This window comes from Lampetra fluviatilis, chromosome 54 (genome assembly GCF_964198595.1).
Source record: "Lampetra fluviatilis chromosome 54, kcLamFluv1.1, whole genome shotgun sequence".
NCBI classification, from domain to species: Eukaryota; Metazoa; Chordata; class Hyperoartia; order Petromyzontiformes; family Petromyzontidae; genus Lampetra; species Lampetra fluviatilis.
Genome location: NC_136328.1, coordinates 9,680,613 through 9,811,028, shown reverse-complemented (window position 1 = coordinate 9,811,028; position 130,416 = coordinate 9,680,613). Strand labels below are relative to the sequence as shown.

Here is a 130,416-nt window from a genome sequence, read left to right as displayed (position 1 = left end):
AGTGTTGCAGAGGTCCGCGGTTCAATCCCACGGCTGCCCTGGTTAATAACACTGCGGTGTTGGAGATCGGCAGCCAACCTGGTTCGTCTTGCGATATTGTATTACCACAACACAAAGATCCCCTTATAGCCTTATAATTTTGGGACAAGTGCTGTTAGCGAGGACCTATGAAGGCCTGCGCAGCTCATTAGGCGGGTGGCCAACACCACGCCCGGTCGCCTTTGTCTCCCTCGTGGCGATGTTTACACATCGCACCAGGTTCTCATTTGAGGCTGAGTCGACCTAGGGGAGGCCCAGAACCGGTTGAAATAATCGTCACTTTGTGTTGTCCATGAGCGGGAAAACTCGGGTCACCGTGTTTGTATGCCTCACACACACGATTATCCACAGCCTGCAGTACAACAGGGGGAGAATATAGACATTTCACGTAAAAAGGGCACCTGGGTTGGCAATCGAACCCAGGTCCTTTCGCGTTGTGAGGTACAAGTGGAACCACAGTGCTACGCGGCCACCCAAATTACATCTGACACTTAAAACAAAGAGAAGCGTGGAGTCTCATTGTCATTGTTGATCAGACTCGACGAAGCGCGGCTTATTCTGTCACTGGCGCTCTGGTCACAGCACTAATTCGGTCGCTGTTACTTTTGTCCCATTTGCATTGAATTATAATGTGTAACAATTATTCTTTTTTTTGTTCCTGGGTAGTAAGTGTTATTTCCTAATTGCTTATGCCTCAAAAGTACAGAAAATGGCTATTAATTCCCACAAACTTTGCTTTTGTGACCAGGACAGTGATATTTTTAAATGTAACTATTTTCCAGAACATTCCAGATAGATTCAGTGCTGAGTAAACTTGGAGTAACTTCTAGAACACTATAGAACGTTGCAGTAATATACATTGTAGTGTAAATATTAATATTAAGTCCATCAGTTTAGTTCCAGCTGCCTAAGTGGATACATATCTGCATTTTTCTGAGAGGGCATCAAGAGGCTGCAAGCATCCGGCAGACGCATTTTGCGATGTCTGCAGCCAATTTATCAAGACAAGAGCGAAAAAGCACTCTGTGGAAGCATCTGCTAAGATGTGTGAGGCCTACAAGGCATATTTCGGCATGCCTGTTAGGGATCAAGACAAACCTTGCACACCTCATTTCATCTGCGAGCAATGCAAAAAAACTCTGGAAGGTAAGATGGCCAATTGTTGCTCGGAATTTTATGTTATTAAATTTGTAAAAATGTAACAATGTAATCATTGATGGTTAAAGGTACGGATCAATGAGGGGAACTTCCCCAGTGGGACTGTGGATAATTCCAAGCATGAGAGTTCGCATATTAGAGTGTTATGTTTTTGAATAAAAATTGCTTAAAGAGTCTGAGTGGTTTTTTCCTGAGTTCATGTATAATAATATTATTTATAAGAACTGTATCCTGCGTTGAGAGTTGAATTCGGAGACCTGACATAAACACACTAAGACATAATCAGTAAATGTTAAAGTGAGAATAATTGTATTATCCCGACTGATAACACTGGTCAACAACAAAAAACACATTTTTTTCTGGCCTGGACTTTTGCAGCTGTTTTAGACTAATTTCAGGGTGCTGATTCCAAATCTGATCTCAGATTTGCTTTATCACATCTCATTTTTATGCTATCGGCATACCCCATTTTCATTGATTTTACCCGAAATTAACTCTGTCACTTATGATTGCAAGTTGTTGCGAGTCAGTGACTGCTTTAGTGTTAAAATATGGTGCTGTATTTTTAGGATAGTGTGTTTATAATATAATTTTATGTAGATATCCACATTTATTGAATATTTTTCTTCTGCAGTTTTTATTGAAAATGCAATATTTGATATCTCAAAAACCTGATGTGATAGACAAAAACTGATGCCAGATTTGGAATTAGCACCCCGAAATTACCTTAAAGCCAGAAAAAGTGTGTCGACCAGTGTGATACAAACCTAGACAACGAAGCCAAGCCTAATTATCATAACTGCCCACATTTGCACAATCACATACATTAGCATACATTAAAACGAGTATATCCATAATTAGCATAATTTAAGTACATAATTACATACATTTGCATAATCTCCGAAAAATTACGCATTTTTCCAATCTTCATATAATTTCTATTTTTTAAATTAATTTTTCAAGACCCGACATATACAACAGTCTCCAAGGTGGTTTTACCACGTTTCCCTGCTATCTTTGCCTTTGGGACAGCAGGGACACCAAGGCGCACCTACCACAGGCGGGACTGGCCACAGCGGACCGAGTTTTCTGTGGGGAGGAACAAGTCAAGTGGGAACCACTGGGGGACCTCCGGAAGGTGCTGATGCCCCCACTACACATCAAATTGGGCCTTATGAAACAATTTGTCAGATCTGTAGATAAGGAGTCAGCAGCATTCAAGTACCTTCAAGACTTCTTCCCTAAGCTGTCTGAGGCAAAGGTCAAAGCCGGTGTCTTCGTCGGACCACAGATACTAAAAAGATCGTGGAGTGCAATGAATTCCCCAAGAAGCTCACAAGTAAGGAGAAAGCAGCTTGGAACAGCTTTGTCGCAGTGATTCGTGGCTTCCTGGGCATCCACAAGGTCGAAAACTACGTGGAGCTGGTTGAAACTGGTGAAGAACTACGGCACAATGGGCTGTAGGATGCCCCTCAAAGTCCATATCCTTGATGCTCATCTTGATATATTCAAGGAGAACATGGGAGTCTACTCGGAGGAGCAAGGCGAGCGCATCCACCAGGATATACTGGACTTTGAACGCTGCTACCAAGGACAGTATAACAAGAACATGATGGGAGACTACATTTGGGGGTGGATTTACAGTATGATCGTAAATCTCGAGAAACTATTCACTTATAAATCTTGTGTAGTCATTTTTGAATTACTTTAGTAGAAATACATATACATTTTGATTCATATGGTTTTTTGCTGACTTGTGAACGAAAAAAAAAATTCGCCCGTTTTCTCATTGAAAATAGGTAAATTTCAAAATATCACTGTCCTGGTCACCAAAGCAAAGTTTGTGGGATTCCAAGAACACAGGATGAGATGTTACTATCCTTTGTGCAAGCACTTCCAAGAGTTCATGAACTCTTGTAATAATATCCATTTTCTATACTTTTTAGGCGTAAGCAATTACGAAATAACACTTTCTACCCGGGAAAAAAAATTGTGTTACATAGTGTTATCGGCGGTGATTTAGTCGGCGCTATAATTGCTCTGTGATTGTTGTGGGGGTCGAACACGAGCACCCCGACTCAGACACGAGGTGCTGAAGGGGATTAGATCTGGAGGTCAAGGCCAGGTTGTCCAGTGCCCGGGGCCACAAGACGATCACTTGTGTGGCAGTGCAGGTGGCAGAAGATTAATGCTGGCGAGTCTCTACAATAGCACACGCCGCACGTTATTCATATTATTATTGTCGGCCAGCATAATAACATGTTTATTTTATCAGGTAAAGTCCACTGACCTATATAGCTCTTTTCAGAAGCGACCTGGCTATCACAAATTATAGTTCAACGAAGTGGCTAGTCATCATGTGGAAATTGGTAGCAGATATATAATTAATCTAAACGCACGATGTTGATTCAATGTGGAGGGAAAAACCGGAGGACCCGGAGAAAAATCCAAGCGACCGCGGGGTGAACATGCCGACTCCAAATATACAGCAGGCGTCAGGGTCAGGATCGAACCCACGACCTCCTGTATATCAGGCGAGGTAGTTAACATCTCACCACTACAGCAATTGGAGCTGGAGGTCAAGGCCAGGTCATCCAGTGCCCGGGGCCACAAGATGGCCACTCGTGTGGCAGTGGAGGGTGCAATCCAAAGGATTGCACTCTCATGCCTTTGGATTGTACCACTCTTCGATTTTCCATGAACATGCTAATCTCTCACATTAACATAGCCACTTCCGTGCCCTCGTCGAGGAGGCTGCTCTCCGATCTTACATTTACATGCTATTTCTCACATTAACATAACTAGCCCCGCCCACTTCTTTATGACCCTTGGGCTACACCGATTTCAAACCATTTAAAACATTCTGCCTCAGCAGCAGATCAGGCTTTCCCACCTGATGATGGACGCTTGAGTTGCGCCCGAAACGTCGTGATTTATTTTATACCTACGTGACTTTACTGAAAGAACCAAAGAGTATGGATTCCTGCAGTCACGAAAGCTTCAAATCAAGATTTATTGTACTAACATTGGCTATGCATCCTCAAGCTGACACTCAATTTGGGGTTACACATAGCAACATCGTCCCTGCTGCCAAACTACTGCAGACTGTCTGTGACACATAACCCCTTACTTGGTGATGATAGTCTTGCGCAGAGCTGTATTTTTTTGTCACAGTTCAGCTCTGGCTTGGACTGTAGCACTCAGTTGCTTTTACAAATGCATGAGTGGCTCAGCCATGGCTTGGCTCAGGCTCAGCTCTATTAAAATTCTGAGCATGGCTGTGGGACCGTGCTCAGAGCCGGCTCAAGTTAAGCATGGCTTTGAGCCGGCTCACTTGTGCCAGAGCCAAACCTAAGCCTAGCCCTCAACTTCGAATAGCCTAAGAATGTGTGACTACCAAAAGTACTGCGTTCACATTCACGGAGAGAGCAGAGCGAGACTCAGTATGCCCGGTGGTGATGGCACACGTGACCTATAACCCAGTACTGTGGAGGCAGCGAGGGTTAGTGGATCACTTCGATGTCGGCAAACTCCATTCCCCTCTTCCTCAAGGTCTCCATGCCCTGGCTTGCCAGGAGAAGGCAGTCGGCGTGTGTATTCATCATCATCCGTTTTAACTGTACGGGGATGGAGTGTTGCCCGCCTCGTACCTTTGCGTTTTCTCTTGGTGCTCCAGTTTGGACCCACATGTGTAAAGGAGAGCCGACACAAGATTGCAGGGGTTTCGTCTTTTAATCCTTTTCTCCCATCCACACCTGTCCCCCGCCGTCCCAATCTCGTTCCCGCCAAAGGCCCCCTCTTCCCGCCCGTTCTCCCCTTATATCTCCTCGATCACCCCTCCCACTAACCCTCCTATTGGTGGGAATCCTTCCCCTGACACCCCTACACATGTATGAACACTTAATCATTGGCTGGAAACTTGGAGGACCACGGATATTAGGCAATTGTTTGCCCCGACTCAAGACCCGGAATTTGCCTTCCCACTTGTCTGTGGTTACTCGTGCTTCTGCGTGTGAGTCTATAAGACTGTGAGTCTCTGTGTTTGTGTGTGTCTGGGGGACTGCGAGTCTGTGGGTCTCTGGCTTCACTACTTTCACACGCACGCAGCTGCACACACAAATACTCACTCTCAGCGCAAGGCTGACTGATTACATCTCACGGATGATTGCTCCACTGAACAAAATAGTTACGCGGTTGAGTTTCCAAGTGCGAGTTAAATTAAATAAATGTAAAAAATCTATCATATAAGTCGAGGACTGCATGTTTACGTGGTAATACAGCACCGAGTTATTGTTAGGGTTCCGCATTCGACTTGAAATTATTTCATCGATAGACAATTTTCAAGGATGTTGGTGATTTTTGGGGGTAAAAAAAATGACGAGACGCTCCCGCTTTAATGTATGTCTGCGATACAGGGCGCGGTGACGTGATGCCTGCCCTCTTGTGGACACGGACTTCCACTGCGTTGATAAAAATGTAACCAGACTAAGCAGTCACTCCTTTTTTATCGTCGGCCCGTTGAACGTTGTTTTTCTACAAAGTCGGTGATGAACCACGACCCATCTCTGCACTTAACGTCGCGCGGTATCCGATCTATAACGTCGCTACGAACGGGCAGCTACTGTACTTTCCACTGCGGAGAGCGAGGCGGCTGTGCGGCACAGTGAGTGGCTCGGCAACGCCCCCGGATGACAGAGCGACGCACAGCGGGCCCAAAGCGAAACCCCTCCGCAGTTTCAAAAGTGTTTAGGTCGTGTTGCGTTCTCTTGTTTAAATCCCTTGATATATTTATTAACATTTATCTCTCATCACCGTGATTCAAGAACGCCCATACAGTGTTAGTGCAGCTCATGCAAAATAAGAAAACTAATAGGATAACGTTGGAAACTAAATTAGGCGGGTTAAGTCGTTTTGATGAAGGGGAATGCGCAATAGATTATTTGGCATCGCTCGAAGCCTCACGCCAACGACAGTGAGATTAAGAGCACCGCACCGACCGAGCGGGCACTACATGTGGGGGGAGAGCTCAGCAACAGCAAGGAGAGCAGCGGCCGGACGATCCACCACTTTCACTCTCTCACTCCACCGTTCACTCATGCATTGCATTCCACCAAGCTTCTGCATCATCTTCTTTGGGTCTTTCAGTAAAGCCACGGAGATATCTGCAGTCACGAAAGCTTTAAGTCAAGATTCCGTATCATCGTTAGCGAGTACAGAAAACTATTTTTTTCATGAAATGTATTAAAACTCACTCTTCTATCAAATTGTCTGTTTAATATCTTTTTAAATGGTACTGTATTTGTAATGGTTTTCAGCTGGTGAATAAAATATCTCCCTGGAACCTGGTTTCGCTTGAAGTCGTTTAACTTCAAGTCGCCACAACATTAACCGAGCAAGTCTACTCTTACCACCATTACCATTCGTCCTGTTCGTGTGACTTGCTCTGTGGCCCCTTGGAAATCCTTCCTTATTCTCGAGCATCGCTCTTTGCAAGCAAACAGTTTCTTGTTTTCTCTTGCCCTTGATCCTTACTCTGGAATTTGTTTTTTGAGGTCCATTGTTTGAAACAAAAGCAACCTAGACTTTTGCGTAAGTTGTACATAGTTCCCGACTTATGAATACCCGCACTCGCGATAAAAAACTGTAGCAGTCTTGTATGGAGACAGAGTAGTCGTAGGAGGCAACACGTTTTATTTATAACTATCACAGTAACACAACTAGATCACTAACACGAAGGGGTAACGGCCCCTTCCACCCACGACCTAGGGAGGTACAGCCTCTGGGCTAATGTATCCTAGCCACCGGGCTAATGGCTCCTATGGCCCTCCGGCTAGCTGGACCTCGGGGAGGCTGACCCACCACTGGCTCGGTGGGTCCCCGACCACTGGCCCATCCAGACCCGGCCCTTAAAATGACGTCGGGCTGAGGGATCCTCAGGGTCCTAGCCTCCTGACCACTGGCACAGCACTGAGAAGGCCGCCGGTGCTTGGGGTCCAGGGTCTTGTCTTCAGGCGGCTTCTTTGCTTTGACTTGAGGCGAACTGCCCTCTGCTCTCAAGATCCTGCCTTTTATACCATTCCCCACCGAGGGGCGGGGTTCTGTGGGATCGTACGTGTAGGGGTGTCAGGGGAAGGATTCCCACCAATAGATGGGTTAGGGGGAGGGGTGATCGAGGTGATATAAGGAGAGAACGGGCGGGAAAGGGGGGCCTTTGGCGGGAACGGGATTGGGACGGCTGGCGACAGGTGTGAATGGGAGGAAAGGAATAAAGGACGAGACCCCTGCAATCTCGTGTCGGCTCATCTCTACATTTGGTGGCAGCGGTGGGATCCTAATGGCTACAAAGAAGAATCCTCGCGGGAGGGAGCCGAGGGAGGAGGAAGCAGGGGCCGGGGATCCTTCACATCCTGGGCAACAAGGGGGCCTGCTGTCAGAAGCAGCAGAAGGGGGCCCGGATCGCCTGGAGGATCGCATGGAGGACCGCATGGCCCGCGTGGAGAGGGCGCTCCAGGAGCTCTTGCAGAGGCTCCCTATGGGGGGCCCGCCGGCGCCGGGACCCCCACCCCCACGCGTACTACGGGAGGAGAGGCCACGGGAACCGGACGCCGACCAGCCGGCCGGGCAGGAGCCGCAACCAACCTCGTCACGCCAGCCGCCGCCGCTCCCGCCAAAACCCCCAGGGCTAAACACCCAACACGGAGAGCAGGTGGCCGGACGGCCGCGTCGGCTGGGGCCCGTCGACAAGTTTGTGGCTGAGGAAGAAGATTGGGAGGAGTTTGTCCGCCGATTCGAGGCTGCCTTCCACGCTCTCGAGTGGACAGACGAAGAGGCCCTACGAGCGCTGCCATCTGTTCTGGGCAAAGAAGCACTCTCCTCTTACACCTCCCTTCCCTCGCACAGCAAGTCCACGCTACAGGCGGCCTACGAGGCTTTGGGGGAGATCTATTGCCCGGCGGAAGGAGCCTTTAAACGGTTCCAGGATCGCCAGCGAGGGGCTAAAGAATCCCCTTTAGCCTACAGGGGGGCGCTGCTCGTGTTGGCGAGGAGAGCTTTCCCTCGCCTGGCTGAAGAAGCGCTCGAGGACCTCGTGGTCGAGCACCTCATCGCCTACGCTTGCCGCGCCGGCGTTGTAATGCCCGTAGTGACGCCGGAAGAACGCACCTCGCTGTGGGCTGCCCGGACCATCCAAGCCCATGAGCAGGTCATGGGCCAGGCGCCACCCGTGGGCCCGGTGGCTGGCGCGGCGGGGGGGAACAGCCGAGCCGTTGCCGCGGCGCTACTTGGTCCAGCGACACTAACCGCCGAACCTGCACCGTCACCACAGGCTGCCGGTGGGGCATCTGGGGACGGACCGCCGACGTCTGAGACGGAGCCATCGCTGCGGGAGGTGTACGCGGCGATCCGGGGACTGGTGGAGCAGAGGGACCAGCCGCCGCGTCGCTGGCAGCCGCCTCTACAACATCGCGCCGAGCCCCCCCGACGCAACGCCCCGTGGGTCTGCCACCGTTGTGGTCGAGAGGGGCATGTGGCGAGGGGGTGCCGCACGGAGCCGGAGGCCGCCAACGTCACCTGGAACCTGCCGGGGCCGAACGCCGACAGGAGCCAGGCGAGTGACGCCGTCCCACCCGGCCTCTCGGTCGGGCCGGGTAATTACAATTCCGACGCCGCGAACTCACCGGGAGTCTCCTCGGGGTGGGCGCCGGTGGTGTCGTTTCCCGGTCCCCGCTGTTCTGGTCGGGGGAAGGGGATAGCGCCGGGGCCTGTGGTCGCATCGCGACCCGGAGTGGCGTCGCGAACGGACGTGACGTTGCGTCCGGAAGTGACGTCGCGGCCGGAAGTGGTGTCGCGGATCGCGCCGGGAATTGCGCCGGGGCCGTGGACCGCGCCGGGAATCGCGCCGGGGCCAGGGACCGCGTCGGGGATCGCGCTGAGGCCGGGGACCGCGCCGGGAGTCGCGCCGACGCCGGGAGGGACGTCGCGGACGGAGGTGACGTCGCGGGCGGAGGTGACGTCGCGGGCGGAAGTGACGTCGCGGCCGGCAGCGACGTCGATGCCGGGCGTGACGTCGCGGGCGGGCGGGGTTTCGCGGGCGGGCGTGACGTCGCGGGCGGGCGGGGTTTCGCGGGCGGGCGTGACGTCGCGGGTGGGCGGGGTTTCGCGGGCGGGCGTGACGTCGCGGGCGGGCGTGGGTTCGCGGGCGGGCGTGACGTCACCGGCGGGCGTGACGTCGCCGGCGGGCGTGACGTCACCAGTTACCTGCAACGCCGGCGAGTTGCCAGGGGCAACGGCCCGGGGGCGGAGGCAGCCCACACGATTGACATTGCGCCCTGGAGCAATTCCACGACCCGCCTCACCACCGCTTTGCGACAGAGCGAGACGGAACCAGGGGGACCACGCCCCCGTGACAAAGGAAAGGGAGGGGCTCACGGGAAGGCCCACCCCCCAGTCCCCACCGCCCCCTACAATGGGGGGGCCCCCCCACACCACAAGGGGGGCCCATCCTACGTCACCTAGGGGGGGCAATTTGCACTACATAGAGAGCCCAGCCCGCAACCCAGGGGTAAGCCCACACTATGTAACAAGGGCGCGTTCACCCTGCTGTGACGCACTCCAAAGGGAGGAACCCCATCTTCAGTCCATCCACACCCATCCCCCATCATTTCACCATGCACCACAGGATAACGAGACGCCGCCTGGTCAGTGGCCGGACTCAGCCACACAATGGAGGAAGCTGGCAAGGCGGGTGGTAGCGGCCACGTCAGGAACCTCGGTCCTGGTCGGTGAAATCGCGGGAGTGTCGGCACGTATCTTGGTCGATACGGGGGCATCAGCCACGATCATCTCGAGCACCATGCATGAGATGCTGCCGGATAAAATCCGACCTTTAGTCCCCGTCAAGACAACGTTCATTGCAGCAAATGGAGGCAGCATGGGCTTCCTGGGCCAGGTTGAAGCCCCGATACAGATTGGGCAGCTTTCGGTAGCAGGACCCATCCTTGTCTCCGCAACGTTGCCCGTACCCTGCCTGTTGGGGACGGACTTTCTGAGGCGGATGCCAATGAAAATCGATCTGGCCAATGGGCGGGTGGAAGTCCAGGGAACGCATCTCCATTTCCTAAAGGCGGAGGGGGCCAGCCGGGGTGTACCCTACGTGCAGGCTCTGGTCAGTAAGTCTGTCTCCATTCCCCCGGCAGCCCAGATGCTGGTTCCGCTGCAATATCGGTCCCCCCTCGTGACAGCCCGACCAGACTCACCCATCCTGGTGTCTCCGGCGTCAGCGGCCATGGATCGTCATGCGCTGGTGGGGGCCGAAACTATTGTACAGAGGAACCAGCATCTGTTCATTCAGGTGCTGAACACCTCCGATAGAACAGCGACGGTGCAGGAGGGAACAGTTCTGGCCCACGTTAGTCCCTTGTCACTAGGAGCCCCAGGGACAGAGCCCGAGCTTGTAGGCAGCATCAGCCAGTCCGAGGACAGAGGGGCCAAATCGTGGATGGACCAGCTGGCGGGGCCTGAGCCGGGATTGCCGCCCGACCAGAAACAGCAGCTGCACTCGTTATTGCAGGAGTTCTCGGACGTGTTCAGCCGGGGACCGTTCGACCTAGGGCGCACAAATCTGTCACAGCACCACATCAACACGGGAGATGCCGCACCCCTGCGCCAAAACACATATAGAATGAGCCCAATGGAAAAAGGGCACATTCAACAAGCGGTGCAGGAGATGCTGCGGGCCGACATAATTTCTCCATCCTCGAGTCCCTGGGGGGCACCGGTGGTCCTAGTCAAGAAGTCAGATGGGTCACTGAGATTCTGTGTGGACTTCCGACGCCTCAATGCCGTCACGCTGGCCGACGCATATCCCCTACCACGTATCGACGACTCATTGGATGCACTGGCGGGAGCAAAATTTTTCAGTACGCTGGATTTGTTGTCCGGGTTCTGGCAGGTCCCACTAGACGCGGACTCCCGGCCTAAAACAGCATTCCGGACACCACAGGGCCTGTTCGAGTTCAACTGCCTGCCTATGGGCCTCCAGACGGCGCCGGCAACGTTCCAACGCATAATGGAGTTGGCCTTGGCAGGCCTCCAATGGGAAACGTGCCTCATCTACCTGGACGACGTCATTGTTTTCAGCCGATCATTCGAGGAACACATTGACCGATTGCGTCAGGTGTTCCTGCGGTTCCGGAACGCGAACTTGAAGCTCAAGCCGTCGAAGTGCCACCTTATGCAGTCGTCGGTACGCTACTTGGGCCACATCGTCAGTGAGTCGGGAGTGGCTACAGACCCGGAAAAGACGGCCTGCGTGAGGGCCTGGGCTGTTCCCACAACGGTTCCGGAGGTACGCCGGTTTGTGGGTTTCGTTTCTTACTACCGCCGGTTTGTGCCCAACTTCGCAACCATTGCCAAGCCCTTGCACGTGTTGACGGCGAAGAACCAGAGGTTTTATTGGGGCCCTCTGGAGGAAGAGGCATTCCAGCAGCTGCGCTCACGTCTGACAGATGCACCACCATTGGCCTTTCCGGATTTTGGCCTCCCCTTTATCCTGGACACGGACGCCAGCGATGTGGGCATCGGCAGTGTTTTGTCGCAAGTCCAGCAGGGTCGCGAGGTGGTTATCGCCTATGGTAGTCGCGTGCTTTCATCAGCGGAGCAGCGCTACTGCGTCACACGTAGGGAACTCCTGGCAGTCGTTCACTTTGTGCAGCAATTCCGACCCTACCTGTATGGTCGCAAATTTACGGTCCGCACTGACCACGCGGCCTTGCAGTATTCGCTCCGCATCGACCAGCCTTCGGGCCAGCTGGCCAGATGGATAGAACGCCTGCAGGAGTACAGGTACCAAGTAGTGCATCGCAAAGGGACCAGACATGCCAACGCAGACGCATTGTCCCGACTGGTGCCCCAGGGCCCTTGTGCATGCACCACAGGCGGGGCACGCTGCAAGGAGGCGAGGCCGGAGGGGACGGTCATCGCTCCCGTACGCACGGCGGAGGGCGCACAGGGTGAGGTCCAGCTGACCGACCACGACCTGGGGCTGACCTTGGACGATTGGAGACGGCTACAGCTGGAGGAAGCCCCACTGCGAACACTACGCGCCTCAGCAGAGGCAGGGGGGGAGGAGTACATCGTATGGGAGGATCTCCTCATGCGATGGGACCCGACAGGGCGCCGGCGATGCCTGGTAGTTCCGGAGTCGCTGCGTCAACAATTGGTTATGGACGTACACGGCCGCCAGCTGCTGCACCTGGCAGGGCGGAAGACACTGCACACATTACAGGGTCGGTACTTTTGGCCAGGTATGACCGCTGACGTGCATCGATGGGTCGCTACCTGCGTCGAATGTGCGCGGCGAAAGCCGCCACCCCGGGTAAGCCGGGCGCCCCTACAGCCCATCACGGTGACCAGGGTCAACGAATTGGTTGCGTTGGACATCTTGGGACCGCTGCCGGTCACGCCACGGGGAAATAAATACCTGTTGGTCGGAGTCGAGTACTGCACGAGGTGGCCGATGGCGTGGGCCCTCCCGGACCAAACGGCACAGACCATCGCCGATGCCTTCGTGGGAGGCTATGTCCTTGATAAGGGGGCACCGGAGCGGTTGCTCACGGATCAGGGCAGGAATTTCTCCTCACAGCTATTGAAGGACGTCTGCTCTATCCTGGGCACTAAAAAGGTCCGAACATCTCCATATCATCCCCAGACCGATGGGATGGTAGAGCGGCTTAACCGCACCATAGCGGCCATGCTGTCCCAAGTGGTGGACGAAAACCATTCCGACTGGGACCTCCACATTCCATCGGTCTTAGCGGCGTACAGGGTGGCCCCACACGCGGCGACGGGGTTCTCGCCGTTTTTCCTGATGTACGGACGGGATCCCGTTCCGCCTATTGAGGTGCAGCTGACGGACATTCCTGCAAGAGCCGACGCATGGCCGAAGGCACTAAAGACCTCCCTCATTTATTTGAGAGAGGCCCGCCAAGCAGCCGAGGCCGCATCGGCCGCGAGCCAAGAGAGTAATGTACGGATACGGGAGAGGACAGTGACAGCCAAGCCCTTTAAAGTCGGGGACCAGGCATGGCTACACTGTCCTCAGGTGCCGGTTGGCCTCTCACCAAAGCTGCACCGACCCTGGAAAGGGCCGGTCGAGGTCATCAAAGCACTCCGACCGCAGTGCGTCCAGGTCCAACTGGGTAAGCGACGATGGTTTGTACACCCCACCCGCCTTAAGCCATACATCTCTCCACCGTCATCTTCACCAACATCACCACCAACATCACTGCCAACATCATCATCATCCCTACCCAGGCCAAGGTCGCCGACCACCACGCGCCGACCGGCAGGGGGTTCGGTGCCCTGGGTTCCCTTGTCACCTACAGCACCCCATGTGAGGCCTGACGGAGCGGCGGCACGAGCGGGGGCCGGAGAGACAGCGGCGCCAGGCAAGGCGACACCGGCACCACCGAACCAGGGACCGCGACGAGAGGGCCTTCGAAGGAGGGGGCCGCCACGGTCATCTGCTGCCTGTGGATGTCCGGGCTGTTACGGGATGCTGGCTGGAGACCTGGGCAGGCCGCGCAATTGATTTGTTGTGTTATATTGCATTGTATGGTTGTGGGGGGGGGGTAAGGGCTGTCGTCACTGTCAGTGGTGGGAGGCATGGGGAGACTTAAATGGTCCATGGGGGAGGCAGAACCGAGGACGGTTATTTTTTTCTCCGGGGGGGGGGGTGATGTAGGGGTGTCAGGGGAAGGATTCCCACCAATAGATGGGTTAGGGGGAGGGGTGATCGAGGTGATATAAGGAGAGAACGGGCGGGAAAGGGGGGCCTTTGGCGGGAACGGGATTGGGACGGCTGGCGACAGGTGTGAATGGGAGGAAAGGAATAAAGGACGAGACCCCTGCAATCTCGTGTCGGCTCCTCTCTACATACGCATCCCCCAGCCCCCTCCCCTCGAAGGGGTTCTGGCCATGGGCAACCCAACCGGTCCGCACCGGTTTATACCGCTCCCCACCGAGAGGCGGGGTTCTGTGGGATCACACACACACCCCACAGCCCCCTCCCCTTGGCGGGTTCCGGACGGGGGGTAACACAACCACCCCGCACCAGTAAGTACTGTGGCTTGGCGCTCGCGTGTCCCAGCATGACCACCACACAATTTCCATTAAAACGCGAACTCTAGTTCGCGTATTAAACCGCGGCACTATTTTGTTCAGCTGAGCGATTCTCCCCGAGATGTAACGAGTCGGCCTCGCGCTGGGAGTGAATGTGGGCGTTTAAATTCAGTGCATGAGCCCGTTTCGACTTACGAACAGTTCTACTTATGAGCGCGTCGCGGGAACGAATTATGTTCGTAGGTAGAGGACTGTGCTACTCTTATTTACTTGTGCTTTATATTAGACCGTGACCAATTCAGGAGGAGAGGTTGAGGCGACTAAATGTGGAGAACCCCAAGCTGGAGCGGACTCGTGGCTCGTGTTCAGCGGCAGCTGTGTGCCTCTCCGGGGTCACGGACATTCTTCAGAGGAGGTTCGAGTTTTTGGCAAAATCACGAGTTTCTGCAATGTCGCCTTTGGGGGGCGATGATCCCGACCCTCACAGCACACGACACAGACTCGCGGGACAAGCAATCCAGGTCGCTTTTAATTTACAATTCAACAGAAGCCACCATTTGCTGGCTACATCATTTCCCAGCAAACGGTCCCACCCGCATCTAAGGCACCGTGCGCAGGCTTGGGCTGCCAATGTGTTCCCACCACACGCAGTCTCGGCTGGCTCACGGCGAGACTCCACGCCCTCGTCGTCGTGGACTGACATTCTTCCAGCAATGGGGCTGAGTGAGTCGCGATGATTCTGAAGTTTTTGGAAATGGACTTTCGCAAAAAAAAAGTCAAAGTGGTGTCCTGCTGCTCACGTCCTGAGCCGTGGTGGAAATCCACATTCAGAGTCTCTCGTAGGACAATCATTCTTAACTTCCTTCCACACAAAGTGTGGCATCTCATTTTCTCGACCCTGGAAGGATTGTGGGCTGAGTCAACCCCCGCCCCCCCCAACCAACCAGATGTTTAATTCGCGACTTTCTGGCTGAGAGCTGCTTGCCCTGCCGCTGAGCCACTCGGCAGGGGTCACCCTCTCTCCGTTCTCCTGGAGCTTTGGAAACGGCCAAGCGGCAAGAGTGAGATCTCCAAAACAACTTTGCCAAAGTGGGGAGACGGAGCTGTCCGCATTTATGCATGCCTATTCTCTACTGTTGTTGACCCATGCGTATCTCCTGGGGAGATAAGTGGTTTAAACATTCCAAATACGGCATATAACCTTTGTGTATTAAAAAAAATTCACCATTTTGTACAAATGAATTCCATAAGCCACTTTGTGAAACTTCTTTAGGTTATGAAAAATGAACGCGTTTCATTTGAAACAAATGCAGTCATCCGAGCCATCAGCTGATGGAAATTGCACATTTGTTTGACGGGGATCCATATAATCACAGATATTAGAAATAAATTAACGTGAAAATATGTAATGGTGCAAATCAACAACGTAAAGATTGCACTTTTGCTAATACTCCTGTCCATATCATCAACAAGTACAGCTACAGGCTGGTGTAAATGTATATGTATCTGTGTATGTGTGTGAGCAAAATCACCTGTTGTCCGTGTGTAAGCGTGTTAGCATGTGTGAAACAGTAGTTGCTTGAGACATTTGCCAACTTTCTATTCGCCTGCATCCGGGGTGGGGAACCTGCGGCTCCGGAGCCGCGTGCGGCGGCTCTTTGAGGACTACTTCGTGGCTCCCGACACAATAATTGCAAAGTAAAAACACCCTCCTAATTATTTTCGATAAATGGTGAACGTCTAAAAGCCCAACAATTATTTGAAATGCGACAAGTTATTGTGCGTGTGCTGTTATTAAAATAGTGATTAATAAAAAATACATGGTTTGACGTGATTCATTCAGGACCCTCTTTGTATTCACATGCATTGCGGCTCTTTAAATATTGAGCTTTTTTTACCGACCCCTGACCAGTATACATCACATTGTTCAAACGAATATCCAAAAACTCACAAAGACCAGAACTTACAGAGGACCCTTGCCCATGAACTGAATATGAAAAATCGGTCTAAATTTTGCTTGTGTTGAACCAATGCTGCTCAAATGATGGACTTCCATTGGATCGTGTGGCTGATGGGATGTGTACATTTTTTGTATTTTGTTACTTATAAACTCTCCAGCATTATGATTTTGTGTCATGTATTACATTAGCATCAGTTACCACTCATGACCACCGATACAAGTGCATGTACGTATGCGATGCGTGTGCATAAGGTGGACATGTTGATGCACATATGTATGCGTTCATGTGTACGGTTTGTAAATAGCATTCAGAATTGTTTGATTAAAAACCTTCACAGAAGGAAAACTTGAAACAAAAATCAACCAAATTCAATAAAATAGCACGCAAAATATAAACATCTATAGAAATCGGGGCATGCAAATCGACACAGCCACACGGCACGACACCAACAGGGAAACTCGCACACTGGCCCACAAGAGGGACCCCACACTACTCCAGCGTTATTGTGATAAATAACTCCCCTTGACAATGTTGACGTGAACATCTGTATAACTATGCTTAAATAAGACACAACTCAAAAAAACACAAGCAGGACGCTTGTGGACACGCGGCCTCGCACGAGTTGTGAAACTCGGTAAATGAGAGAACAGGAACATGAGAACACTGTTTCTGTTAAAGATGCGCCTCTACAGGACACGCATGAAGCGTTGCCTCGAGTGGCCACGATGTTGGTGCCTAGAGCCACGTCCATTCCACGTTCTACAGGGTACCAAGTTCCGTGCACAGACACACTCGTGATCCAGTGAACGATCTCACCAACACAAGCAAATCCTTCACCAGGGGGGATTTCTTTATACAACAATCATGATATGTTACCCAGGAAAGCCAGTTGGTTCACAATTGGAAGATAAATTAATTCAATTTTGTCAATAACATTGTATCCTTATGATTCATGGAGAGGTGGCTACCTCGGTTTGACTGCCAGCCACGGCTAACATGTGATGAGTGATATTGAAGCTGCCCTGGACTCCTATTTTCAATCTGCACTGACCACTGTGGTGATGTATGGTCAAACCACCCCTATGAGCAACACAGAGTGGGGAGCCTTCATCCAGCGGTGGACTGGCAAAAGGGCTGCAGCTGTAGTCTACTGACACGAGTGCTGCATGAGTGGGCTTATTATGAACACATCATGACCTGATCTTGAGATGCTTCGGAACAGGGTTTATATTACCTAGCTCTCCTATTTGTTCGTTTGAGTCAAGACCACTTGAATAACAGTACTGTCTACTGCTATTTCAATCCACTGCTGCATGAAGCCCTCCCCATGGTGTCAGCCATGGAGCCTATTCAAGTACAATACAAGTCATCAGTATTATCAGTATTATTATTGACAAACACCTCCTACACATTCCATTGCAAGGCCCGTGGGCCACTGGCGATCCCTGGTGGCGTTTAGTGCGGCCCCCAACAAGACACAACACGTGACAATACCCCCCGTCATCGTGCTGCTGGCAAACCCCCAATGGTTTCAAATGTGGCGGCCCTCTCACTGATGATGTCTTATTGGCAAAAGTGGCCCCCCCTCTGAAAACTAGTCAAAAACACTGGACTAGATGGTCACAGCCCAAACATTTTCAACTCGCAACCTTCTGACCCGAGCCGCTCGGTCGACCGCTGAGCTGCCATTGTTACACGACGACGAACTACGGTACGATGGTGCAGATACAGAAAATAACACGAAACCGGTCTGAACGAGCCAGCAGCCGCAACCCACACATCTTACGATTCGCCTCGAACACGGCAACACTTGCGGACGTGTTCTCGTGAACAGGGGAGTGTGCAGTCACCAACACCGCGTCGCGCACGCGGTCACCGCACACCGCAAGTGGTTTGAGTGGAGAGGGCTTGAAGGCCACTTTGACCAAGGCTGTCCAGGGATGTAACGACAATGGTGACGTACGGGGATCCTGACCCATACAGCGCTTTGCTGCCACCGGTGTACAACATTCAAACACACGCAAATCATCGACAGCCTACTGGCTGTACCACCTTGCTCCTCTCACATGGAATTATATTGCATTTGTTTTACATTACAAAACACATTCTGACCCAGACATTGGATGCTGAAGAGACGTGAAGGCAGGCCCATGGGTCTCTGTGTAAGTCTATGAGGTCTCGCCAGTCTACAGGTTTCTTCTGAGTCTGTGGATATCTATGAAGTCTATCGGTATCTCTGTATGTCTGTCTTTTTAATATCGGTAATATCAGATTTTCATCCCTCTTATGTATTGTAATTTGAATTAATCAATAATGTGTTTATATTATGTTACCGCTGATGTTAGTCATAGTTGTAAATCGAACTGAATTTGCTAAGTCCATAGTGCAGTGAGCTAATCACTCTGCCACCAATCCATCTATGGTTATCTATGTAAGTTTTATGGGTCTCTATATAAATCTATGGGTCTATATTCCAATCTATGGGTCCGTGTAAATTTATGCAAGTTTCCGGGTCGCGATGCAAGTCCTCGGGTCTCGGTGAATCCGAGGCTTGCGTGATGCCACACAGGCCGTCCTCCACACGACTCTTTGGCTGGAAGGCACAAGGAACGGAGAAGCCGCATGAGAGAGCCACATGGACACGTACGCACCTCGGCTCCGGAGAGACAGACCCCTCCCGTTCACTGTTAATTATATAGTCTAGAGGGAAATTGCAAGATCCACGCGAAAGATGTGCTTGTTTCGATTTAAAGCTTTCGTGACTGCAAGGGATTCATATTCTTGGTTCTTTCAGAGAACCTCTGTCTTGGAGAAGTCAATGTCATGTGAGCCCACTGAATTGTAATCCTGCATACTGCATAATGCACGATCATAATATGACTTTGAAACCCCCCCCCACCCACCTCCTACACATTCCACAAGTAGTGACTAATCCCATATCTGCATTTCCCATAAATATGCTAAATTCCTCTTGATATGCAAATTCCTATGTCAAAGCGCCCCTTCCCCCCTCCAACCCAGCTTAAATATACGCTGCCAAGCCTGGTGGTGCCCATTCAAACGCTGTCTTTCCGACAGACCTGTTCTTCACCTGAGGACGGCTGCTTGCGTTGTGGCCAAAACGTCGTGAGAATGATTTTATTTAGTTTTATTTTTATTATTTTATTATTTCTCTTCTACGTGACTTTACCGAAAGAACCAAGAAGATGTGCTTGTGTTGCTGATGAGAGCAAGGACCTGAGCAGATGGTTGTGTTAAGGGGTCAGGCTTCTGGGAAACACCGGCAATGTGGCTTGAGTCAGAGACCCCCTCTTCCCTTGCAGCTGAAATGACAAACGTGAACGAAGACAGTGTATAGGAGAGCATCAACGTACTTTTAAGTTTAAAAAATAAAAAACAACAAAAAACATCGAACGAAAATGTAAAAGTGTGCAAAGAATCAAAATGGGGAGATTCATGCTTGGAAATTACACCGAGAGATAGAAAGAGGAGCACGTGGATTAGAGAACGCAGGCAGGTTAGAGACATCATCCCACCTAGGAGACCGGTCATGGCTAGAAGGTACGATGGCCGAACAATCCGGAATAGTAACATAGGGGCCGCCAGGAGCTGAGCGCGCCCGAGAGGACACTTGCCGAGGAGATGGTGCTATGAAATCAGTTCATGTGCCGGTGTTGGAATGGGTCGTTACATCGAAGTGTCGTGAAAGGTTTGTAGCGGTTAGGGGAGGACTTCATCCAACAGTGGATTGACCATGGCTGAGGTAATTTCTGGGTGTGTCCGAGTGTATTCTGGTGTACCCAGGTGTATCCGGGTACACTCAGGTGTACCCAAGTGTACCCAAGTGTACCCAGGTGTACCCAGGTGTACCCAGGTGTTACCCAAGTGTACCCAGGTGTACCCAAGTGTACCCAGGTGTACCCAGGTGTTACCCAGGTGTACCCAAGTGTACCCAGGTGTACCCAAGTGTACCCAGGTGTACCCAGGTGTACCCAAGTGTACCCAGGTGTACCCAGGTGTACCCAGGTGTACCCAGGTGTACCCAAGTGTACCCAGGTGTACCCAGGTGTACCCAGGTGTACCCAGGTGTACCAAAGTGTACCCAGGTGTACCCAGGTGTACCCAAGTGTACCCACGTGTACCCAGGTGTACCCAAGTGTACCCAGGTGTACCCAAGTGTACCCAGGTGTACCCAGGTGTACCAAGGTGTACCCAAGTGTACCCAGGTGTACCCAAGTGTACCCAAGTGTACCCAGGTGTACCAAGGTGTACCCAAGTGTACCCAGGTGTACCCAGGTGTACCCAAGTGTACTCAGGTGTACCCAGGTGTTACCCAAGTGTACCCAAGTGTACCCAGGTGTACCCAGGTGTACCCAAGTGTACCCAAGTGTACTCAGGTGTTACCCAAGTGTACCCAAGTGTACTCAGGTGTACCCAGGTGTTACCCAAGTGTACCCAAGTGTACCCAGGTGTACCCAGGTGTACCCAAGTGTACTCAGGTGTACCCAGGTGTTACCCAAGTGTACCCAAGTGTACCCAGGTGTACCAAGGTGTACCCAAGTGTACTCAGGTGTACCCAGGTGTTACCCAAGTGTACCCAAGTGTACCCAGGTGTACCCAAGTGTACCCAGGTTTACCCAGGTGTACCCAAGTGTACCCAAGTGTACCCAGGTGTACCCAAGTGTACCCAGGTGTACCAAGGTGTACCAAGGTGTACCCAGGTGTACCCAAGTGTACCCAAGTGTACTCAGGTGTACCCAGGTGTTACCCAAGTGTACCCAGGTGTACTCAGGTGTACCCAGGTGTACCCAAGTGTACCCAGGTGTACCCAGGTGTACCCAAGTGTACCCAAGTGTACCCAGGTGTACCAAGGTGTACCCAAGTGTACCCAAGTGTACCCAGGTGTACCCAGGTGTACCCAGGTGTACCAAGGTGTACCCAGGTGTACCCAGGTGTTACCCAAGTGTACCCAGGTGTACCCAGGTGTTACCCAAGTGTACCCAAGTGTACCCAAGTGTACCCAGGTGTACCAAGGTGTACCCAGGTGTACCCAGGTGTACCCAGGTGTTACCCAAGTGTACCCAGGTGTACCCAGGTGTACCCAGGTGTACCCAGTTGTCTCCAGGCATTACCCAAGTGGATCCAGGTGTTACCTGGGTGTCTCTTGGTGTTATACAGGTGTGTCAGGGTGTTACCAAAGTGTATCTAGGTGTGTCCACGTGTGCTCAGATGTACCCAAGTGTGTCCGGGTGTGCCCAGGCATAACCTGGGTGTGCCCAGGTATACCCATGTGTACCCGGGTGTTACTCAGGTGTGTCCGGGCATTACCCGGGTGTGTCCGGGTGTTACCCGGGTGTCTCTGAGCAGGCACACCTGTTTGGTGAGGCGGCTGTGCAGGTTGCTCTTCAGAAGCCATTGGTGTTGCAAGGCCCCCTTGGCACTCAGCCGCCACCTAATAAAGAGAGTGGTAGTGCAGCAGTTAGCGCAAATAGTTCAATTCCTCATCACTTCCATCATCAGTGCCGATTGTTATCTTATGGTGATTAGGATGTCTAAACTCTTCCTACCTCTCTCGATTTTTAAGCTGAGAGCTGGCATGGTTTTGTGAATTTATGAAAAATCCAGATACATGTGTAGTGACATCGCGGGATGTCACTGTGCAGTGCCGGCCCTGGAGAGGCACGGCGTGCGGTGTAAGGACATCGTGGACACCACAAGGGTGTGGGTTTAGTACCAGCCCTAGAGGAACCTGGTGAGCGCTGATTGATAGCGCTGGATGGCACCACGCTTGGCATGCAGTGCCAGCCCTACAGGACAGGGTGTGGGAGTGCCGGCCGTAAGAATGAGGTTACTAAAGGCCATGGCACTCTGGTTGACCCGAGAGGACACGTGACCAGTTAAGTCTACAAAGGAGCCCAAGTGGGGGCTAGGGGTGGTCACGTGGTTGGGACCCAGATCCTTCCCGAGGATTCTGGAAGGTGGTCGTGGCAAAGGGCGGAGCCAGACACACCGCAGAGAATAGATGTCGGGTCCCCAGAGGGACAGGCATTGTTGTTCATCCTGAAAAAACCTTCGTCTACGTTCTCCGCTCAACGAGTCTCCAACACGTGGACCCGGACCCGAGCTGCGGTCTCGGTCCGTAGTAGCTAGTGATGTTGTAATTAGTGTAGTTAGCCTGGTGGTCACCACCATAGGTTGTTATTTTGTTAAGGGGAAGTTACCCTGTGTGTTGGAGTTAAATAAATGTGTTGCCTCCAAGTCTACGTCTGCGACTCAGTTGAACTCACTACACATGTAATGTGGTGGGTTAAACCACGAGGTTATATGGGCATGTATTGCACCACACACCAGCTGTCAGCGTTCACCTCTTGAATTCCTATGGCAGGCACGAGTCTATCCATAGAACAATCACTGGTGACTTATCCACAAAGCGGTTCCCCATTTAGAGTATTGACCCCAAAGTATAATGGCCTGAGTCAACCCCCTCGCTCAAGCACTGAGCCACCCGGCCGGACAACACTGCCTCAACTCAAACACACGCACACACACATGCCCACGACCATGCAGACGAGCACGCACACCCACGCACACGTGCACAGGCACACTCGATTGCACACGCTCATGCGCATATAAGCGCACAAGCGTGCATACGCACACATGGACACGCATACAATGTGCACATACGGACACGCGTAAACGCACGGACATGCATACACGCACACCATCAAAACGCACATATGCACGCGAATACGTGTGTAATAACAGCCATAGAGGGTTCACGTGGGGATTGGCTTGCCGGTCCTGCTTGTAGCCAATAAGGGTTGAGATAGGGACCATGGCCCATGCGTCATCACGACAGGTCATCAGGAGTGATTGGCCTAGCCATTCGGGGCCCCAGCCAATGGGGAGCCGGATGAGGGGCGTGGTCCCAAGATTGACAGGGAACCATCGAGAATGGTCGGAGCTGTCCATGTACGATTGGCTGGGGGAACCACGTGACGAAGGGATTAAGAGTGAGTGGAGGGGAACGATCGTGAGCAGACTGGAACTGACGAGAGCAGGGTCACGCGCGGACGGGGGCTGGGGTTGCCACGTGCACGGTGGGGACTTAGTGCGTGGTCTGTCCTCTCTCCGTTGTCTGCCAGCAACGGAGAGTGAGTGAGCAAAGTGTATTGTGGAGTGGAAATAAAAGGACCGATTCCGAAGCCGTCTCTGGAAGGATTATTACACGTGCACAGACACACTGAAACGCACACATGCATGCACGCATACGCCCACACGCCTGCACGCGCACACACGGACACATGGACACACACAAGGACACGCATACATGCACACACTCAAACGCGCACATGCACGCACACACGTGCACACGAGCACGTGCACACTCACCCCTTCCCCTTGACGAGGAGGTTCGTAATGAAGTCCTTTGCGTCTTCAGACACCTCGCTAAACACCTCCCCATCAAACTCCCAGTTGGAGGTAACGATGTTGTTCAGTGTCTCACTCTCATCTTCGCCCAGGAATGGAGAGAGGCCACTGAGGCTGGGACACATGGAGACAAGGGGGAAGTGGAGACAGCAACGCAGGACATGGGAGTCATGGGCAACACGGGGACGTGGCGACACAGAAACAGTGATATGTAATTTTCAAATAATCTTTAAATTAAATCTTGACTTAAAGCTTTCGTGACTGCAGGAATTCATACTCTTTGGGTCTTTCGGTTCTGTTGTGATCGAAACGTCGTAGCTTTTTGTTATTTTCTTTGAACCATCTATGTGACTCTACCGAAAGACCTAAAGAATATCAATTCCTGCAGTCACGACAGCTTTAACTAAAGATTCATATTCTTAGGTTTTTTCGGTAAAGTCACGTAGGTAAAAATATTAAATGAATAAAAGTAAAATAAAACAAATTAAAAAATTAGTTTGACAGACAACTATTACAGGTTATTGATAGACAGCCAGTTTGTTGTTTTACCAGTTTTAGTTTTTACTTGCTTTCTTTTTTCACACTTTTGTTATGTATGCTAGGTGTTAGTTACAAACCGCACCTCTCCATAACAAAGGCTCAGTCCTTTGTTATGCAGTCTACTCTTGGTCTTAAGCCTCACCTTACCATATTAATAAAAAAAAGTGTGCCGTTCCTGGCCCTTCCCCCCTCAACCATTATATATACGGGGTAGTATTTCTTGTGATCTCTCATTTACTTGATACAGCTGTCGTGGCTGTGACGGTTCCACCTGAAGACGGAGACTTGTGTTGCTTCCGAAACGTCGTGAATTTTTTAATTTGTTTTATTTTACTTTTATTAATTACATTTTTTTACCTACGCGACTTTACCGAAAAAACATAAGAATATGAATATTTAACTAAAGATTTAACCGCCTCAACGTAGAGGATTTTCACAAAACTATTAGACCTTTTAACAAACTTCGAGACAAGAAGGCTTATCTGATCGAGTCGCTCACATTTCTGAAGAGATGCCGCGACACAAAGGTAATACCGATCGCCTTTACACTCACATCTGCTGCTATCACATCTCCTAATGCTAAACGGATCTTGTTCAGGGCCGGCTTAGCCCTGATCTCAGAGAGAATAAGATTGCTCCGATTTGAACTAGATATTTTAGACAAGACTCTCTTGAAATCACACTTAACATTGACAGAAAAAATGTCTACATCTGAATGGGAACATGCCTCAATGTCAGCTAAATGCAAAGATAACCTGATTTCCAAGTTCAACCAGATTCACACGTAAAGAAAATAGACATTGACAAGATTGATATCAATCAGAGTAACAGTCTAATTTCTGGCAGCCTAAAATCGGTTCTATCTAAAGGGTTGAATTTCGCAGTCATCCCAGTGGTTGATATCATTGCCCAGGTCGATGTAGCCCTTAAGGGTTTGGGACACATTACTGCAGACGTGGCCAGATCGGAAATCGCAGCAATCCTCAACAACGCTAAGACACCTATCAGCAACATCAGTAACGAAGAACGCTTTGAGCTGTCTCAATTAAAAAAAGAGAGATGACATCGTCATCCTCTCAGCCGAAAAGAGCAATGCCACAGTTATCATGGACAAAACCACATACAATATAACAGCATTCAGGACCTACTTAATGATGGTAGCTATACAAAAATTAAAAGATATCCCACCAATAGCCTCGTTACGAATACCAACAATATCATCACCGATTCGACATTTAATCGAACCAACCACGCGGTTTTTCTTAAAAGCTTCTGCTGCTAGACCACCCAGATTGTATGGCTTACCAAAAATCCATAAAGAAGGTACACCCCTTCGTCCTATCGTCTTCACCATTGACTCACCCCACCTACAAACTGGCCTGATTTCTGTCTGAAACCTTACAACCATTCACTGGTAAGACCACCTCAGCTGTACTTACCTCAGCTCACTTGGTATCGTTAATTAAGGACATATCACTATCTCCAGGTAATTTGCTCGTGAGTTTCGATGTGGTCTCTTTGTTTACCAAAGTTCATGTGCCTGACACCATTGCAATCATTGAAGATGTGGTCCAACAAGGACTGAATGCTGATGTACCGACCCGGGTGAGACACTGCCTCACCAACACTTACTTCACCTGGAATGTAACATTCTACAAACAAGTTGAAGGTACCCCAATGGGTTCTCCCTTATATCCAGTTGTAGCCAATGTTTTCATGGAAAAGTTTGAGACAGATGCCATCCAGGCATCCACTCTACGTCCGTCGTTGTGGAAGAGGTACATAGATGACACGTTCGTCATCTAGCCACATGGCCGACCAGCTCTGAACCAATTCCTCAACCACATCAATTCCATACACCCAGACATCAAATTCACCATGGAAGTGGAAAAGGATGGCAAGCTACCATTCTTGGATGTTTTAATCGAAAAGAGACCAGATGGCTCAATGGGACACTCTGTCGACAGGAAAGCCACCCATATGGATGCCTACATAAAACCGCACTCCCACCACCATCCATCTCAGAAGATCCCTCATGAAATCTCTACACCATAGAGCTCGATGCATGTCCGACCATCATCACCTAGCGGTCCTAGCCAGTGAGCTGGAACACGGACACCAAGCTCTCAAGATGAATGGATATTCAGACTACACAATCCGTAAAGCTATCACCCCAACTTATTGGGAAATAACCATCTGAGGACCACATCAAAACCATCACCTTGCCATACATATCAGGGGTCACCAAAAAGATTTCCAATATCATGAACAAACACAAGATCCAGGTTCAATTTAACACAGCACGTAAAATTCGTGATCTGATCCCATCTGTGAAGGATGTGATCCCTGATATGCAATACCCCGGCGTCTACAAATAAGCTGTGTCTGTGGCAGTAGTTACATTGGGGAAACTAAGCGACATGTATCAGACCGTGTTCGTGAACATAAGGCAGATCTGAAACACTGTAGGACCAATACCTTAGCCGTGGCTGATCATTGTTTTAATGCGGTGGGCTCACACAAAATTGATTTCTCTAAGACGAAGGTACTTTGCAAACCCACTGGCTATCAACAAAGATTCGTTCATGAAGCCATCCATATGTAGTGACATCGCGGATGTCACTATGGTGCAGGCCGTGCTATGTACTCACATCGCAGATACCACATATGTAGCAGCATCGCGCATGTCACCAAGTAATGCCAGCTCTAGCAAGGCACGGCGTGGATGCACCGTCATCGCGGACACCCCATAGGTGGGTGTAGTACCAGCCCTAGTGAGGGCTTGGTGGCACCACTGTTGGATCTATGCCCTGTTTTCCGTTATTAATATTAAGAATAATTAAGAAAAAAAAAACTATTTCTCTTTTTATTATATCTATATATACCTTTTAATTAAATAATGAAAACAACCCACTACAAACACACCAGGAATCTGTGAAACGGCCATTAAACTGGTAAGAAGTCGGTGACAGAGAGGTCATAGACATCCAGATGGACAAAAGATGTATGGACTAACCTCCCAAAGACATCTGGAGATGTACAGATAAGGTGCAGAGCAAACAACGGTTGAAACTCGCGTTTTCTTAACGTTTTCCTTACCGAAAAGTAGAAACTTAACATAGATAATTAACCAACAAACAATAATTTTATTATTAGTAATTCCCTTATATTCACCGCATACATATTATTTAGAAGTATATGTTTCCTATCTACACGACCTTCCGAAAAACTAAAGAGTACGAATTCCAGAAAGCTTAAGTGCATAGTACACTTAACCTCAGGACATAAAAAAAATTAACTCAGAATAAAAACACCAATCTCTGGAGAACTAAACTTGGCGAAGCCCACAATAATAATGTGACGAGGATCATGACGAATATTCATTAAACATAGACGAATGATAACCCCGATACCAAGACTGAAGGAACTCATAAAATATAATTCAAGAATAAATGTAACACACAGCACCACATAAATGTATTGCAAACATCTCCTCAGCCACCTTTGTCTTCCAGCAGGGCCTGACAAGCAAAGAGGGAGTAAAAAGGTCACAAGGGGCGGGGGGGGGTTTGTGCTGACATGGTTTGTTTTCTCTCGCAAGAGACGCGGGGATGTCTGCTTTTTCTCGCTCTGTTTGTGTTTTGTTGCCCGCTCGCAAGGAATGCACAGAAGGGAGTCACGTTTTGAGTTAGGCACGGGCGCACACAGCGAACAGGCAGTCTGGGTTGAGTCGTGTTCAGTCTCGCAACTCGGCTTGCGACGCGGTGTTGCGACGGGGCTCGCAAGAGAGGTGTGGCAGTCGTGCCTCAAGGAGAGATGGGACGACGAGACGTCGTTAAAGTGACAGTCTGAGAGCAGTCTGGGTCGAGTCGTGCTCAGTCTTGGGACTCGGCTTGCGACGCAGTTTTGCGAGGGAGGCTCGTGAGGGAGTTGGGGCAGAAGCTTGCCAGCAGGCACCGACACCAACCATGGGTGTCTTGTCTCGCAGAGAGGAGGGACGAGGTGTCGGCACGAGCCGAGAGAGTATCGCTGAAAGTTCTCTTCTACAGTTATCCTGATGTGTTGAGTTGCTCGCAAAGTCAAGGATTGCGATAAGTTGATTGTACTAAGTTTTCACAGTCGGCTAAGAGGTGCAAATACAATTATAAATTTTGAGAGCGAATGCCAACAGCTGCAACTGGAGTTGCGCTAACGAACAATCAGCCGGGAGAAAGAGAAGGAGAGCGCCAGCAGAGCTGCGCCACCGAGCGCCACCGAGCGCCACCGAGCGCCGCCGAGCGTCAGCAGAGCTGCGCCACCGAGCACCACCGAGTGCCACCGAGCGCCACCGAGCGCCACCGAGCGCCACCGAGCGTCAGCAGAGCTGCGCCACCGAGCACCACCGAGCGCCACCGAGCGCCACCGAGCGCCGAGCATCTTCAAGGACAGCATCGTGCCAACTCGTCATCCAGCAGTGGAGAGAGAGAGAGCGCAAGAGCAGCACGACTCGGACGTCACCGGGCGTCACCGAGCGTCGTGCCAACTCGTCATCCAGCAGTGGAGAGAGAGAGAGCGCAAGAGCAGCACGACTCGGACGTCACCGGGCGTCACCGAGCGTCGTGCCAACTCGTCATCTAGCAGTAGAGGGAGAGAGAGCGCAAGAGCAGCACGACTCGGACGTCACCGGGCGTCACCGAGCGTCGTGCCAACTCGTCATCTAGCAGTAGAGGGAGAGAGAGCGCAAGAGCAGCACGACTCGGACGTCACCGGGCGTCACCGAGCGTCGTGCCAACTCGTCATCCAGCAGTGGAGGGAGAGAGAGCGCACAAGCAGAGACACGCAGGGGCTCGCGGTGGCCACGCCCAACCCAGAGAAAACTTCTGGCCGCTGTTTGTATCCTCCTACACCACACAAGCTAACGACACAATTAATATTACGAGGGGACAACGCACACACAGCACGCACACGAATAAGACTTAATAAGAAAAATTATCTTTGCGTTTCAGAAAGGGTTGCCATTTCGAGGTGGTGCGTTCAATATCAACTGATCGTGCAAAGCAGTTGCTGCCGTCGAGTTACATGAATAAGAAATGTTTTAGTCATTCATATTAGGTAATTGCATAACCTCGTAATTGCATAAGGATTTTAGTTATTAATATTAATCGAATGCATAGTATCGCAAATGCATAAGAGTTTGGTTATTCATGAATTATTGACGCATGTTTGACCTGCATGATAGAATGTCACATGCTTGTTAGAATAAAATTGCTTAACACCAACTGTTCGAGTGCTTCTTTCCAAGTCCATGCAAAACTATCTTATTCTTGATAACTGTATCCTGCGATGAGATATGAAAATGGAGACCTAAAATATCATAACACACACTAAGATAATCGGTAAACGTTTAATCGATGATAATCGTATTATCCTGATTGATATAACAATGGATAAACGAAGCTAAGCCTAATTATCATAACTGCTCACAGTAACATAATCGCAAGCATCCGCATAAATTACTACGATTATCTCCGCGATTATCATAATTTATGCATATAATTACACACATTATCATAATTTATGCATGTCAATACACACATTAACATAATTAATGCGATTTGTGCATTTTTCGGAAAATTATTAATTTTTATTATTTTCATCAAAATTTCATAACCCGACACATACAACACCACGCATGGCGTGCAGTGCCGTCTCCCACCGGAGGGAGTGGGAGAGTGTCAGCCCAGGGACAGGGTTACACTGGGCCATGGCAATCTGGTTGACCCCAAAGGCACGTGACCGGTAAAGTCTACAGCGGGCCCCCAAGTGGGGACTAAGGGGTGGTCACGTGTCCGGGGAAAGTTGTCTCGAGAAGAGTCGAGAGAGAGCCAGAGCTCTCTCGAAGGTGGGCGGGGCCAAGGGCGGAGCCGGCCCTGACCCGGGAGCATGTAAGCCGGGTCCCCGCAGGGAGCGGGGTTGGTTGCTGCTGCCGTCATCTGAAGATCTACGTTCCACATCCAGAAGAGTCTCTAACACTTGGCCCGGAACCCGAGCCGGGGTCCGGTCCGTTGTAGCTAACTCCCAGTGTGTTAGTGTAGTTAGCCAGGTGGTCCACCACCCTAGGCTGTTATCTGGTAAAGGGGCAGCTACCCCTTTGTGTATTCGTGTTGGTGTAATAAATGTGTTGACTCTAAGACGTACGTCTGCGACTCAGTTGGGCCCATTACACATAAATACAGACACAGACACAATTGAAACTTAGAAGGTGGGTTCAAACGTGGCAATAATTGGAAGGACGTTATCAGCCAGTCTAAGTCATAACTGGCTGTGATATTCCCCGTGGCTTCGGCTCTCCAATTTCACATTAACAGGTTGAATTTCTTGCGCCAACGTGGCCACCTACGGACGCTGACCTCTATGTCGTGGTGGCTCTGCGATCTCACATTAACATGCTAATCTCTCACATTAACATGCTAATCTCTCACATTAACATCGCTACCCGCGCTCTCGTCGCGGACGCCGCTCTCCGATCTTACATTTACATGCCATTTCTCACATTAACATCACTAGCCCCGCCCACTTTGTTTATGACCCGAGGACTACACCCTATAAAACAGTCAGGAGCTTTCCTTCCTCTGATGATAATCACCTGTGTTGTGATCGAAATGTTCTAGTTTAGTTTTTTCTTTGAACCATCTACGTGACTGTATCGAAAGACCCAAAGAATAATAATCTTTAAATTCTGACGGTGATTCCGGCAAACAATGGCCTAGGTTATTGAACGGTCTTCAAATGAGGTTACGGGATGTTTAACGTCCACTGTGAAGTGGACATCGAGGAGCATTTTGCGGCTGATATGCACCCCGGTATTGACCGTGGTGGCCGGCCAGGTTTAAAGTGCAACCCTCTGTAACGAGCAGTGAGCGGGGTGACTGCTCGTGCTGCATCAACCAGGGCCGTGGTGTCACCACTGCACGTTTAAAAAGCGTCCTGCTCGAGTTTTGTTACACAGTCGCCGGAGCAAAATGGGCCTTAAGGAGTAAAACGTTAAGCGGCCAGCATCAAAGAGACTCACAAAGTTGTAATGGATAAAGAGTGGTGGAAGAGGTTTCTTGAAATGAGCAAAGCCATTGGCAAACGAGAGAGCGGGAAGAGCTTTTGTGACTGCAGGAATTCATATTCTTTGGCTCTTTCGGTAAAGTCACGTAGATAGGTTGAAAGAAAAAACTATGACGTTCGATCACAACACAAGCGATCATCATCAGGAGGAAAAAAGAGTAAAGCTGCTGAGGCAGACTATTTTAGAGGCTTAGAATGGGTGTAGCTCAAGGGTCATAAACAAAGTGGGCAGGGCTAGTGATGTTAATGTGAGAGATTAGCATGTTCATGTAAGATCGGAGGACGCCGTCCAAGACGGCACATAGGTGGCTATGTTAATGTGAGAGATGAGCAAACTACCTCAAGAAAGCCACCGTGGAAGGAATGGCCACAGCCAAGAACCACAAGATGGGCTGGTGGGAATGCAGTGGATCCAGCACCGGGGGTGAGATGAGAGCGTGCTCGAGAACGTTGTGGGAACATTGTGGAAACGCCGCACAGTGGTCGCACACAAGAATGAGCTCTTATGCTTCAATAACCTTGCTCAACCCAGGAAACGCATTCACTTATCCATTACAGCTCCGATAGTGCTGTGTGCTTGCTGGCCACTTGCGCTTGGTTATTTCGACAAACGGAGATGTTTTTTCTAGTTTGAAGCGAATGCTTGTGTAGCGTCATTGACAAGCATTATATATAGCGTCATCGTTAGGCATTGTATATACTCACCTGTAGTAGCAGACATGCGTCCATAGGGGGTGGTAACTCAGGATGGGTAGGATGAGTCGGGCCGTTGGGACACTAGGTTCTCCCAGCCCCAAGAGAGGAGTTGGGGGATATTCCAGAGCCCCCTAAAGAGTTCCAGAAGGAGGGCATGGCCAGGGGCGGAGAGACCCTGGCACAAGTTAAGTATTGGAATGACGGCAGGAAACCACTTGACGGGTAGCACACTTTTTATTAAACCTTGACTTGTCACGATACAACGTGTGGTCACTATTCCTCTGACTACACACACTTCACTTGACACGTGTGGTCACTATTCCTCTGACTACACACACTTCACTTGACACGTGTAGTTACTATGCCTCTGACTACACACACTTCACTTGACACGTGTAGTTACTATGCCTCTGACTACACACACTTCACTTGACACGTGTAGTTACTATGGCTCACACTGCATTCCGCCCCGTAACGTCCGTGGAGCCTACAGGCCCACCCCAGCTTGGGCGTGGGCCACAACCTCTGAGTTCCAAGGGCCGGCCCTCTCACGGACGCTCGGCCCCGGGTCCCAGGGTTCCGCCTCTGGGTCACACAGAGCCCCGGCCCCTACAGGACAGCGGGACTAGGTACCCCAGGGCCCTATCTCTTCCTCCTCCGTCTTCAGTCTTCGCTGGTCACTCGCTCCCCGTGCGCCTGTGCGCACCACCTTATATAGCCCCCGCTCACGGGAGACGGAGCGTATGCGGACCTCGACGTGAGCATCCCCCTTAGTTGACCAATCCCCGCGCGCTTGCCCCAGGATCCCATCGCTGTCAGCGCGCGTCACTCATACCCAACCAATCACTGCCTCATAACCCCCGACCCCGCGCTGACCCCTGATCCTTCACCATCAGCGCGCGTCACCAACACACACAGCCAATCACTACGCGCTGGCACACGATCCCTACCCCAGCGCGTATCACCACTACATCACCCCCTCCCACATAGCTCGCAGCCGGCCCGGCTGCTAAACAACACAACACAACGTCAACACAACAAAAACCCCACCCCCCAGTGTGCCCCGTAATGCAACAACAACAACACAACGACACAACACCTGACAACAACCTATGTACAAACCGACAACCAACACAATAAAAGTCAACAACAACACACAACACCTAGACAACAAGCTATGTACAGCCCGACGAACAACACACTAAAAGCAAATCCCAGAAAATGAACGTGTCCAGTGTCTCTGTGACTATTGATCCCTCCCCCCTCCGCTCGCTCCTCCACCAGGGTGATAGAGCGGTCGAGCGGATGAGGAACGCAGTGACGAGGCGCTCCGGCCGCATCGGCTCCTCATTCGGTTGGTCATGAAAAGTAGCGCGACTTAGCGCGAGTCCGCCTGGCCGGTCCATCGTATGGGACGGGACGCTGACGACCGTCCGGTGGCTCCGGCAGCCCTGGACGGCGCGGATCGGGCCTGGAAGGACCGGCCGCGCCGCGAGGATCCGACCGCCGGTGGTCGGCAGCTGTCAGTTCCGAGACACCTGGGAGCGGATCAGGCGGAGACATGTGAGGATCAGGCGGAGACATTTCCCCCCTTGGGTTGTCGGTCACGTCACATGCTCGGCCCTCACGACACAAAGGGAGGCCATATGGAGGCGAGAACGGTTTCAGTCGGGAGGGGTGGACGTACCAACGGCGCTTTCCCCATTTTATTTGAACACACTGGGGGCGTGCAACCCGCACGACCTCCACGGGTCCCCGCCATGGCTTCAACAATTTAGGCGACGTAGCCAAAGGTGCCTGAGGGCAGTGCAGCCAGGCCCTATCGCCTGGTTTACAGTCGTGCACGGACACCTTCCGTGCACGCAACCGCTCGTTGGCAATTTGGCGAGCCCGCGAATTAAGCCGTGCGGCCTCCCGTGCCTCGGTCAGCTTATGAATGTTAAATTTAATATGTTCTGCCAATTTCGAATTTGTTCGTGGTGCGGACAGTCCCAGCTGCGTTTCCATGGGCGGGTCGGCTTCCCGACCATACATCAGATAGAATGGGGAAAATCCCGTTGCTGCATGGGGGGCCATTCTATACGCGGTGAGGACCCCCGGGACCTGCAGGTCCCAATCAACATGTGCCTCACACACCTGCTGGCACAGCATAAAAGTCAAAGTCCTGTGGAGTCGCTCCACCATCCCGTCTGTCTGTGGGTGGTACGAGGAGGTACGCACCTTCTTAGTACCCAATAGGTCGCACACCTCTTGCAGCAATTTACTTGAAAATTTTTTCCCTTGGTCGGTCAGCAAGCGTTCGGGAGCCCCCTTGTCCAGAACGTAGCCCTGGACAAAGGCATCCGTCACAGCCGCCGCCGACTGGTTGGCGAGTGGCCACGCCATAGGCCACCGGGTAAAGTATTCGACACCAACCAACAGGTACTTATTACCCCTAGGCGTGACTGGAAAAGGCCCCAAAATATCGAGCGCAACGAGCTCGTTAGTGCGCGAGACCTGAATAGATTGCAGCGGTGGATTTGATGCCATGGGCGGCGGTTTCCGTCTGGCGCAATCAACACACCCCTTTAGAATATTCACCACATCACTCCCCATCCCCGGCCAATAATAGTCACGCTGAAGCAGAGCAAGCGTTTTGTTTACTCCCAAATGCAAGAGGCGTTCATGTGCGGCCAGGACAACTTTCCCCCGCACAGCGGAAGGCACCACGAGTGCGTGCCGCCGGGACAAATTGTCCCATCTCATTAACAGGCCCTGCTTAAGTACCCAGGAGCCAGTTCGCTCCCGGCCCTCCTCGGGACCCCCCACCCTGCGGCGCAACGCTAGCAGGGAACTGTCAGCCATTTGGAGACGGCCCCACTCAATCAGCGACAGTGAGAGCAGCGAGTCCTCTCCCTCAGGGGTAGCGGGAACATCCCCGATTGGTGCATCCGCGGTCGCAGCCAACGCCCCCATACTTTCCGCAGCTGGCGGTTTACAGCGCGCCGATCTCATTAAGCACGCACATTTGTGACAAGGCGACAATCGCGACAGGGCATCGGCGTTAGTGTGGCGCAACCCCTTACGGTATGTGGTCGTGAACTGATAGTCCTGGAGGACTTCCAACCACCGTGACAATTGGCCCGAGGGTTGGGCGACCCTCAATGAATACTGAAGCGCCGCGTGGTCCGTCCGGACCGTAAAGTGACGGCCATAGAGATACGGTCTAAATTGCTGTACAAAAAAAACAATAGCAAGCAACTCGCGACGGGTGACGCAATAGCGCTGCTCCGCCGGCGACAAGACCCTGCTACCATAAGCGACCACCCTTTCGACTCCCCCAACGACCTGTGAGAGCACCCCCCCAATGCCCGTGTTGCTAGCATCCGTGTCTAGCAAGAAGGGACTTGTAAAGTCAGGATAACGCAAGGGCGGGCACCCACCAAGGCGTCCCGGAGGGAGCAGAACGCGGCCTCCTCCTCTGGTCCCCATCGGAACTTGACTCCTTTTGCCATTAGAGCGTGCAAGGGTTTTGCAATGGTGGCGAAATGCTCAACGAATCGGCGGTAGTAAGAAGCAAAACCGATGAAACTGCGCACGTCCGAAACCGACGTGGGCGTTGGCCATGAACTGACACAGTCCGTCTTCGCGGGATCGGTAGAGATCCCCGAAGAATCGACAATGTGGCCCAAGTATCTCATGGACTTACGAAGAAGGTGGCATTTGGCCGGTTTAAACTTTAATTTAGCCGATCGCATTCGCAAGAACACCCCTCTCAATCGCTGGAGGTGTTCCTCAAACGTTTTACTGAAAACAATGACATCGTCAAGGTAAATCAAGCAAGTATCCCATTGCAAGCCCGACAAAACCAATTCCATAAGGCGCTGAAACGTCGCGGGAGCGGAGTGAAGTCCCATGGGTAACCGGTTAAACTGGAATAGGCCCCCTGGAGTCCGAAATGCTGTCTTAGGTTTAGACTCGTCGTCGAGTGGCAGCTGCCAGAATCCCGATAATAAATCAAGAGTAGAAAAATATCGCGCACCAGACAATGCATCGAGGGACTCGTCCATTCTGGGGAGCGGATACGCGTCAGCCACGGAGATTTTATTCAGGCGACGGAAATCTACGCAAAATCGCAAAGACCCATCTTGCTTTTTAACCAGCACAATAGGTGCTCCCCAAGGACTGGAAGAAGGCGAAATAATGTCGGCCGCCAGCATATCGTTGACGGCCGACTGAACGTGTTCCTTCTCAGCAGGACTCAGCCGGAAGGGATTTAGCCTGACCGGTGCCGCATCGCCTGTTTCAATATGGTGGCACAACAGGTCCGTGCACCCAATGTCATATTTATGCTTACTGAACACATCAGAAAATTCTATCAGCAACGCACGCAGCGCACCCAACTGTACCGTTGACAAATCGTTCGAGTCCGCGCACAGCGAATCGACCCATTCAAGGTCCTCCCTCACTGGATTGTTCTGCGTCGGGCTTGGATCAACATGCGCAACCAGCCGCTCTTCCGCAGGGACCCGTGCCGCGTGAGCTAGGACAGTGCCCTGCTGAATAACGGCCGGCCGTGACCCAGCATTTAAAACCATCACGAACGGGTCCTTGTCAGCCCGAACCAAAGTGTGAGCCACCGACAAATCGAGACCTCCGACAGCCCTATTTGAAGGACCCAAAAGCATGCTCTGTTCCGAGGTCTCCCCCACCCATGGTTTCCTCAACCGGAGGGGAATTAACATCTGTGAACCCGGGGGCACGTGCACGGTCTGTGTCGCCAGCGCTTGTATCGTAGCGCACGCCATCCGAATTTCGGTAGGGTTCGTCAAAAATGAAATACGGCGACCCGATGGTAGTTCAATGCAACGCTGATCGATGAGAATTTTAATGGGCATTTTAGCCAAAAAATCTGTGCCCAACAGACAAGGAACCGCCAAGGAAGAAGAAACGAAAACGGGTCCCGACAATTTGATATCTCCAATGCAAATGGACGCCCTAATCTGACCGACAATGCCCAACGAGCCCCCATTAGCCGCGTAAAATGGCACGTCCACCGGGAGCAGAGGTCGACATTGGACGGGGAGAATGTTGTAAATGAGGTCCAATATAATAGTCGCCGACGCCCCCGTGTCCACTAACACCCTGACCTCGACCCCGTCAATGAATCCCGTAACGACCGATGATCCCGCCGACGCAGCCACTATCCTGTGCCCCAACTCCGACCATTTAATGCCCCCTCGGTCCCGCACGAACCCCCCTCGCCGAACCGAATCCCCGATCCCTAACCGGCTCTCCTCCGCTGCAACGCGACGGCCCATGTGTGTCGTGTATGTAGGCCGAGCATGTGAAGCGCCGCGACTTGCCGGGGTTAGTAGGGATGACTTGGGGCCTTGGTCGTCGTCCAGCCGAGGTCCCATGGCGCGCTGACGTGGAGCGCGGCAACCGGACGCCACGTAGCCCCGGAGGCCGCAGTTGTAACATGTGATGAGGGTCGTCGGAGATCTCGGTTGCTCCAGCTTGCGGGCCGATCGCAGAGGCGAACGACCCCCCGACCTCCAGTCCCCCGGTCGTTCCGCGGTGAACGCCTCCTCTCGTGGGCTGACGACTTGGGGCTCGGTGACCACCGTGCCCGGAGCTGAGGCCACGGCAGCATTGCAGACGACCCCCTGTTTACGCTGGAGGACCTCGTGCGCCTGTATACTTGTTGCGACCCGCAAAGAAGAAATATCGACCTCGTCGGCCGTGTTGATGGAGACCCCCAGGTCCTGCGCCAACTTGAGCAGTTGCTCCAAGACCATCGCGTCCTGGCCCTCCTCGTCCATACGAGGGAACGCGGCGTCGGCGAGAGCCAACAACGCCGTGCGGTAGGCGAGCGCGGTCTCCGTGTCCGCCTTCCGCCGGGCGTAAAAGTGATGGCGACACGCCGAGGGAGGTCCGTAGACCTTGGCCATGAGACCCAGCGCAGCCTTAAGCGTGGAGCGGTCCGACCTCTGTGCGGACGTGAAGGCCGCGAGCGCGTTGTCGTCCAACATGGCAGGCAGTGCCCGCAGCGCCGTAGCGTCGGACCAGGCGGACATTTCCTGATGCGCCAGAAACCTGCGCTGGAATGCGCCCCAGTCCCCGCCTTCCGCCTTGAAGGCTGACAATGTGGGAAGGCGCTGTTGAAAGATGAAGTCGTCCTCTGCCTCGTGGTTCCTCTCCGCCGCCCTGTCGGTGTGCGAGATGGCGGCCCCAATGGCGGGTGGCTGATGGCGGTCCGCAGCGCGCATTGATGACGTAAGCGGGCGCGCTTGGAGAACCGCCGCCACGTGGTGCTCGCCGTTCCCGCCAAAATATGTCCGCGCAGTTGAAATGGCGGGAATCGCGCAGTCATTTTGGCGGGAATCTGCGGGGCGACCCTGTTGAATGTCCGCCGACGTCCCCGCTCCTCCCGACGTGCTGATTTCCGCCAAGATGGACGCGGCGGCGAGCAGCAGCTCTGCCAGACGGGAGTGCGCCTCGCGGAGTACGGCATCGGTCCCCAGGCGCTCGTCCGGCGCCCTCGGCGGATCCTGCGGCGTCGGCATTTCTTCGTCCTCTCCCCCGGATGCCAGCTGGCCCGAGTCGTCAAGGTTATCCTCGCGGTCAATCCCGTGAGTCCGACGGGTCTTCCTTGTATCCATGCCTGGAAGACTGTTTCACTTCTGACGCCAGTTGAAGTATTGGAATGACGGCAGGAAACCACTTGACGGGTAGCACACTTTTTATTAAACCTTGACTTGTCACGATACAACGTGTGGTCACTATTCCTCTGACTACACACACTTCACTTGACACGTGTGGTCACTATTCCTCTGACTACACACACTTCACTTGACACGTGTAGTTACTATGCCTCTGACTACACACACTTCACTTGACACGTGTAGTTACTATGCCTCTGACTACCAGAGGTGGGACAAAGTCATTGTTATGCAAGTCCAAGTCGAGTCGCAAGTCATCAAATTCATGACTCGAGTCTGACTCGAGTCCAAGTCACATGACTCGAGTCCACACCTCTGCTGACTACACACACTTCACTTGACACGTGTAGTTACTATGGCTCACACTGCATTCCGCCCCGTAACGTCCGTGGAGCCTACAGGCCCACCCCAGCTTGGGCGTGGCCCACAACCTCTGAGTCCCAAGGGCCGGCCCTCTCACGGACGCTCGGCCCCGGGTCCCAGGGTTCCGCCTCTGGGTCACACAGAGCCCCGGCCCCTACAGGACAGCGGGACTAGGTACCCCAGGGCCCTATCTCTTCCTCCTCCGTCTTCAGTCTTCGCTGGTCACTCGCTCCCCGTGCGCCTGTGCGCACCACCTTATATAGCCCCCGCTCACGGGAGACGGAGCGTATACGGACCTCGACGTGAGCATCCCCCTTAGTTGACCAATCCCCGCGCGCTTGCCCCAGGATCCCATCGCTGTCAGCGCGCGTCACTCATACCCAACCAATCACTGCCTCATAACCCCCGACCCCGCGCTGACCCCTGATCCTTCACCGTCAGCGCGCGTCACCAACACACACAGCCAATCACTACGCGCTGGCACACGATCCCTACCCCAGCGCGTATCACCACTACACAAGTATAAAAGCCGGACCTCTGGACGAGTCCGGCAGTCTTCGTCAAGCTGAAGAAAGAAGACCAGCTAGGCTAGGACCCTGGAAACCCCCAGACCCGACGTCCTTCTAAGGGCCGGGGCTGTAGTGGACCAGTGGTCGGGACCCATGGACCTTGGCTGGGTCGGGTCAGATAGCCTCCCCTTAGGTCCCCTTAGCCGGAGGGTTGACAGTACTAGCCCCAGTGATAGGACACGCTGGCCCTGAGGGTTGAGAGTACTAGCCCCAGTGATAGGACACGCTAGCCCTGAGGGTTGAGAGTACTAGCCCCAGTGATAGGACACACTAGCCCTGATGGTTGACAGTACTAGCCCCAGTGATAGGACACGCTGGCCCTGAGGGTTGAGAGTACTAGCCCCAGTGATAGGACACGCTAGCCCTGAGGGTTGAGAGTACTAGCCCCAGTGATAGGACACGCTGGCCCTGAGGGTTGAGAGTACTAGCCCCAGTGATAGGACACGCTGGCCCTGATGGTTGACAGTACTAGCCCCAGTGATAGGACACGCTAGCCCTGAGGGTTGAGAGTACTAGCCCCAGTGATAGGACACGCTAGCCCTGAGGGTTGAGAGTACTAGCCCCAGTGATAGGACACGCTGGCCCTGATGGTTGACAGTACTAGCCCCAGTGATAGGACACGCTAGCCCTGAGGGTTGAGAGTACTAGCCCCAGTGATAGGACACGCTGGCCCTAAGGGTTGACAGTACTAGCCCCAGTGATAGGACACGCTAGCCCTGATGGTTGACAGTACTAGCCCCAGTGATAGGACACGCTAGCCCTGATGGTTGACAGTACTAGCCCCAGTGATAGGACACGCTGGTCCTGAGGGTTGAGAGTACTAGCCCCAGTGATAGGACACGCTAGCCCTGAGGGTTGAGAGTACTAGCCCCAGTGGTAGGACACGCTAGCCCTGAGGGTTGAGAGTACTAGCCCCAGTGATAGGACACACTAGCCCTGATGGTTGACAGTACTAGCCCCAGTGATAGGACACGCTGGCCCTGAGGGTTGAGAGTACTAGCCCCAGTGATAGAACACGCTAGCCCTGAGGGTTGAGAGTACTAGCCCCAGTGATAGGACACGCTGGCCCTGAGGGTTGAGAGTACTAGCCCCAGTGATAGGACACGCTAGCCCTGAGGGTTGAGAGTACTAGCCCCAGTGGTAGGACACGCTGGCCCTGAGGGTTGAGAGTACTAGCCCCAGTGATAGGACACGCTGGCCCTGAGGGTTGAGAGTACTAGCCCCAGTGATAGGACACGCTGGCCCTGAGGGTTGAGAGTACTAGCCCCAGTGGTAGGACACGCTGGCCCTGAGGGTTGAGAGTACTAGCCTCAGTGGTAGGACACACTGGCCCTGAGGGTTGAGAGTACTAGCCCCAGTGGTAGGACACGCTGGCCCTGAGGGTTGAGAGTACTAGCCCCAGTGATAGGACACACTAGCCCTGATGGTTGAGAGTACTAGCCCCAGTGATAGGACACACTAGCCCTGATGGTTGACAGTACTAGCCCCAGTGATAGGACACGCTGGCCCTGAGGGTTGAGAGTACTAGCCCCAGTGATAGGACACGCTGGCCCTGAGGGTTGAGAGTACTAGCCCCAGTGATAGGACACGCTAGCCCGGAGGCTCTACCTCCCCAGGTATCGGGTAGAGGGGCCACTACCCCTCTGTGTCAGGGACCCGTGTCTCACACAGTTGTATTAAATACACGTGTTGCCTCAACTGATCCGTCTCCAGTCTTCTTGGACCCACTACACTTGTATAAAGTATAATATAATAATAGCCTCTATTTGATAAAAGTACCTCAAAGTGCTGTACGTAAAAATGTAACGACACTAAATCCCGAATGGACCAAAGAAGGGGATTCCACAGTCTCTCTAAGCAGATAAAAGACTTCCACAGACAAGCACAAATCATCATAAATCATAAACCAATCCACTGTTTGTTTGTGTTGAGCCAATGCTGCTGAAATGATGCCTTCCCAGAAGAGATGCATATAGAATGGCTTGCCTTTGGCGATGTTACCCTCGCTGAGGGTCGGACGCTTAGCAGGAAGCAAATTGTCAAGAAAACGGCTTTAACATCACTGTTTAGAAACACGATCGTTGACAAGAAAGAATTCATAAAAACTGAAGAGTGCACAATTGGGGGAGGGATGTGTGTGTGCTCAGAACGACATCGCGAGCTAGCAAGAGGAGCACACGGATTATAGAACACACGTAGGCTCATGACGTCATCGAAACGTCCGAGAAAAGTGAGCCGGCTTGGGCGGAACACGCCATGGGCTACAAGGTATTATGGCCGACACTGAATAATAATGGGGCAGTGGTGGCCAAGGACCTGCACTGCCAGGGGTTTTAATGCCAATTTCTGCTCTCACGCTCTCGCTTGTGCCACCTTTGTTCCTCGAGCTCTGCATGACATGGCAATCATTCTTCAAAGCGCCCCACGCGATGCTCGTGTGTGCTCACAGCATGTAGGTGATGACTCCCACGCTCCACATGTCGGTCGGGAAAGACACAAACTCATAGTTGACGACTTCAGGTGCCAGGAATTCAGACGTCCCAAAGCTGACCTTCAGCTTCTCCCGTGGCTTGTACCTTTACACACGCGCATGTACGCAAATGTACGCACACACGTAGTCTTACAGTCTGATGGGGCAAACACTGGCACTGCACATATACGCATGCAACACAACTTCGAAGCCACTGTGAGCGAGAGAATGCGAGTTAGCGACCAAGAGGGTTCACGTGTCAAGAGGTTTCACATAATCGTGGATAAGTAATCGTGATTTAGTGATCACAAGCGATTGTCAGCAAGCAATCAAGGGTGGGGGGGGGGGGATGGGCTGACGTACCTGCGTGCAAGTCCAAAGTCAATTATCTTAATCTGGTAGCCCCATCTACTCAAGCACAAGATGTTTTCTGGCTGCAAAAGACAGAGAAGATGGGTAATGGGTGTGAGAGTGTGTGGGGTGGCAAGGGGGGAAGCTGCACACCCTACTGCCCCCCCCCCCCACACAATGTCTCTCCTGGGCTCCAAAGCTCTCAAGGTCCCCTTGGTTACTCCAGCCACAGTTCCAACCTTGGCTACCTTGCCTTTGTTCCTACGCACTTGAAGCATTCAGGATAAACGCGTGGGAATGAGGGGGTATCACTTGTATGAGGGGGCTACTTAAGCACTCTGAACGTGCTGGGAAGGTAATGGAGAGGCAAGGTAAGTCATATGAGCCTCAGGAAGGCCTGAAAGATTAGGGATGGCCAGGGATGTCAAAAAAAGCCTTGGGAAAGCCAGAAAAACCCAGGAAAGCCACAGAAAATACCAGTATTTTGGAGTTGGACAAACATGTCTGGCAAGATTCAATGAACATCAGTGAAGGCCTGGGAAAGCCAAAAAGAGGTGAGAGATGTTTAAGAATTGCAAACAAGGTGCAGGGAATGGCAGGGAACATGCCCCAAGATGATCTTAGAAGCTAGATACATACAAAAATCGCAAGTAAGTTTACAGTTGGCAAGGGAAGGTCAGGGAAATTGCAAAAGGTCAGGAAGTCACAGAGAGGCCTAAAAGATGCCCATGAATGCCAGGGAAGAACCAGGAAAACTCATGGAAGGTTAAAACAGACCTCAAGATGGCCTGCGAGACAACAAAAAGGTCAGGGAATGCAAGGAAAGTACAGTGTAGGTCAAATAATTCAAGACCGTACTGTGCCAAATTTCGATACAAAAACATCTTCTGCCACCCGGACACAGATCATGCCACTTCGCAGGACCGTCCAGGTCAAATGCGACACGAAAACAAAAACCAAACAAGGTGAGTGTCGTCCAGAGGAGGCCACGGGAGGCCCGGCACCTTGAGGTCGAGGTGCAGGATATACTGCTGGTGCATGTAGTGCACTCCCTCGCAGATCTGCCGCACGAACAGCACGGTGTCGAGCTCGGAGAGCCCGCTCTGGTCGATGATGCGGTTGAAGAGCTCTCCGCCCTCCACACTGCACGAGAGCGAGCGCCGTCATGAGTACGACTGGTCAGCGATACCCTGGCTCGGCGGTAGCTGTGTGGTTATGGTCGACTGCTTACGTTTTAACATCAATCGACATTTTCTGATAAGGCGTAACAAAGACAAAGATCCCCCTTATAGCAAGGGTCGGCAACCTGTGGCTCCGGAGCCACGTGTAGCTCTTTAAGGACTGCTTCGTGACGTTATTTTTTAAGGACCGCTATCTGGTATTCACATGCATTGCAGCTCTTGAAATATTTAGTTTTTTTTTACCGAACTTGAAAAAATATTATCTTGCTATTTTGGTTTCCGACCCCAGCACCATGCACGCCTGGCCACCTTTGTTTCCCCAGTGCTAACGTTGAACACACTGCACCGGGTGCTCAATTCAGTTAGAGTTAGTAGGTAGCCATCTTGGCCACTGCCAATGATGTCACCGATCCTGCCCATCACCTCCTTCCCTTTGCCAGAATCCGCAGACGTCGCGCAATGGACGCCTGACCTTTTATTTCATCAGAGTATTTCACCTGGACGATCCTTTGAGATGGGACCAAGGAGTGCAGAGTTTGAATGACACACAGGAAAACAAAGACAAAGATCCCCCCGTATAAGGTGAACATACGATTGGGGCAAGTGCTGCTCGCGAGCACCTATGAAGGCCGGCAAGGCACACGAGGGGGTTGGTGGCCGTCACCACGCCGGGCTGCCTTTGTCTCCACAATGGCGATATTTACACACCATACCAGGTATTCATTTTAGGCTGAGTCGACCTCGGGGAGGACACAGAACCGGTTTAGATAATCGTCACTGGTGGTGGCCGTGAGCGCGAATCGAATTCGGGTCGCCGGGTTTGTAGCACAGTGCACTAACCACTACACTACCGCTCTCCATACATCACAAACACGTAATAACATGCACACACACACATTTCATATATACTGTATACCCTGTTGTAACTCTACCCTCTTGCAGTCTCATGTAGCTACACGCCGACAGTGTCGCCCACAATGGCTCGGGAGTTCCGCTCACTCCTGGTACTCACTACTCCATGATGAGGGTGATGTCCGAGCGAGACTCGTAGGCATCGAAGAGCTGCACGAGGTTGACGTGGTTCAGTTGGTTCATGATGTTAATCTCATTCTTTACCTCCTCCTGCGGAAACACGCGGAGACAACGTGTATGTATGTTGAACTTATTTTGCTCCGCAAGCAGACGGCTGTACTGATTGGAGGTGCAACATCAAATCCACGTGTGAGCGTGCGCGGTGCGATAACGGGTTCTCGCTAACAGCACTCGCCCCAACGGTCGGGCGGCGAGCACGAGGATGGGCGTAATTCACGTTCCCCGCGAGGCTGCGAGTGGTACCTTCTCCTTGGGGCTTTTCACGCGGATGACCTTGGCTGCCAGCGTCAGTCCCGACGACTTCTCCTGGCACCTCATCACCCGGCCAAAGCGGCCTCTGCGCACACACACGGCAGTAGTTCTATGGATAGACCCGCCCTCGCCATAGGAATGTGGATTTCCACCACTGGCTCAGAGCTGTAAATGAGAGATCAGCGCCATTACAATGCTCATTTGTGCAGGAAACTGCTTTGGTGCATTGTGAGGAATGGAGTTAGGAATAAGCTAGATAATGTTATCTCGTCAAATAAAGAAGCCAACTCACCCTCCCAGGACGTCCGAGTGGCTGAGGGAGAAGTAGGTTCCCACGGTGATGGAACGGGGAGACACGATGCGGTGATGGAAGGGAGCAGGGGGGGGTGGAGAGTCTTCTGTGGAAGTCACAACATGTTGGCAAATCAGCCAATGATATGAACCTTAGAATATTTAGCAATTATCTTTCAATCAATGGTCTTCACCTTTCCCACAGAGCAAACCTGGTCATATTGTCAGTCAGCCTAGGTCTGTAAAGCCTGCACAGTGTAATGCAGAATAGGTATCAGATATCGGCACAAATCCATCCCTGTCACGTGAACACAGATACTCGTTCCAAGACTGTCCAAATGGACATTTTTTATTCAAAACTCTCACAGCAAACAGCGCAACAGCAGGTGTCAAGGAATGGGCCCACAGTATGATGCTCCGGAACTAGTTTTGAAATCCCTTCAGATTGAACCCCAATACCCCGCACTGAGCGTCGTGAAGTCACCAGTGACCGGAACGAGACCAACTCGCTACCAGTGGAGAACCCGGTTTGATTCCGGGCATCTATAGCCTGGATGCAGAACCTGGGAAACTCATCGACGCTGGTTCCATGGGCATTGCTGACACGGCCATTTTACGAGCTGCCCGATTCACATGGCCATTTTCACCACTGCTATTCGATTTCACGCGCAGGAACTCGGGGGTAATATTATTCGTCATTGAATCTCAGGTTCGGCCACACGTCGACCTGGCCACGTTTGTGTCATAAGACCCTCCTCCACCCCCCGACACAGCCAAACTAACTTCGTGGATTGTGATTCCGACTTCCTGCATCTCGTCCTGATGATGCTTGGTGCAGTTTCAAGCAAAACGTCGCCAATATGACCGCTGCTGAATCTCGCTGTGAGAATCCTAACTGTGAGGTAAACAACATCGATTGGCACCTTGTTAAACACCTGTACACCGCTTGGCTATTTAATTATCTTGGTTGTGTCAGGTGGTGGACTGTCTCATGACACCAATTTTAGCAAATCATTAAGTAGCCAAACCCAAACATCTATTGCGAATAATGTTCACATCAATTACCGTAACCACTCACCGCAAAGAGGACATCACAAACTTACCGATGATGGCTGGTACAGGCGGCTCTGCTGGAACCTCCTCCTCATCCTCCTCTTCACCCCCCGCCGGTCCCTCTGCTCCCTCCTCCTCCTTCTCCACCCTCGCTTTCTTCGCCTCCACCTCCCTCCCCCCCACGGCACCGTGTTTCTTGCTGGCAGATCCCTGGATCTCTCCTCCACTCTCCTCCTCCTCCATGTCCTCTTCGTTCAAAGCGCTCTCTCCTCCAGCACCCTCTTCATCTTCAGCTGCCACGGCAACCCCAATATCTTCTGTTTCCTCAGTTTCCGTGTTTACATCCATCTCCGCATTGCTCTCCTCGGCCGTCTTGCCATCCTCCGATGACCTAGTTACCTTGGTTACCTCTGTCGCCTCGGTCACCTCCGTTTCCTCGGTTACTTCTGGCATTATCTTTGCTTCAGTAACCTCGGTAACCTTGGTCACCAGCTTAGCCATGGTTATGCCCGGTGCCTTGGTTACCTTATTTACTTCTATAACATGGGTCACCTCGCCTTTTTTCACTTTAGTTACCTTCACTGCCACATTGACGGCTATTTGCTTAGTTACCTTGGAGACCAGAGCTGCATTATCCTTCGCCTCAGTTTTCACGATAACCTCAGTTGCCTCAGTTACCTCTATCACCTTGATGACCTTTGTTTCCAAAGTTACGCCACATGCCTCGCTTGCCTTGGCGACATTACCCTTCCGAGCAACCACATCTGTCACGGTTACCCCCTCCGGCCTGGCGCTGTCAGATGAGGCATCCACCCTGGCGCTGTCACTGGAGGAATTCTCACGCTCATCGTCAGAGTCGTCGCCTTTCTCTGTCCCAGACTCATCATCCACAGACCCTTCTCCCTCCTCATCCTCCTCTTCAGTCACTGCCTCTTCCTCATCATCTTCTTCTGTCACCGCCTCTTCACCATCGTCCTCCTCTTCTGTCACTACATCTTCATCCGCCTCCTCTTCTTCCCCCTCCTCTTGCTCCTCACTCTCCGAGCTGGCAATGGTCACTCCCATCTCCTGGTCATGCTTTACCCAACCACTATGGTCACCACCACCACCATCGTCGTCACCATTGCTGCCTCTCTTCCCCATGTCTTCTGACACTGCCTCACCAGACACGCTCTTTGCTTGTCTTCTCTGTCCCGCCTCCTCCTTCTTCTCCTCCTCATCACTGCTTCCTTTCCTCCCGGTCTCTTCCTCCCCTGCTGTCGACTCTTCATCCTGCAGAATAAAGTCACACGAGCACCCCACTGCAGCGACTCTGAGCATCCTGTATCTCGGCTCACCCATCTCAGTCTAGTCAAGGGGTCCTCTTGCAGTGCAAGACGAGCGAAGGCCTCAAAGAAAAGACTAATTCGAGAGAATATTCAGAAGAGGGCTCGTGAGAAAGGTACATGTGGTGGTGCATTGCCGCATGCAGCCCCTACAGGGTTATTGGCAGGCCGAGTGGTTATATTGGCAGTGTGTCGACCACTCACCTGCCCTCGCTCCATGGTGACACTCTTGTCCGTCGTTTTCCTCCCCATGCCTTGTGCAGGAGCAGGCTTCCACAAAGAAGCCTCGGATACATTAAAGCTGCCTTCTGCCAACACCACCTCCTCAATCCTGCCGCTGCTGACCCTGCTACTACTGCTGATGCTGGTAGAACTATTGGCAGCACTACTGATAACTTTTCTGGTACTGCTGGCAGTGCTACTAAGAACTTTGCTGGTGCTGCTGGTGCTACTGCCAGCGCTACTGGGAACTTTGCTGGTGCTGCTGGTGCTGGTAGTAGTACTGGCAGCACTAGTGAGACCATTGCTGGTGCTGCTGGTGCTACTGGTAGCGCTACTGGGAACTTTTCTGGTGCTGCTGGCGCTAATGGCAGTGCTATTGGGAACTTTGCTGGTGCCGTTGGTGCTACTTGCAGCGCTATTGGGAACTTTGCTGGTGCTGGCAGTAGTACTGGTAGTAGTACTGGTAGCGCTACTGAGAATCTTGCTGGTGCTGCTGGCGCTACTTGCAGCGCTGTTAGGAATTTTGCTGGTGCTGTTAGTAGTAATGGCAGTACTATTGGGAACTTTGCTGGTGCTACTGGCACTACTGGCAGCGCTATTAGGAACTTTGCTGGTGCTGGCAGTAGTACTGGCAGCGCTACTGAGAATCTTGCTGGTGCTGCTGGCACTACTGGCAGCGCTATTAGGAACTTTGCTGGTGCTGCTGGCACTACTGGCAGCGCTATTAGGAACTTTGCTGGTGCTGGCAGTAGTACTGGTAGTAGTACTGGCAGCACTACTGAGAACCTTGCTGGTGCTGCTGGCGCTACTGGCAGCGCTATTGGGAACCTTGCTGGTGCTGCTGGTGCTATTAGTAGTAATGGCAGTACTATTGGGAACTTTGCTGGTGTTGCTGGTGCTACTAGAAGCGCTACTGGGAACTTTGGTGGTGCTGCTGGTGCTGCTGGCATCGCTACTGGGAACGTTGCTGGTGCTACTGGTGCTGCTGGTGCTACTGGAAGCGCTACCGGGAACTTTGCTGGTGCTGCTGGTGCTGCTGGTGCTACTGGTAGCGCTATTGGGAACTTTGCCGGTGCTGCTGGTGCTACTGGAAGCGCTACCAGGAACTTTGCTAGTGATGTTGGTGCTACTGGTAGTGCTACTGGGAACTTTGCTGATGCTACTGGCAGCACTACCACCGTTAATGCCACCGGTGCCGGCTGTTGAGACCACGGCAGTCAGTGGTCCAGCGTCGCGTCTAGGCCCCGCGATGTGGCCCGCGGTGGCCGGGTGAGCGGCCTCGCTGCATCTCTCCGGGGCTTGCCTGGCGAGGGAAAACCTCTCTGGGGGTTTCCTGCAGCCTGCACGGCACCACAGGTGGAGGGGGGGGGGTGTCGAGGGGGGGGGGTTCAGGTTGAAATTATGTGGCCGAGTTTGAGACGCGGCGGCGGCGCGATTGTGGTTCGTGCCGGCCGAGCGTCGCTCTGTCATGCCGGCGGGGGGTCAGAGCGGTGGGGGGGGGGGGGCTCACCATCGGGGCTGAGGGTGCTGCGTCTCTTAAGGTCGGTCCCGTCACCCGGTCGGTACGCGTCGTTCCCGATGTCTCCAGTGCGGTTCGTCTGCAAGGGAGCGCAGACGAGGGTACGGGGCGTTAAGCGAGCGCCGCCTTAAGGCCGGATCAGCGGGACGCATGTGGCGGTGGTGGGCACCCCAGATGCGTTGCGCTCGTCTTTACTGCACCACCTGAAAGACGCATCTTAGTAGAATGTCTCTGCTGGAAGATCCCTGAGGTAGAGGCGTCTCGTGTGCAGGGTGTTCCAGGTGTCAAGTGACAAACGTAGCAAACACGTCGAGTATTTCTGTTTGGTGTTTTAACCTCTTAACGCCTCTTTTATTACCAGAAAGGGTCAAACCTATTCTTACACGTAGAGTGTTTGGCTGCTATAAATGTCTATGTGGTGATAGGCCACTTCGTTGAGCTATCATTTGTGATAGCCAGGTCGCTTCTGAATAAGAGTTGTATCGTAGCTCAGTGGGCCTTTACCTGGTCAATAAAAATAAAGTTGTATTATTCGTTGTAACGTACCGACACGTGTACAAAGACACTCACATACAGAGCAAATACGCGTGTACACTGCTCACCCGTATACAAGTGTAGTGGATCCATATTCTTTGGTATGGATTCAACTGAGTCGCAGACGTACTTCTTGGAGGCAACACATTTATTTACACCAACACATTAACACAAAGGGGTTACTGCCCCTTTACCAGATAACCTAGGGTGGTGGACTACCAGGCTAACTACGCTAGTTACAGGGAGTAGCTACAACGGACAGGACCCTGGATTGGGTCCTTGTCCACGTGTTGGTGACTTCTTCTCTTCTCTTGGACATAGAATGTAGATAGATCTTCAGATGACAACAGCAACGCAGTGCCCCAGTCCCTGTGGGGACCCGGTGTATACGCTCCTGGGACATGGCTGGCCCCGCCCTTGGCCACAACCACCTTCGAGAAACCTCATGGAGTTTCTCGACCCTTCCCGTAGGATCTCACCCTGACACGTGACCACCCCCTAGCCCCCGCCGGGGGCCCTTGTGTAGATCTTACTTGTCACGTGCCTTCCAGGGTCAACCAGTGCCATGGCCCAGGGTAACCTCATCCCATGGCTGACACTCTCACACTCCCTCCTGTAGGAGTCAGCACTGCACGCCACGTGTGGTGCCACTGAGTGCTATCCCAGCGCACACCGAGCCCCCTCTAGGGCTGGTACTGCACCCACCTACGGGGTGTCTGCGATGACAATGCATCGCACGCCGTGCCTCGCTAGAGCCGGCATTATTCAGCGACATTCATACATGCCAGTGACGTGCGGTGAGGTCAATGGCTGGGGAGGCACTGGCTAGTGTCAGAGCCAGATTCACACACTAAAGGGGCGTGGCCTCACTGAGGGGGGCGTGTTAGACACATCCCCCTCAGTGAGGCAGATGTGATAGCTGCCTCCCCTGGTGCTTTTTTATTGCAGTTTCATGACGAGACCAGCGAGCCCAAATATTTTATGCACATACGTGAAATAAGTTACCTGGAATATGGAAGGCGAGGACATGAAATGAAGGGGTCTACAAATATTACTTTGGAAACATACTGATATAGTAACAGGCACGCGCTTATTGCCCGTGCTCCATCCAGTTACTGAGGGGTTGCGCAATCAGAGGGGAGGCTGAGCTCGTAGCTGCTTCACCTCTAGTCTCTTCATGTATTTGCAGCGGAGCTCCACAAATTTGGCGATTTTGACTATAAAAATAATTGGAATCGTACAGAAATGACATTTATAACACAGATCAGTGGAAAATCTTAATATTTATTTTATTTGATTATTCTTTTTTTTACTTTACATAACAGCTATTTTCATTGGAGTATGACAGGTGAGGCTCTGCCTCCCCTGCCTCACCTGACCGCACGTCCCTGCTACATAGGTGATGTCAGCGATGTGAGTACATCGCACTCCGTGCCTTTCTAGGGCCGGCACCACACAGTGACATCTGGGATGTCACTACACGTACACACACACTTTAATTAATTAATTACCATGTTCCTTTTAAATATAATTTACCTCAGCAAATACGAAATCTTCTTTGTATTATTTACTTGTTTGTATTGTGCCCGGCTGACAGCTCAAATTAAGCCCGAGGTAGTGGGAGTGCTCATCTCCTGTTTACAGCCCCAAGCCAATGGTGGAAATTCCACATTGCTATGACACGGATGAGTATATCCGGAACACAACCCCCACCCAGGAGTCGACCTCGCAACCTATTTTTCCACGGTGGCTAGATGTTAACGATCTCGCCTGATATACAGGAGGTCGTGGGTTCGATCCCGACACTGACGCCTGCTGCTGTATAATTGGACTTTGTGTTTCTCTCTCTCCCCGTGGTCGCGCGGATTTTCCCCAGGGTCCACCGGGTTTTCCCTCCACGTTTAGAATGAACATCACGAGTTTAGAGCTATGTGGCTGCTATAAATGTCCACGCAAGAAGCTACTTCGTTGAGCTTTCATTTGTGGTGGCCGAGTCGCTTCTCAAAAAAAAATTGTCCAGGTTTAGTTTGAAGCCAGCCACTCTCCCTGACGCGTGGCGGCGACGAAAGCGCCGCGGGATTTTGGTGACGCAATGCGAGGCCAAGCGGCGGGCAGCCCCCGCGTGTCTCTCGCTTCTCCCCGAGCCCCGAGGGCACAGACGCGGCTGGCACGGACGACGGCAGCCGTGGCAGGAGGCTGCCACCCAACCCGACCTTCTCGGGTGCCCGCTCCGTGTGCCGCCGCCGCCGCCGCCACGGGAGACGGCCGAGCGATCGAGCGGCGCGGCACGTGTGGACGGTGGCCGCTGCCCGCACCGCGAGGCCCCGCAGGCTGCGACCTGCCCGGCGATTCAATCAAGAAAACGTGAAGTCTGAAGCCATAAACAGATGGGCAGAGGTCACAGTGGAGGCCACCACAAAGGCAAAGCTCTCCCGTGTAGCCTTAACAGACTGTTGTGGCATGTGTTGTTAGCGAGTAGCACCTGTCACGGCCGGCACAAAGTGGGTGGCCAACATCACGCCCGGCCGCCTTTGTCTCCCCAGTGGCGATATTTACACACCGCACCAGGTACTCATTTGAGGCTGAGTCGACCTAGCGGAGGCCCATGACTGGTACAGATAATCGTCATCGGTGTTGGCCGTGAGGGGTATCAAACTGCGGTCGCTGGGTTCGTAGTGCAGCGCGCGAACCGCTACAACACCGCCACCACGGACCCCATGCCACCCGCATGTCTAGACCAGCGTGACCAGCGTGAGATGTCGTTCACCGCTTTGCCGCACGTGCACAAATATCCCGAGCAAGAGACGTGGCACGGACCTGCAATCCAGAGATCGCCTGATCGATGCCATCTTCCCTACATCATTTACCCTTCGGCCTGCCGCCGTGCCGTTTGTACTTACGTTCGTTCGTGCGAGGCCAAGCATGACATCCGCACTCACATTCCATCGGAGTCGATTGGGCGGTTCGTGATTTTTCGGGTCCAATAAATCGATTCTGAAAAGCGTTACCGAATAACAACTCCCCCAATGTCTATGCAACAAGAAGGCGATTCGCCTCCTTCCTACGTCCGTCCGTCCACATACAAAGTCAAAACATGTTTTACCCATCCCATCATGGGACACGCTGGCCATCTGGGAGTGGCAATGGCTCAATCTAAGCAGACGTTGTTCTCCCGGTCTCTTCAACAGAGCCAGGCCAGCTTGTGGATCGACGCCTCACGGAACCCCGTGGACATCGCTTCGTTCGTGATATTTGCTTCGCGCTGGAGACTCGTAAAGGACGCCTTGGATCTCACGAAGCCCCGCGGAGGGGCCTGCTCAGGTGGCAGGACGAGGCCCTGAACACTGAGCGGTGGAGTCTGGGTGGAGGGTCACCCACAGAATGTGAAACATCCCCCACCCCCTCCCTCCCACCGCGATATTCCCGAGGTGTCCTGAGACGAGAAACAGAGATCCTGCCGTGGACTGGCTGCCAGCACCTCGTGGCGGGGGGGGGCGAGTGCCGCGTGGGGTTTGCAATAGGTGGGGGGGGGGGCGCAAATGACTTGCGGCGCGGTGATAATGGTGGTGATGGTGATCAACATCGCTAGCAGTAGCGCCACCACCGCCATCACAATCACCACGACCATCAAATAATAATAGTACATTGAGTGCAATGGGACAAACCAGAAAAAGAATATCAACAAGACAGGCAGAACGGACGACACAAACGAGAGAGCAATTACAAAAGAGACGACACCACACAACAACACAAATACACAACAAGACTTGCTGAACGGATCCAAGACTGATCCACGAGCCGAATCATTAATCGCGCAGATACAAATGCAGCTCTGGTCAAACGGCGAGGAGAGAGACGTGAGGGGAGAGACGTGAGGGGAGAGACGTGAGGGGAGAGACGTGAGGGGAGAGACGTGGGGGGAGAGACGTGAGGAGAGAGACGTGAGGGGAGAGACGTGAGGAGAGAGACGTGAGGGGAGAGACGTGAGGGGAGAGACGTGAGGGGAGAGACGTGAGGGGAGAGACGTGAGGAGAGAGACGTGAGGAGAGAGACGTGGGGGGAGAGACGTGAGGGGAGAGACGTGAGGGGAGAGACGTGAGGGGAGAGACGTGAGGAGAGAGACGTGAGGAGAGAGACGTGAGGAGAGAGACGTGAGGGGAGAGACGTGAGGGGAGAGACGTGAGGGGAGAGACGTGGGGGGAGAGACGTGAGGAGAGAGACGTGGGGGGAGAGACGTGAGGAGAGAGACGTGAGGGGAGAGACGTGAGGGGAGAGACGTGAGGGGAGAGACGTGAGGGGAGAGACGTGAGGGGAGAGACGTGGGGGGAGAGACGTGAGGAGAGAGACGTGGGGGGAGAGACGTGAGGAGAGAGACGTGAGGGGAGAGACGTGAGGGGAGAGACGTGAGGAGAGAGACGTGAGGGGAGAGACGTGAGGGGAGAGACGTGAGGGGAGAGACGTGAGGGGAGAGACGTGAGGGGAGAGACGTGAGGGGAGAGACGTGAGGGGAGAGACGTGAGGGGAGAGACGTGAGGAGAGAGACGTGAGGAGAGAGACGTGAGGGGAGAGACGTGAGGGGAGAGACGTGAGGGGAGAGACGTGAGGGCAGAGACGTGAGGGGAGAGACGTGAGGGGAGAGACGTGAGGGGAGAGACGTGAGGGGAGAGACGTGAGGGGAGAGACGTGAGGGGAGAGACGTGAGGGGAGAGACGTGAGGGGAGAGACGTGAGGAGAGAGACGTGAGGGGAGAGACGGGTGGCGATGTGTAAAGGAGAGAGACGCGAGGAGACACGAAGGCAGAGAGACGAGGGGAGATATACAAGACGGATACACGAGGGGAGCAGTGGGGAACATTCCTCCGTTGGAAACGCGACGCGGAATTGAGGTCAAAGGATTGCAATCACGAAAGCTTCATATCTAGAATTAAAGGATTTAAAGTTTTTTTTTCCTGCAAACTCTGAGAGCAGCCACCACGACCGCGCCAGAGCCGCGTTCTCCAACTCCCAGCAACAACAACAACCACCACCACTCACCGCTGCTGCTGCACTCCAAGTGGAGCAGCAGCAGGCGGGGTGAATGCTCACCCAGCCTCACCGCTACTCAGTCGCCTCCCTGTCACTCTTCTATCGCTACTACTGCCGTGGTCACCGTTCACGTGAACTTCACTCCGCTGGTTCCTCCTCCCGTGTTGAGGACTCGGTCCGTACGGACGTTGACCGAGTCGTTTCATCCATCATGCGGTGTTCAACCACCACACTATAGGCCACAACAACGCACCCAACCATCCACCACTCACACCCACATGCTCGTGCCCGTGAGTGAACCGGGTTCAAGCCTGGAGAGTTGATGGTCTCAGACCACCACCAATAATGATTCCATGTTCGTAAAGAGTTTCTGAGCACTAGCCCAAAACGTCAAGCGGTCCGCAACAATTCAGCAATCTAAAAAGTTGTAAGAGATAAGTGTCAACACGTTTCCTAAAGAGAGCGTGGCTATTATTCTAAGAACTTGGGGAATGAGACGATGGGAGGGAGTCCACGATGGAGCAGTCTCCTTCTCCTTCTGCTCGCGTCCGGATGGATTTTGAGTCACATGGCTGCTTGGGGTGCTGGTGCCATCGATACAGAGACGATGACGACACTGCAACATCGTTTGGTTGCCAATCTCCGCAGTCTCATCGTGGACAATCCGTCATCATCCGCTTGCCAATAAGCCATGGGGCACAGGGTCTGCTTGCGTCTCACGGACTCGATGCGAGGGTCGGTTCAACTCGATTGCTTCGAAAACAAAAACACGGAACTTACCACCTTGTCTGGGACTGCACACCGGTGTCCTGTGTGCGGCAAGGTTAGGGCCCCCGCTGTGGCGGAGTTGGCGTGCGAGCTGTGCGGCTCGAGTTGCGAGGCCACCCCACACCGTCCTCCTCCTCCTGCTGCTCCTCTCTGTGCGGGGCGGAGTGCAGCGGAGTCCCGAGAACTCGGCTGCATCGCCGGTGGCCACCAGGGGCTGGGCTGGCTGCGCTATGCGTGGGGGGTGCTGCTGCTGGCTGCGAAGTTCAGTCGATTTCGACGAAGCCGTTGCAGTTTCCTGCCACTGGATCGACTTGAGCGTTTGATCCGTGTCTGCCCTCTAGAATTAGCGGCAAGAAAATAGATTTGACGAGATCATTGGGATCTCGATAGCATTGTGATTTCAATCTTGGTATGCGTGACGCTTCATCCTGGGTTTAACCAGACTGGATTACAGTGCGAGGAGCTCACAGATCCTTGAAAAGATGCGGACACAGTCCCGTTATCAGTGAGCTGCGTTGGCTGGGTCATGTAGCCCGCAAGCCCAGCCACCGCATGCCCAAGCAGCTTCTGTTCGCCGGATCGAGGGGGCTAAGCGGGCGTGGCACGGGCCAGAGAGGAGATGGAGTGATGTGGTACAGGAGGATGTGGAGCTGAGTGGACTTGCCGATGACTGGTACCAGCGGTGTCAAGATCGGCCTCTGTGGAGGAGGCTCGTGAAGGACGCTGCTGAGCAGTTGGAGGCAGTCGCCCTCCAACAACAACAGAGGGCGGAGGAGCGACGCTCACAACAACGAGCGGAGCGCCGGGTGGCTAAAGCACAGCAAGTTAGCACGGGTGGTGCATCAGCCAGTCATCTCAGTCATCTCAGTTAGTCGACCCGTGGCTCCTGGGTCTGCCCCGTGACCTCCTGCCAGCGGGCGTTCGACACTTCACGTGGCCTCAAGGTGCACATGGCCTGGCACAAGCGTCGTGGTGACGTCACCGCCACTTAGTGGCGAATGGCGGTTGTTGTGTATATGTGTGTGTATGTGTGTGTGTATATGTGTGTGTGTGTGTGCGCCCGGTGGGGAGCGGTAGTGTGGTGACGGTTCGCGCGCTGCGCTACGAACCTGGCAGGCCAAACTTAATTCCCGTTTACCGACTCCATCACCATTCGTGACGATTATCTGAACCGGTCCTGGGCCTCCCCTATATAGACTCCGCCTCAGTTGAGTACCTGGTGCGATGCTGGTAACCCTCCCCTCGTGTGCCCTGCCGGCCTTCGTACTCGCTAACAGCACTTGCCCCAACAGTCTATTCCAAGCGACGTGGGGGATCTTTGTCTGTGTATGTGTGTGCGCGAGTGTGACAGACAGCGACGCGTGTCCGGTGTCTCCCTGGGATCACGGCACGCAATGTCCAAACGGAGCTCCAGGGGCCGGAACCCCCCGCGGCTCCTCTGAGCGCCGTCTCCTCCGCCCTTCGCGGGACCTTGGCGTGGCGGGAGGGTTGTCGAACAGAGTCGCGAACACGAGGCAGGCAGGGACGCGCTCGCCGGTGTCGCGGAATCTCGTCTGCACGACGGTCGTCGTGGTGGTGAATCGTTGAGGACCATGACGATCATGAGTCGTTGATGATGGTCGCGATGATTTGACGACGACCACGGTGATGATTTATCGCTGCCCTCTGACACTGGTCAGGCGGCTTGTCGGCAAGGCGAGCGGCTCGCAATGGAAAGGTTACGAGTTCACATCGTGGTCGGGGAGAGATTGACTCAGCCCATCATCTCTCTGGGTTCGATAAAATGAGCACCACTTTGTGAGGAAGTTAACAGTGGTTGTTCTGTGGATAGACTCGCCCCCTGTCATAGGAATGTGGAACTCTCACCCAGTGGCTCAGGGCTGTAACAGGAGACTGGATTTGCAGGAGAACACCCGCGCACATCGTGAAATAACTCCAACAAAATCGTACATACAGGTCAGCAACCTACTTGCCCATATATGGAGTCCTACTTGGTGTACCATTCTACAAGCACGTGAGCACCCTCTTTGTGTGATCTAACAACCCCCGTTCATCTTGGTCACTTACCATTCGAGCCACTCACGTGTTCGACTATCACCAGCACCATGGTCATCACCACACGATGACCGAATCACTGTGCATGAAAAACATGGAATTAAATATCCGAAGCTAAGCAGATAAAGCCAGGTTAGTACTTATATGGGAGGCCTCCTGCGAATATCAGGCGCCACAGGCTTGGGCTGCGAGATGGCCACGAGATGGCAGATCACAAATTGATCACTGAATCCATCTGTACAGAGCTTTGAGTGTCACCTGCTCATATACAGCGCGGTGCTGGGTTTTCTCCGGACAGCATTCATCACCAAACATCCCAACGTAGCAGGGCCCTCGTGAAACCGAGCCTGGAGACTCAGTGGGGCTCTGTTGACCCGCCCATACCGTACATCTGTGAAAAAGAGCTTTATAGCTCATCGGATTCCTCCAGTGTAGATGAAGATTCTGATTCTGAATCGTTGCCACCGTACAAGGAAAGGGAAAGGGCCATCTTGCCAACGTTCTTCTTTTCTCTTTCAACCTTTTGAAAGAAATTGCCAGCCGTCAACTTCCACCGCGCCGCGCTCGAAGCGGGGTGGGCGGGGCAAGCGGACGAGTGGGCGGGGCCACCACCAACGTCTTACCGCAAAGCACGAATTGAAGATAGCAGGTGACTGGTGACTCAGTGGTCAGTGAGGGTGACCGTTAACCCAGTGGTCAGTGAGGGTGACCATTAACCCAGTGGTCAGTGAGGGTGACCGGTGACCCAGTGGTCAGTGAGGGTGACCATTAACCCAGTGGTCAGTGAGGGTGACCATTAACCCAGTGGTCAGTGAGGGTGACCATTAACCCAGTGGTCAGTGAGGGTGACCGGTGACCCAGTGGTCAGTGAGGGTGACCGTTAACCCAGCGGTCAGTGAGGGTGACCGGTGACCCAGTGGTCAGTGAGGGTGACCGTTAACCCAGTGGTCAGTGAGGGTGACCGGTGACCCAGTGGTCAGTGAGGGTGACCGGTGACCCAGTGGTCAGTGAGGGTGACCGTTAACCCAGTGGTCAGTGAGGGTGACCAGTGACCCAGCGGTCAGTGAGGGTGACCATTAACCCAGCGGTCAGTGAGGGTGACCGGTGACCCAGTGGTCAGTGAGGGTGACCGGTGACCCAGTGGTCAGTGAGGGTGACCGTTAACCCAGTGGTCAGTGAGGGTGACCAGTGACCCAGCGGTCAGTGAGGGTGACCATTAGCCCAGCGGTCAGTGAGGGTGACCGGTGACCCAGTGGTCAGTGAGGGTGACCGTTAACCCAGTGGTCAGTGAGGGTGACCATTAACCCAGTGGTCAGTGAGGGTGACCGTTAACCCAGTGGTCAGTGAGGGTGACCGTTAACCCAGTGGTCAGTGAGGGTGACCGGTGACCCAGTGGTCAGTGAGGGTGACCAGTGACCCAGTGGTCAGTGAGGGTGACCAGTGACCCAGTGGTCAGTGAGGGTGACCATTAACCCAGTGGTCAGTGAGGGTGACCATTAACCCAGTGGTCAGTGAGGGTGACCAGTGACCCAGCGGTCAGTGAGGGTGACTGGTGACCCAGCGGTCAGTGAGGGTGACTGGTGACCCAGTGGTCAGTGAGGGTGACCGTTAACCCAGTGGTCAGTGAGGGTGACCGTTAACCCAGCGGTCAGTGAGGGTGACTGGTGACCCAGCGGTCAGTGAGGGTGACCGGTGACCCAGCGGTCAGTGAGGGTGACCGGTGACCCAGCGGTCAGTGAGGGTGACTGGTGACCCAGCGGTCAGTGAGGGTGACTGGTGACCCAGTGGTCAGTGAGGGTGACCGTTAACCCAGTGGTCAGTGAGGGTGACTGGTGACCCAGCGGTCAGTGAGGGTGACTGGTGACCCAGCGGTCAGTGAGGGTGACTGGTGACCCAGCGGTCAGTCGCCACCTTATAGCTCTCTATCACTACCGCTGCCCGTGGTTGCTGTTCCCGTGAACTTCACTCGTTATTTCTCACACCCATCATGCTAAAGACTCGGTCCGCCAAATTGACTCCTCGGTCAAAACAATACACGTCTACACTCAGCCAGCCCCCTCATAGCATGGACGAGTGTGCACCCACTCCTCCTTTCGGCACGCACCTCACCATGTACACTTTTCATCTTAACATAAAGAAAAATCGCGACGTCGCTTTTACCCGATTAGAAGCGCCGCCCCCATCCGCGTCCCCTCCGCCGGGAAGGAAACCCTGCGTGATGAACTCCACCACCTTTGAGTTCTTGAAGGTGTCGCCCAAGAAGCCAATGATCTGCTGGAAGCCCACCATGGCTCTGTCGAGGGCCTCGATCTTCTTGCTCTGAGACTCGGCGCTCGAGACGAGTTTCTCCACCGCGCTGATCATCTGCTCTTGAAACTTCTTCGTCTCCCTAGCGGCGTCCTGGGCGACGTCGGGCGTGGGCAATTTAATTTCCTCCTTGTCCACCTTGAGCCCCTCCACCTCCCGCTCGAGGTCGCTCAGGTCGCGGGCGACCTCCTCCAGCTTGAGCAGCACCCTGTCCTGGCCGCTCACGAGCTTGTCCACGCGGCGACAGAGGCCCTCCAGCTTCACGTTCACCGTGTCGATGTTCTCCACAGAGTTCTGGCGGCTCATGGAGAAGACCTTGCGAGGGCCGTTCCCAACGGGCGTCGGCCGCGCGAGTTGCGCGTTCACCTCGAACACCCGCGCCAGGGAGTTCACCAGGCTGTCCCTGCGCGCCATGCCGCCTGCCGGTTGGACTTCTTTCGCACGGTACGCAGCCAAAAGTGATAGTCGGAGGTTCGGGTGGTGGGTGGAGGTCAATAAAACTCAACGCAAATAGGCAGTTCTACATTAAAATAACTTTGATTGTTATAATTATTACCTTGCAGTTATTAAACGGATACCGCTGATGGAACCCCTCGAGACGCTGGGGCTAGCCTTGCCGCGCGAATTGCACCGCGCCAACTCCCGGCAGCCGGGCGAGGCGCGAGGCGGCTGAGCGGAGCTGCGGAAAGTCGCGCGGCTCGGAGCCCAGCGGAGCCGCGAGCGTCTCCGCTCCTCTCAGGACGTCGGGCGCCACGAGCGGTCGTGACACCGCGGAGAGGAGGGGGGGAGGCAGAGGGAGTCCGGTGCCGCCGTCCTTGGCCAGTGGACAAATTTAGACGCCGGGAGGCATCTTAATGCCGCCGTGCCCGCGTCCCCGAGAGCCGCGTCACGGGAAGTGGCATCGGAACAATGCGAGAATGTTTGTGCCAGCAGGCACTCAACGTCACGCAGCACTTAGCCGCGCCGCGGCACTACGAGCCCCCCCCCCTCGCCCACCCCGCCCACTCTCCTCCCCACCCATCCACCCGCTCGCCCACTCATCCATCCACCCACACATTCGCCCGATCACCCACTCGCTCGTCCATTCACTGCGCTCACCCATCCACCTACCTGCCTACCAACGCACCTATTCGTATGCATGTATGTTGAACTTCTTTCGCACCGTACGTTGCCAACCGTGGTAATTGGAGGTGCGATATTCACCCCACTGACCGACCCACCTGCTCACCCATCCACAAACCCACCAACTCACCTATCCACCCATCTGCTCACCCACCCACCATACTCACCTATCTTTTTGGTATGCTACAATGCATGAAAACTCATATGCGCCGTCACGAAGCATCATCAGTAACCATTAAAATATATGATGACAACCGCCACCATAACCCCCCGCCCTGCCATGCTGTCGTGCCACAGTGACAAGCGAGACGATGGGAGGAACGAACCGCTGGCGTAGCTCGGCATAGACTCTTCGTCTAGACGGCGGTGGTGACGCAGGTGAAAGTGTGCACTGAGCTGGTGGTGCCACACGTCAGTCGTAGACGATCTACTGCTCGATGAAGTCCTTCCCAAGTCGCCGCCACGGCTCACCGTCACGTGGTGATACCAATCCGCCTCATCCCACCGCTCCCTCCCTGCGGTAGTCGCCCTCTCGACTTCGTGCCACCTTTCCCTGCCACCGGTGTGCCACTGCCCTCCCTCTCGTGCCACCTTTGCCTGCCACTGGTGTGCCACAGTGGCCTCTCGAGCTCTCGCCTGGCGAAGCCATGACACCCGGCGCCCAGTAGCCACGCGTGCTGCCCAAGCCCGCAGCGGTTCGTAAGAAGTTTCAAACTCGCGCGGGTCCTCCGACTCCCAAGGAAGGCATCGTGGAGTTGTTTACAGGAGAAGCGCCTTAGCTGGCACGCACGGCAACGCGTGGCATTGACGCGGCTGTCACTTCTCTACAAGACGACGGCGTGGGAGACGCTCATCCAGACGTGGATAGACCATGGCTGCTGCTGATGAAGATGATCCTACTGCTGCTGATGGTTATTCTGCCCACGTGACAATACGAATAATCGATTCGCCTTCTTCCCACACCCATCTCTCTGCAACGGGCGGTATCTTTTGGGTTCTGCCTTCCGGCGGTGCGGTGCCACAGGTCCCTCGTGGACTTCAATTCGCGGGTTCCGAAACCAAACCGCAGAGGGTCTCACGGGCGACGATAGCGGGAGGAGGTTGCAGAGCGCCGCCTCTGGCGCTTCGCGAGCGCGTGGAGTCGCACGGCGCTCTCAGTCCCCTCTTGCTCCCCGGGGGTTTGTTTTCACGGGGTCCCCTTACAGGGGCCCAGCCTCACGCGGTCACTCCGTGTACCTCGGGAGATTCCGTCGGCACATTTTCACCGGCGCTGGCGAAATTGGAGAGGTGAAACTTTTCATTTGCGCATTCCGGACACATTTACACACGCCTTGGCAACAGCCGTCGTCTTTCCGTGCGTTTTACAACTTCGCAACTCGAGCCCGCGGGGGGGGGGGGCTGTGACGGTGCCTCGCCAGCGCTCACGTTGAGATGGGGGGGGGGGAGTCTGGCCAGGAAGGGGTAAAGTTGCGTTTTTGTGTAAAACACAAACAGCTGAAATTCTCACTCACCCACTCACCCATGCACTCACCCACTCCCTCCCTCAGGATACTGCAGGTCACTCGACACGTCTCGTTGTGCTCCACGTTGCAATCGTCTCTCGCTCTCAAGCTCGTGCAGCAATCAATCCTCTCGCTCACGACTCGCGTCAATTGTCAGCACTGGGCCTGCCCTAGGCGACTGTCGTCATCGCACGGCCACGGCCCCACCCACCCCCACCCCCATCCCCGACTCACCTCGACGCACGCTCCACACCCACCCCCATCCCCGACTCACCTCGACGCACGCTCCACACCCACCCCCATCCCCGACTCCCCTCGACGCACGCTCCACACCCACCCCCATCCCCGACTCACCTCGACGCACGCTCCACACCCACCCCCATCCCCGACTCACCTCGACGCACGCGTGCGCGGTGGCCCCGTGTCCGCGGCCCCCCGCGGAACGCCGAGTCCCGGGTTCCCGACCCCCCCGCAGACCGCGCTGTTGCCCCCAGCGCCAGCGGGCGGCCCCCAGCGCCACGACACCGCCAGCTGCCAACAACCACCACCACCACCATCCTCCTGCTGCTGCTGCTGCTCCCAGCGGCTCGAGCTGCGGCATCGCGAGGAGCCCCGCCCGGCGACAGCAGCGCGGCCTCTGTGCGCGCCGAGGCGACGCGGGCAGCGGCGGTGGTCGTGGGTGGTGGTGCCAGCAGGTGGCGGTGGGTGGTAGTGGGAGGTAATGGTGGTGTAGAGTGGTGCTGGGAACTGGGTGGTGGTGTTTGGTGGTGCTGGGTGATAGTGGTGAGTGGTGCTAGGTGGTGCAGTGGCGGCGATGTGGTTTGGGTGGTGGTCGTAGACTTGGGGTCGTGGATGATGGGTTGTAGGAGATGGTGATAGTCGGGTTCGGTGATGGTGGTGATGGTCAGTTTAAACGTCGTGGATGGTGGTGGACTTGACAGGCGGGTGAATTGGGAGGCAGGGGTGCTGATGATGATGTTAACGATGATGGTCAAATAGTGGATGGGGTGATAATAGTCGTGATTGATAAGTGGGAGAGTGGTTGCGATGACTGGATGGTAATAAGTTACAACAGTAACAGTAGTGATGGTGGTAAGTGTAGTGATGTTAATAAACGGTGGTGATGGTGCTGGTCGTGATGTTGGCTATCCACGTGATGGTGGTCGTCACTGTTGACGATGGTGATGGCGATGATTGCGTAATGGCTACGCCTGGAATCAACTCCAAGTGGAGGAGATGCGGGATGATTGGGTTACGCGTGTTGGTGGTGTGTGTGTGTAAGTTTTCTGTGTGGTGTGTGGCTGTTGCGGAAGACGAATCGCGCAGCCTGTAGCTATGCGGATGATGGTGATGGTGCTGGGGAGTGATGGGTGTAGCGAGAGAGGCGATGGGTAGTGATGGATGTAGCGAGAGAGATGATGGTGCTGGGTAGTGATGGGTGTAGCGAGAGAGGTGATGGTGCTGGGGAGTGATGGGTGTAGCGAGAGAGGCGATGGGTAGTGATGGGTGTAGCGAGAGAGGTGATGGTGCTGGGTAGTGATGGGTGTAGCGAGAGAGGTGATGGTGCTGGGTAGTGATGGGTGTAGCGAGAGAGGTGATGGTGCTGGGGAGTGATGGGTGTAGCGAGAGAGGTGATGGTGCTGGGGAGTGATGGGTGTAGCGAGAGGTGATGGTGCTGGGTAGTGATGGGTGTAGCGAGAGAGGCGATGGGTAGTGATGGGTGTAGCGAGAGAGGTGATGGTGCTGGGGAGTGATGGGTGTAGCGAGAGAGGTGATGGTGCTGGGGAGTGATGGGTGTAGCGAGAGAGGTGATGGTGCTGGGTAGTGATGGGTGTAGCGAGAGAGGTGATGGTGCTGGGGAGTGATGGGTGTAGCGAGAGAGGTGATGGTGCTGGGGAGTGATGGGGGTAGCGAGAGAGGTGATGGTGCTGGGTAGTGATGGGTGTAGCGAGAGAGGCGATGGGTAGTGATGGGTGTAGCGAGAGAGGTGATGGTGCTGGGGAGTGATGGGTGTAGCGAGAGAGGTGATGGTGCTGGGGAGTGATGGGTGTAGCGAGAGGTGATGGTGCTGGGTAGTGATGGGTGTAGCGAGAGAGGCGATGGGTAGTGATGGGTGTAGCGAGAGAGGTGATGGTGCTGGGGAGTGATGGGTGTAGCGAGAGAGGTGATGGTGCTGGGTAGTGATGGGTGTAGCGAGAGAGGCGATGGGTAGTGATGGGTGTAGCGAGAGAGGTGATTGACGCAGGGAGAGAGGGGGGAGATTTCAGGGGTCAGCCAGCTCCCCGGGCTGGTGCTGGGGCAACATGAGCAGGACAAGAAGGGGGTTGGGGCTGGGATGCTCGAGGGGGGCTGTGATTGGGCCACGAGGCTCGGGCTGAATTAGGAAAGGCGCGTGGCCGACAGGGAACAGGTGGGGCCCCGTGCGTCACAGCCCCCCACTACCCCCCCTCCTGGCCTCTCTTGGTCCAGGGAACCCGAGAGAGTCCTTGGGCCAGCACTAACAGATTCACACGAGCATCAACATCAACAGAATTTCCACTCCTGCGATCGAGCAGCCATCGTCCATCCAAGAGAGCCACGCGGGACAGTCTGTAGAGTGCTTTTCAGGAGGGTCCTGCTATATCATTGGAATATCACGTACACTCACATGTGTAGACACACACTCACATGTGTAGACACACACTCACATGTGTAGACACACACTCACATGTGTAGACACACTCTCACTTGTGTACACAGATCCGCCGTGTAGCCTTTATCAGACTGTTGGGCAAAGTGCTGTTAGCGACTTAAAACTTTCGTGATTGCAGGAATTCATATTCTTCGTTCTTTCGGTAAAGTCACATAGAAAATAAAATAAGAAAAAATTAAAAATAAAAGCTAAAAACCCACGACGTTTGTGTTGCGATCGAAACGTCGTGGGGTTTTCGCTATTATTTTAATTTTATTTTCTATCTACGTGACTTTACCAAAATAACCAAGGTTATGCTGTTAGCGAGTAGTACACCGATGAAAGCCAGCATGGCACACAAGGGGGTGAGTGACCAGCACACGCCCGGCTGCCTTTGTCTCCCGAGTTCTGATGTTTACTACACACCACGGCACCAGGTACTCATTTTGAGGAGCAGTCGACCTCGGGGAGGCCCAGGACTGGGTCAGAGAGTCGTCACTGCTATTGGTCGTGAACGGGAATCCAACTCCGGTCGCCGTGCAGTGCAACGACCACTACACTACGGCTCCACACGCATCACACACACATCCAGCAAGCCTCACACACGCCACACACATGCATACAACAATCGTTACCGATAGGGAGCGAGGTGGCCGGTGGCTTAGAGGTCAGAGCGCTGAGCCGGGCACCGCTGAGGTTCCTGGGTTCGAATCCGGGTTTCAAGGCGCTGCCTGTGATTAGACCGGGTCCTCAAGTACAGCGGAGTCGGCGGCGTCAGTCTCGGTCATCGGCGTCTGCACTTTTATTTGGCTAAATTCCAGGTCTGAGAATTTAAATATCGGCTGCGACCACTGCTACTCTTGAACGCAGAGCGAGCGGGGAGAGCGCCGCAGCCCACTGCGTGTGGACCGGAGGTCACTTCGAGAAGGTGTCTTAGCGGTAGTTCTGCGATATCCTCTTCCCTGGGGTTTGTTCTCCGACACGGCGGGTCAATGGCGAAATGCTTTCGCATGCAATGGAGAATGACAACAAAAAGTGAAACCACCGAATGGGTGTTGCCGCTACCACCACCACTTCTCTCACGGAAATTGAACGAGGGGCCGTGCGCAGTAAATCAACACCGCCGGGAGCGTTCAGCGCCTCCTCCCCTCTCGCCACCGAGTTTCAAATCGCACCTCTCGCACACCAAGCGTCCGGACCCAACGCGGCACCACCCCCTCCTCACCTCTGCCCTGCTCTCGCAGCGATAATTATAGCCCCACGCTCGCCCTACCCCTCTTCTCCGTCTCCCCGTCGCCAGCCAAAATCGCAGTGGCCACGATGTCCCCACGTTCAATTTTCATAATTGGCAGGAAATTGATTTCAAGCGGTCGTTGTCTGCGAGCCACAGCAGAGGAAAGTTTCACGCAAGATTGGCAAAACGCGAGTGGATTCTTGAATCCATTCTGTGCGGAGTTTTGAGTTTGTATGGCGGGAGTTTTATGGAAACCTTGGTTCAGAATCAGTCGTGGAATTTGCCCAACACTTCCATAACAATGAACCATGACGCATAAAGGACACGGCTGTTAAACGGCAAAGTCAGAGATTCCCTGCTGCTCAAATAAGAATTGAAACGGTGCTCATCTCCTGTTCACGGCCCTGCAATCAGTGGTGGAAATTCCATTTCTTTGGCAGGGGAAAGTCCATCCACAGGAAACCACCGTTAACTTCCCACCCACACACAAAATAGTACTCGTTTTATCGACCCCGCAGAAATTATGGGCCGAGTCAACTCTCCTAACCAGGTTTTGAAGTCGCAACCTTCTGATGCGCGCCGATCGCTCCCGCGAGGAGCCACCAGGGACGGATCGCGAAAGGAAACCAAGAGCCTGGCAGCTCGCTTGTCACAAAAAACTCACTTCAGTCGTACGCCACATGGTGCAACGTGGTGCCGGTTGCAATGGATAAGACACAACAGTATCTTCCGTCACATCTTGAAAAGGCTAAAGTGAACTTTATTACACCGTTAAATATAAAAAAAAAACATTGGCAATAAAACAATAACACTCAAAGTGTCCTGCAAGAGGCTCTGCCGAGCCAAGGGAGGACCGAGAAGTGTAACAGTGGAAGTGTGCATCGCAAAAGAGAAGGAACAGGGCAAGCGCGGCGGATGGGATGAAGGGTTTAGCAGCTGCCCCGACCGGGAGCCATTGCCCCCCCCCCACCCCGGGTCGACGCCAATAACAATCCTAGCAATCGTCACGTGACCACAAAACCAGCACGTGACCAAGCAACGGCAATAGTCACGTGACCACCCAAGCGTGGTGGTGAGAGCGTGCTCCCATTCCTATGCCGCGACGTTTCCGCAGAGGGGAAACGGCAGTGAGTGGGAAGGTTGCGGGCGAGACTGCGCATGGGTGACTGTGCGTGCGAATCTGTGAGGGTGAGTGTGTGAGGCTGCATGTGTGAATGTGTGTGAGGGTGTATGTGAGGGTGCGTGTGTGAGAGCGTGCATGTAACGGAAGTGGGCGTGCAAGCGAGTGTGCGAGTGTCTGCTTGAGAGCGAGCGTGTGAGTGTGCGCATGCGAGTCGGTGAACATAAGCTGCTGGATGAACAGCTTCCATACCCAGCAATTCTGCCGTGACACTGACCACCGAATGGAAACAGAACGTCGTAAAAACCCCGTCGGGAATTGTTCTGCCGAGAGAGGAGACTCCCAACGCCGCGGCTCCCTCCACGCTCCACTCTAGGCGATCGCCAAGTGGCACAAACGTGACGTCTATGTGGCAAAATGGCGCCGCGGACGCGTGTCACCCCACCTGAGACGGCTAGACGCGCAGCAGTCGCGGACACGACCCGAAGGCTGCTCGGCGTGGCGACACCAAAAGTTGCCTGCGAGGAGGGAACCCGGTTGGAAGCGGCGCCCCAGGTTCAGTAAAACAAAATTACTTTAATAAAAACGAGTCTAAGACTTTTGTGCGCGACTCAGAAATCAGGAACCACACACAAAACGCAATAAAAATGTGAACCAAATAAAAAAGAAATGTTAATAGTAACGCGTGCGTCTTGGCCACCGAAGTCAGAACGCAGGCCGAGGGGGCCCCTGTAACAGCAGCGCACGGCAGTGGATTTGTCCGTCGCGTTGTTTCGCCAGCTGCCACGATCTCTCTCTGTGGGAATCGGTAGCGTGTTTATAGTTTCGTGAATTGGTCAATCGTCAACGCAGCTCGGCTCGAGTTCCGCCACTGCGGGTGGCACCGCTAAGCCAACCTGTGAAGGGGAGGCAGCGTGGATACCGTCATGGAGGTGATCTCGCCCTCTCCTCGCCAGTGATGGAGTGATGAAGTAGAGTCCGCTATCCGTTAATCAAACGAATGACAGAGACGGTCTGGGCAGTGCAGTGCATTGGTTTACAAAAACCCTGATGAGACATTGAATGTTGAAAACGGTGCAGATTATTTAGATTACTTTGCTGCTATAAATTTCCGGATTAATAAGCCACTTGGTTGAGCTATCATTTGTGGCCAGGTCACTTCTGAATAATAGGCTAATAGCTCAGTGGACTTTGCCTGGTAAAATAAAACTAGTTTAGTCGTATTTGTATATTTATTTAAGCGATTTGTTTACCTTTCCTATTCTTTTCACTATTGTGTTTTTGTATCGTTTGTTATTGTAACTTTCTGCTATCTGTGCAAAAGAGCTTTATAGCTCATTGGATTCCTTCAGTATAAATAAATATTCTGATTCTGATACACACAACCAGAAGGAATACCTCGTAGCTGATGGGATGTGTGAAAGCATTTGTATTGCTTGTGGAGAGAGCCAGATGCGGGAAGGAGGCGAATTGTCCGGCGATTTATTGTTCCTCGCGTTCTCCGTGATGATGCGGAAAGATCATTTTGTATTACACACGGGACGGCCCGGGTATGGACAAACACGTGATGGGAGGGTGGCTCTGGTAGAGAGAGTGGACGCGACACGCCGACAACATCAGCTTCAGAGGGGTTCCCGTCATCTCCTGGGCAAGGCCGGTGAAAGCACATCAACTCAGGAAGAACGGAACCAGTGACGGCTCCCGTGTCTCTCTCTGGCGTCTCTTCCCGACGCCTGCTGGTGTGAGACAGCCAGACGCCCAGGTTGAGTGTTTCCCACGGTGCCGCGGTACGCCAACTGGTGGGAGTTGGGAGGGCACAGGGCCCACTACAAATGGTGCTTTTTCTGGAAGATTTTATTGTTTTTCTAGCGGATGTTTCAATTTGCATACAGTAAATTTTAAATGTATCTTGTAATTTTATTGTTTGTTGCAGTTGCACCCGAGTCAAGAGCCAAATGGCTCACAGGGTTATTCCAAATAAATGAAACTGAACCGCGTCAAGGCAAGAAGCGACCATAGATTTTCTCCACACTTATCTCGAACTCTTCCTCTGTCTTCCGCGGCGACTTTTCTCGAGACGTCGCTCGTCAAAACGAAGCGCTCTGACTCTTCGCGGCACTTTGCGCTCGGTCGGTTCGCGCTTGAAAAACGCACTGCGTCAGTTCAAGCTCCTGGGAGGGACGACCGCCGTGACCGCAATGGCCGCAATGGCGGCAGAGTGGCGGGTTCCGTAGCACGTCACAACCGCCGCGCCTAGCAGCGGTATCCCCCGCAAGGCGGCCGCCAACGTCGTCACTGCCGCCAAGTCTCTCGCAAACGCACGGCGACATGCCGCGAGTCCTGGAACCAGCCAGACATGGATGGGGGAGGGGCGTCTCGCCGCGTTGCCCAGGCCACTCTCACAAACGAGTCTCTCGAGATCTCACCCGGCCAGTCGACGGAGAAGGCCGCGCGGAATTCAGTCGAATAAGAAGTTTTTTAGTTTTCTTTGTTCGACGGAAAGACGTGGAGGAGGTCGAGTCGAGCGGCGAGGGAGAGTGGCGAGGGTGAGCGGTGAGCGCCGAGGGCGAAGGCGTGTGGCGAGGCTACAGCTCGGAGTTGAGGCGTAGAAGCTTGGGACACACCGGCAGGAAGACGTGCTGCACGCGGTCCACATCACAGCGGCACAAGGGGCAGGCCTGCGGGCAAGACAAAGATCCCCTGTGTAGCCTCAGCAGACCGATAGGGCAAGTGCTGTTAGCGTGCACCCGGTGCTTGTGTGGGCTAGCTTGCACTCTTGAATCAAGGGTCAGAGGTCGGAGCGCTGCATTGAGTCGGTGCTCATCTCTCGTCTATATCATTGGGCCAGTGGTGGAAATTCCACGTTCCTACAGCGGGAGTGATATCTATCCATAGGACAACGATCGACTTCCTCGCAAAACGGTGCCAATTTTAGCGATCGCGCAGGGAGGGACGACGGGGCCGCAGTCTGCCCCACGACTCACACGGCCGCAGCTCAACCGGCCGACAGGGCTCTACAGGCTCACAGTTGTGGGAGGTCGCGAGTTCAAGCGGCCCATCATCACTCCATCACGGGGTTCATACAAACGAGCGCCACTTGGCGGGTAAGTCGACGGGGAGGCTGCGCGCTCAATAGAATTCGTCCCCTGCCACAGGAATATGGAATGTCCGCCACTAACTCCGCAGGGCTGCGAACGGGAGATGGATCGCCGATGCCTCGGTGCTCATTTGAGGCGTGGGACATCCCCCTGCGACCGTGACGAACGGAAAGGGGGGTGGGGGGCGAGAGGCACTGACCCGGAGGCGCGCGGCACAGCCGCGACAGCACACCATGTGGCCGCAGGGGCAGAACGCAGCATCGATGTCCCCGTGGCAGCACGCGCTGCACAGCATCGCCTCCTGCAGCGCACGCAGCCGCTCCTCCAGCTGCACGCACGCACACAAACACGCATGCACACGCACGGGACCACACACGGCGCAAAGGTTACCCAGGTAGTGCTGCACTGTCGGGGTCGGTGGGTGTCGGCGAGCGCCGACTTTCATCCAAAATAGTTTTGCTCGGCCGGTCTTGCCGTGCCGGTGTTTTTGCCATGCGGCTGTCGTTACCATGTGCGGGTTGTTGCCATGTGGGTGTGGCCACCGAAGCAATCTCCCACCTGCTGGATGTCGCAGCGGCGCTGGGCGGGCGTGGGGGGCGCAGACAGAGACTCCAGGGGGGAGGGACACGGCTCGCAGGTGCCAGTGTCCTCCACGGTGTTGGCCCCCGGGGAGCACCCTCTCGGTGTGCCCCTCCCCAGTGCGACCCCCCCCGCCGGCCCGGGTGTCCCCTCGTCGCCCACCACGGCAGTGTGGTAGAGCTGGCGCCGGCAATGGTCGTACACCTCCTGGTGACGGTGGTGGGGATCACACGCCGTATTACTACCATCACTACCACCATTATTTTCACCACGATCATCATTATCACCACAACCACCACCACTATCGCAATCACCACCTTCATCATCATCACCATGATCACCGCCATCTGAGTGCAGTCCAAAGCGTCAAATGGCAAGCAACACAAAGCACTATCAGAGTTGCAATTGATAATGTAATGTAGTAACTCGGCGGGAGACGACTTCACGGGTAGCACACTCTTTTATTTCACCAACTATAGTTACACGGGTGACTAACACCAGCTATAGTTACTCGGGTGACCAACACCCACTTAGTTACACGGGTGGCTAACACCAGCCTAACCCACACGGTTCTCCTGGCTACACCAACACGGGCTCTTACGCCCCGTAGCCTCTCGGAACACACCCAGCCGGGGTGTCCGTCTCGACTCTGGGTCCCACAGTCCCGACCCACATGGGCGTCGGACCACGGGTCCCACAGTCTCGCCTCCGAGCCACACAGGGCCCCGGTCCTGACAAGGACAGCGGGACTAGGGGTCTCAGGGCACTACTTCTTCAACTCCGTCTTCAATCTTCAACTGGTTAACCACCCCGAGTGCTCCCGCGCGTCCTCCTTTATGTCCATCCTGCGGACGTCGCTGAGAGCACCCATCCCATTTGACCAATCACTGCGCGCTGCCCACGATCCTCTTTCTCACCTCGTGTCAGCGCGCACAATCCCACACGCTGCGCCGCCCCGTACTCACTCACTCCCGGCGCGCGCGTCCACACCACGCCCACATGCGTGCCCAACCCCGCACCCCGCGCCGCCCCGTGATCCATCACTGTCGGCGCACGTCAACACCACCACTACAATAAGAGTAGATAACTAATTTCTTGAGGGAAACAAGAGACGATGGAAAGAAATTCCAGAGGTGAGCAGTGTGATGGAAGATGTACAAAGAGAAGTGGAGTGACCTGCAGCATAGTGAGCAAGTGTGTGAGTGTGTGAATGAGTGGGTATGTAGATGGATGGATGAGTGATTGAGTGGGTGGGTGGTTGAGTGGGCGAGTGTGTGAGCGAGCGGGTGATTGTATATTAATGGGTGGGTAAGTGATTGAGTGGGTGAATGATTGAATGGGTGAGTAAGAATATGAGCGAGAGGGTGGGTATGTGGATGGGTCGGTGCGTGAGCGATTGAGTGAGCGAGCCGATTAATGAGCGAGTTGCGACCTGCAGTATGGCAGTTAAGCACAGATATGTTTTAATCAGACACGATTCGTGAATCACAACCCCTCCACCCCTCCCCTACCCGCCCCCCCACCCCCCGCAGGGAAAGCAGCCACACCTTGCAGGTTCGCCGGATGTCGAACACGAATCTCTTGCCAAGGTCGATGTCTTCGCTGAGGAGCAGCGAGGCCAGGTGGCCCTTGAAGTCGCGGCTGTACTGCGCTGTGACCGCGTCGTTCACCGTGTCGCACCTGGGGCCGCACACCACGCCGCGGTCACCTCGCGCGTAACCGCATGGCCAGAGACGCGGCCCTGCAACCACTTGCTTTGTTTTACCCTTGCACGCTGCCCGGATGTCTTGGCAGAGGTGGAAGTACCCACGCTTTACCCCACCACACACGACATACCGACCAACTAACTGCAGTGAACCCATTTACACTCCTTGTTTGGGGGAGATTTGAGAAACGTTCCACGTTTCCACTGCCGATCCAGAAGATGGTAGTCGAACCGGCAACCTCCGGATCACAAGTCCAGACGACTGGCAGATGCACTACCCGTGCTGCCTACTGTGCCAGCCGGTACACACGCACACACGCACACCTTGCACGTACACACAACGGGCGTCATTCATCACAAAGTGATGGTGAAGTCACCAGTGCTTGGTGCTAGGCTAGGTCCACTTTGTCACAAACACAATGGCACTCGCACATCACGCTCACATCTCCCATGCACGACACGCACGACACACACGACACGCACGACACGCACGACACGCACGGGCGTCGCACTCACCGGTAGAAGGCGTGGGCCTCGGTGACGGCCCGGTATAGCCCGTTTGCCGCGTGGCTGCTCACGAGCCGGAACCTCGTCTCCTCCGGCTCGGCACCGTCGCCCAGCACCGAGAACACGACGCGCTTATTGGACTGCGTGGCTGCGTGGATTGTGGGGAACGGAATTCTGCACTGCGGAGAGGCAACCCAGAGTCGCACCGCAGAGTCACAACGCAAAGTGGCACCAGACATGTCTGAAGGTGGCATATCCACACTTTACCCCAGACATTTCTAGATTTGTGCGAATTATTGACTGGGTGTGGTTCGTAAAAATGCATGCAGTGTGAGTTATGGATGCTAACGTGTGCGTACGCTCGTGTACGCGTGTGTACATGCGTGTGTACATGCGTGTGTACATGCGTGTGTACATGCGTGTGTACATGCGTGTGTACATGCGGTGTGCGGAGAGCGGCAGCGTTGCGGTGCGGAAACATCGCTAGTTGGAAGACAAAGGCGGTCGGGCATGGTATTGGCCACCCACCCCATCGTGTGCCGTGCCGGCCTGCATTAGGTGCTCGCTCACAGCACGGTGGATCTTTGTGTGTGCATTCGTGCGATTACGTGTTTGACACCGGAGCGAGAAAAATGCCCCCTCCATCTCGAAAGATTTTCCAGCCAAATTATTCGAACCAGGTCAAAACCAACCGGCGTCATCAACGGGTGCCGCGCTGACGATTTTCACCGGGGTCGCTCACCGTCGCAGGGGGACGCGGGTCGCGCCGTCGCCGCACAACGCCACGCCGGCGTCGCACACCGCCACACCGTCGCAGCCCACGCCCAGCAAGCGACGTTGCCCGGCGTCGTCCCACGCAGAGTGCCACTCCACGCCGAACCCCGGCAGGGCGGCCGCTTCCTGCAGAGCGCGGTATTCTGCCGTGGCGCGCGAGCACCCGCCAAGGGCGCGGTGCGACTCGGACACGCTGCGGGAGAGCGGAGACAGGAAGAGAGGGACGCCGAGCGGTGAGCGCCCGGCCACACCGTCGCGCGAGGGAGGAGAGGGAAGGTTTGTCAAGCTGCGCCGCAGACCGTCGAGCACCCTGTGTCTCACCTGGCAGGATCGGCGCCGCCCAGGCGGTCGAAGACAGCGGCGGCGTTGTCGTTATTACTGCCGCCGTGCGGGGCGCGGTAGTCGCCCAATTCGGCTTGCATAATTAACGCCGCCAGCCTCACGGCGCTATCGTCGCGGCACACCAGCCGGCCTAGCCGCAGCTCCTCTCGCACGTGCAGGTAGAACTGGTGCCTGCGCCGGCGTGGCAGGGAGGAGCGGGGGAGAGGTGGAGAGAGGTCAGAGCGATCGTCGCCAGCAACGGCCGCCGGTCAACATTTTTTACAGACCACGGGTGACCGTGGCAACTCAGCGGGCAACGGAGTGGGGCTAGGGCCGGTGTTAGTCGTCAGCTGACATTAATCTGCTCAAAAAGCTTACAGGCTTATCATGGCCATCACACCGCATGCGATATACGTACGCCGATAAATAATTTGGACGTACATACAGTGAGGGAAAAAAGTATTTGATCCCCTGCTGATTTTGTACATTTGCCCACTGACAAAGAAATGATCAGTCTATAATTTTAATGGTATGTTTATTTGAACAGTGAGATACAGAATAACAACAAAATCCAGAAAAACACATGTCAAAAATGTTATAAATTGATTTGCATTTTAATGAGGGAAATAAGTATTTGACCCCTCTGCAAAACATGACTTAGTACTTGGTGGCAAAACCCTTGTTGGCAATCACAGAGGTCAGACGTTTCTTGTAGTTGGCCACCAGGTTAGCACACATCTCAGGAGGGATTTTGTCCCATTCCTCTTCGCAGATCTTCTCCAAGTCATTAAGGTTTTGAGGCTGACGTTTGGCAACTCGAACCTTCAGCTCCCTCCACAGATTTTCTATGGGATTAAGGTCTGGAGACTGGCTAGGCCAGTCCAGGACCTTAATGTGCTTCTTCTTGAGCCACTCCTTTGTTGCCTTGGCCGTGTGTTTTGGGTCATTGTCATGCTGGAATACCCATCCACGACCCATTTTCAATGCCCTGGCTGAGGAAAGGAGGTTCTCACCCAAGATTTGACGGTACATGCCCCATCCATCGTCCCTTTGATGCGGTGAAATTGTCCTGCCCCCTTAGCAGAAAAACACCCCCAAAGCATAATGTTTCCACCTCCATGTTTGACGGTGGGGATGGTGTTCTAGGGGTCATAGGCAGCATTCCTCCTCCTCCAAACACGGCAAGTTGAGTTGATGCCAAAGAGCTCCATTTTGGTCTCATCTGACCACAACACTTTCACCCAGTTTGTCCTCTGAATCATTCAGATGTTCATTGGCAAACTTCAGACGGGCATGTATATGTGCTTTCTTGAACAGGGGGACCTTGCGAGCGCTGCAGGATTTCAGTCCTTCACGGCGTAGTGTGTTACCAACTGTTTTATTGGTGACTATGGTCCCAGCTGCCTTGAGATCATTGACAAGATCCTCCCGTGTAGTTCTGGGCTGATTCCTCACCGTTCTCATGATCATTGCAACTCCACGAGGTGAGCTCTTGCATGGAACCCCAGGCCGAAGGAGATTGACAGTTCTTTTGTGTTTCTTCCATTTGCGAATAATCGCACCAACTGTTGTCACCTTCTCACCAAGCTGATTGGCGATGGTCTTGTAACCCATTCCAGCCTTGTGCAGGTCTACAATCTTGTCCCTGACATCCTTGGAGAGCTCTTTGGTCTTGGCCATTGATTGATTGCTTCTGCGAACAGGTGTCTTTTATACAGGTAACAAGCTGAGATTAGGAGCACTCCCTTTTAGAGTGTGCTCCTAATCTCAGCTCGTTACCTGTATAAAATACACCTGGGAGCCTGAAATCTTTCTGATTGAGAGGGGGTCAAATACTTATGTCCCTCATTAAAATGCAAATCAATTTATAACATTTTTGACATGCGTTTCTCTGGATTGTGTTGTTGTTATTCTGTCTCTCACTGTTCAAATAAACCTACCATTAAAATTATAGACTGATCATTTCTTTGTCAGTGGGCAAACGTTCAAAATCAGCAGGGGATCAAATACTTTTTTCCCTCACTGTACATACAATCATATCACCTGATCACACCATCTCATCACACCATCATACCATCTCATCACACCACACAACAGTCAAGCAAATAGAAGTCATAACTGCACAATAGCTGATATTGAAAACAGTGCTTACAACCTGACAATAATATTAAACAAAATACATTTCCTGTGACCAAACTTGGCTTGGTGAAATTATTACAGAACCATCACGTCCGCCTTCACGCATCCCAGTCTCCGACTGCTCCAGTTTCACCGAACCCCATGCCGGTTCCGACTTTTCCTGGGGCTTCTACCGTCCACGGCGAGGGAGGCTCGAGTCCACGAGGCTCGGGGCCGCTCATTGTAAATAAACTCGGCTGCCAGCGTGGCGGTGTCACGGTGCGCACGCCGGACAGCCAATCCAGGAGGTCGCCAATTCGATTCCATCTCCCGGTGCGGCAGTTTAAAAACAGTGGTGTCAGGAACTTAAATCCCCCCCCCCCCCTGCCTCAACGCCTCTGTCCACCCAGATGAATCAAATCGGTTCTGATTGACTGCTAAAACGCACGCAAACCCAGTCAAAACTGGTGAGCGATTTGCCACACAAGACAGAACCGGGTCCAGCAATGGACGAGACGTCTCTCTAGCTGAGAGATGCGGGGAGCTGCCCCAGCAGTGGTGTCATGGGCAGCAGCGCATCGGTTCACCGGTTCCATAGCCGGTACGGCAGCCGATACAATGGTGTGCATTATGCACTCCTAGAAATGCCGTGTGTGGCTCACGGGATGTGTTAAAAAATATAACTTTCATTTTCCATGCGGAGGGACCGACGATATGGGAAGGAGGCGAATCGTCCTCCCCATCTACGTGGTGGAAGTTGTTTGTGAACACTCCGCGTAGCGTGTTCAAGCCCGCGCGCACGGCGGTCCGTGCAATGCGCATTCGCCCTCGTTCCTCCCGCGTTCGCCCTCCGGCTACGGAAGTGGCGCCCCCGTGAGACGTGCGTAACAGCGTGCATCCACGCTCGAACAAACGCCAAGCGGAGCTCGCGAACAACTGCCAACAACACCCCCGCCCGGCTCCAACAAGACCGTGCGTGTGCCGCGCGTGTCGTATGTGTGCGTGTCGTGTGTGTGCGTTCCGTGTTTGTGCCACGTGGCGCTGGGGCTAACAAACAAGGAAAGACAAAGACGGTGAGGACAAAGGGAGCTCGGCTCTTTGGTGGGGGCAGGTGAGCGGTTGTTTGTAAAATGCCACAGGGGGTAAGAGGTGGGAGAGGCGCACACACGCACACGAATACAAGACAAAGACCTCTCCGTATAGCCTATTAGCAGACTGTTGGGGCAAAGTGCTGTTTGCGAGCACCTATTAAGGCCGGAACGATACACAAGGGCGTGGGTAGCCAGCACCACGCCCGACCGCCTTTGTCTCCCCAGTGGCAATGCTTATTCACCCCACCAGACACACACACATGGCTGTCGGGGTGGAACACAACCACGTGTTTATATTCCCACATGTTTATATTCACGCGTGTGTCCACGTGTGTGTGTGTCTGGGCATGTCGTGTGGTTGTATATGTGTTCAGGCGTGTCTTTGTCTGCCTCAATGGCCCGTGATCACAAATCGCTCTTTAATTCCATCAAAAAAGTAACCTACCATCATTAACGGAAAGAACGAACGGTGATCCAATCTCCAACCCCCAGGAACAGGTTTGCAGATTTGCTGAGCATTTCTGAGGTTCTGGGGGAGGGGAAATCCCTCAGCCTGGAAAACATCGTGGCACAAAGTTGGGATGACCCTGGTGAGGCTGCGATGCCTCAAATATTGTAAGAGGAAGTCACCCCCTATGAGTGGCTGGTTGAGGTGCCATTTGTTGAGGAAGTACTGAAGGCGATCCAGAGCCTGAGACCAGGAAAGAAACCGGGCAGAGATGATCTCCCAAGCAAAATGCTGAGGGAGGGTGGCGTTTGTGCACAAACTGCCCTACATGACATCATAACAACAGTCTGAACCACTGAACGGGTTCCGCAGAATTGGAAGGATGCCCTGATGGTCCCCCTCTTTAAGAAGGGGGACCGCACAGACTAACAACTACAGGGCCATCTCACTCCTCAGTGTGCCAGGAAAGGCCCTCGCAAGGATTATTCGACATCGCCTTGCCAGGCAGGCTGAGGAGAGGCTTGCGGAGCCCCAATGTGGTTTCAGGAAAGGGCGGTCCTGCACAGATGCCATATTTTCTGTCCGTCTGTTACAGCAGCGATGTCGGGAATTCCAACAAGACCTACATCTTTGCTTTATTGAACTGGTCAAGGCCTATGATACCATCAGTAGGCCTGGGCTCTGGGTTGTTCTTCGTGCTTTCGGAGTCCCTGACCCACTGCTCACGATCATTAAGTATCTTCATGATGGTGAGAGGGCCTGGATAAAACTACGTGGTTGGGAGTCGGAGCCATTCCCTGTTCACTTTGGGGTGCTACAGCGATGTCCTCTGGCTCCCACATTATTTAACATTTTTTTCGACCACGTAGTTCGTGAAGCCTTCAATAGCCGTACAGGAGGAATTCCCATCTGGTACAAATACAATGGGAGGCTGATCGATGCCCGGGTGCGGTCAAGGGATGCTGATGAGTTGAAGGCGCTGCTGCTGACCCTAGAGCTTGCCACTAAGAGGTGGGGCCTTACCATCAGCCCCACCAAAGCTAAGCACCTGCCTGGGTATTTTGTACCATCGGACACTCCACCCCCACAACTCCCAATTGGTGATAGGGCAGTTGTGGAGAGCGTGGAGAGTTTCCCATACCTGGGCAGTCTGCTCATGTCCGGCTCCGGTTTGACAGCAGAGGTCTCACTCCGAATCAGTAGAACGGTAATATCTTTTCATCGGCAGGCAAGGCTGCGGTTGGCAGGGTCATGTAGCCCGCATGCCCAGCCATCGCATGCCTAAACAGCTTCCGTTCAGGCCGGATCGAGGGGGCTAAACAGGCATGGCATGGGCTAGAGAAGAGATGGAGTGATGTGGTACAGGATTATGTGGAGCTGCGTGGACTTGCCGATGACTGGTACCAGCGGTGTCAAGATCGGCCTCTGTGGAGGAGACTCGTGAAGGACGCTACCGGGCAGTTGGAGGCAGTCGCCCTCCAACAACAACGGAGGGCGGAGGAGCGACGCTCACAACAATGAGTGGAGCGCCGGGTGACTAAAGCACAGCAAATTGGCACAGTAGGGGGCACAGGTGGTGCATCAGCCAGTCATCTCAGTCAGTCGACCCGTGGCACCTCGGTCTGCCCCGTGACCTCCTGCCAGGGGCGTTCGACACTTCACGTGGCCTCAGCGTGCACATAGCCTGGCACAAGCGTCGTGGTGACGTCACCGCCACTTAGTGGCGAATGGCAGTTGTTGTCTTTACGTGCGTGTGGTTGTATGTGTGGGTTCTCGTGTGCGTTTCTGTGTGTCGTGTTGTGTGTGTTCACGCATATGTGCCTGTGCGTGTCGTGCGGTTGTGTGTGTGTGTTCACGCGTGTGTCTTTGTGTTCTCATCGTGTGGTTGAGCGTGTGTGGGAGAGACAGAACACCAGCACAAGCCTGTACTTGATTTTAATTTGATGATGACGATGAGGTTTTCAATCAGTGCGCACTACCGGCTGTGACACATGGTTACAAAACAGCGGTGGTCATGACCCAAAAATATGGAACACTGAACGGTGCACAAAGAAGCGTGGAGAGCTCCGAACTTGTAATTACACCGAGACAGAATGAGGAAGGCGCGGGCGGAGTAGAGAACAGAAGGAGGTTCATGACATCATCCAAACTACGACGCAAAGCGAGTGGAGAATAACAGTGGGGTAAAAAGTGTGTACGAGTGTGTACTAGTGTGCACTAGTGTGCACGAGTGTGTACGAGTGTGCACGAGTGTGCACTAGTGTGTACGAGTGTGCACTAGTGTGCGCGAGTGTGTACTGGTGTGTACGAGTGTGTACGAGTGTGTACTGGTGTGTACTGGTGTGTACGAGTGTGTACTAGTGTGCACTAGTGTGTACGAGTGTGCACTAGTGTGCGCGAGTGTGTACTGGTGTGTACTGGTGTGTACGAGTGTGCACTAGTGTGCACTAGTGTGTACTGGTGTGTACTGGTGTGTACGAGTGTGTACTGGTGTGTACGAGTGTGCACTAGTGTGTACTAGTGTGTACTAGTGTGTACTGTACGTATGTTTGGTTGGCTATGTCCGGTGCGAAAAAAGTTCAACAAGACAGTGCACACACACACGTACGTACGTGTTTTTGTGTGCCATCTGTCACAGAATGGAAGGGTGCATCACGTGCAGCAGCAGCCGCCGACGGGATTGAGTCATCGCTGTGACCGATAGTAACCCCCCCTCGAGCCACTAGAGTTCACACGCAAGTCCCAACACACAAGCAGCAACAGCAGCTGCGGTGGCGGTGTTTGGGGCTTTCCTTTCATAAAACCCGGGGAAGTGCGGATCCACGGGCTCAAGCCGCGAAGCGGCCAGCAACTAACAGCACCATGCAAGTTGTAAACATGCACAGGGTGCTGCTGCCTTTCTTGACTGAAACAACGGATTATTGTTGTAAAAGGTTGGGATCGGGAAAGAGACGATGATGGAAGAGGGAGTTACAAAGTGGGGCAAGGGAAGGAGACAGATATAAGTGTTGATGTGACCTGCAGTGTGGCGGATGAGCTGGTGGGTAGGTGAGTGGGTGGGTGAGTGTGTTGTTGTGACCTGCAGCGTGGAGGGTGAGCCGGTGGGTAGGTGAGTGTGTTGTTGTGACCTGCAGTGTGGAGGGTGAGCCGGTGGGTAGGTGAGTGGGTGGGTGAGTGTGTTGTTGTGACCTGCAGTGTGGAGGATGAGCTGGTGGGTAGGTGAGTGGGTGGGTGAGTGTGTTGTTGTGACCTGCAGTGTGGAGGGTGAGCTGGTGGGTAGGTGAGTGGGTGGGTGAGTGTGTTGTTGTGACCTGCAGTGTGGAGGATGAGCTGGTGGGTAGGTGAGTGGGTGGGTGAGTGTGTTGTTGTGACCTGCAGTGTGGAGGGTGAGCTGGTGGGTAGGTGAGTGGGTGGGTGAGTGTGTTGTTGTGACCTGTAGTGTGGAGGGTGAGCTGGTGGGTAGGTGAGTGGGTGGGTGAGTGTGTTGTTGTGACCTGCAGTGTGGAGGGTGAGCTGGTGGGTAGGTGAGTGGGTGGGTGAGTGTGTTGTTGTGACCTGCAGTGTGGAGGGTGAGCTGGTGGGTAGGTGAGTGGGTGAGCGGGTGTGTTGTTGTGACCTGCAGTGTGAATGAGGAGTCTGGTGGCCCACGTCCTCAGCAAAGGGTGGTGGCTATACACAACACCCACCAACTGTGTAATCAGGTGTTATCCATTTAGTACGTACGCATGGAGGGGGAGGTTAACCCAAATGCGTACCGCTTGCGTATGGGGAGGGGGGTCTACTGACAATGTACGCATAGGGAATAGGAAACGGGGGGGGGGGTGAAGCCTCGATAATAATTTGTCTACATTGGCCTTCAAATGAGTTACATAGTCCGGCGGTGGCCTATCTGATTGCTTAAACACGTTAATAATATTAATCCTTGATTGTTTCTGCGTGGATTAAATATCAGCCGTTCTATAGGATTCGGGGGGCGGGGGGGTCAAGCGGACGCAGGTGGGGGGGGGGGTAAAAAGTACACATGCGTACAGGGAGGGGGGCATTGGTTAAGTTGACAGATTTTTGCGTACGTAATAAATGGATGGCCCCGAAGTGTCTCACGTTGGCGCTTAGTAACATGTGCAGCCCTTTGTTCATTCTGAACAGGCGTTAAACCGCGTCGTCGTGAACATGCCCGACATGCCCAACCCCTTGAGATCTGGGAAGCTCAGCAGATATTGCACCTGGCGAGCCCGTAGACAGGAGACTGGGACCATCACGTGATCGTAGGCTTGGGCTACGAGGTAGCCAGAAGAGGGCAGCACAGCCATGGATTGTTGATACTATATGTGCGGAGCAATGTCACTCGTTCACATGCCGATGGGTGTTCTCCTGGTTCTCCTGCCACCGCTGGTGGAGGGGCTCCGCGACGTGAGCGCTGTCCCCTGGCCACACCACTCCGGTGCAACGCGACGACACAGCGCGCGCGGGGGTTTACCCGCTTTGTGTGGCTGCGCGAAGATCGGGGACTGTGCTAGGGAGTGGTTGGGCTCGTGGTGAAAACAGGAAGCGCGCAGTGAGACTCTTCTGTTTGTCCCCCCACCGCCGCCATGTATTTCCCGTTGTGCGAGTGTAGGGAGCGGACACCACCATCGGCTGTGGATGGAAGTGGCCGCGTGGGGCAGCGGCACTCAAAATGGTGGTGCAGTGGTGACGCTCGCAACTCGTCAGCGAGTAGTGCCTGGGTTTGATTCCTGACTCCGTGCCTTTCTGTGTTCAGTTTCTATGTTCTCCCCCGTTCTAAGTGGGTTTCCTTGGGGTCTTCCAGTTTCCTCCCATAACAAATATCTATATATATGTCATTGGCCAAACATACCAAAGCTGAAAAATTACCTGCAGATTTTCAATTGGGATCACATCAGCAGTAGCAGCAACATCACCCCCCCCCCCCGACTATAAAACACTTGGCAAGACCCTCCTGAGAAAGTGTTTTGAGACTCAGCAGTGATGATTCGGTGGGAGTGAGCATCCCATAAAACGACCACTATTGACTTCCCAACATAAAAGTTGTACTCATTTATTGACCGCAGAGGGATGATGGGCAAAGCCAACCCACTCCAACCGAGATTTGAACTCGCAAACTTCCCAGTGCAAGCCTCCTTGCTCAAGTGGCCAGGTTCTGTGAACCCAACAACGTCCACAAACCCCAGCCACACATCTTCCTCCTAGGCAGACAAGGCAGGCTTAAAGCTACTCTTTTTTTAATAAGTCAGTCCCTCCAGAAAAACGCGGAGTTTTTTGGTGATTGTTGCGGGCAAAAATCGTTGATTATGCGGCACGTTTTCTTAAAAAATGCGATGGAATATGCGGGATATTTATGCAATTTTATGCGATTAAATTGCGGGAACTTGCAAAAATTGCGGGAACTTGCAAAAATTGCGGGAACTTGCAAAAATTGCGGGAACTTGCAAAAACTGCGGTGTGATGAAAAAGAGAAAAAAAAGTGATTCCCCCAACACCCTATTCACTAGGCTACTACTTTAATGTAAAGAGTCATTTCTTATTACTTCCTATGATAAGCAAGCATACTACATCACAGAAAGTGCTGGGAATATTTAAGTTCTCATCTTGTTTTATTTCAGACCTTAACAAACAGATGGCTCAAACTTACAAAACATTGAGTCGAACAAGTTCTGTAGCTTTACAAAATGAATATGCTACAACTTCTGTAAAAATGAATAAATAAAATATTAAAAAATAAAATGTGTGCTTCCTGTTTTACAGAGGTAGCTATACAAAACAGACATCTTCTGTTAAAATAAGTGTTTTCAGTGCACAGTAACGTAAGCAATACAGTAACAGTATAGTCTTACAGTAATGTAAATTTACATACTACTAACAAAAAAGTGCAATCTTACAACTGTAAAGTTGCATAAACTCTTCATCATGGTTTCATTGGCATCGCGGGGTTTGCAGCTTTTCAATGATGTCGTGTAATGGGTGACGTCACTTCATAACGTTCCCATGGCAACAGGGGAAATGGCTGCGCTTGTGTGAAGTAAACGCAACATTTTTCAACTTTCTGCTAAGATATATGTGACTTTTTGAAACGAAAATGCGGGGATTATGAAATCATGCAAGCCCGCATATTTTGCGCGCGGAAATCTGCAATTTATGCGGCGAAAGTGCGGCGTATTTGAAAAAACGCGCCCCACGCATAAATATGCGGACTTTGGCTGATTTTGCGTGGAATCTTGCGATCGCATAATCGCGTTTTTCTGGAGGGACTGATAAGTGTTTTCATTGTTGGCTAGTCAGGGGTCGGTGATGGAGCGGCGTTGGTGGTGGGGCGGGAGAGAGAGGTGGAAGCCGATTGGGCAAGACAGCGGTTGTCTGTGTGTGGCTGTAGCTGGGCAGATTGTGGGGGATGGTGAGCGGCTGTGTGTGGGTGCATGCTGAAGTGTAGTGGTCAGCACGCTGCACTACAAACCCGGCAATCCGAGTTCGATTCTCGCTCTCGGACACCAACACTATCAGTGACGATTATCTGAACCGGTCCAGGGCCTCCCCTAGGTCGACTCAGCCACAAATGAGTACCTGGGTATGGTGTGTAAACATCGCTACTGGGGAGACAAAGGTGGTCGGATGTGGTGCTGACCACCCCCTTGTGTACCGTGCCAGCCTTTATAGGTGCTACTCACTAATAGCACTTGCCCCAACAGTACGTCAAGGCTATACAGGGGATCTTTGTCTTTATGGGTGCAGCCACTCGCAAACCGTGCTGGCCGCCCTGCCGCGCTGCTATCGCCAACCCTGGGTAGATCCACAAAAGTTCAAGGAAACGTGGCCGAGGTCTCTAGGTTTTTTTTCAGTGGAAATATTGCAGTGCATTGCAGTCCATGGGAGAGGTGGACTTTACAGCGCGACTCCCAGCGCAAACGAATCAACCGAGCCAAGCAGTAGTTGAACTCGCAACCTTCCGCTCGCGAGTAGCACGCTCGACCGCAAGGCCACCCTGAATGCATTACTTTCATCCATGGTCAATCCACTGCTGAATCAAGGTCCCCCCCAAGCCTCACAATCCTGCAATGCATCAATCCATCCGATATCCACTATACAGTACAGGGTGATTTGGCCAAACCTGTGGCCAATTACTGCTCATTACTGCTCTTCACTCTTAGATAATAATTCACAGGTTGGGTTTAAACTCAATTAAATATTTCCTGTAAATAATAAAATAATCTTCACTGTAATCTTGCGGTGGTTAAATGCCTCAGCCACTCCAAGCGCCTTGCACCTCATCTCAAATATTCAAAGGGCACCCCCAGTGGCAGCTGTCCCTGTGTGGCACAAGGTGACTCCGCACCGTTTGCAAGCCGGCATTTAGTCTTGTTTTACACAATTGCTGAGCTCAGGCATAAAGACCCACAACATCAAGCGGCCAGCAACAAATATCACCATCAAAGTTGCAACAGATAAGACTTAACACGACTCTTGAATTGAGAAAGGTTATGAGAGCCTAGTAAAAATACGGTGGGAGGACTAACGAAGTAGAGTAACGTGAGGGGAGAAGCAGAGAGAAGTGACCAACAGTGTGGTGGTAGTTAAACACAGTGTGGTGGTGGTTGAACACAGTGTGGTGGTGGTGGTTGAACAGTGTGGTGGATGAGATAACAGTGTCTGGTCAAGACCAAGGCCTCAACACAGGTAGAGGAGGAATCAACGAGTGAAGTTCACGGGGACAGTAACCACAGTCGTAGTAGCGACAGAAGAGTGATAGGGAGGCGACTGACTGCTGATGAGTGAGTAAGCGAGCGAGTGGCTGGAGTGACTCAGCGAGTACTGGATCACCAATCACCACTGTATGTTGAATTCTGCCAAGTGTAGACATTCACGCACTCTCATACATTGTTTAAACGTCTTTCCCGTAAACAAAGCGGACTGCCCAGGAGACCCACAGGTTAAGAGGTTGTTTGTGTCTCTCTGGTTTCGTTTCACTTATTAAAACCCGCAGCTCATGACATCATCGAGCCTCGCTACACTCGCTCGAACACGCCTTGACACCCGCACGAAAGGCGCCAGCAGGGGGAGGAGGGGGAGGGAGGGGGATTTCCCAAGAAAAAACACCAACTTCAAATAATCACTGGCGTCACTGTGCAAAATATAACAAAATCAATAATCACCACAATCCACCTCCTTCACTCTCCGCTCTCTCGACATCCCTCACCACCCACCCCACACATACAAAATTTAAGTATTTTTACATATCCCATCAGCCACACACACGGCCTTCTGGGATCATAATTTCAGCAGTGTTTGTTCAACAGAAGCAAAACTCTGCACCGGTTTTGATATTTGGTATTTTGTCAGCAGTTAGCATTGGTTGGTTGAAGCAAGTTTGGCAGATGAGTCACCGAATGTCAAAACCGGTCGAGAGTTCGACTGTATTAAACCGCTCGGTGGTAGAGCGAGCGGCTCGCAATCGGAAATTGTGAGTTCAAATCCTGGTTAAGGAATGGCTCAGCCTATCATTCCTCTGGGGTAGATACAACAAGTACAACTTTGTGTGCGGGGAAGTCAACAGTAGTTGTACTATGGAGAGACTCGCACCCTGGAATCTCTGTCGCCGGCAGTATGTATGTACGTGCTAATTGGAGGTGCGGGGGAAGGACAACAAACTAAATACAAAAAGCAGTCCAAGAAAAGTTTTCACTTTCGATTTAAAAAGTGAATAGCTTCAGTGGCTTCCTAATATGGGAAGGAAGAGTGTTCCAGACAGCCTAAAAAATGCATTTGAAAGCCGCTGCTGCGAGGATGACCGAAATTCGCGTGATGGTTTATGCTCCTGAACGAGAACAGCAAGGTATTGTGGATCATTTGTGGCAAGTACTTTGTGTGTAATGAGTGCGACCTGATAATGTATTCGTTCGGCAACCAGAAGCCAATGCAGCTCGGCGAGCACCGAACAGACTTGGTCAGATCTTGCAGTCAGGACACGTGACAAATAGTTGTGTACATGCTACAGCTTCGTAATTTTTTTTGCCTGACGTCCCGTAGAGTAGTGAGTTGCAATAATCAAGCCATATAATGCTACATGCCACCGTGTTGGCTACGGCACGACTCAATAGTGGCCCAATGCATCATAGAGCCCTGATATTAAAATTTCAGAATCCAACTATATTTTGCATGCGGTAATTAAACATTCTGGCAGAGGTTCTTTAGATGCAAGTTGAAAACCGAGCCCTGGAGTCTGCGATCGCCGCACCCAATCCTCCCACAAATCATTTTGCCTGAACCCGAGTTGCCAACCACCAGAACCTCCAATTTTTCTGGATTAAGCGCCATTTCGGTTCGTGAAAACCACACGGGCGCCACTCGCGTGCGAATGCCGGGCCGGCGTGCGTCACGGCACGTGGCGGCCTCACCTGGTCTCATCCTGGAGCAGCAGGTGAGGCTCCACAAGGAACTTGACTCGGAGGCGCAGGCGGTGCGGAGCGGCGCCGCTCAGCTGCGGGCCGAGGCGGTTTCGCAGGTTGATCCACAGCGTCTCGCCCTTGGTGCCCTCGTACTGGAGGCCGAAGTAGTCGCGCTCGATGATGCGCAGGTGCCTACACACCTGGCGACGGTGGGGGGTGATCGGGACACCCGCGTGAGTACCCGTGGCCACGCACAGCCACTCGCATAGCACCCAGCTGTGATCGCGTAAGAGTTTATTTTGTCTAACCAGGTGAGAGAAGCGTTGCGCCCCCGCAGTGGGGCGAGTGGGAGAATGAGTTGCTGGTGCCTGGGTCTGCTCCGTGACGGCCTGCCAGCGGCCCTTCGACACTTCACATAGCCTCAAAGTGCACCTAGCATGGCACAGGTGCCTTGGTGACGTCACCACCACTTAGTGGCGAACAGCGGTTGTTGTTGTTGGGTGGATGAGTGAGTTGTTGTGACCTGCGGTGGATGAGACGACAGTGTCTGGTATAGACAGAGCCCTCAACACGAGGGGAGGAATCAACGAGTGAAGTTCGCGTGAAAAGTAACCAGTAAATTAACGGCTGGAGTTAATGGGCGACAGTGGTGGTTCATAGGAACGTGGGAATTCCACATTCCTATGGACGGGGCGAGGTGATCCATAGGACTACCACTGCTGGACTGCCACAAGGTGGTATGCATTAACATTAATCTCGGAGAATATCACGGTTGGCTTCATAAGGTGTGAAAATAGTTAAACATGCATACATGACGTGGTCGACCCTTTAGATTTAAACTACTGTATTAAGCCTTTAACGTTATACCTGTGCCATGGTAACGTTCGAAATTCAACATTCCCATTCTGGGGACAAGTCGTACCATCATCAAGACGCATGAGCAGCCTCCCGTGTCTCTTGTGCATTGTCGATGAGCTGGCTTAGCGCGACTGTACCAATACCTGGAGGTACCTCGCTCGTCAGTCAACGCCGCCGGGTTTTATCGGCCACCTCACACTTAGAAATCTGCGCAGCCGGGGATAAGCGCTGCATTTCAATGCACACTGCCGTTCTACTGCTAGATGAAGGCCTCCGCACGCCGCGTCAGTCTTCGGGATGGCTATGCGACCAAACCTTTACCCGCACCTCCGATTAGCACGGTTGGCTACGTACGGTGTGAAAGAAGTTCAACGTACGTACTGTACATACATCGCGCCGGTAGTGTGCGCGAGTGGTCCGGTTTAGTTCTCTGCTCAGTTATCAGTCGCCACTGACGGTGGCCGTGGTCTGGAACGGAGCACGAGTCGTCGTTGCTGTAGAGATAACCAAGCGGGTAGCCGATTAGACGCCACCATCTCCATCAATCGGACAACCATTGCCAGTCGAGTTATATACAGTACTTTGTTTTTATCTGTGCTGTACTTATGTACTGTACTCGTACAGGGAGCGCATCTTCCGAGACGTCTGGTCAGCGTGGAAGAGTAGACCAAATACACTCGCCGCCCCACCCCCTCGAGCAGAGACCCTTTCGTCAGCAGTGGCGCGAGAAAGACATTGCAGGGATGCGCCTTTACCTCTGCGTCCGTACCTAAGTGTGCTACAGGCGTGGAGATGGAGCGACAAGATGAGACGTTGAGACTCGCTTGTACACCGCCATCTAGCAGTGGATAACAACACCACGGCGGCTGCTACATGGCGACGCCGCTGTTGTTGGCCCTGCTGCTGATGATGTTTACCTCATTCACGCAATCTTCCCCCTTCGCCTTCGCGTCTAGCTCCACCTCCATCACCACCGAGTCGGGCCGGCTGACGAGACACAGGATGGTCATGGCTGAAGAGGCCCCGGCCTTCACTTCGACAGGAAGCCGTCTCTCTCCGCGGGCTAATTGCCGCTAATGAATCGCCCGCCGCCTTGAAGCGCCGAGGACGTTCCGTAATCACCAGAAAGAGCGACAAACTCTCTCGCCGAACGAAATGCGGCCCCGCCCGCGAGGGGTCCCATTTATATAGCTGGCGCAAGTCACGCCCCCTCAGCCGCTCTCAACCAATCGCGCGTCAAGAGGGGGGAGGGGCTAGACTCAAGGCAGGTGGACGGGGAGGCGTAGCTCTTGCACCACATGAGCTCCAGGTGGTGATCGGGTTCGTAAACATCGCCACTGGGGGAGACAAAGACGGTCGGGCGTGGTGTTGACCACTCACCCCCTCGTGTGCCGTGCCGGCCTTCATAGGTTCTCGCAAACAGCACTTACCCCAACAGTCTGTTCAGGCTATACGGGGGATCTTTGTCTTCGGAATAAACCTCCGTAAATCGGGGACTGCCCAAATCATTTCGGAAGTTCCCCGGGTCCCCTGCTCGTCCAGTCCACGGCTTCTTCTTCTTGTCGTAGTCGTCGTATGGCTGCTGATGTCGATGCAGAGCAACAAACTACGATGTCACACTCCCGTGGTCAAGCCCAGACAACCGCGTCAACAGCAGCAGCAGTAGCGTATCGCTGTTTCCTTAGAATGTTTGTGGATATGGGCATTGCGTCGTTGTTATGTTGCACTGTAGGTCTATGCAGACAAAACAAAAGGTGAAGGCGCAGTCCTGCAAATGCTCGCTCACGACACTGCTTACGGAAGGGGCCCTCCCACTGGAGGCCGCTCTCTAGAGGGTATTTTGGGGCCAACTCTTCACGATTTTCAAATAGCTTGGAAAAGTTGGTAGAAGAGTACTCACACTTTACCCCACCACACGCGGCCTTGCCACATGTACTAACTGTAGCGGTGACGCCGATTACTTTGCTGGTTGGTCAGCAGTGTAATAAAGTAAAATCTGACAGAGCATAGATCCAAAGACAAAGACCCCCCGTGTAGCTACATGACCCAGCCAACGCAGCCTTGCCCGCCGGAGGAGCTCACCGATGGAACTTTGCCCAGATCTTTCAAGAATTTGTGAGCTCCTCACACAATCCAGCCTAGTTAAACCCAGGATGGATCGTAGACAGGCCAGCCTAAATGTTTCTATCCTGGGTCCACGTTTCGCAAGCGTAGAGAAGGGAGGGGGTGACCGTGGCCGAGAAGACCTGAAGCTTCCACACAGCGTTACGCAACCGACTAAAATATATTGCCGCTCGACTGATTCGGAGTGACACCTCTGCTGTTAAACAGGAGCCGGTCATGAGCACAGACACACACACGCGCGCACTCAGACACACACGCGCTGATATTTACCTTAAACGCGTTCCCGTATCTGCACGCGCCGCCAACAACAACTCGAATGATAGATAGTGTAATATTACACTATGTATTATTCTATAATACATAGTGTAATATTACACTATGTATTATTCTATCCACCCTACTGTATATCACACTGCTGTATATTCACTATACAATTACGATACTATATATTGCCTTATACATTGTATTGAACATTACAATTTGATACTATTTATTATTATACAATCTGCTATACACTATACCATTGACCGTCGAGTGAAAGTTACTAAGAGGAAGCAACGAAATATGTCAATGGAAGAGTGGTAGTAGGAGACTTGCAGCAGAGCAAAGAATCCATTCCCTGCGGAGAATACAAGATATATAGTCATGCCAGTGAGTGGACTGCGGTCTGAAAGTCACCGTATTCTAAGGTATAGGGTGGTGTATAGTAATACAGTATACAATTTAATGTTGGTTTGTCTATGGCAGCATATAGTACGGGATATACCCGTGTGATAGGCCCGTGTGATGTAAGGGAAAAAAGTTTAGCTGGAAGCATATTATATTTTTTGCGACATATAATTGTAATGTATTATTTACTGTTAGTAGCTCAGCTTATTGGAGAGTATATTTAGTTTACTGATGATACTATGTAGTTTATACTTTCGTTTTTTACGTGGTTGTTTAGTTACTGCAGCTACATACTATTAACATTCCTTTCCTTTATTAATGTTACCCCTATCCCCTCCCTTTGATGCTGCTAATCCTGCAAAATGCACGGGCATAATATGACTTTGAAACCCCCCGCCCACCTCCTACGCATTTCACAAGTAGTACTAATCACATACCTGCATTTGCCATAAATATGCTAAATTCCTCTTGATATGCAAATTATTTTGTCAAAGCGCCCTTCCCCCCTTCCAACCCAGCTTAAATATACGCTCCAAGCGTGGTGGTGTTTCATTCAGACGCTGTCTCCCCGACAGACCTGGTCTACACCTGAGGACGGCTGCTTGCGTTGTGGCCGAAACTTCGTTAGAATTATTTTATTATGTTTTCTTTTTATTATTTTATTACTTCCCTTCTACGTGACTTTACCGAAATAACCAAGAAGATGAATCCCTGCAGTCACGAAAGCTTTAAATCGAAATTTAAGCCTCACTGGGTCTCATGATGAGACACTAAAAGTCAAAACCGGTCTAGTGTTCCGTGTGTTGAACCAATGTTGTTACTACGAGTATGCACTCCCAAAAGGAAGGCAGTCTGTCTGAGTGTTAAGAAAATACTTTATTTTGTAATGTCGGGGGCAGATTTGGGAAGAGGACGTTGTGGGACGCTATTGGCATGAATTACGCTCTATAAAATGAAAGTATTGTTTTTGTCTGCAATTGTCTGCTTAAGCCTACGTGCTGTCATTATTATAGACTGCTTAGTTGTGTCGTCCAAGGATCCCCACTGTAGCAGGACCCTCGTAAACAGCAGCAGCCTCCAGACTTCACAACCAACGTGGTCTTGCTTTGAACTGCAGTCACCCCTCTGGTATTGAGCTCGAGGTAAAGTCCTCCTCCTCCACCTCCTCCACCCCTCGGAATGTCGCGCGGCTCCACTGCGCCTCCTCCTCGTCCTTGTTGTTGTTGCGGGCACAGCAGCGGTGAAGCCGTCAGGCCCCGCAGGCGACCGACTCAGGCGGTGTGGGGTTGTTTTGAACTATTCGGTGGCGCTGCAGAGTTGGCACGGAGTGCAAGAGCACAAATAACACAACTAAATCCAACAACAACATTGTGGCCTTAAGAGTAAAACAATATACCTCGTCAACGTTTCAGACAACGGCCCTTCTTCATAGTGCAGTGAAAGAAGAGAGGCAGGGTGGGCAGTCAGAGCTGGATATTGCACTTACAACCGTGCGGCCTGATCACAATTACTGTACGTGTTAAATGTCTTTTTTTAAAACAAGTATACGAAAAGTTACATTATTCGTAGATATTGAGTAACAGATAAACCCCTTCGACAATCACATCGTCACTACTAAATAAGCGCATATATACTGTACATAAAGTAAAATGGCAATGCTGCTGAAACAATGCATTGTTGTGAGCAGGCATTGTTGTTGTTGTTGGGAGGACGAACGCGGCACCCCCCTGGCAGCGCATTCCCCGTGCCCCACCACCATCTCAACAACAGCAGCCCCGGGGGTCCAACAGCCCTTGCGGCCGACGACATTCCCGAGGCAGAGGAGGCTTAGAAATGCAACGCGAGATCCTGATGTGAAACTGACATTTAAATACAATGGAAGTGAATCGGGAGAGGGTTTGTCTAGAACTCGAGAAGGCGATGGCGTCGGTTCAATGCTGCCGCCTGAACGGAATCGATGGACACCGGACTTCTTTCCTTTTTGGTTTACCACGTAATACCCATATAATAGAGGTTTTTGGGTTAGATAACGTAAATTGATAAATGTGTCGTTAAACCCGCCACCACCCGACACAGCCAATTAGGTTTATCACGTCAACAGAACATGCCAATTCGTCACTAGTACAGCCCCCCCCCGTGTGTTGGAGAGCAAAGCCGCAACATTTCAACCCCATCAGATTTCTAGATCAGAGGCGGAGGTGGGGGTATTGTAATTATATAATAGATTAGTAATCATCTTCTTGGTTCTTTCGGTAAAGTCACGTAGAATGGAAATAATAAAATGACACATTATAAAATAATTCTCACGACGTTTCGGCCACAACGCAAGCACATGTCCTCAGGTGAAGACCAGGTCTGCTTGCGTTGTGGCTGAAACGTCGTGAGAATTATTTTATTATGTTTTATTTTATTATTTCCATTCTACGTGACTTTACCGAAAGAACCAAGAAGACGAATCCCTGCAGTCACGAAAGCTTTAAATCGAAAGATTAGTAATCAGTTAATTAGTATGTGATTCCTCTATAATGAATTGTAATATGTATTGTGTACTAGCGGGAAGTACCCGGCGTTGCCCGGGGGGAAATATATATACAAATGAAAATAAAACTTTGATCATTACCTTATTAATTAAAATAAACCCAACGCGCCAAGATTCGATTCTTTAAATCGCGCAAAAGGAATCGAAGGTTGTAGATTTCTTTAGAATCGGCCTATTCTCGTTTAATCGATACCAAAAACGCTCACCAGATATCGATTCTCGCCAGTCCTGTATGCGGGTTTTTCTACTTTTTGCATTGTGTACAGTCTGGAAGTTACCCACATGCCAAATTTAAAGTTTGTTGCATGTCGGGAAGTACGCTAAACATTTCGAGCAGACACACATTCACAAATTTCCCTTTTATATATAAAGATGACTTAATACGCTTCCAGGCTTCGCTAAGTCTGTAGCTATCAGAGCAGTTAAAATTATTGGTAATTCTCTCAATTTCGATGGATTCTCGAATTAGTCTTGGCCAGTAATAATTAGTTTTAAATAACACTTCAATGTTATCAAAATCAATTGAGTGTCCTTGTTGGCAAGCATGTTCTGCCACTGCCGGCAGTTGTGTTTGAGAGAATGTATTGTTCCATTGGTGTTCTTTTAGTCTTATGCTAATGTTACATCCAGTCTGTCCAATATAGCATTACCGCATAAGCAATTGATACGATATACACCTTCTGTTGATAACTGAGGTAATTCATCTTTAGTACAAGACACTAGTTTTTGAATTTTGTGTACCGTACCAAATTTTACTTTCTTGAAACCTGATGGGGTTCAATGATGACGTCGTCCTGCACTGTTTGAGACCGGAAGCAGGTGGATGGCTTCACTATTCTGGCAAATCGCCGGAAGATGCTGGATGTAAGTTCCAGTGGAACGTCGTCGTACTACTCAAATTCTACATGTTGTGGATTCACTCTTCAAACACATCGGTGGGCTGAATAAGTAACTAATTGGCGTCTTGTTAACGTGACATTTTTTACTGTTTGTCCGTGTCGGGTGGTAGAGGGTTGCGACACATTTATACTTATGCGATCTAACCCAAAAGCCTTTATTATGAATAATACTGGTCGCGAAAGCCTACATGTTAAATTGGACAATGGTCTAAATTATTCGGCCCACCCCACCAAGCAGTACACACGTTTACACCACGCGACCTGCCGATCAGTCGATCGGCAGGTCGCGTGCGGTTGGGTCAAGTGTGGGCACTCCCACCTCTTTTAAAGACGTTTGGCTTGCATGGAAGTCTGGGCCAAAACTCCCTCTCATCGAGGCCTTTCCGCCAGCACAATAGAGCATGAACTTTCTCTATTCGAGACACGTGTTGAACACAATGTTGAGTACAACTTTGATCGTGCTGTTTATAGCTGGCCGCTTTACGTGTGGGTCATTGCTCAGCAAACTGCTAATAAGAAAAAGTCCCACAAAGCCCTTACTTGGCTCATCCTCCTCGTCATCATCAGCCATGATCTATCCACTGCTGGATGAAGGACTGCCGTCACTGTCACTCTTCCTTACGGTCTTGCAATGCCACGATCCATGTCTTTCCTGAACATGAACTAATCTCTTCACTCCATTTCTGTGATGGTCGGACTCAAGGCTGCGTTTCTTCTTTGGCTGACATTCTGTCACCGTCCATCGGCCATCATCTTTCTTGTCGCACACCCAACATATTTCGGGCTCAGGTAGAGTATGCTTCAGTGTGCAAGGGAATGATTTGCAGCTAGAATAACCGCAGTTACTGTCGATTCTTTAAACTACTGTGCATGTGAGCGCTGCTTGTCATTTCAATGTCACGAGATGTCCGCATACTGTGCTGTGACTATCATAACACGTTAGTGCACCACACGTTGCATTATTAGAGCGCCGAGCCTGGGTTCCAATCCGGAGTTGATGGTCTCAGCGCCGTTCACCAATGAATGCTAAAAAAAAATCTATCACACTAACCTTGGTTCTGTGATTAATTTGACAAAACTCCAGCTCGCAGAATGAAATATCGGTTTGACTGTCATGTAATGAACTTCACTCTCATGTGCAGAGCGAGTTAGAAAGCTCGACCGTCTTCTGTGTGGGGACCAGAGGTGTCACTTGAACAAGGGTTCTCAGAAGTAGCTCTGTGATATTCTCTTCCGTGGGCTATATTATCCAAAACAAAACGTTACACTCCTCTGTGAGATGTTTCATAGGATTCTTCGTCTTTTGAATACGACGCCAAAAGGACAATCGCGATCACGTTGGGGAAATTAGCAAACGGAGGGGGGACATTCAGATGTCAAGTTAAAGTTCTGAGAATACCATTAAGATGGAAATACTCGGCTGTTTCTGACTGATAATTTGCAATTATGGCTGATGAGCGTGAACTTGAAAGTGTCAAAAAGATCTCATGCACAGTGAAGCAGGCCTCATCTCATGTTTACAATCTTAAGTGGTGGAAATTACATGTTCTTATGCCAGGGACTATAGGAAAAATTGCTATTAATTTTCCCACAATACCATGAGTAGAACTCATTTTATCGAACCAGGAGGCAGGGATGATAGGCCGAGTCAACCTACTAACCACGATATGAACTCGTAACCTTGCGATTGTGAGCCGCTCGCTCTCCCGCTGAGCCACCCAGCCGCTTCAAGCAATGCCCACCTGCGATGCACTGCACTCTCGGGGGTATTGGGATAAAAGTGAAACTGTCATTGTAGAGCCACTTGGGGCTTCTTACAATCTTGGCTCACATACACGAAGGGAGCCCGCTTGGATGGCTGCAGCGGTCAAGACATTTATTGTACACATGCGTCAACCGCTCAAAATCACATGCGCCATTTTCAAGGCAAGCCCTCCGCTCGTCCATGGATGCAGACCAAAATATCGCTGGACACTAGCACTTAAGGTGGACACATTCAGTTGTCTTGTATCAAATATATACAAAACAGACAGATGTGAATAATACTAAAAATAACCTTTTCATATGTAAACACAATAGTCGTTCTGGAGAATATCAGTAACAAGATTAGCTCAATAGTGTCTGCTTATTATTTTCTTACTTAAATTCTTCACAATTATGCTAAGGTATTTATAGTTTTGCATCAAACTAGGACCCATATGTAAGAGAGATTATCCTTGCCTATAAACATCTGGCATTTCACCAGCATTGGTTCACCAGCATTGCCTGGCAGCTGATAAGACAATGAATGTCAAAACCGGTCCAGATTTTTGCTCGTGTTAAACCAATGCTGGTGAAATTATGACTTCCCAGAAGGCTGTGCGGCTGATGGAATACAGTATTTAAAAAGTACTTGAATTTGGATGTCGAGGGAAAGATCTGGGAAGGAGGCGTATTGTCTTCTTGTTTATTTTTGCTTGTCATATGAAAAGGTTATCACAGCAGCATTCACTTCTATTGCTCATGAAGAGATCAGTATGATTAAGGCGTCACCATGTTCGGCTTTGACTCACGGCCCATCTACCCTGCCGGCGACTGCACCACATTCCCGACTACGATACAGGAAATGTGTTTGGAAATGACTGGGCCACAAGGGATGGTGAGCAGCGAGGGCTCCCCCATACAGGCACGTCTATAAACTTCCCGAGCAAGGGGCCCCCTGCATTAATAACAAAAATAATTATCATGTGGGCGGGAGGGTGGTGCAGTGGTGACACTTGCACCCCACAGCCACAGGGACACTGAATATAACTGGTGTGCCTTGCTGTGTGGCATTTGTATGTTCTCTCCCGACATTCTGCAGGAGTTTCCTCTGGATTCTCCGGTTTTCCTCCTGAAGCTAAAACTACACAATGCGACTGGTAATGGCCAAATATCCCAGTGGTAAAAAAAACATACCTGCAAAGTACTCAGTGGGTTTTACACACAACACAGCAACATCTCCTTCGTCTGTAAAATCTTGACAAGACTCTCCTCAAAACGGTGTTGAAACTCAGTAAGCCTTTCCTGGGAAACAAACGTAACAATAATATTCAAATCTCAATGTTTGGGGTCTCAAGGGGGTGGGGTGGAGGGTGATCAGCCCCCACGAGGGTTCGAGCGCTCAGGTCGGGGCAGACACCAGGCCAGCGGGGCCCCTCCCCAGAGTCTGCCCGGCCACCGACGTCTCCAGCGGCTTGAAGCCCAGCTCCTCCCGCGGGATGCCAAAGGCCTCCAGCTTGGACTCGTAGGTGCGCAAGAGGTCGTTGTGGGCCTGAGGGAATTAAAAATGGACTGTGAGACGTTGTTTACATTTACTTGAGGCATCAATTGTCTGCTAAGTTTCACAATTAAATAGGCACCCCCCCACTCCTTAACAACATCATCGTTAGCGTCGTTGTGGGGATGATAAGCAACTAACAATGCTTTGGGACAGATGTGAGGAGGCATATTGTCTGCTTATTTATTTTGTACCTCAACAGCTATCAATATCCTCCAGCAATAACTTTGCTCATACAGCAAAGTAATATCCTTAAGCGTAGAAATTAGTAACAGCGTCTCTACAGATCACTGGAATATAATCGACACAATGACACAGCAATCAGCTGATAGAGTATTTAACAAAACTAACACTACCCAAATTAACAAATTTGCAAGACTGACGAACAAACAAATATTTTTTTTTTTAAACAAAACGGTTATCAACATGACTAACGTTGGATTTTCCAGCGATATGGTTTCAGTCCTGTCTAAAGGTCTTAACTTTGCTGTTTCCCCACGTAGAATCCCTCTCGATGAGATCATTGCTGAAGTGGAATCAGCAGTTAGACATCTCCCCCATAATCAAGCTGAGATGACTAGGCATGAGGTTGCCAAAATTATTGAGAACAGCAAAAAAAAATAACTTCAGTGAAGCAAAAGCCTTAAGAGAATTGAGAGCAAATAAAGATATGCAAATTATTGTTGCTGATAAGGGTCGATCAACTGTTGTGATGCCCCGTGAGAACTATGATAATGAATAAAACTAAAATTTACTGGATGAATGTACCTACCTTAAAATGAAATGAGACCCAACCAGCACCTTGGAACGTAAAACAATGGCAATCATTGCTAAGTCATCAATTCCCAAGGAAGAGCAATACCTGATCAAACCAAAGGCATCAAAACCACCAATACTTTATGGGCTACCAAAAATTCACAAACCTGATATCCCATTAAGACCCATTGTTAATACAATAGGCTCTGCCACGTACAAATTAGCACAATACGTAACGAAACAAATACAGCCCAACATCGGTAGGACTTCTTCGTTCATCAAAAACTCTGAACATCTCATAAATATAATGAAAGATACTAAGCTTAACCTAAAGATATTCTGGTAAGTTTTGATGTAACTTCTCTGTTCACGAGGGTTCCGGTCAACCAGTCAATTAAATTACTCGACACTCTGGTAACGAACAAAGGTTTAGCCAAAGATATCCCAAGACTAACTGAACACTGTCTAAAGAACAAAAGGAAGGGGCAGCAATAGGCTCTCCTTTGTCTCCTGTGATAGCCAAGTTGTACATGGAAGATTTTGAAACAAAAGCAATAGCTTCAAGCACGCTAAAACCCTCTGCTTGGTTTAGATATGTGAATGACACATTGGTGGTCTGGCCACACTGCAAAGATACACTGAACGCATTTCGAAATCATCACAACTAGCAAAACCCATCCATCCAGTTCACCATGGAAGTGGAAGCTGACAGAACTCTACCATTTCTGGATATTCTGCTCGGACGGGGTCGAAATGGTAAAATAAGACACAGCGTTTACTGAAAGAAAACACATACTGACGCCTATCTGAATGCAGTTACACCATCACCCGCACAGAAATCTGCTCTTATCAAGACGCTCATTCATCGAGCTAAGAAAGTGACAGATGGTGATAGTCTGAGAAGTGAAATTCAAAATGTTAAAGAAGCGCTGCAAATTAACGGTTACAATGATGCACAAATCAACAGGGCATTGAATGCCAAAACCAAATCAAATAACACGAGCATTGAAACTGCCCATGTAATTAAAACGATCAAAATACCGTACATTGCTGGAGTAACTGATAAACTAGCCAGATGTTTGGGGAAAAAAAATCAGAGTCAGATTTGGCACGGTACATAAAATACAAAAATTTATATCTGGTACAAAATATGTATTACCGAAGCTATCAACAGAAGGTGTTTACAGGTGTAGTGACATCGCTGGATCTCACCATGCTGTGAGTGCAGTGCCAGCCCTAGAGGGCACGGTGTGTGTGTGCTGACCGAAGGGGAAGGTCGGGTAAGGCCATGACACTCTGGTTGACCTGGGAGGACACGTGACCGGTGTGAATGACAGGGGGGCCCCCAAGAGGGGGCTAGGAGCGTCACGTGATTCGAACCCAGGTACTTCCTGACAGTTCTGGAAGGGGGTTATGGCCAAGGGCAGAGCCGGCCACGCCAGAGAGAATATAAGCCGAGTCCCGAGAGGGATCTGGGTTCTCAGTCCCGGGCAAGAAACCCTTCGTCTATGATCTCTGTTCTGCGAGTCTTCCAGCACGTGGACCAAGGCAGTATGTTGTTGTACCCGGGTCCAGAGCTAATAGTTACTCAGTAACCAGTGTAGTGAGCCAGGGTGGTCACCACCCTAGGTTGTTGTCTTGTTAAAGGGTGAAGTCACCCCGTTGCTACATCATGGGACCTCCTTTGCCAGTACCAAAATATGAGAATAGGTTTTCCCCTTTTTTCTGGCAACAAAACAGCTGTTAAGATGTTAAAACACCAAACTGAAACCTTTTACAAAGAATCATGAACACAAGGTGGATCTGAAACACGGTAGGACCAAATACCTCTGCCGTTGCTGATCATTGTTTTAACGCTGTGGGCTCAGATGAAATAGATTTTTCCAAGATGTAGGTACTCTGCAAACCTACCGGCTACCTTCAGAAATTTGTTCATGAAGCCATCCAGATATATAAACACAGACACACCTTCAACCGAGAAGATGGGTACAAACTGAGCAATCATTGGAAGGACGTTATTAACCAGGTAAAGTCTTAACTGACTGTGATGTTTCCATCCTACCTGCTGTTATTTCCAACTCTCTGTGTGTCTCTCTCTATGCCTCTCTATTAGATCTCTCACATGTCCTTTGGATTGCACTCTCATGGTGCTAATCTCTCATTAACACTGCTGTTGTGCGCATATGCGGGTATGATACTCTTATTCGGCGATGGAAGCTCATTCATGCTAATCTCCCTCCCTAATCCCTCTCTCCCTAATCTCCCCCATTAACACAACTGACGTGCTTGCGTCCGGGGGTGGAATTCCTTTCCAGCTCAGACCCCGCTTGCTTGCCCATCGCAAGCAAGCGGGGGTCTGATTTCCGCCTGAGAACGACCGCTTGTGTTGCGATGGAAACGTCGTGATTTATTTTATTTTATACCTACGTGACTTTACTGAAAGAACCAAAGAGTATGTTCTGTTTACGTGACAAACCTTACTAGTTGGCTGTGTCCAGTGGTGGCGGGTTTTAACGACATATTTATATATTTACACGATCTAACCCAAAAAAACCTCTATTATGCACACATATTTGTGGTGAACATGAAAACAAACACATGCTCTGGTAATATATGCATTGTCTTTGAAACTGATTGGTCCACACCGGAGAACGCCAAAAGGCGAAGAGCACAAAGACAATGCACTATCAGGGCATTTATAGCTCGGGGTGAGCAGCTACATCATGGTACCTTTCTTTCCAGTATCAATAAAAACAGGTTTTAGGATGTTCAAACACCAAATAGATCGTCCTCGTCTCTAATTAAACTGCACGCGCACAACACGCGCCACTGATTCAGCTGTCAGCACATTGTGTACAAACTGGCGCTGTGCACCATCTAAAACTGTATGTGTTCATTCATTTATTTATTTGCATCGGATCGCTAAAACTGGCTGTGAGAATGGTTCAACTCACTGGTGAGGCTGAAACAATAACACTTGGCGCGTTAAACGCTTGTATATCTCATCATTTTATTTGCTTGGTGGAGAGGGTCACACGACGATAATTTGGTCAGATCATTACGTGGCCTAACCAAAACATAAATAATGAATAATAATGAAATAAGTACGTTTTCTGGCTTTCTCCGAATATGGATACCACGGAATTTGGAACCAGACCCACTCAGCCAGTTCAGAAGCCAAAGCCAGCGGGCTTCCTAGTGGTTGTGAAGACAGCAGCTGCTTTGGCCATGCATGTGTTACGGTTGACATAATTCACAGCAACAGCCCTGTTGGCAACACTCATCGCTCCTCCAGTTGTTTTGAAATAATTTCATGCCCAGGAAGGGCTTTTGGGGCTCAAAGGCACAAAACTTCAAGAGGTCGGGAGATTAAATCGAAGCAGTGACCTCTGGATTTAATTTTACCATGGCAGCTCCCGGTGTCGTTTTGTCAAAAATATTAAATGCAGAGGGGCCTAGCATGCTGGCTGGACGGGTCACAATAACTTTCCAATAGATTTTGTTTTTATGCAAGGCAGATTGCCTGATAGGTATGCGCCAGCCTTATTTCATATTGATGTATGTTTGTGCAGTTAAAAAAATGGCTTTTGCTCCGATTTATATTTGCTTCCTTGCTGGACTTTGTTTTCACGTTATTGCTTTTGTCATGTTGGTGACCCAGGCCACTCTTGCAAATTAGCCTAATTTCTGGTCTCTGGAGTTCTCACCCAGTCACACAAATAAATTTGAAGCCTGAACACTGGCAGAAACACTGATGAAATAATGACAAAACACAGAGCATTGCCTTCTCACCTTGCACACACGCGCCAGCTCATACTGCAAGTCTTTTATGGCGTTGTTCTTTGAGTCCAGGACATCCTGCATGAAAAAAAACAGCGCGACGATCGAGACGTGTACGTTGAGACAAGTCACTCACTGCCTTGGCTGCCACTGCTGTTGCGTCAACACCTGCACCACATTGCTAACACGTGAGAGCGTCTGCAGTGGCACGCAGCCAATGTCAATCACAACAACACTTGTTTTATGAGATAATAAGTGAGCAAGTCTCCACTAAACATTCGACCCAGACGCAACATTTGCAGCTCAAACACGTTCCTTCGGAGTGGGCAGGTAGGAACTTGGTTGGACAGCGCATTCTTGGACAGCGCATTCGTGCACGACAGACAGACAAATAATCCCTGGTGGGCAGTGTGGAACCTGTTGTTGCTACCTGTATGTATAAAAGAAAACTTGACTTTAGGTAGCCAGGCAGACAGCCCCCTTAACTATCGCCCCCCCCCCTCCCTTAGGCCCCTCCCCCCTTAGGCCCCTCCCCTGACACCCTTTCCCTTAGGCCCCTCCCCTGACCACCCCCCCCCATATCCTCAGGCCCCTCCCCTGACCCTCCTTCCCTTAGGCCCCTCCCCTCTCCGTACCCGGCAGTAGGTCTCCACCAATCAAAGAGCTGTTTGTAAGGTCTCCACCAATCAAAGAGCTGTTTGTAAGGTCTCCACCAATCAAAGAGCTGTGTGTATTATATATTTATTTATGCACGACAGACAGACAGACAATAAATCCCTGGTGGGCAGTGTGGAACATTGTTCCTCCCTGTATAAGGTGTGTTTATTGGTGTTCTCATGTTGCGTTGTAAAACATCAAGATAGTAGTCTACTCACAATTACTGATATAGAGTTTGTAAATGCATGAACACATATTGGACCATAAATAAATATTGGGACCATTCCTGCATTTCACATCTGGCAGTTCACCAGAATTGGTTCAAGCAAGCCTTATGTTAAACTCATTGCAGCTGAAACTATGCACTCCCAGAAGGAAGGCTGTGTGGCTAATGGGATGTGTAAAGAAAGTGGGGAGCGGTAGTGTAGAGGTTAGCACACTGCGCGACAAAGCCGGTGACCTGAGTTCGATTCCTGCTCATAGCGAACACCGGTGAAGATTATCTGAACCGGTCCTAGGCAATATTGGCATGCTGAACAGGAGCCATGCAAGAGAGTTAATCATTCATGACAGCGCTGAACAAAATGCGAAGCTGGTCATCACGTGGCAACAGCATGAGGACAGACGTTTCCCTTAGCCGTGCTGCGTCCCAAACGCTGGCCCGCTTCATCACAGTGATGATAATGGTGATAATGCCGTTTCAGCAAGTTTTCTGGACAAACAACATCTAAAGATTGAGTTTTAGCTGACTGACAAATATTGCTCAATCCTTCAAACACATTTTAATCCGGAACATTAGCTCTGTATTTTTTGTCTGTTAGAAAGGAATGTAAATTAGGGTGGCAGGGTGATGCAATGGTAAGCAAGAAGGACCTGGGTTCAATTCCCGACTTGGGTGCTTTTCTCTGCTGAGTTTGTATGTCCTCCCCCTATTATGCATGGGATTCCTCTGAGTTCTCTGGCCTCCTCCCATAGCTAAAACAACACACAATGTAATTTGTACTGGCCAATCATCCCAATGCTGAAAAATTACCTGCAAATTACTCAAATTAGGATTACACACAGCAACAACATTGCCCCCTACTGCGAAAAACTCTAAACTAAAACTTATTTTAATTTTACCAGGTAAAGCCAACTGAGCCATTACGAATTTCATGGCAGCCAAATAATCTAAACGCGTGATGTTGATTCTAAATGTGGAGGAAAAAACCAGAGGACCAGGAAAAAATCACACAAACTCCAAATATACAGGTGTCAGGGTCAGGATCGAACCCACGCTCTCATGCATACTAGGCGAGGGAGATAACATCTCACCACCGCATCAGGACCTCCCTGAAAAAGAGTCTTGAAACTCGGCGAGGCTTTTCTGGGTAAACGAGCAAAATTATAAACAATAATAATTTGAAGAAGATGCGGCGGAGAGCCTGTTGTTACCTCCAGCTTGCGGGTGACAATGCTGAGTGCCGTCGGGTCGAGGCTGGAGGCAGACAGCACCTCATTGAGCTGCGCTTCCTTCTTCTCCATGGCGTGCGCGAGCGCCACCAGCTTTCGCTCCAGCAGCAGGCTCTTGAAGCCGCTCTTCTGCTGCACCTCGTGGACGGCCGTCACAAACTTGCGGTACAGCTCGTCCCGCTCGCTTTCCACCTGTAACACACGGTGGTGGCAACGACGTCTCCATTAAAGGTCATCACTGGTGGTTGCGGCATCGTAGAGACTGTAAGTAACAAAATAAACACCATACAATGCGCCTCCTTCACATATCGGTCCATCCGCATAAACAATAAAATAATTTAATTTGTTATATTCTGGACAACGACGATCATGATTATTTTGCGTTTTGCATTGTAGAGTTTCGTATCAAACTAGGACCCATAACTAATAAGGATCTTGCATATAAACATCAGGCAGTTCACCAGTATTGGTTCAAGCGAGCCAGACTGATGAGACACTGAATGTGGAAAACGGTCCAGAGTTTTGCTTGTGTTGAATCAATGCTGCTATTATGCATTTCCAGAAGGCTGTGTGATTGATAGGATGGGTAAAAGAGGGACTGATATAGGAAGGGGCAAATTGGCTGTTTCGTTATTTTATCAAGGGGCAGGACAACTTCACACACAGAATAGCTCCATGAGTTACCCCGAGATTAGTGGCTCTATTTTTTTTCTGCACCAGTTTTTTTTAAAACTGGTCAAGTCAGATTACCGTATCAGGAGCAGCGGAGTGTATCATCGCTGTGATGATGTCTCCTTTGTATTTGTGGTTCGGGGCATTGCGTCGTTATACGTTGTTCTGACAAGTTACATACTACTGGAGAGTTTTTAATATCCATTTGTGCATCAGGTATCCACATCTGATGCACAAATGGAAAATTAAACTCTTCAGCCTTCACGTGGCTCACTGTTAAGTGAGAAATCACGACGAATGCTATCAATCTGGTGACAACAAATATCATCGATCTCCCAGTCTCCAGAACAACAACAACACAATATGATGATGCAGAACTACTTGTGAATTCACTTGAATCGACCTCTTTAGCCACACTAGAGGCACAACCTGTACATGCCCTGCATGCATTGCCTATAACCAAACTATTCAAGTCTCACAACTGGAATAAGCCAAATGAAGGTGAAAACCTCTATGAATATAATTATCTTTTTGTTCAGCGATTGATGTCCGGGCTGACATCCAAACCCAGAAACACAGTTTCATTTCCGAATTTACACCCGTGACCGAGCGTGTCGTGTGGCTAGCCCAGTGCTCTGACCTTTGCGCCACCTGGCCATCGCATATTCGCCACCCTTATCTATGCCCTTGCACCAGCGTGGATACCAGGTCCAACATCCTGTCAGAATTAAGAGATCCACCAGCATCTTTCCGCACATTACAACAGCGTCGTGTACAATGGGGTCGTTACAACACCACTGCCGCCCACTTAGGGCATCGACAACTCGTTTCCACATGACGTGTCAGGCATTATTGCATTTCACAGGGCTGAAGAAATTAAAATAGGAATTAAAATCTGCATTCTTTTAAAAATTAAAAGAATAAAATAATTGACAGATGACCAAGAACTTTAACTTTGCTTGAATTTAAATTAATTTTGGCTTAACTACTACGTATGTATGTTAACTTATTTCGCACCATACGTAGCCAACCATGCTAATTGGAGGTGTGGGGGAAGGACAACAAATTCAATACATTTTATTGATTGTACTTTTGGAAATGGATGTATTCATCATTGATAATGAGAGATGAGAGTTCCAAATCTAGGTAATGCACTGGATGGGGCAACACAGCTCACCCGAACAATAGCCTCCGATGTTCTGAGGTTCAAATGTAGTCTGGTATTGTCATCGTCTGGCTTTGTCGTGTTGTGGAAGCTCTTCTGCCATCTGATAAATGCTTAATGCAATATATTGAATTATTGCAATTTCAATATATTGCGTGAATTATTAAATAACATTTCAACAAAATATATGAGCAAACAATACTTCACCTTCTCATATCTGTCCCTCCACATAAGAATATGAAAGTATTTCCTTCACATTCCATCGGCCACGTGGGGCGTAGATCCTTTCAGTGGCCTTGGTTTATTACAAACAAAACTTTGGACTGGTTTCGACATTCAGTGTCTCATTAGCAGTCAGGCTTTGTTTGAAGCAATGCTGCAGGTGAACTGCTAGATGTTGATAGGCAAGATCCCTATTAGTTATGGGTTATAGCTTGATGCAATCTGATATAATACACAACACAAAATAATAATTAGTGGAAAATCTCTCACTCACCCCCAACCTTATCCCGTATAGTCTCCTTACCCCACTCCCATTCTCTCTCTCCACCACCGCCCGATACTATTTGTTTTAATGTGTACTATTAACCACAAACATTGTTTCTCCATACAAAAGGTCACCACCTCGTGTGGTTAGAGGAAGCTCCAACCCAAAAAGCAAACAGCTCTTATCGTGTGCTATGTATCTAGCAGGGCATGCAAACATTCACTGTCAAAATTCAGGGTCATGATTCCATTCAATAATCTATTCTTGCTTAACTCCGTCCAACCGAAGTTGGAGGCATTCGTGCATGAGGACCGGGCATCTGTTGGTCCATACCGCGGGTGCTCGTGATGGTGCTCGTAAAGGTGAGCCCCCGTACAAACACGAGAAGGAGTCGTTGGCACACGCTGGGAATTAGCGTTGTGCTATTGGCAGCAGCAGCTGATGTTTTAAAACGTATATTTTTATTATATTTTTGCTGTATACAAGAACAAAGGCCCACTGCAGAACGTTGGGAAAAAAAACCAACCGCACGCACGAATATCCACCAGGCCCATGTACCCAACGCATCTTGGTTGATGAGGGGGGGACAGATAATCCGCGGAAGGGGTGGCGTGAGATAAACTATTGTCTCATTTAAATGGGAAATTTGCGCCGGTAGAACATCTGATGTAAAATTCGTGTAAGTCTTCCAAATTATGCAGAAATTGCACTGTCACCATAATGATGCAAATAATTCAAATAATTCCTGGTCAGAACTTTCACCACCAGCGGTGTACAACCCTGCATCAAAGAACATCCGTGGAAGATGACACTACAGAACTACATATTGACTCTTCTTGGTTCTTTCGGTAAAGTCACGTAGAAGGGAAATAATAAAATAATAAACATAAAACATAATCAAATAATTCTCACGACGTTTCGGCCACAACGCAAGCAGCCGTCCTCAGGTGAAGAACAGGTCTGTCAGAATATTCTTTCTATTGAAAGATGTTTGGCCAATTCCTCAATTAGTATTTTGAGTACACAGAGAAAATCCATGATGACAATTGAAAATTACGTTGACTGGTCAGATGCTTGGTTTAGCAAAGAGTCAGTAATATAATTTTTTAACACAGTTGCTGAGCACAGGCCCCTTCTGCTGGGTGGACAGATGAGGGCAGAGAGGGATTTGAGAAACTTGCACCATCGTTTCAACTGCCGCGCTGAGAACTGGAATCTATCTGGGGACATTTGGATGGCAAGTCCAGCATGCTAGTAACCACTACACCACGGTGGCAGCTCTCATCGTTTCTCAGTTAAAAAGCCAAACATGTTGTGTGTATCGCTCTCGAAGTGTCTACGTGTGCGGCAAAACTGGCAACTGTTTCCTTACATACTCTTTGGGTCTTTCGGTAAAGTCACGTAGATAGAAAAATAATAAAATTGTAAAAAATCATGACGTTTCGATCGCAACACAAGCAATCGTCTTTAGGTGAAAAAATACAGCAGGCGGACTGCTGAGGCAGGAAGAAATATAGCGAGAGAGCTACTGCAGCCAAAGGTTATAAAGGTTTTAGATGGGTACAACCCAAGGGTAAGTGGGTGGGGCTAGAGATGGAATTTGCAAGGAAATGTAAGATCGCAGAGCTAGGTATACCTCGGCTATTGTGTTGGTAGAGATTTGCATGTCAATCTGTTAATGTAACCCCACGGCTACGGTGCTGAAGAAGCCATTGTATTGCTCGAGATTAGAGATTAGCATGTCAATGTGAGATGGCTCCCGCAGCAGCGGCTGTGTTAATGAGAGACATACAGCCTATTAAACAACGAGCGCCACCGCCACATCGAGGAAAAGGGAGCAGCAGCTATGTTAGTGAGACATTTAGCCTGTTAATGTAAAGACATTTAACAAGGTAATGGAACTCAGAGAGTCGGAAATAACTGCTAACACAGGCAGGTAGGATGGAAGCATCACAGCCAGTTATGACTTTACCTGATTAATAACGTCCTTCCAATGATTGCTCAGTTTGTACCCATCTTTTCCGTTGAAATTGTGTTTATGTTTATATATCTGGATGGCTTCATGACCAAATCTTTGTTGATAGCCAGTGGGTTTGCATAGTACCTTCGTCTTGGAGAAATTAATTTCATGCGTGCCCACAGCGTTAAAACAATGATCAGCCATGGCAGAGGTGTTGGTCCTACCGTGTTTCAGATCTGCCTTGTGTTCGCGAACACGGTCTGAGACATGTTGCTTAGTTTCCCCAATGTAACTACTGCCGCAGGCACAGCTTAGTTTGTAGACGAGTTTATCTACGTGACTTTACCGAAAGACCCAAAGAGTATGAATTCCTGCAGTCACAAAAGCTTTAAGTCAATGTTTTCTTACAATTTATTTTATTTTTACGTTTATTTAGCCGAGTGTGAGAGCTCACCTTGGCAAAGCGCTGAATCAGCACCTCGTGCTCCCACTTCAACTCCTGCATCTCCTGGTCCATCACCTTCAGTCTGGCCTTCGCACTCTGCAAAGTTTAGTCAGGATAAGGAGGTCAGGAGAGGTGGCATTTTATTCAAATATTTCACGTGGAAAAATCCTAAAAGCTATTTGTAAGAGCATTCAAAGTGTCAATTGACACACACGTAGAAAACATGTATTTATACTATGCAATTTAAAACTTATACACTGTGAATTTATATAATGAACATCACAGCCAGTCAAACACATGAATACTTGAGTTAAATAATTATGATTTTATGACCACAAAGGGCATAGATATTGTTGGAATAACACGATAGTTGTCGATGTGAGGAAAGGGAGCGGCATGTTGATATACACGTGTCGAGAGGACGGATTCCCAGTGAGGTTATATTCTTTTGGGAACCCGGTGACCTGAGCTCAATTACCACTCACGACCAACATCAGTGACGAAAATTTGAACCAGTGGTGGGTTTCTCCTAGGTCAACTCAGCCTTAAATGGGTACCTGGTTTAGTATGTAAACATCAGCCTTGGGGAGGAAGATGAAGGTGACTGGGCAGGAATGACGCTGCCCCCACCGCTCCCTCGTAGGTGCGCCGTGCCAGCCTTCATAGGTCCTCGATAACGGCACTTGCCCCAACAGCCTGCATGGGCTACACAGGGGACCTTTGTCTCTGAATATAAGGGGGGCTCACCGCGAGCAGCGTCTTGTCCTTGGTGTAGTTGGCGAGCTGCCGGTTAAGCTCGGCGACCTCCTCTCGCGCCCTCTGTAGAGGCTCCGTCAGACGCTTGTTCTGCTGCGCCGTCTCTGCCATCTCCTTCTCCAGACGCTCCTCCTTCTTCTTCATGTCCTCCACTTGCTCCTACGTGAGCGTGCATACATACGTGCTTGAGATGTGTGCGTGCGTGTGCGTGCCTGTGTGTGCGTACGCGCGAAGGGTTTGCCGACGACCGGTACCAGCTGTGTTTAGATTGACTTCTGTGGAGGAGACTTATAAAGGATGCTACTGGGCAGTCGGAGGCAGACGCCCTCCAGCAATAACGAAAGGCAGAGGAGCGACGCTTACAACAATGAGCAGCACGCCGGGTGGCTAGGATGCAGCAAGTTGGCACAGTAGGGGGCACAGGTGGCGCATGTGCCAATCATCTGGGTCAGTCAACCCATAGAACCTGAGACTGTCCCTTGATCTGCTGCCAGTGAACCTTCCACACTTCACGGGATCGCTTCAAAGTGCACCTAGCCTCGCACAAGCACTGTGCTGATGTTATTGCAACTTAGTGGCAAATGGCTGCTTTTGTTGTTTTTTAGGGGCTTAATTCTCCCTGAATATTTCCAATGCCACCAGTAGCAGCAGGCCTGGAGACAGCAGTAGGTTGGTGGGGGGGAATTGTGCCTAAATTAGGGTGTCAAGATAAAAAGTGCCGACTCGGTAATAAAATTGAGGCTTTCCTGGTTAATTTAAATACTCGGCAGTGAAAGCAATTTCCTCTTTAAATGAGCACTGAGGAAGTGCTCATTTTCCGTTTACAGCTCTTTAAAGCCAGCGTTCGAAATTCTGTGTGACTATGGCAGGGGCTCTCTCTCGAAATGACAATCGTTGTTAATTTCCTTCCCATTGTGCTCATTGTCTTCCCATTGTGCTCATTGTGTAGCTGCTAGGTGGATTGTAGCATCGCAGAGGAGAAATTTTAATATTTAATAGATATACTTATATTGGTGGGAGATGTATAGAAGCTTTAAAGCGTAATGCTTCCCCTGTTGCAACGACCCCAAAGCATAGATCGCTTATAATATTGTTAGTCAAATGAACCTATTCATCATTTAAAATCCGTTTGCATCTTATCTTAGCGTGCGGTGCGCGCAGCTCACCTTGAGCGAGTTGATGAGCGCCAGGTTGTTCAGCGTGATGTCGTTATAGTAGTTCTTGATGTCACTGAACGCCTTCTCGTGGTTGCGCATGAGGGCGTTGATCTGCCCGTTCTTCCGCTCCTCCACCTCATGAATCTCCGTCTTCCGGCGGAGGTCCAGTTCGTCGCGCAACGCTCGCATCTTCTTCTCATACTTGGCCTCCATCTCTGCGGGGAACAGGGATGGTTGAACTCGCTTCCCCGCACGTGCTAGGGTTGCTACCTTTTCCACTGTAGACCAAATGTAGACATATTTCTCAGTAGGGCCCTAGGTCTATCGGAGCTGTGCAGTCTATTGTAATAAAGTTCAACACAATACCGGTGCCAGATCTCGGCACAGATCAATTCCTGCCACCCGACTACAGATGCCATTCCCCAGACTCTCTTCTAAGTGTAGTGACATCGCGGGATGTCACTGGGTAATGCCGGTCCTAGCGAGGCACGGCGTGCGGTGTAACGACATCGCGGACACCTCTAGGATATGGGTGCAGTACCGGCCCTAGAGGGGCTCGGTGAGCGCTGATAAATAGCGCTGGATGGCACCACGCTTGGCGTACAGTGCCGGCCCCTACATGATAGGGTGTGGGAGTGGCGGCCATGGAAATGGAGTTACTAAGGGCCGTGGCACTCTGGTTGACCCCAGAGGACACGTGACCGGTTAAGTCTACACAGGGGCCCCAAGTGGGGGCTTAGGGGTGATCATGTGTCAGGGTCGAGATCCTGCTCGAGGATTCTGGAAGGTGGTCGTGGCCAAGGGCGCAGCCAGCCACGCCACAGAGGATATAAGCCGGGTCCCCCAGAGGGACTGGCGCTGTTGTTCATCCTGAAGAAACCTTCTTCTGCATCCTACAGAGTCTCCAACACGTGGACCTGGACCCAAGCTGTGGTCCGGTCCGTTGTAACTAGTTACGGTGTTATTAGTGTAGTTAGCCTGGTGATCACCACCATAGGTTGTTATTCTGTTCAGGGGCAGTTACCCCGTGTGTTGGTGTTAATAAAAGTGTTGCCTCCAAGAATACGTCTACGACTAAGTTGAACTCACTACATAAGTGATAGATATATGCATATATTTATTTTAACACAGGTGTTAAGCACATACCTGAAAGCTCAACAACACACAGCACTATGAGAGTTGTAATAGATAAGAGATAGATAATAGTAGATAACACATTTATTGAATTGAGCAGGGTATATAGTATCTTGGTGATATCTGTCTGCTTATATGTCTGTCTATAGTTTTCTGGTTAGATTTTTGTTGCTATTTCATTTATACCTGATGATGATTGCTTGTGTTGCAATCGAAACGTCGTATGGTCTTATTTATTTTATTATTTTATCTTTATACGTGACTTTACCGAAAGAACCAAAGAGTTATTGAAAGAGCTTTAGGAAAAAGAGACGATGGGAGGGAAGAAGTACAGCAGTATGAGGTAAGAAGTACAAAGAAAAGTGGAGTGACATGCAGCGTGGTGAGCAAGTGGGTGTGTCAGTGAGAGAGTGGCTGGGTGTGTGGGTGAGTGTTTGTGGGTAAATGTAGAAGTGGAGAATGGTAGTGCAGTGAATAGCGCGCTATACTATGAACCCGGCGACTCGAGTTCGATTCCCGCTCATGGCCAACACCAGTGACGATTATCTGAACCTGTCGTGGGCCTCCCCGAGGTCGACACAACCTAAAATGAGTACCTGGTGCGGAGTGTAAACATTACTACTAGGAGAGAAAGGTGGTGGGGCTTGGTGCTGGCCACCCACACCCTTACAGTGAGGGAAACAAGTATTTCATCCCCTGCTGATTTTGTACGTTTGCCCACTGACAAAGAAATGATCAGTCTATAATTTTAATGGTAGGTGTATTTGAACAGTGAGAGACAGAATAACAACAAAAAAATCCAGAAAAACGCATGTCAAAAATGTTATACATTGATTTGCATTTTAATGAGGGAAATAAGTATTTGACCCCTCTGCAAAACATGACTTAGTACTTGGTGGCAAAACTCTTGTTGGCAATCACAGAGGTCAGACGTTTCTTGAAGTTGGCCACCAGGTTTGCACACATCTCAGGAGGGAATTTGTCCCACTCCGCTTTGCAGATCTTCTCCAAGTCATTAAGGTTTCGAGGCTGACGTTTGGCAACTCGAACCTTCAGCTCCCTCCACAGATTTTCTATGGGATTAAGGTCTGGAGACTGGCTAGGCCACTCCAGGACCTTAATGTGCTTCTTCTTGAGCCACTCCTTTGTTGCCTTGGCCGTGTGTTTTGGGTCATTGTCATGCTGGAATACCCATCCACGACCCATTTTAAATGCCCTGGCTGAGGGAAGGAGGTTCTCACCCAAGATTTGACGGTACATAGCCCCGTCCATCGTCCCTTTGATGCGGTGAAGTTGTCCTGTCCCCTTAGCAGAAAAACACCCACAAAGCATTATGTTTCCACCTCATTGTTTGACGGTGGGGATGGTGTTCTTGGGGTCATAGGCAGCATTTCTCCTCCTCCAAACACGGCGAGTTGAGTTGATGCCATCTGACCACAACACTTTCACCCAGTTGTCCTCTGAATCATTCAGATGTTCATTGGAAAACTTCAGACGGGCATGTATATGTGCTTTCTTGAGCAGGGGGACCTTGCGGGCGCTGCAGGATTTCAGTCCTTCACGGCGTAGTGTGTTACCAACTGTTTTATTGGTGACTATGGTCCCAGCTGCCTTGAGATCATTGGCAAGATCCTCCCGTGTAGTTATGGGCTGATTCCTCACCGTTCTCATGATCATTGCAACTCCACGAGGTGAGATCTTGCATGGAGCCCCAGGCCGAGGGAGATTGACAGTTCTTTTGTGTTTCTTCCATTTGCGAATAATCGCACCAACTGTTGTCACCTTCTCACCAAGCTGCTTGGCGATGATCTTGTAGCCCATTCCAGCCTTGTGTAGGTCTACAATCTTGTCCCTGACACCCTTGGAGAGCTCTTTGGTCTTGGCCATGGTGGAGAGTTTGGAATCTGATTTATTGATTGCTTCTGTGAACAGGTGTCTTTTATACAGGTAACAAAGCACTCCCTTTAAGAGTGTGCTCATAATCTCAGCTCGTTACCTGTATAAAAGACACCTGGGAGCCAGAAATCTTTCTGATTGAGAGGGGGTCAAATACTTATTTCCCTCATTAAAATGCAAATCAATTTATAAAATTTTTGACATGCGTTTTTCTGGATTTTGTTGTTGTTGTTAAAAAGTGATAATATGCTAGACGAGTGCAATAATCACCCTAAATCCATTCGGATGTTTCTGTTTTACTATGAGCGGTTATCTGCCAGTAATTTGTCTAAATTTTTTAAATTTTTTTCGTTATAATATCGATTTATATTTCTGCGCCGTTTTAGATTTCTTATGTAACGCGGTTAATCTGTGGGAAAACCACAGTAGGCGGCAACCCTGCCAACACGAACAGACAAAGCCGGAGTTCACAGACGGAGCCAACACATCTTGCCCGACCGGTCAAACGCATACGCGACGTCACGCTCGTGGCGGCTTGTGCATTACGTGCACATGAATGCACAGTCGTAGGCACAGCAATAAAACACGATAAGCGGCTCGCAATCAAGAAGGTTCCAAGCTCAAATCTTGGTTGTGGAGTGGGGGGTTAACTCTGCCCATCATCCCCCAGTGGTTGATGAGCACCGCTTTGTGGGTGAGTCAACAGTTGGTTGTAATATGGAGAGACTTGCCCCGCCATATGAATATGGATCTCCACCACTGGCTCAGCGCTGTAAACAGATGAGCACAGCCTAAATACTCATTATAGAAAGAACTTCGACTCTGTTGAGTTTTTTTTAACACTATGGGTTTAGTTTCCTACACAAAGGGCAGAGAATAAGACACATTCTTGCAGAATGGTGAACGATGATAAAACGACTTCACCATCCGCCGTGGTATGTTGGGGAACGCCTATCAATCTAGTTTCCATGCTTCCCTCCAACGCCTCGCGTCATGCACACAAGACGGACACATTTACGGCCAGCGCATGGCGCAGCCCACGCACAGAGTGGCGTGTAAGTAGCGGCAGGGAGCAGGCATGCTCACAATAAACGCTGTCCACGTGGCGTGCGGTGGGGGGGCCGGGTACTTTTGTGGGGGTTTTATTTTTGGTACCTCGAACTTGTGTTTCGAAATCATCCCGCAGCTTAGTTATCATTTCATCGTTTTTCTGAAAAGGGAAAACGCAGACCACATCCCCACACATGAATTTCCCCAACAAGACACAATACCATAAGACGTTGCAGAGCAAAACTGCAGCCCTGATGTTGCTTGCTCGTGCCACTGCTGGTGGAAGGGCTTACCTGAGGGCAAACTCTAGAGGGTGTTTTATCCACTATTCCATGCTGATCAGATGTGTTAACATTCACCATAATGGCTAAGTGAAGAGCTTTACACACTCAACAGCAATGGCATCAAGAGCCATATAAACATTTTGTCTCTCACGTTGATGAACGGTTTGTACATTTTTGCTTGATTTTGATCACTTACTTTGGCTCAAATTTCATCTTTTAGAATTAAATGTATCAGATTGCTTGCCATGGGAAAAACATTTTTCTGTAAGAGGGAATGAATACACCTCCTCGTGGTGTGATAATTTTTGTATTATTATTCCAACTGTTTCAAACATTATTTTCAGGAGGGTCCTGCTAAGGCTTCACAGGCGAGGACGGCGATTTTCTACGTTTTTCCCAATTAATTATCTTGATTGAAAAAAAATTACCATGATACTGGCACGCAATAGCCTACTCTTCTTCTAATGAAGTGGAAGGATGTGGCAAGACAGACATAGAGACACAGACAGACATAGAGACATAGACATACATAGAGACACAGGCAGGCATTGAGACACAGACAGACACTGAGACAAAGACACAACAACAAACGCCATTCGCCACTAAGTGGCGGTGGCGTCACCACGACGCTTGTGCCAGGCTATGTGCATGTGGAGGCCACGTGAAGTGTCGAACACCCACTGGCTGGAGGTCACGGGGCAGACCCAGGTGCCATGGGTCGACTGAGATGACTGGCTGATGCACCACCTGTGCCCACTATGCCAACTTGCTGTGCTTTAGCCACCCGGCACTCCGCTCGTTGTTGTGAGCATCGCTCCTACCCCCTCCATTGTTGTTGGGAGGGCGACTACCTCCAACTGCCAAATAACGTCCTTCACGAGCCTCCTCCACAGAGGCCGATCTTGACACCACTCGTACCAGTCATCGGCAAGTCCACTCAGCTCCACATTCTCCTGAACTCCATCTCTTCTCTAGCCTGTGCCGCGCCCGTTTAGCCCCCTCGATCCGGCCGAACAAAAGCTGTTTAGGCATGCGGTGGCTGGGCATGCGGGCTACATGACCCAGCCAACGCAGCCTTGCCTGCCGGAGGAGCTCACCGATGGGGCTTTGTCCGGATCTTTCAAGGATATGTGAGCTCCTCACACAATCCAGCCTGGTTAAGGCAAGGATGTATCATAGGGAGGCTAGCCTAAATGTTTCTAACCGGCGAAGATGTTCCATTAGGGGGGGTCCACATTTCGCAAGCGTAGAGAAGGGAGGGAATGACTGTGGCCGAGAAGACCTAAAGCTTCATGCGGATTCGCAGACCAGGTAGTTTCCACACAGCGTTATGCAACCGATGAAAAGATAATGCCACTCGATTGATTCGGAGTGAAACCTCTGCTGTCAAACCGGAGCCGATCATGAGCACACTGCCCAGGTATGGGAAACTCTCCACTCTTTCCACAACTGCCCTATCACCAATTGGGAGTTGTGGGGGTCGAGTGTCCGATGGTACAAAATAACCAGGCAGGTGCTGAGTTTTGGTAGGGCTAATGGTAAGTCCCCACCTCTTAGTGGCAAGCTCCAGGTTCAGCAGCAGCGCCTCCAACTCCTCCTCTGAGTGAGCAGCAATTACCAGATCATCGGCATACATAACATGGTTGAGCAATAGGGAGCCATCCCTTGACCACACCCGGGCATCGATCAGCCTCCCATTGTATCTGTACCAGATGGAAATTCCTCCGGTACAGCTATTGAAGGCTTCACGAGCTACATGATCGAAATAGATGTTAAATAATGTGGGAGCCAGAGGACATCCCTGTCGCACCCCAAGGTGAACAAGGATCCCGGCCATGCAGTTTTACCCGGGCCTGCTCACCATCATGAAGGTCCTTAATGATCGTGAGTAGCAGGTCAGGGACTCCGAAAACACGAAGAACAACCCAGAGCCCAGGCCTACTGATGGTATCATAGGCTTTGACCAGGTCAATAAAGCAGAGATGTAGGTCTTGTTGGAATTCCCTATACCTCTGCTGTAGCAGACGGACAGAAAATATGGCATCTGTGCAGGACCGCCCTTTCCTGAAACCAAATTGGGGCTTTGCAAGCCTCTCCTCAGCGTGCCTGGCAAGGTGATGTTGAATAATCCTTGCCAGGACCTTTACCGGCACACTGAGGAGTGAGATGCCCCTGTAGTTGTTACAGTCTGTTGTTACAGTCTGTAACAACTAAAGAGCGGGACCACCAGGGCATCCTTCCAATCCTGCGGAACCCGTCCAGTGGTCCAGACTGTTGTTATGTCATGTAGGCCAGTCTGTGCACAAACGTCACCCTCCAACAGCATTTTGCTTGGGACATAATCTCTGCCTTTCCTGGTCTCAGGCTGTGAATCGCCTTCAGTACTTCCTCAGCAGATGGCACCTCAGGCAGCAACTCACAGGGGGTGACTTCATCTTCCAATATTTGAGGCACCGCAGCCTCAGCAGGGTCATCCCCACTTTGTCCCACAATGTTTTCCAGGCTGAGGGATTTCCCCTCCCCTTGTTCCTGGGGGTCGGAGATTGGATCACCGTTTTTTCCCCTAATGATGGTAATAGATGTGGCGCTGCAGGTTACTTTTTTATGGAATTAAAGAGTGATTTGTGATTGCGGGCCATTGAGGCAGACTCGATCTCCTCAGCAACCTGCGTCCACCAACCATCCTTACAGTGTCTCACGGCTCTCCAAACCTCTGAGCGAAGGCTGTGGTAAGCCTCCTCATTCTCTGATGTGGGATGCTGTAGACAATGAGAGTGGGCTTGTCGCTTTTTCTCAGCCAGCCTGAATACCTCTTCTGTCAGCCAGGGTCTCTGAGGAGGTCTGGACCGTGTGCCCAAAGCAGCCATTGCAGCTGCATGAGCCACAGTCCTAAACCTCGCCCATTTCCCCTCGACATCAGGAGGAGTGGGGGACGATTCCAACCCCAGCTGCAAGCGATGATGAAATTCTCGCTTGCAACTTTCATCAGCGAGCTGAGACCATGCCACTATGGGTTTGAATTGGGTCCTGGGTGTACACTCACCACCGGAGTCGAAGAATGGTAGGCGCATCTTACAGATGAAAAGTCTATGGTCAGTGGACAGATCAGCTCCACGGTAGGTCCTGGTGTCAAGGACATGGGCCCGCATCCGCTGTTCCGTCACTATGTAGTCTAGCAGATATTCTTGCTTGGATCCCGGAATGCATCGATGATGTTGTGTGGATGCGCCGATGCCAGAACAGCGTGTTGGTAATTACAAGCCCATGGGCTGCACAAAAATCTAGCAGCCTCCTACCATTGTTATTGAGCTGATCTGGCCCATGTCTTCCAATCACTCCAGACCAGGTGCTCGCATCATGACCAACTCGGGCATTCAAGTCACCCAACAAGATTACTCTATCCCGAGGGGCCACTTTAGCCAGCACCTGTGACAGGAGGTCATAGAAGGCCTTGCCTGCATCCCTCCATGGATGTTTGTCTTCGGTCGGGGCATAAGTAACCACGACACCACTCCTCGCCTCTGGTTGATGGGAAGGCAAGCCCAAAGTAGCCTGGGGCTTACAGCTTCCCACACCTCACCGCCACACTCCTACACCCCCTTTATTCTTTTGTTCAGAGAAGAGCCACTCCCTGTTGTTTGGCAGTCTCCTGCCCCGAGTAGAGGACTGTCCACCCCTCATGGTGGCAGGAGCCAGAGCCGGTTCACCGGACCTCCTGAATACCACAGAGATCCGGGCGGTACCGGTCCAGCTCCCGACAGAGGAGTGGCAGCCTCTCCTCCGCAGTGAGCATTCGAACATTCCACGTGGCCATCCGAAGTGGCTTTTTGTTGTTTCTGGAGGAGCCCCGAGGGTAAGGATTCAGTCTCCTGGCTCCGCCAAATGGGGTTTGGCCAGGAGATGTCATAGACGTCTGTCCCCCCGGGCCTTCGGCACAAGCTTAACACGTTTTTTACATCGTAGTTTAGTGGTATTTAATTGAAGGTGAAGGGTTTACCAGCCCCTCGCACTCGTCCAGAGCCCCCATTTGGCCGCTGTGGTTGTTACAAACGCCATGAGGGGAATGGCTAATTTAATTCGGCCCTCCCCCCATGGCACTGCCCACCACAGCATTGCCGTCCGGCACCACGAGGAGGTAGGGGGTTGTTTTCATGTACAGGTGCTGGATGGATTGTTGTGTCGCAGTAACGTCACAGGTGGCAGTGGCTTGGGGAGGCCTTCATCTAGCAGTGGAGAGACCACGGTTGATGATAATGATGATTAACAGATGTTGGGGGTGCGCAGGCTGTGAGCGCACCAGCGTGAGGTTTCTGATGACGTCTTCGCTGGACAGCTCGTGCTCCTTCATATCGACGAGCAGCGAGCGCAAGCCTTGGCGCAGGCCGCTCTCCTTCTCACGCTGCTCGCGATGTGCCAGCGTTGTAGCCACCGTGCCCTCGGTGCGCAGCTCAGCCACTTTGTTCTGATGCTCGTAGAGCAGGTGCTTCACCTTCTGCTTGTACACCTGCACAAGATCAAGATCCAGATGTCATCGCGCCAAAATACATTGATGCCACCACCATACCTTCTCCATCACACCTCCACCACCACACATCCTCCATTACACCTCCTCTATCACACCTCCACCACCACACCACCACACCTCCTCCATCATGACACCTCCATCACACCTCCTCCATCACACCTCCACCATCACAACAACTCCATCATACCTCCACCACCACACCTCCTCCACAACACCTCCTCCATCACACCTCCACCACCACACCTCCATCACACCTCCTCCACCACACCTCCTCCATCACACCTCCACCATCACACCTCCACCACCACGCCTCCTCCACCACGCCTCCACCACGGCTCCACCACCACGACTCCACCACCACACCTTCATCACACCTCCACCACCACATCTCCATAACACCTCCACCATCACACCTCCACCACCACACCTCCTCCACCACGCCTCCTCCACCACACCTCCTCCATCATGACACCTCCATCACACCTCCACCATCACACCTCCACCACCACGCCTCCTCCACCACGCCTCCTCCACCACGCCTCCACCACCACACCTCCATCATACCTCCACCACCACACCTCCTCCATCACACCTCTACCACCACGCCTCCTCCACCACGCCTCCACCACCACGCCTCCTCCACCACGCCTCCACCACCACACCTCCTCCATCATGCCTCCACCACCACGCCTCCACCACCACATCTCCACCACACCTCCTCCATCACACCTCCATCACACCTCCACCACCTCGCCTCCTTGCTGACAACGCGTTATCTCCCCTCTGCCAGATCACCAAGCTGCTGCACAGTCGACACGCGAACTTTAAGATCTGTATAAATCTTGACTTAAAGCTTTCGTGACTGCAGGAATTCATATTCGTTGGGTCTTTTGGTAAAGTTACGTAGATAGGTTCAAAGAAAATAACAAAATAACAAAAAAAACTACGACATTCGATCGCAACACAAGCGGCCATCATCAGGAAAAGGGGGGTTAGCTTCTAAAGACAACTGTTTATAAAGGTTTGAAATGGGCGTAGCCTGAATGTCAGCAGCCAATGTTAATGTAAGAGGTGGGCAAGCGACTGCGGCGGTGGTGGGTTTCCACTAATCAAAGGGCTGCCAGATAAAAATTAGCATGTTAATGGGAGATCGCCAAACATCCTCCATGGCGAGCGTGCCAAGGTGGCTATGTTAATGTGAGAGATGAGCATGTTAACGTGAGAGATTAGCATGTTAATGTGAGAAATTAGCATGTTAATGTGCGAGATGAGCATGTTAATGTGAGAGATGAGCATGTTAATGTGAGAGATTAGCATGTTAATGTGAGAGATGAGCATGTTAATGTGAGAGATGAGCATGTTAATGTGAGAGATTAGCATGTTAATGTCAGAAATTAGCAAGTTAATGTGCGAGATGAGCATGTTCATGTGAGCGATTAGCATGTTAATGTGAGAGATGAGCATGTCAATGTGAGAGATTAGCATGTTAATGTGAGAGATTAGCATGTTAATGTGAGAAATTAGCATGTTAATGTGAGAGATGAGCATGTCAATGTGAGAGATTAGCATGTTAATGTGAGAGATTAGCATGTTAATGTGAGAGATAAGCATGTTAATGTGAGAGATGAGCATGTTAATGTGAGAGATTAGCATGTTAATGTGAGAGATGAGCATGTTAATGTGAGAGATGAGCATGTTAATGTGCGAGATGAGCATGTTAATGTGAAAGATGAGCATGTTAATGTGAGAGATGAGCATGTTAATGTGAGAGATGAGCATGTTAATGTGCGAGATGAGCATGTTAATGTGAGAGATGAGCATGTTAATGGGCGAGATGAGCATGTTAATGTGAGAGATTAGCATGTTGATTGGAGATCGCCAAACATACTCCAAGGCGAGCGTGCCAAGGTGGCTATGTTAATGTGAGAGATTGGCATGTTAATGTGAGAGATGAGCATGTTAATGTGAGAGATGAGCATGTTAATGTGAGAGATGAGCATGTTAATGTGAGAGATGAGCATGTTAATGTGAGAGATGAGCATGTTAATGTGCGAGATGAGCATGTTAATGTGAGAGATTAGCATGTCAATGTGAGAGATGAGCATGTTAATGAGAGATTAGCATGTTAATGTGAGAGATGAGCATGTTAATGTGAGAGATGAGCATGTCAATGTGAGAGATGAGCATGTTAATGAGAGATTAGCATGTTAATGTGAGAGATGAGCATGTTAATGTGAGATTAGCATGTTAATGTGAGAGATGAGCATGTTAATGAGAGATGAGCATGTTAATGTGAGAGATTGGCATGTTAATGGAAGATCGCCGAGCAGCAACCTCGAGGATGGCGTGTGAGGTAGCTGTGTTAGTGTGAGAAATTAAATCTGTTAATGTAAAACATCAGAGAGCCCAAAATAACAACTAACGTCGGAAGGTGGTAGGATGGGAACATCACAGCCAGCTATGACTTAAACTGGTTAATAACGTCCTTCCAATGATTGCTCAGTTTGTACCTATCTTCTCGGTTGAAATTAGCAATAGCAATAATTAACATGTTAAATGCTTGTAGACATGACAATTACATGTGTTGGGCTATGTCAGGTGGTGGAGGGTTTCATGACAAAAATGTAACCAGATCATTGCATGGTCTAACCCAAAAAATATATATTTAATGACTCAAAAATATTGGCTGCAAAAATCTACGTGGTAAGTATTCGTGTATGTAAACATACACATATACTGTTATGACAGGAAAACTGCATGTGTATTAACCAAAATTGACTATGCGCCGCCTGCTTCACTCCCGTAGATGTTATTTAAATTGCAGCAAGCGGACTTTCCAGCTCACGGAGACCAAGGCTGGCCCTATTAGTCTGGCTAGCCGCGGTGGTTTCACTGCATCGCTTCTCAAACCCTGCGCCGCTGCCGTTCACGCACAGTCCCGTAGCAGCTCCGACCATGCTCGGGGAAGCACCCACCTTGATCTCCACCTGGTGTCTCTCCTCTGCGTCTTCCATCTCTCGGTCCTTGTTGCGGAGCTCGGCACGCCGTTCGTCAAGCTGCCTGCGCGTGATCTCCCAGAAGGTGTGGATCTTGTCGCGCTCCAGCTGGAAGTAGTTTCGCTCTTCGCGCTCACGGTCCAGCTCCTCGCGAAGGCGCACAATGTGCTCCTCCAGCTGCGGTTAAGCGCGCCATCGCACGCCCCACACACACCATGAGAGCGCCGGTGGATTCACACAATTTTGTTAAACTTCAAAAACTGGTGTCCTGCAAGGTGGGTGGGGTCATTATCTGTTATTACGTTTTGGACCTGTGTAATTAATGGGATGTTTGGCCAATAGCAGTTACATTCATAATCAACGATTTTTGGGTTTAGATCGCGTTATTTATAAATGTGTCGTAACCCTCCACCACCCGACACGGCCAATCAGTAAAAAAGTGTCACGTTGACAAAAGACAAATAGTTCACTGCTTTAGCCCACCGGTGTGTTGAAGCGTGAAACCACAACATTTACAATTTGAGTACGACGTTTCGCTGGTAATTGCATCCAGCATCATCGGGCAATTCTGGCGAATTCTGGCGAATTGCCCGATGATGCTGGATGCAATTACCAGCGAAACGTCGTACTCAAATTGTAAATGTTGTGGTTTCACGCTTCAGCATCATCGGGCAATTCGCCAGAATTCGCCAGAATTGCCCGATGATGCTGGATGCAATTACCAGCGAAACGTCGTACTCAAATTGTAAATGTTGTGGTTTCACGCTTCAACACACCGGTGGGCTAAAGCAGTGAACTATTTGTCTTTTGTCAACGTGACACTTTTTTACTGATTGGCCGTGTCGGGTGGTGGAGGGTTACGACACATTTATAAATAACGCGATCTAAACCCAAAAATCGTTGATTATGAACAATATTGGTCGCGAAAGCCTACGTGTTAAGCAGTTACATTGTTTTTTCGCAATGGGGAAACAGGGGAACATTCAAACTCTATGCAGAAAGGCACCCGAGTTTGGAACCGAACCTGGGTACTTTTTCCTGTAAGGCACAGATGTTACTACTGTGCCACTCTACTGTCACGAGATGGCAGTACAGCAAGATGGCTCCTGCCCGATCTTTGTGGACCTTTCAGTGTGTCTTTTCTCACTTACTTTCCTTAATGAGAAAAAGCGACTTCAAAATCACTGTAAGGCAATTCACCACGGCGCTCTATTCATGACAAAGCATTGGGCGGCGAGTCTGGGTGATCGTTCTGTGTGAAGGAGCTCTGTACCTGAATGAGAGTTGCGCCTGGTCAGGTTTTTATTCTCGGGAGGGTTACAACTTTGGGACCAAAGAGCATTGTTGGAGTAAATCGATAGTTGAGTTTAGGGGTGGCAAATACATGTATACCTCATGGAACCTCCTTTGCCAGTACCAAAATGTGATAATAGGGTTTTCCCATTTTTTCTGGCAACAAAACAGGTGTTAAGATGTTAAGATGTTATAACACCAAACTGAAACCTTTTACAAGGAATCATGTCTGCATTAACCACAATGCTTGTGGTCAGAATGCAAACAAAAAACACTCAGAGTAAAAGGTTTCAGTTTGGTGTTTTAACATCTTAACACCTGTTTTGTTGCCAAAAAAAGGGGAAAAACCTATTATCAAATGTATACTTTTAAAGATATGGATGCCCAGTGAGCCAGCAAGATAAAGGCATCCCTATACCTTAAGTTCAAGGGAGTTGTTTGACTGAACTTCACCATGCTGGTAACTGTGAGTGAGTGATGTGTGTGGTGGTGGGCACAGGAACGGTTCAAATATCACTCGCTACTGATATTAGTCGTGACCGGGTCTCGAGCTCAGGTCGCCAGGAAATATGAGCCGGGCAGATTGAGTGGCGGTATTGAAGCCATCTCAAACAGGGTGACCCCCCGTGCTAATGAGCAATGTACTATGTAATGCATAATAATAATAATAACGTGAAACAGAAACCACGGGGAGAGTGGGAAGGTGGAAGAGCAAAGTAGTGGGGAAATTGGAGAGTGTTCTCGGAGAAATAGTCAATGACAGAAGAGAGAAGGAAGGTATTGAGTCTGTACACAAAGCGAGGGAGGGAATCGGCAGTGTGGAAGAGTGTAAAGAAAATTACAAACAGCAGAGACGGAGCAGATGGTGGTCATTCACAAGAGTAGGGGGGCAAAATTGGCTTTTTAAACACAGCAGCCTGTTAGCTAGGTATGTAAACAAAAAGATGAAGATACAGCCCTGCAATTGCTTGCTCACGCCTCTACTGATGGAAGCGCCTTCACAAGAGGGAACTCTAGAGGGTATTTGGTCTACTCTTCACCACTCACCTCTGCAGTGGGTGAGAAAAGATGGTAAAAATTGCTCGACACATATCGGACAGGGCCCAAATACAGGCTTATCGGTCGATGTCAGGAGCTGAGACCCCCTGAATGCATGGCGTCTTAAAGTGTTTTCTCAAGTTGAAAGTCGTTGGCGAACCCATACTTTACCCCACCATGTGCTACCTGCCAATCGAGTGTGAGACTGCGGCGTACCTAATTATATTGCTGGGTGGACAGTGGCGGCAGTGGGGGGGAATTTAATAAACTTCACCATTGTTTCAACTTCTATGCCAGAAGATGGATTTGAATGGGTGACCTTTGCCTCCCAGGTCCAGTGTGATAAACCATTACACCACGGAAGCTTTCTTGGCATATAACAATATATTTTTAGATTAAATTGTATTATGTCCACATAAGCCTATTAAATTTTGTGTTTAAGAATGAATAATTTCCATTTACATGGAATATAAATAATACTGTTGTTATTTCTGTTACTTAAAAAGTACGCGCAAATGACTAAATTGGGATTTAAACGGAGGAACATCACCCCTACTGTAAAACTCAAACCACTGACCATGTAATGTGAAATGCTGCAGCACCTTCCTTGCGCTATAAGAATGGCAAAAGTACGAAATGTACTGAATTCACGATCACGAATTCACGATCATATCTCAGCTACGTGATGTGGGGTGTCCCTGTTCCCCGCTGCTCGCCTGCTCCTTGCTCATCTCCTCCGTGGAGATCCCGTCCACCACCGTGGGGGTTTTTTTCGCCTTGGCCGAGCCCTTTTTCTTCTTCCCTCCTTTCTTCTTTCCCTTGGGAGGCTGCGAGATGCCGAGAAGGCACGCAGGCACGAGCAACATTCAAACATCGAACACCACACTTACACGTTGAATGAGCCGGACGTGGGGAATCACACTCAGGGTTGGTAGCTCACACAAATTTATAAGACTCCCAAAATCGGTGGCCTGTGAGGTAGGTGGACCATGAGAAAGTGGGTTCCTGCATCATCTGTGCAGACCTTTGCGTGTTATCCCCTCATATGGATGACTTTCTTCGGGTTCCCCCCCCCCACACGCAAAACATTCCTGGCAGCAAATCTCACTCTCGAAATCAGCTCGTACATCATCTTTCAAGCTGTACTCGGCGAGTGTGACGATTTTAACATCTAACTTCCTTTCCTAAATAACAAAACACAATTTTTAAGATCACGGTGAGGCGCTCCACCAGAGCCCTCTCTTGACGGTCCAGCACTGGGCGGTGACATGGCCCCAGGGTAGCGCCCGATGCAGAGGTTCGCAAATGACACCGGCGGACCACTCTGGTTAACACTACTACCAGTAAAGTAACTGTCCTCTGGTTCTTCCCTCGACATTTAGAAAGATGCGTTTATATTAATTAAAGTATTTGCTGCTATAAATTCCCACATGATGAGCCACTTCGTTGAGCTATCATTTGTGGCCATGTCGCTTCTGAAAAATAATCAAATATCTCAGTGAGCTTTACCTGGTAAAATAAAAAAAATGTTTAGCATTATCTGAATTTTGCACTCCTATCGTGTTTTTGTACTGTTTATTGTTGTAACGTCCCAACTGTACATTTGAACCTTATGGCAGGACCCCGGGGTTCCGAATAAACGGAAGTAAAAATCGCAATTTATTTGTTTTTGGCGACTCCGTCCCACCGCGCACATCAACGCCGCGACCCACCTGGCGCGGATCATTCTGTTGTCATGTCGTCCAAGCGCAGCGAGGACGAATGCGCAGAAAAAACAAAACTTTGAAACTTTGATTAGCGCATCGTGGAGAGCTCGTCGAGAGTAATAGATGCCGTACTGTTCGCCTTCAACAGACATTAAATGACGTCGCAACGCAGTTTATGCGAGAGCTGGGGGCTTATGAGACGCCGGGGTCCCGTCAGAAGGTGCATTTGTAAAAGAGCTTCATAGCTCATCGGATTCCTCCAGTATAAATATTCTGATGCTGATCACTCCGCTTGTGAACACAGTATATTCGTGCCACTGAGTGCCACACTACTTTCAGCAACATTGACCCGAGATGCTATAGAACGTATAAGAGTTGTATATTACAATTAAATGAAACTGTACTTTATTAATATTTCCCTGGACACAGGAGGCGTCCGCTTAACTTTACGCGCCCGTAACCGGGGACGGAGCGTTCAGGAAATCCGTAAGGCTTTGAGGCCTAATGGCCCAAATTGCATTAAACACACGTTAAACGAAAATCCAATGGGAACACTTCACGAGCCGATTGTTACTCGTGCATGTGCGTCGCATTGTAAAGTACTTAGAGATAAACTCACCATCTCGTCGTGTGGATATTAAAGTATTCGCTTGACGCCTTTAGAGACAGTGGCGACTGCTCGGAGTCGCTATGGTCGTTGCCGGGGCAACGCGCGCTGTGATGGCAACGCGAGATTTCGCGAGATCTCGCGAGAGCACGGCCGCTCGCGAAATCTCGTCTGGAGGTTGAAGCAAGAGGCGCAGCGCTGCAGTGTCTGACTGACGCCACTGCCAAAGCCTCCCGGGAACTCCCTCTCGGCATTTGGCCTACTCTTCCACGCTGGCCAAACCTTCCATTTTTACGAACAACACACTTTAAAATGTCCTGTTGTCCATCCTACTGCATATGTGTCCAGATCGTGCCGTCCTTCTCATCACTGCCCGGTCGTCTTCTTCCACTTTGGGTCCGAGTTAGACGCTGCATAATCCTTCTGTAGCAACACATTTAGAGTGCCAGTAGCTTATCCCGATCGGTCTTCTTTTCACGTCCAAGTCTCACAGGCACACAAAGTTGTCCCTGAACCCGCATGCTTTCCTCATGTCCACTTTGGTCTTGTGGCCGATTTTCTTCCTTATCCAGACGTGATCGAATCCTGCCATTCCTCCTTTCGCCTTCGCCAATCTCGCTCTTCTGTCCCCACACGCCACCTCACCGCACGCGACCTGCCTGCCCATCACGGACCACCTGCCATGGACGCATTGACGCTGCTGGCAGGACAGCGGCGGATCGGGTTACATTCGGCATCGTCAGACAGGGCCTCTCTCCACTGGTGGATCAAGTCCCTCCAGACATCATCACAAGCTCCCAAAGTCCTGCTATGGCAATCCATCTCGCGTCTTGCATAAGAGCCGGTGTAAGACTCACCCCCGCCACAGCAAAGTGGAAATTCCGCCACAATGACTTGGCGCGTGTGAGGGGACTGTTGTACTTACGAGGGTTGCTTTGTAAGTGGATTATCGCATTGGTTTTGTCTAGAGTCCCCTAAGACTGAACAGCACTACTAACTCTGATCCTAATACAACTCCTACCCATGGCCTTATAGCATGAGGCATCTACATTTTAGGACAGATTCAGAATAAGAATATTTATTTATACTGGCGGAATGCGATTAACTTTTAAACTATTTTTAGAGATGTATATCAGGGGCGGGTAAGAAAGTCACAACAAACAATACAAAACACGATAGTCGTGCAAAATACAGGCAAAGTAAACAAATCACCCAAAAACAAACAAATACAATTGAACCATCCCCATCCTACCAGGGAAAGTCCACTGACAGGCATATCCTGCACCCGGCGGTCAGGCGCATCCTTATCACTCATCTATCGCTGCTGCCGCTACCACCGTGGTCCCTGTGAACTTCACTCATTGATTCATCCACCCACGCTGAGGACTCAGCTCTACCAGGCCGTCGCTGTGTCGTCTCATCCACCAGACCAGGGTCAGCAACCAAAATAAACAACAAAAGTCTTTTTTTCTTTCCGAAATCGGTAAAAAGTTCAATGCATGTGAACACGAGACGGTCCTTAATAAATAACGTCAAGAAGCAGTCGTTAAAGAGCCGCATGCGGCTTGCCAACACCTGCGCCAGACTGTTCGGCAACGGTGTTGTGACCTACAGAAACGAAGTCAGAACAACTCACCCACGCAACCACCCACCCACGCAACCACCCACCCACTCACCCACCCATTCAATCACTGACCCAACCGCTCGGCCACTCGCCCAACCACCCACTCACCCACCCACCCACTCACCCACTCACCCACCCACCCACCCACCCACCCACTCACCCACCCACCCACTCACCCTCTCACCCACCCACTCACGCAACCACCCACCCACCCACTCACTCACCCCCCCCCCCCCGCCCACCCACACACCCACTCACCTCACCCACTCACCCACCCACTCACCCACTCTGGAATTCCCGTCCCCTATCTTCATGACCATCGTCTCTTTTCCCGGGCTCGTCAATAGTAATCTCACCGCTCAAATCCAGAAACATGTTGACGCCGAGCAATTACAACTATTGATGGTGCTGTTTGTTGCTGGCCGGTTCGTATTTTTTTTAGGACTTTGGGCCTGTACTCAGCAAGTGTGGTGAATATAAGGTGCTGTCCGTGGTGCTGAAGTGAACCCAGCTCTCCTCTCTCCACGCGTAGCACGATACTCGGCAGCCTCGGAGTAATCAATCCATAGGACATTCACAATTGATTATACACAAAGTGGTTCGTGTTCCTACTTTATCGACCCTGGAGGGAGGGATGATGGGCTGAGTCAACCACCCCTCGCCCGCCCAACCAGGATTTGAACTCGCAACCTTCCGCTCGCTCTGCCGAGGGGTCACCAAACCGGTGAAATGGGCACCACGTGGGGTGGTATCACAGACGATACCACAGCCGTCGTTTACCACGA

At 51.2% G+C, this 130,416-nt stretch overlaps 3 protein-coding genes across 4 annotated transcripts; all 3 read right to left on the bottom strand.

The window, feature by feature from the left end:
- Positions 1–14,848: 14,848 nt before the first annotated feature.
- Positions 14,849–60,533, bottom strand: LOC144949537 (uncharacterized). The gene is made up of 18 exons (XM_078879463.1): positions 59,973–60,533; positions 57,182–57,310; positions 55,770–55,907; positions 53,185–53,323; positions 52,179–52,303; positions 49,423–49,510; positions 47,895–49,252; positions 46,416–47,637; positions 45,314–45,419; positions 45,013–45,106; positions 44,690–44,799; positions 43,501–43,639; positions 42,509–42,579; positions 42,123–42,251; positions 23,670–23,822; positions 21,651–21,729; positions 19,515–19,600; positions 14,849–18,870 (listed from the first exon to the last, which is right to left on the bottom strand). Exons 1-17 carry the CDS (start codon positions 60,531–60,533, stop codon positions 19,532–19,534), a joined length of 4,710 nt encoding a protein of 1,569 aa, XP_078735589.1. The 3' UTR covers positions 14,849–18,870; positions 19,515–19,531.
- A 6,864-nt stretch (positions 60,534–67,397) lies between these two features.
- Positions 67,398–89,815, bottom strand: MYLIP (myosin regulatory light chain interacting protein). The gene is made up of 9 exons (XM_078879729.1): positions 89,580–89,815; positions 87,814–88,004; positions 74,753–74,944; positions 74,400–74,624; positions 73,667–73,831; positions 72,993–73,125; positions 71,425–71,652; positions 71,066–71,194; positions 67,398–70,446 (listed from the first exon to the last, which is right to left on the bottom strand). The coding sequence occupies exons 1-9, from the start codon at positions 89,670–89,672 to the stop codon at positions 70,354–70,356; spliced, it is 1,449 nt and encodes a 482-aa protein (XP_078735855.1). The 5' UTR covers positions 89,673–89,815; the 3' UTR covers positions 67,398–70,353.
- A 6,937-nt stretch (positions 89,816–96,752) lies between these two features.
- Positions 96,753–128,103, bottom strand: DRC4 (dynein regulatory complex subunit 4). 2 transcript variants are annotated; one of them, XM_078879727.1, is made up of 11 exons: positions 128,020–128,103; positions 126,411–126,521; positions 123,343–123,540; positions 120,140–120,346; positions 115,664–115,718; positions 111,488–111,693; positions 110,313–110,480; positions 109,575–109,661; positions 104,819–105,028; positions 102,740–102,805; positions 96,753–98,185 (listed from the first exon to the last, which is right to left on the bottom strand). In XM_078879727.1, exons 1-11 carry the CDS (start codon positions 128,020–128,022, stop codon positions 98,036–98,038), a joined length of 1,461 nt encoding a protein of 486 aa, XP_078735853.1. In that variant the 5' UTR covers positions 128,023–128,103; the 3' UTR covers positions 96,753–98,035. The 2 variants fall into 2 exon arrangements, with proteins under 2 accessions (XP_078735853.1, XP_078735854.1); XM_078879728.1 differs by lacking the exons at positions 120,140–120,346; positions 123,343–123,540; positions 126,411–126,521; positions 128,020–128,103 and having other exon boundaries at positions 115,595–115,681.
- Between the last annotated feature and the right edge of the window lie 2,313 nt (positions 128,104–130,416).

Coding starts and splice junctions, on each gene's coding strand:
- LOC144949537 (XM_078879463.1), bottom strand. CDS start 60,533: ATGGCGCGCAGGGACAGCCTGGTGAACTCCCTGGCGCGGGTGTTCGAG. Junction 49,511..52,178: donor CGGAGCGGGCACCCGAGAAG/GTCGGGTTGGGT, acceptor GCTCCCTTGCAG/ACGAACCGCACTGGAGACAT. Junction 43,640..44,689: donor ATCACCCTCATCATGGAGTA/GTGAGTACCAGG, acceptor GCTCTCGTGCAG/TGTGGAGGGCGGAGAGCTCT.
- MYLIP (XM_078879729.1), bottom strand. CDS start 89,672: ATGACCATCCTGTGTCTCGTCAGCCGGCCCGACTCGGTGGTGATGGAG. Junction 88,005..89,579: donor GGGAAGATTGCGTGAATGAG/GTAAACATCATC, acceptor CACCGTCGCCAG/GTGTGTAGGCACCTGCGCAT. Junction 73,126..73,666: donor GAGGCCCACGCCTTCTACCG/GTGAGTGCGACG, acceptor GTGCGGCCCCAG/GTGCGACACGGTGAACGACG.
- DRC4 (XM_078879727.1), bottom strand. Junction 110,481..111,487: donor CGCTCATCAACTCGCTCAAG/GTGAGCTGCGCG, acceptor ACGCTCACGTAG/GAGCAAGTGGAGGACATGAA. Junction 102,806..104,818: donor TTGTCACCCGCAAGCTGGAG/GTAACAACAGGC, acceptor TTTTTCATGCAG/GATGTCCTGGACTCAAAGAA.